Source organism: Crinia signifera, chromosome 5 (assembly GCF_055691185.1).
Source record: "Crinia signifera chromosome 5, ASM5569118v1, whole genome shotgun sequence".
Lineage (NCBI taxonomy): Eukaryota > Metazoa > Chordata > Amphibia > Anura > Myobatrachidae > Crinia > Crinia signifera.
The window spans coordinates 10,994,180-11,138,358 of record NC_139221.1 but is presented as its reverse complement, the minus strand read 5'-3'; the positions used below and the strand labels follow the sequence as shown (position 1 = coordinate 11,138,358).

The 144,179-nt window shown below is 46.8% G+C and overlaps 1 protein-coding gene across 1 annotated transcript; it reads right to left on the bottom strand.

Moving 5' to 3' along the window:
- Positions 1–38,909: 38,909 nt before the first annotated feature.
- Positions 38,910–141,070, bottom strand: WNT9A (Wnt family member 9A). Its single transcript, XM_083186676.1, has 4 exons — positions 140,960–141,070; positions 69,914–70,173; positions 55,721–55,983; positions 38,910–47,222 (listed from the first exon to the last, which is right to left on the bottom strand). Exons 1-4 carry the CDS (start codon positions 141,040–141,042, stop codon positions 46,749–46,751), a joined length of 1,080 nt encoding a protein of 359 aa, XP_083042802.1. The 5' UTR covers positions 141,043–141,070; the 3' UTR covers positions 38,910–46,748.
- Positions 141,071–144,179: the final 3,109 nt, after the last annotated feature.

Genomic DNA, 144,179 nt, shown 5'->3' with positions numbered 1-144,179 from the left:
AAAGTAGGCTACCTTTCTGCTCCGAACAAAGGAAAAATAATTTGATGGCGCCCATCCATCGTTTGATTTTTCCTCTGTGCGGGTGCTTGCGAGCAAATGTGTAACATAGCATCGTAGCAAGGGGATACAATGGGGGAGGGGGGGTGAGCGGGTCTCTGTGTCTCTCCCCTACCTCTTATGCCCAGGAGCCTCCTGCTCAGATGTCTGCAGGGACTGCCGACATGGTGCTAGGACTGCCGGAAGTGGTGCAGGGAGGAGGAGATCACTAGTCCCAGCATCACAGCAGGCGGTTGCTGGACACCCGGTGGGGGGCAGAGAGCTGCATGGGCAGCACAGGGTGGCGGGGGTCATGAAAAAAAGCCCATAGCTCTAGCTGGCGCAACCTCCCACAGCAAAGCCCCAACGGTGGGGATTTGGTGCATCTGAAAATGCAGTAAAAACCCTGATAACTGGGTTTTTACCGCATTTTCAGTTTAGTGCATCTCACCCACAAGTAGTTAGAAATTAAATTACCTTTACTGTCCTAAGGGTATCAGACACATGGCAAAGACTGATATGACAGTCCTTTAAGCTGTTGTGACATCATTTTCCTGCCTTTCCTAATTTTTGCAATATTTTTCAAAGCTTCATTGCCCTCTTTCATGTCTCTGGTGACACCAGGTGCACACTCTGTGTCCCCTTCGTACCGAAAGTGCACATGGCCAAAATGGAGGTGTGGTCTAAGATAAAGGGGTGCGGCTTCTGCTGGAAACCTGATGATGGCACTCCTGACGTAACCCATTCCCGTGATATGGCATTATCTCCCTGCCCACTTTTGTGGGAGTAGGAAGCAGGGGGAGGGGGTAGCAGGATATGGTAGACCACAGGTCTTCAACCAGATGTTGTGGAACTACATTTCCCAGCATGCCCTGACAGTTTTGGCATGCTCTTATAGGAAAAAATGTGGCAATGCATGTTGGAACATGTAGTTTCACAACATCTGGAGGGCCATAGGTTGAAGACCCATGTGGTAGACCATGGACTTGCCTGATTTTCTGGGTGGCGAGTTTTTTGGGACGCTCTCGGCCGTTCCTGAGGAGTAGGCAAGTATAGTTATTATGACATCAATTCAATATTTAGGGGGAAATTATTCAAATCTTGCAGATTTATAAAGTGGCGAGAGAAAAAGTACAAATCAATCAGCTTTTACCAGTCATGTTACAGTTGGTGCTAGAATAATGACAGAAGCGGGTTGTGACAACGCTGTCCCTGCTGTGGTGTATGGGCAGTGGCCTCTGCAGCTGTCGAAATCGGCAGGTGTTGGAATGGTCAACGCTACTGACCGCTCGTACAGCACACACCGCCATAGTAATTCATATATATCTCCCTACCGGTTACATCATTATAATACTACTTAAATGTAGCTCTACACGGCTGAGCCAAAGAGCTGACCATCTCACAAACCAAACTCCTCATCCCAGTCTAACGTCAGCCGCTTGTGAAATGCTGAATACGGTACAAGGTGTCTGAATAGACGATGGAAGTTTCCCAAGGACTGACCTCCTTCCCTACATATGGCACATGTTGTTCTAAGCCTGGAAACAGATGGAACACGTTAACGCACCCACGTGTCGACACGAACAATCGCCCATTAAGCACGCTCGTATTTCACAGGTACTTGATGTGCTGCTAATGTGGGCTGCATCTTATCACTTGGGCGCATGACAAACAGCCAGTGGCTCAATATTGTATTAATGTTTATTTTCACTGTGACCTGCTCAAAGCTAATCCTGATTCATGGACTCACAGATGATGGTTCTCCTCCTGTAACATCACAGAGCGTTACTGAGAAAACATCCCCTCTGTTCTGTGACTGATACTTAAACGGAAAGGTCTTTCTAAATACGGTTTTAACCCTTTGAGTGACAACTTCCGCGAAAAAAAATGCCAGCGATGCTCACATTTGTTATATACATTCAAATAAATAAAATGTGTAAAAAAAGAGATGATATTCCCTGTATAAGGTAACCATTACAGGTCATTGGCCCTTATTCTAGTTGAATCGGACAGATGCGTATTTCGGACAGCCACAGAGTGTTCTTAGCCCCGCCTACCGTACGGAACGCACAAACCGTCCGAATGCGGTAAGACGCCGATCGAATGGACCACGAGTGGATGCTTCATGCAAACACCTACTCCATCTGTGGGAACCTCCCCCATCATCGAATGATGGACCGAGCGGTCAGACAGCACCGAGTGCTCCAGACCACTCGGACATTTTTCAGAATGAAAGCAGGGATATGGGCGGGCAGCTGGCACCCGGCTATGTCAGCTTTCCGCACCCCCCACATGTGCGTCACAGCTGGATTACCATACGTACGCCCAGCGGTTTCATGGGAACGCCCATGACACGCGGGGCGTAGGCATATGGTAATGATCCCAAACAGCCCTTCACGCCCCTCTCCACCCCCTGCTCAGATGGTTCTGACCGATTGTCACATGCGCAGATACGCCTCCGCACATGCGCAAACACCAACCATCGGCCGTCCGACCACACACACAGCCATCCAACTCAATCAGAATAAGGGCCATTATGATGACTAAATATGTTTGCCTGGCAATTTTCACACCTATTTTGACAAATTCACTTGGCACTCAAAGGGTTAATGGTTTCACCCTCATTTTACTGGTGTGTGGCCTCAAGCCGTCCAAGTTATTATCTGAGAGTACAGTAAGTGGGACAAGCAGTCCTTGTGTAAGGAATGGGGCTGGCAGGTATCTGTGACTGCGATACATTCCCGAGCTCCTGTTATATATCCTTATAACAGCGTGGAAGGTGACTGGCTGTAGCCAGTGCCACCGGGGTCCAGATCACATATGGAGATGTATAAGTGGGTTGATCCTATATGTTATTATTTGTCAACTTCAGAGGATTTACTGCAATTGCCTCTTGGTGACACAAATTAGAAGCAAATCCTGTTATGTGTGGTCTATGTGGTGTGGAAATGCTGGCGGCACATCACAGGCCATGACATCAGTATAGCCTCACATCACAGGCCATGATATCAGTATAGCCTCACATAACAGGCCGTGACATCAGTATAGCCTCACATCCCGATGGCGCTGCCCAGTAAAACAGAACAATGTAACAGTCATGAACTAATTACATGGGTTCTCAAACTGCGGCCCTCCAGATGTTCTGAAACTACAAATCCCAGCATGCCTTGCCACAGTTTTAACACTGCCTTATAGCAAAACTGTGGCAAGGCATGCTGGGATTTGTAGTTTCACAACATCTGGAGGGCCGCAGTTTGAGGACCCATGAACTAATACATAGTTACAAAGCTGGACTTGATACACGCAGGGTTGGACTGACCCACTGGGGGAACCCCCAAAGGGCCCCTCTGCCTAAGTGCCGCCCCCCTCCTCTAGGGGCCAGGTTCCAAAGTGTGTAACTAGATAGATAGATAGATAAATACTGTACGGCCAGCGATTGTCATCTATTATACAATGTGAAACTAATGATGATTTCACCCATCAATGGTTAAACTTGTTTTTCCAGTAAAGCGCCTACAGGGCTTTGCCGGTGTCAGGGGCGGAGCTATGCTCCCTCTCCCGGGACCTTGAAAAAAATGATATATGCCTTTATTCTCGGTGGAGGGAAACGATCTGATTCTCTCCCATCACAACCATTGGTTGGCCAACCCTACTACATTCCTCAGTGGACCCTTCGTGTGCTAGTCCAACAGCGGATAAATGTATTTGGCTTCAATGTTTCATTCACAATAAATATTCCAGCCAGTAATGTGTGCATTCTGTTCAGCTGGTAGATTCACCGTCACCAGCATCAGCCGTAGGTGCGACTGCTCCGCTGTGTAGTGTGCACAGTGCAAAAACACACAAGATCCTCTTGCAGAGCCTGCAGGAGCTCATCTCCACCACAGCCTCTGTGTGTCTGCACAATGCCACTGTAACACAAAGCAACTGTCCAGCAGCAACGCACTCAGCCATAACTAGAAGACCAGATGTTGTGATCACAGAGATCGTCCTGAAATGTCCCCATGGGAGCAGGTGCATCAGCCCTAATTATCATCATCATCATCACAGGACGCAGTAATTCCTCCTCCCAGGGGATAATGTTCCAGAAGCACAAGGTGGAAACTCTTGTATTGAAGAAACAGATGAACCCTCGCTACAACTTCATTCTCTAAATTCCTCCTGATGGCTGACACACACTGTAACATGGCAGATAGGCACTGGTCGACAGGTACTTTGGAGAAGATGTACTAAGCCATGCAGAGTAATAAAGTGGTGAGAGATAAAGTATCATTCAATCAGGGGTAGATGTATGAAGCAGTAATAAGGGAGGAGAAGTGATTCAGTGCCTGGTACTTTATCACCGGCCAATCCGCTCCTGGCTGTTAAGTAACAAGCTGGGTTTAAAAAGGGACAGTTAGTAGCTGATTGGCCGGTGATAAAGTACCATGCACTGTATCACTTCTCCTCCCTTCTCACTGCTTCATACATCTACCCGTCAGTCCCAATCTGCCATGTTACAGGCTGTGTGTGAACAATGACAGTTAGGAGCTGGCTGGCTGGTAATTTATCTTTCTCAACAGCTTAGTACGTCTGACCCACTGTGATTGGGTATATGGTCAATAGGTCGACACATATTATTATAGATTGACATGTATTGGGTTGATTGCTAAAGGTCGACATGGCTAAGGTTGACAGGGTTGGAATTTTGACACAAACATTAGGTCAACAATGGCTAGGATGACAGTTAAAAGGTCGATATGAGTTTTTGATGTTTTTTTTTTTGAGCCGACATTTGCCGACAGGCGGTACGTCATACCCTTCCATCCACTACGGCATGGTGGGAGAAATATCGCGAGCGCAATATCAATAATAAATAAATAAAATGAATCTATTTTTGTTGCTAAACAGCGGCGCTGATATAAGGGGTCCCCAGACCGTTCCATCATAACCTGCGTCGGCAGAACAGCAGCACCGTTATACCAGAGAGGAAGCTGCACACATCCATATGGCTCTCTGACATGACGGCAAGGGTGTGACTAAAATCTACCATACGGGGAGACGCTGCTGCCACAGCCCAGTCAATAAATAGAAGTAAACACGTCTCAGACCACCTAGAGTTTTATTCCAGCGCTCTGCCCCTCGCTTTCCATCGTCCTCCTCAGTGAACTGTGAGCGGAGCTGAAAGAGGAATCTGTCACTTACCTAGAGACCGCGATGGCCCGCCGCTGGAAACACCTGTGAACAAGATTAAAATGAATGAATGGAAAAAAAATAAAAATAAATATGTACAAGGTGACGCACGGCTGCCGGGCGAGTGTTTCGCGTTGGGTCTGCGAAGATTTATGGTTTGGTGGAGGGACTTTAAAAAACAGTCAATACATCAGTAATTTCAGGCTTCATTGAAAAGCAGTGTCAGACTTTCCAGAGAGCGACCCGTGCTTTCCCATCCGCTATCGGCGTTACACCAGGCTCCGCCCTGCTCGCCTCCGCGCTGCGCCGTAACCTTACAGACAGGATTTCTTACAGATTACAGAAAGAAAGTGATCATCGTTAATATATAATTATCATTACAATGAGGCGAGGGAGAACTTACCAACCAATCAGCGCCTGCCGTTTTCCAAACGCAGCCTGTAACATGGCAGTTAGGAGCTGGTTTGCTGGTACTTTGGGCCTCATTCTGGTTTATTTGGAAAGGGGCGAATTCGGCCCCTTACGATGCTTGCTGCGCATGAGCAAGCGCGTATTTGCGCATGTCTCTGTCAACGAACTCCTTCGTGAGTTACATACTCGCTGGGCTGTTCATTGTAAGGGTGGGGAGAGCTGGGGGCAGATGGTGGCGGGAATGGGGATCGCCCATCGCCCAGCGTATAATTGTGCATCCTGACTAATATTCAGGTTGGCTCGATATGCGGCGAACATTGCAGCTTATATAACATTGGAACTTTATCTCGGTCCACTGTATCACTTTCTGAGGCTTAGTACATCCCCCCCCCCCCCCCAATAAAATCTACATAATGCCATTCTGAGATTTTTTACTGTATTGTATGAAAACGAAGGGAGCGCAATAGATATTATAGCTGTACGGAAATGATAATGGGCGGTATGCAACAAACATCGCAAGACACTTGCCAACACTCTCCGCATGCATATCAACATCTATTAACACATATACATGAGGATTTTGGCAAAGGACGCTCTTGCGGTAAAAAGTACTCTTTCTGGGGATAGGACTTCTGGGTTTAAGACCCGGACTACTATCTACGCATGCATGCCATGGGAGAAACTGGGAGGGATCCAGTCAGGGCCGCCAACAGCACAGCTGGGCCCTGGTAAAGAAAACCTTCCGGCGGATGGGACACCCACTCAGGGTGATAGAGGACAGGCTACTGCTGCAGTTGCCTCTCTTCCCTTCTCAGCAGCAGTAAGCAGCATGTGCTGGGCTGGGGAGAGAGGCTGTGGATGGACCGCAGGGCCCGGGTAAAAAGTAACACCCCCCCTTGAAGCCACAGGATCTGGTTGAACCAACTCGTGAGAATTACTAAGACTGCAATTAGAATGTTTTTGATTCAATTACGCTTAAATCAGTTATTAATGGGAATACGAATATTTGGAAGTGTACACTGTCTCCTGATGAGGTGCAGTTGGCATACTAGCACTTGGGATGCAGTGGCGAATTTAGGGGTCAGGCCGCCCCTAGGCACAACATTTTGTTAAATTAATATTCATTAAGTTATAAGTCCTAATGCTCCATGCACATGAAGCGATTTGGTCACTGAGTGTCCTGTTTTCATCAGCACCCAGCGATGGTCGCTGATGAAAATGGAGGCAGTCTCTCCTAATAAGTGAAAAATGCAGGAGCATCCATTGGAGTTTATGGTTAGGCTGAGCTAGAGGAGGTTGGTGTTTAGGCTGTAGCAGGGAAGGGTTAGGGGTAGGCTGGGGGGTTGAGGGTGTATAGGAGGGTTAGGGGTAGGCTTCCAGAGCTGGCTGTTAGAGTTAGGCTGCAGCAGGGAAGCATTAGGGTAAGGCTCTTGGAGGGTAAGGGATAAACTGTGGGAGAGAATAGTTAGGATTATAGGATTAGAGTAAGAGGAGGGTTGGGGTCAGGCTGCGGGTGGGAGATGGTTGGGGATTAGCCTCCCCTGCAGTACAGCGGGCCTCCTGTACTCTTTTTCTGTACCCCCTTCCCCTTTGCAGTCAAGCCTCTCTGTCAATTTAGCAGCCTCCTAATCAACCTCCCCTCACCATCACGGCCCAAAGCGCAGTAATGCATCCCAGCACTGCAGCCAGCCCACCCCCGCTCACCTGGGCTGCTTGCTTGTGGCCTGCAGTCGGAGAAGCATGTTGTCAGCAACTGTTATGTCCCTGCATGTATCGGTTACCGGTAACGTGGACTGTGTCCAGCACTGGCAGTGAAGTGCCGTTGGTGCCGGTCTCTGCGAAGTTGCCACCTGGAGAGAGGAGAGTGAGCCTCGCATTTACAGGCATCGAGGTTAGCCTGCCCCTCACAGAGCGTGAGGAGGCGGGACACTTCAGACTCCTGTCATGCTGCTGCAGCTGCTCTGTATCTAGCAGATACAGCAATTTCAGATCATCTGTATGAAACAGCATTAGAAATAAAATAAAAAATGCCTGAAAATGACGGACAGGGGAGGTGGGTTGCGGCTGGCTGCATGCTGCCCGTAATATGTGCCGCCCCTAGGCCCGTGCCTCACAGGCCTAGTTGTAAATCCGGCCATCGCCGGAAGTCAAAGTACCGGTTCCAGAGTCACAACACTGGTGAAAAGACCAGTGCCGGAATCCTGACACCGCTCACAATGCCAAAGCCATAATTCCAAAATCAAGCTTTTTGGATGAGGAAGGTAATTTGGCCTCCCGGACAACCTCGCTAAAGCCAGTCACAAGATAAAGGTTTTAGGCATCCAGTTCGATCAGAACGATTAGCCAGTGTAAATTGGGATAAAAAAATGGAGGATGCAACCAGGAAGGTAAAGAGCTGGAGAGAATGGAGATTCTCTCTAAAGGAAATGGTTGATTTGTGCCAGAGCCGGCCCTAGCCTAAATGACGCCCTAGGCAAGATTTTGGCTGGCGCCCCCTAGCACCGCCACTAGTTCCGCCTCTGACCCTGCTCCCCTTTCCCAGCACCATCAGCCCTCATCATAGCAGTCATCATTTTGATGCTCCTACCCGCAATATTTTAAATCGAAACAGTGCACACATTTGGTGCGCAGCCCAAAAAGGGGTGTGTTCTTGCTGGGAAGGGGCATGACCACACAATTTTACCCCCAATTCAAATAATGCACACAGTAGTGCAACTTTATTCACATTATATCATGCGATGGTGTCCCTTATTCACGTTACATCACACTGTAGTACCACTTTACCTTATATAAATTACTCCTCACATTATTCACATTATACCCTTACAAAAAAATCCTGAGAAAATATTGTATTTTAACCACCTCCATGGTCACACTGCAACCCAGCACAAAGCAGTGTGTGCTGGGCAGAGGAGAAGAGCTGCAGCTGCTGCTGTCACTTAAGGGGAGGGGGCCCGGGGCCCCCACTGGGCCCTCCCATCAGACTTTGGCGTGGGTAATTTGTACCCCCTACCCCTTTCTCTCAGCACCCCTGATAATACCACACAGTAATGCCCCTTACAAATGACACACATTATTAATGTCCTTATAACCATAATGCCCCTTACACATTATGCCAACCTTTATTAATGCCCTTCATACACATAATGACACACATAATGCCCCTTACACATATGTTGCACATTATTAATGCCCTTATACACATGACACACATAATGCCCCTTACACATATGTTGCACATTATTAATGCCCTTATACACATGACACACATAAAGCCTGTTACACATATGTCACACATTATTAATGCATTTATACATGACACACATAATGCCCCTTACACATATGCCGAACACTATTGCACAACCAACCCACCCGCAGACAGCACTCACACAGCCGCTAACACTGGGACCTCTGCCTCTGCTTGGATACAGATGTTTCCTCATATATCTTGCCTCAATAGGCCATGCAGCTCCTGGCTTGTTCTGCTAATGTTAGGTGCCTTTTTTGCTGAAAATTCGTCTTCTTTGCATTGTTATGACGAGCACAAACAAGGAGCTTCCGGTGATTAAAATGATATGCAGCATGCCTATATTCTGTGTGCGACTGTGGCTGTACCTGCATACGCAATGCTATGTTACAGTGATTTCCATGAATACACTATTTCATATGCAGATACAGCCTCACACACAGAATATAGGCATGCTGTATATCATTTTAATCAGCAGAAGCTGCTGATGCCCCTAGGCATACCAAATGCCCTAGGCAATTGCCTAGTTTGCCTATGCCTAAGACCGGCCCTGATTTGTGCAAAACTTGATTGGTTCCAATGTTTTTGTACCTCAGTTACTTACAAAAACATTGGGATATGTTCTTTGTTATTTCTGCTGCTGTGGTGGAACAATATGACCATGATCAAGAGAGGCATAGCCTACAAACCCAGGGGGCAGAGTGGGGACCAGACTTGGTGAAACCCGTAGTGTCCTTCAGAACAAGTTTATTAAAGATGAGTATTAGTGGTCATTTTTTGGAGACCTCCCCTCGGTGGGTAGATGGATTCAGTGAATGGGTAACCACCTTCTTTGGAGCATGGCTAGATGGTGGCCCAGTGAGATGTCTTCGGGTGAGGAGAGGCTGCCTCCCGATCTACGTGATTCAGTGCTTGAGAGTAATAGGGCAATGGGGTTTGGAAGCGGTCGAGATAAGAGATATCGGTAGAAAGGAGTTGGGGAAGAGAGTCTTGCAAACTCAGTTCCCTATCCCATTGGCATTGGGGAATATCTCTGATCAATCCTCAGAGAATCCCTTTGATGGAGGGACATTACCTGGCTCTCCTTTTAAGGGAAGCTCTGTGTTAGAGGTAGCTGATGTTTAGAAGTCACAAAGATCGTGATTGTCCACGTGAGGAGTGTCTAGGAAAGGAGGAGACCATGGACCACTTCTCTCTTCAGTGTCCCTTTAATGTAGACATTTACAGTATCAAGAACCTTGGGTATCCCTTGCATTTATGGTTGTTATATCTGGAATGGGCCATTGGGGAATTTTAAACAGTACGAGGGTTTTGACTTCCCTGCTGAGTGGTGGTGGGCTTAATCCTACATGAGGTGAGGACGAGGTAGAGGATAAATTAGGAGGCAGTGAGGTTAGACGCTGTTGACTGGTCCCGATTGTGGCGTTGGTAGAAGTCCCCTTAGTGGGTGGCAGGTAGCTTCCTCTTCTTTAAGCTCAGGGACTAAATATCTTTTCCCCTTTCATTCTGAGGATTGGTTTTTGTTTTTGGGTTAGGACGTTTTTTGTGGGGGTTTTTTGTTGGAAATGGTTTACATACAGTAAGGGGGTTATTCTGGTTGATTTGCAAGACTGCGAATCCGCATTCGCAAAATATCGAGATCGCATGCGAATTTGCATGCGAGCGTACGGACTTGAATAAGGTCCTATGTCCTACAGACTATTAATGTTGGTTTGTTCTGGTATTAGCGGAGGATATATGGAGATGAATAGGTGAGAGAATGAGGATGAATGGGGGATGCATGGTGGGGAAGGGGGGGGGGGAATAAGTTTGTGTTTGAAAGTAAGGGTACTCAGAGGAGGATAAAGGGACAAGAGGAGTAAAGTAAGGAACGGACTTTAATGGAATATGGTACAGTGGAGAAAACTTGGGAAAATTGTTTCATTTGTGTAAGATAAATATGAGTTTATCATTTTTAGTATTTTTTTCATACTGTACTTAAAAACTGATTATTTATTTAATGTATTACTATTTAATTATGTTTTATGATTTTATTTTATATAAAATATCAATATTTTTCAATAAAAACATCGCCAGACTGTCAGCACCCTGAAAGTAAGCCTGCTGGGGATGGTTAGGCTGCGGGGGGATCGTCAGTATCATCAGTATTGGGATGCCAGCTGTTGGTCTTTTGATCATTGGCATCCTAAGCACCGGCGTCTCTCACCTTGTACAAGGTCAAGATTGACAAAATGTCGGCACAAGCAAAAGATTGACATGGGAAAAATGGAAAAAGTCCCTATAAAGTCAGGTTGACCTTTTCATGAGTTAACTTTTTCCATATAGAAATGTTATATCAACCTTTTGCAATATTTGCAGGTAAGTGCTGACACTAGGGCCCTTATTCAGATCTAATCGCAGTACAAATTTGTTCTCAAAGTGGGCAAAACCATGTGCGCTGCAGGTGGGGCGGATGTAACATGTGCAGAGAGAGTTAAATTTGGGTGGGGTGTGTTGAAACTGAAATCTAAATTGCAGTGTAAAAATAATGCAGCCAGTATTTACCCTGCACAAAAACAAAATAACTCACCCAAATCTAACTCTCTCTGCACATATTACATCTACCCCACCTGCAGTGCACATGGTTTTGCCCATTTTAAGAACAAATTTGTACTGCGATCAGATCTGAATAAGGGCTTAGATGCCCATCTGAGCTGCCCAGTGGCGATGGAAAAGAATGATAAGAGGAGAGATACAGAAGAAGCTGAGGCACATACTTGTCCCGAAAGGGATCTTCACGGTAACATTGCAAACTCAGCATTAGTGTCAGTGTCTTGCAATCTCAGATTGTCTATGTTGTAAGTGTTCCAGACTTTTTATGAAGTTTAGGAAATGTTTTCTGCAACCACAGAACGTGAGAGGAAGACATTCACCTTCAGTGGCCTTTCTCCTTTACAGATGAGGCTTTGGAATTTCTTGCATTCATCAATGAGAAAACAGGACCTTGGATACTGTCATGTCCCAAGTCTCCAGAAATCCTAACATGTACTCTCACTGGAGACTGGTATTGGGCTCTCTCGAGCCTCTCTCATGCCCACTCACACAGGAGACCTCAAGAGATTCCCAAGCAGGGCTGATAGCATAGGGTTTCTATCATGCAACTGTAAAATCTGTACAGATAAAGGATTTGCTAAAGGCCCTTATACACTACCCCAATTTGGCCCGATTCGGCTAGTTCCTAAGGGAACGGGCAGAGAAATTGGTTTCTGTCTGTCCTGTCAGTGAGCCTGTCTCTCTGACCAGTGTTTCTGTCTGTCCTGTCAGTGAGCCTGTCTCTCTGTCCAGTGTTTCTGTCTGTCCTGTCAGTGAGCCTGTCTCTCTGTCCAGTGTTTCTGTCTGTCCTGTCAGTGAGCCTGTCACTCTGACCAGTGTCTCTGCCTGTCCTGTCAGTGAGCCTGTCTCTGACCAGTGTTTCTGTCTGTCCTGTCAGTGAGCCTGTCTCTCTGACCAGTGTTTCTGTCTGTCCTGTCAGTGAGCCTGTCTCTCTGTCCAGTGTTTCTGTCTGTCCTGTCAGTGAGCCTGTCACTCTGACCAGTGTCTCTGTCTGTCCTGTCAGTGAGCCTGTCTCTGACCAGTGTTTCTGTCTGTCCTGTCAGTGAGCCTGTCTCTCTGACCAGTGTCTCTGTCTGTCCTGTCAGTGAACCTGTTGCTCTGACCAGTGTTTCTGTCTGTCCTGTCAGTGAGCCTGTCACTCTGACCAGTGTCTCTGTCTGTCCTGTCAGTGAGCCTGTGGCTCTGACCAGTGTTTCTGTCTGTCCTGTCAGTGATCCTGTCTCTGTCCAGTGTTTCTGTCTGTCCTGTCAGTGAGCCTGTCTCTCTGACCAGTGTTTCTGTCTGTCCTTTCAGTGAGCCTGTCTCTCTGACCAGTGTTTCTGTCCAGTGCCGGATTAACAATGGGCCTGATGGAGCTATAGCTCCAGGCCCACTCTCCAAATAGGCCATTTTCTAGTTGAGGGTCAGGGCTTTCAAATGAGACCAGCCCCGTGTTGCTAGCACCACGGGAACCGGAGATACCGCCAGGCAAACCTGGAACTTTTCCCCATAGGATAACATGGGACCTGCTAATTCCGACCTCCACCCGGTTCCAACGGCTGCCAGTTCCCCCTCCGGCATCACAGAAACTCGAGGTTGATCTCAGTCAAACCCAAATCACTGACCTTTAATCTGATACCTGGTCCATATGGGTTCATTGGTTCTAGAGATATTGCAGGTAAAACGATTTTTTTTTTTTTTCATTTCTGAAATGTAATTTCATGGCTGTTCATGTTGTTTGAGGACAGATTTCTCTGGAACCAAATGGCCCAGTTTCACGGGACCAAAATCATTAGAAGGCTACATATAAATGGGTCAGTTGGTTCAGAAGATATAGCTGGTTGTTTAAAGGGGGCGGGGTGGTTTTCTCTCCCCCTCACACCAGAAAATGCCATGATCCTGGGACCATATTCCCTGCATTTTTTGGTATGAAAGGGGTATTATTTCAAATAGCCGGGACAAGCAGTGCTCTGAATACAGCCGGGCAGCCTCCTGCTCTCTGCCTGGCTGTTAATGGCTGTCATTTTCTGCCCGGCGGCGACTGTCCCCCAGTTTCCGCCAGCATGTATTTCCCCTTGGCAAGGGGGAACCCCTTGCAATGAGCATGGAACTCCTGGCAATGAGCATGGAACCTCTGGCAATGAGCATGGAACCCCTGGCAATGAACATGTAGGTAAGCAACACTTATGTAGCATAATTTTTAATAGGCATTACGGTGTTTGGCATAATACGTAATAGAGATTATGGTGTGAGGCTTAACATGTAATGGGCATTATGGTGTAAATTTTTAATGTGCGCCTTTGGCGCGCAATGCCCCTATTTATGAAGCATATTGTGCATTATTGCTCAATCTGTTTGGTATAGTGCAGGTATGTCCAAACTATGGCCCTCCAGCTGTGAAACTACAAGTCCCATCATGCATTGCCAAAGTTTTGCAATTAGGGAATGCTAAAACTATGTCAAGGCATGCTGGGACGTGTAGTTTCACAACAGCTGGAGGGCCACTGTTTGGACATGCCTGGTATAGTGTGTATTTTGGCTCAATCCATGTAGCAAAATGTGAATTTTGCCTTAATCTGTGTGGCATAATGTGAATTTTGACTCAATCTGTGTGCCATAGTGTGAATTTTTGCTCAATCGGTGTGAATTTTGTCTCATTCCATGTGGCATAATGTGTAAGAAGCAAGTACAGTATAAGGGGTTACTATTGTGTTGCATGATTTGTATAAGGGGAATATGGTGTGATAAATTTAGGTTACCAGATAAAAGGTGCTGACATATTGTCTACCAAGTTTCGGTTTTCAGCATTTTTTTATGACTGGAGTGCCGCCTCATCCCGCAAGTATCTTAGGACATCTGCCTTTTCCAGGCATATATAATTAATTGAAAGTATTTACACAAATAGAGACCCACCCATGAGCAGACCACCCAACCAGAACACTGGTCACGCTACCCACATTATTAGGTGCTGGCCGCAACCCCTATTATTGCGCATAATAGGCCCTTGATCATTTTCAGCTCCAGGCCCATTTACACCTTAATCTGGCTCTGTTTCTGTCTGTCCTGTCGGTGAGCCTGTCACTCTGACCAGTGTTTCTGTCTGTCCTGTCAGTGGGCCTGTCTCTCTGACCAGTGTTTCTGCCTGTCCTGTCAGTGAGCCTGTCACTCTGACTAGTGTCTCTGTCTGTCCTGTCAGTGAGCCTGTCTCTCAGACCAGTGTTTCTGTCTGTCCTGTCAGTGAGCCTGTCCCTCTGACCAGTGTCTCTGTCTGTCCTGTCAGTGAGCCTGTCCCTCTGACCAGTGTCTCTGTCTGTCCTGTCAGTGAGCCTGTCACTCTGACCAGTAACTCTGTCTGTCCTGTCAGTGAGCCTGTCTCTCAGACCAGTGTTTCTGTCTGTCCTGTCAGTGAGCCTGTATCAGAAATGTCTGAGAGTCCTCCAAATCCTGTCATTTGCTACTGCACAAGCTAGGTTGCCGGCAGAGAGGGTTACACCGATAGGGTTATTGCACTTACGGGGCACTTGCTAGATTCCCAGTGTCGGTCTTGTGACTGCTGGCATCCCAAATGTTGGCAAAGCATTTGCATTCCTACACCAGAGATAGGCAATGTGTGGATGTCAAGCTGTTGTGGAACCACTAGTCCCAGCGTTAGCTCCACTGGGGATAGTGACACCGCGTGTGGCCAAAAGCTCTCCCAGCCCATGTTGGAAAAGGATGCGTGGATTTGTGAGTGGGTGCGTGGCCTTTACGAAGACCTATTTACATCACTTTAAGTGCATGCCCCCCTTGTTACATCGCTCTGGTGTGAACCCAACACTGGCGGCTCCATCTTGGTGACAGCCTCAGGAGCCTTATGCTGCAGGATAATGTCACTCTGCAGCACACAGCACCTGTCACTGCGGAGGAGCCGGCATTTGGTGACACCCGGGTGTGGCTCCCACTTACCCCATGTGACGCCTCAGAGTCCCAGCGTTCCTATCAGATGGGGACACACAGGCTGCCTAAGCCTTATAACCTTAATATGGTCTGTGAATAAGAAGCGTGATGTGTTCTGCAGCTGTCGGGTAATTGTAAGTGCAGTGTATAAAACATTGCAGAGTGTATTTGGGAGTTGGTGTATGACTCCGGTCACAGTGCTTAGCATTCACTCAGACTCTCTCGCTTATTAAATTCCTCTCGGTGAGAATGCTTGGATTACTCTGACATATAAAACACGCAGACGTTTTCTGCTGGGCTCAGCAAACGCCTCGCCGGGTGATGAAATTATCTCATCGCCGCTATTATTTTGCCGTCCGTTCTAGTTTAAGTTTGAGAAATAAAATAAATTCCAAATTTTTACAACATGTGTTCTTGCTGCACCCACTTCCTCTGTGGGAACAGCTGTCCAAACGCTGTGATCACAGACTACCGTGGCTTTACGACTCACATTAGCAGCTTTTTAAAGGTCTGGCGGAGGTTAGATATGAGGTTTGTGCCTAAAATCTCTTGTTGCGGCAGTGTCCGGAAGTGTAACATCAGGTTCTGTCTGGAACGCGGCAGGTCAAGTAGGATGCTCTCGGTTCCTCCACATTGGACTCTACAGAACAACAGACCACAAAATCAGTGCGGTGCTAGCCATGGTGTGCCTCCTTATACGGCGTGGTGTGCCTCCTTATACGCCATGGTGTGCCGCCTTATACACCATGGTGTGCCTCCTTATACCCCATGGTGTGCCTCCTTATACGCCATGGTGTGCCGCCTTATACACCATGGTGTGCCTCCTTATACACCATGGTGTGCCTCCGAATACGCCATGGTGTGCCGCCTTATACGCCATGGTGTGCCTCCTTATACGCCATGGTGTGTCTCCTTATACGCCATGGTGTGCCTCCTTATACGCCATTGTGTGCCACTTTATACGCCGTGGTGTGCCTCCTTATACCCCATGGTGTGCCTCCTTATACCACATGGTGTGCCTCCTTATACGCCATGGTGTGCCGCCTTATACGCCATGGTGTGCCTCCTTATACGCCATGGTGTGCCTCCTTATACGCCATGGTGTGCCTCCTTATACGCCATGGTGTGCCTCCTTATACACCATGGTGTGCCTCCTTATACGCCATGGTGTGCCGCCTTATACGCCATGGTGTGCCTCCTTATACGCCATGGTGTGCCTCCTTATACGGCGTGGTGTGCCTCCTTATACGCCATGGTGTGCCTCCTTATACGCCATGGTGTGCCTCCTTATACGCCATGGTGTGCCGCCTTATACGCCATGGTGTGCCTCCTTATACGCCATGGTGTGCCTCCTTATACGCCATGGTGTGCCTCCTTATACGCCATGGTGTGCCTCCTTATACGCCATGGTGTGCCTCCTTATACGCCATGGTGTGCCGCCTTATACGCCATGGTGTGCCTCCTTATACGCCATGGTGTGCCTCCTTATACGCCATGGTGTGCCGCCTTATACACCATGGTGTGCCTCCTTATACGCCATGGTGTGCCTCCTTATACGCCATGGTGTGCCTCCTTATACGCCATGGTGTGCCTCCTTATACGCCATGGTGTGCCTCCTTATACGCCATGGTGTGCCTCCTTATACCCCATGGTGTGCCTCCTTATACGCCATGGTGTGCCTCCTTATACGCCATGGTGTGCCTCCTTATACGCCATGGTGTGCCTCCTTATACGCCATGGTGTGCCTCCTTATACGCCATGGTGTGCCTCCTTATACGCCATGGTGTGCCTCCTTATACGCCATGGTGTGCCTCCTTATACGCCATGGTGTGCCTCCTTATACGCCATGGTGTGCCTCCTTATACGCCATGGTGTGCCTCCTTATACGCCATGGTGTGCCTCCTTATACGCCATGGTGTGCCTCCTTATACGCCATGGTGTGCCTCCTTATACGCCATGGTGTGCCTCCTTATACGCCATGGTGTGCCTCCTTATACGCCATGGTGTGCCGCCTTATACGCCATGGTGTGCCTCCTTATACGCCATGGTGTGCCTCCTTAAACACCATGGTGTGCCTCCTTATATGCCATGGTGTGCCGCCTTATACGCCATGGTGTGCCTCCTTATACGCCATGGTGTGCCTCCTTATACACCATGGTGTGCCTCCTTATATGCCATGGTGTGCCGCCTTATACGCCATGGTGTGCCTCCTTATACGCCATGGTGTGCCTCCTTATATGCCATGGTGTGCCTCCTTATACCCCATGGTGGGCCTCCTTATACCCCATGGTGTGCCTCCTTATACGCCATGGTGTGCCACTATATACGCTGTGGTGTGCCTCCTTTTACCCCATGGTGTGCCTCCTTATACCCCATGGTGTGCCTCCTTATACCCCATGGTGTGCCTCCTTATACGCCATTGTGTTCCTCCTTATACCCCATGGTGTGCCTCCTTATACCCCATGGTGTGCCTCCTTATACGCCATGGTGTGCCTCCTTATACGCCATGGTGTGCCTCCTTATAAGCCATGGTGTGCCTCCTTATACCAACATTGCAGGCAGGGGGTGGTGGCAGATAGTCGCGCCCATGGGAACGCCCACTATTCCCATGGAATTCACCCGGTGACGTGGGGGGGCAGCTGACCCCCCACTTCCTTCTGAATGCCCACGCACATCTAATTTTCGACCATCGAATGACGTGGGTGTCCCCCACAGCCCGCCTGTGCATACGAACGTGGTGCGCGAGGGAAGGCGGGCGACCCGTGAACCTTTTGCTTGTGTCGACCTTTTATCAATGTGTCGACCTACTGCCTGATGACCAATAGTGGTTGACCTATTGACCTTCAGCCTAATAATCCACACACCCTTCTATGGTCCAGGATCTAAGGACAACTCTGCAGGTCAGAGGTCAGCGGGATTCGGGTACCGCTGTTTCCTGGCATGAGGCTTACCTAAGTATAGGAGGGGGGGGCGGCTGATGTCCTGTGATGTCAGCAGCCCACCTGCGCTCACATGTCGACGCCCAGCATTTTTCAGGGCGCACCCACCGTTTTTAGGAATCCCTGGAACCTCCCCATGTTCCAGCCCCCTACACGCCCCCTGTCCGCACCGCTGTGTGCGAACGTCATGGCGAGTGCAATACAAAGGCACTTGTACTGCGGATCTGCACATACGTATTTTCACCAATACGCATAGGCAGACCCCCAACATCGGTCCCCGCTGCAAATTTAGCTATTTGCGAGCCGACCCGAATCAGGGTCTTAAAATATAAACAACCCTGTGCAGTGCAGCTGCTGTGATCTCCTTACATTGTATCGGGAGCAGAGCCAGGAATACGGCGTTATCCGGAGATAGCGGCCACAGAAGTGGTGACAGAAGTGGTGACAGAAGTGGTGACGTTGCTCCTCGGAGTAGCTCAATGAGTTTCGAGCACAAGCCCTATACTTGTAGATAACGCTGCGCACATATATTTCTGGGCAGGAGTAATAACGTGCAGGTGATTCTCTTATCGGAACCTCAATACCCAGATACGGACTGTAACAGAAGGGGACAACTTTCCCACAGGCCGAGCGAGACGCTTGTGTAAGAGCAGCCTGGCAACAGCTGGCCGTACGTTTCCAAATACCAACTTGGAACTTACCGATGATCACGATTGCGTGTGATCGCAGTTTCAGGACACAAATGTGCAGAAATTGTCGAATATCGATTTCCACGCTTCTCTGTCAGGGTCTGAATAAGACCCTAAGAGAGAGGGGGGTCAGTGTGCAGGCACACTCCTCGCTGTCAGTAGCCACAGTGGTGAGACTTTACTGCTCCAGTCTCCGGAAAAATGGCACTCACACCTTATTCCTGGGGACATTCAATATTTACTGAGCATGCTCCAGTCTCTGGAAAAATGGCACCTGTGCTGTATTCTCATGGACATATTTACTGCTTGGCTGCCATTTTTCCTTTGCTTTATGTCGCAATGCTGGCCACCATGGGGCTCTAGAGCGGTAAGTATAATTTTGTTGTGCAGGGTGTGCCCCTTGGACCCAGAGGCCTGTCCACACTGTGCACCTAGTAGGTGTTTTGCATCAAGACCGCAACTAAAGTGCACCTGACCAATATCACAGGGCCTATATAACGCTGCTCTGCTCAGAAGGTGTTATGGAAAACAGACAGGTTTGTGGTACAGAAAATCAGATTTAGTTTAAGGCAAACTGGTTTGGGTCTTATGGACCCTACACACGGGGCGATTTCAGCCCATTCTCTAAGCAATCTCACTAGGACCAGGTCAAGATAAGATATACTGCCATAGCATTACCCAGCCGCATTGGTATTAGTCCATTACCCTGGTGATACTCAGTTACCCAGGTGATACTCTGCTGGACTGGTGATACTCATTTGCCTGGGCAATATACAGCTGTCTTGACTATACACAGCTGCCCCAGTGACACTCAGATGTCCTGACTATACACATCTGCCCTGGTAAACTTAGCTTAACTGACGATACATAGTTGTCCTGGCTCTAATCAGCTGCCCTAGCGATACTTACAGTAGTTATCCTGGGGATGCTCAGCTGCCCTAGAGATACTTACAGTAGTTATCCTGGAGATGATCAGCTGCCCTAGCGATACTTACAGTAGCTATCCTGGGGATGCTCAGCTGCCCTAGCGATACTTACAGTAGCTATCCTGGAGATGATCAGCTGCCCTAGAGATACTTACAGTAGTTATCCTGGGGATGCTCAGCTGCCCTAGCGATACTTACAGTAGCTATCCTGGAGATGATCAGCTGCCCTAGCGATACTTACAGTAGTTATCCTGGGGATGCTCAGCTGCCCTAGAGATACTTACAGTAGTTATCCTGGAGATGATCAGCTGCCCTAGCGATACTTACAGTAGCTATCCTGGGGATGCTCAGCTGCCCTAGCGATACTTACAGTAGCTATCCTGGAGATGATCAGCTGCCCTAGAGATACTTACAGTAGTTATCCTGGGGATGCTCAGCTGCCCTAGCGATACTTACAGTAGCTATCCTGGGGATGCTCAGCTGCCCTAGCTATACTTACAGCAGCTATCCTGGGGATGCTCAGCTGCCCTAGCGATACTTACAGCAGCTATCCTGGAGATGCTCAGCTTCCCTAGTGACACTTACAGCAGCTATCCTGGGGATGCTCAGCTGCCCTAGCTATACTTACAGCAGCTATCCTGGAGATGCTCAGCTGCCCTAGCGATACTTACAGTAGTTATCCTGGGGATGCTCAGCTGCCCTAGCGATACTTACAGTAGTTATCCTGGGGATGCTCAGCTGCCCTAGAGATACTTACAGTAGCTATGCTGGAGATGCTCAGCTGCCCTAGTGATACTTACAGTAGCTATCCTGGAGATGCTCAGCTGCCCTAGCGATACTTACAGTAGTTATCCTGGGGATGCTCAGCTGCCCTAGCGATACTTACAGTAGTTATCCTGGAGATGATCAGCTGCCCTAGCGATACTTACAGTAGCTATCCTCGGGATGCTCAGCTGCCCTAGCGATACTTACAGTAGCTATCCTAGAGATAATCAGCTGCCCTAGCGATACTTACAGTAGCTATCCTGGGGATGCTCAGCTGCCCTAGCGATACTTACAGGAGCTATCCTGGAGATGCTCAGCTGCCCTAGCGACACTTACAGTAGCTATCCTGGGGATGCTCAGCTGCCCTAGCGATACTTACAGTGTCTATCCTGGGGATGCTCAGCTGCCCTAGCGATACTTACAGTAGCTATCCTGGGGATGCTCAGCTGCCCTAGCGATACTTACAGTAGCTATCCTGGAGATGCTCAGCTGCCCTAGCGATACCTACAGTACCTATCCTGGAGATGCTCAGCTGATCTAGCGATACTTACAGTAGCTATCCTGGGGATGCTCAGCTGCCCTAGCGATACTTACAGTGTCTATCCTGGGGATGCTCAGCTGCCCTAGCGATACTTACAGTGTCTATCCTGGAGATGATCAGCTGCCCTAGCGATACTTACAGTAGCTATCCTGGGGATGCTCAGCTGCCCTAGCGATACTTACAGTAGCTATCCTGGAGATGCTCAGCTGCCCTAGCGATACTTACAGTAGCTATCCTGGAGATGCTCAGCTGCCCTAGCTATACTTACAGTAGCTATCCTGGAGATGCTCAGCTGCCCTAGCGATACTTACAGTAGCTATCCTGGGAATGCTCAGCTGCCCTAGCGACACTTACAGTAGCTATCCTGGGGATGCTCAGCTGCCCTAGCGATACTTACAGTAGTTATCCTGGGGATGCTTAGCTGCCCTAGCGATACTTACAGTAGCTATCCTGGGGATGCTCAGCTGCCCTAGCGATACTTACAGGAGCTATCCTGGAGATGCTCAGCTGCCCTAGCGATACTTACAGTAGTTATCCTGGGGATGCTCAGCTGCCCTAGCGATACTTACAGTAGCTATCCTGGAGATGATCAGCTGCCCTAGCGATACTTACAGTAGCTATCCTGGGGATGCTCAGCTGCCCTAGCGATACTTACAGGAGCTATCCTGGAGATGCTCAGCTGCCCTAGCGATACTTACAGTAGTTATCCTGGGGATGCTCAGCTGCCCTAGCGATACTTACAGTAGCTATCCTGGAGATGATCAGCTGCCCTAGCGATACTTACAGTAGCTATCCTGGAGATGCTCAGCTGCCCTAGCGATACTTACAGTGGCTATCCTAGGTATGCTCAGCTGCCCTAGAGATACTTACAGTAGCTATCCTGGGGATGATCAGCTGCCCTAGCGATACTTACAGTAGCTATCCTGGAGATGCTCAGCTGCCCTAGCGATACTTACAGTAGCTATCCTGGAGATGCTCAGCTGCCCTAGCGATACTTACAGGAGCTATCCTGGAGATGCTCAGCTGCCCTAGCGATACTTACAGTAGTTATCCTGGGGATGCTCAGCTGCCCTAGCGATACTTACAGTAGCTATCCTGGAGATGATCAGCTGCCCTAGCGATACTTACAGTAGCTATCCTGGGGATGCTCAGCTGCCCTAGCGATACTTACAGGAGCTATCCTGGAGATGCTCAGCTGCCCTAGCGATACTTACAGTAGTTATCCTGGGGATGCTCAGCTGCCCTAGCGATACTTACAGTAGCTATCCTGGAGATGATCAGCTGCCCTAGCGATACTTACAGTAGCTATCCTGGAGATGCTCAGCTGCCCTAGCGATACTTACAGTGGCTATCCTAGGTATGCTCAGCTGCCCTAGAGATACTTACAGTAGCTATCCTGGGGATGATCAGCTGCCCTAGCGATACTTACAGTAGCTATCCTGGAGATGCTCAGCTGCCCTAGCGATACTTACAGTGGATATCATAGGTATGCTCAGCTGCCCTAGAGATACTTACAGTAGCTATCCTGGGGATGATCAGCTGCCCTAGCGATACTTACAGTAGCTATCCTGGAGATGCTCAGCTGCCCTAGCGATACTTACAGTAGCTATCCTGGGGATGCTCAGCTGCCCTAGCTATACTTACAGCAGCTATCCTGGGGATGCTCAGCTGCCCTAGCGATACTTACAGCAGCTATCCTGGAGATGCTCAGCTTCCCTAGCGACACTTACAGCAGCTATCCTGGGGATGCTCAGCTGCCCTAGCGATACTTACAGTAGTTATCCTGGAGATGCTCAGCTGCCCTAGCGATACTTACAGTAGCTATCCTGGAGATGCTCAGCTGCCCTAGCGATACTTACAGTAGTTATCCTGGAGATGCTCAGCTGCCCTAGTGATACTTACAGTAGCTATCCTGGAGATGATCAGCTGCCCTAGTGATACTTACAGTAGCTATCCTGGGGATGCTCAGCTGCCCTAGCGATACTTACAGTAGTTATCCTGGGGATGCTCAGCTGCCCTAGCGATACTTACAGTGGCTATCCTGGAGATGCTCAGCTGCTCTAACGATACTTACAGTAGCTATCCTGGGGATGCTCAGCTGCCCTAGCGATACTTACAGTAGCTATCCTGGAGATGCTCAGCTGCCCTAACGATACTTACAGTAGCTATCCTGTGGATGCTCAGCTGCCCTAGTGATACTTACAGTAGCTATCCTGGAGATGCTCAGCTGCCCTAGCGATACTTACAGTAGCTATCCTGGAGATGCTCAGCTGCCCTAGCGATACTTACAGTAGCTATCCTGGAGATGCTCAGCTGCCCTAGCGATACTTACAGTGTCTATCCTGGAGATGATCAGCTGCCCTAGCGATACTTACAGTAGCTATCCTGGGAATGCTCAGCTTCCCTAGCGATACTTACAGTAGCTATCCTGGAGATGATCAGCTGCCCTAGCGATACTTACAGTAGCTATCCTGGGGATGCTCAGCTGCCCTAGCGATACTTACCGCAGCTATCCTGGAGATGCTCAGCTGCCCTAGCGATACTTACAGTAGCTATCCTGGAGATGCTCAGCTGCCCTAGCGATACTTACAGTAGCTATCCTGGGGATGCTCAGCTGCCCTAGCGATACTTACAGTAGCTATCCTGGGGATGCTCAGCTGCCCTAGTGATACTTACAGTGTCTATCCTGGAGATTATCAGCTGCCCTAGCGATACTTACAGTAGCTATCCTGGGGATGCTCAGCTGCCCTAGCGATACTTTCAGTAGCTATCCTGGAGATGCTCAGCTGCCCTAGCGATACTTACAGTAGCTATCCTGGAGATGCTCAGCTGCCCTAGCGATACTTACAGTAGCTATCCTGGAGATGCTCAGCTGCCCTAGCGATACTTACAGTAGCTATCCTGGGTATGCTCAGCTGCCCTAACGATACTTACAGTAGCTATCCTGGGGATGCTCAGCTGCCCTAGCGATACTTACAGTAGCTATCCTGGAGATGCTCAGCTGCCCTAGCGATACTTACAGTGTCTATCCTGGAGATGATCAGCTGCCCTAGCGATACTTACAGTAGCTATCCTGGGAATGCTCAGCTGCCCTAGCGACACTTACAGTAGCTATACTGGGGATGCTCAGCTGCCCTAGCGATACTTACAGTAGTTATCCTGGAGATGCTCAGCTGACCTAGCGATACTTACAGTAGCTATCCTGGAGATGCTCAGCTGCCCTAGCGATACTTACAGTGTCTATCCTGGAGATGATCAGCTGCCCTAGCGATACTTACAGTAGCTATCCTGAGAATGCTCAGCTTCCCTAGCGATACTTACAGTAGCTATCCTGGAGATGATCAGCTGCCCTAGCGATACTTACAGTAGCTATCCTGGGGATGCTCAGCTGCCCTAGCGATACTTACAGTAGCTATCCTGGGGATGCTCAGCTTCCCTAGCGATACTTACAGTAGCTATCCTGGGAATGCTCAGCTGCCCTAGCGATACTTACAGTAGCTATCCTGGGGATGCTCAGCTGCCCTAGCGATACTTACAGTAGCTATCCTGGGGATGCTCAGCTGCCCTAGCGATACTTACAGTAGCTATCCTGGAGATGATCAGCTGCCCTAGCGATACTTACAGTCGCTATCCTGGGGATGCTCAGCTGCCCTAGCGATACTTACAGAAGTTATCCTGGGGATGCTCAGTTGCCCTAGTGATACTTACAGGAGCTATACTGGAGATGCTCAGCTGCCCTAGCGATACTTACAGTAGCTGTCCTAGCGATACTTACAGTAGCTGCCCTGGTGATTCACATACCTTTCAACCGATGAGCAAAAACCTGTACAAATTTGGGGGCGTGGCCACTGATAAATGGGATTTGGTCAGGACCCCTTTCCTATACTTACAATGGGCAGTTGAAGACCCAAAAAAGGGTACAGGCCATAAAAAACGGTACTGTACCTGCCAAAATGGTACAGTTGGAGGTTATGGTTACACAGCTGCCCTGGAGATGCTCAGTTGCTGTGGTGATACACATCTGCCCTGGCGATACTCAGCTGTCCAGTACATGTTCAGCTGCCCTGGCGATGTTCAGATGCCCTGGCAATGCTCAGCTGCCCTTGCAATGTTCAGCTGCCCTGGCGATGCTTAGCTGCCCTGGAGATACAACAGTATCCCAGAGAGGTGACATTTAGCCCACTGTGTTACCAGTACTCCTGACGAATTGTAAATGGTGGTAACAATACAATCAGCAGCATTAATCCCTTTTATTGTTTGGACAACACAAAAATGAACCCTGCTGTATGTCTGACACAAACGCCTGGCGAGTAAGGATTTGCTTACAATTATGTATTGGCCACAAAATGATTGCAATTATATAGAAAACTCACCAAACTTCATCGCTTACATTAGCACCACTCATGAGTGAAAAATAACTTTAATTGCTTCAGTCATTTCCTATATGGTCATCAGACAAATATTGTTTTCTTAAAAACAACATTGTAGGGCTGAGAATCCGAGCTGGAGTAATGGGCTGTTAATTTCACTATTTTTATGAACATTTGAGGTTTTCACCACAACAAGGCTGAGACAGGAAGAATGTAAGTGTCGTATCAGCACAAATTTACGTGAGGAAACAAGCTGGGAAACGTTTGCTGTGGAGCCAGGGAAAGTGGCGGCATGGAAGTGGGTTAGGCTACTACAGTGTAATATGCTGTATGAAGCCCCTATGTAGCGCTCCTTAGTAGTGCTCCTTACACACATTACACCACACAGTTGTGCTCCTTATACACATTCCACCACACAGTAGTGCTCCTTATATATGTTACACCAAGGAGTAGTGCTCTTTATATGCATTATGCTACAAAGCAGTGCTCCTTATACACATTACACCACAGTAGTTGTCTTTATACATATTACACCACACAGTAATGCTTCTTATACACGTTACATCACACAGTACTGCTCCTTATACACATTACACCATACAGTAGTGCTCTTTATATACATTAAATCAGTGAGAAGTGCTCATTATACACGTTATGCCACACAGTAGTGCTCCTTATGCACGTTAGGCCACACAGTAGTGCTTTTTATACTTGTTACATAACCGAGTAGTGCTCCTTATTTATGTTACACCACACAGTGGTGCTCCTTATGCTTGTTATGACACACAGTAGTGCTCCTTATGTACATTACTCCACATAGTATTACTCCTTATGCACATTACACCACACAGTTGTGCTCCTTATGCATGTTACCCCACACAGTTCTCCCTAATTATGCAACACAGTAATACTACTTAGAAATGTTATGCTAAACAGTAGTGCTCATTATGCACATGACATCACATCGTTGTGCTCCTTTTGCACAATCCGCCACACCATAGTGCTCCTTGCGCATTTGACGCCACACAGTATTGTTCCTTAAACACATTATGCCATGCAATATTGCTCCTTATACACATTATTCCACATGGTAGTGCTCCTTATTCACGTTACATTACATAATAGATAGAAACAGACAGACTGGCTGACTTTCCATGGGTCTGGCGCAGTAAGGTTCTTCATGGCAGCTGGTGAATCTACAAAGCTCCCATCCCGTAGCTTTCCCTCCTCCTTTCTCCCAGCATGCAGTCTGTAACTAGCAGAGACCTAGGAAACTGACAGATGCAGCTCAGGCTCTAAGTTGAAGGGTGAAGACTGATCTCCTCACCCTCATTTGAACTGATGACACTGCTGGCCCAGCTCCCTCGCTGGCGCTGTACTACACCCGGGCATCCCTCATTAGCTATATAATTAGTCGGTCTGGCTCTTCCCCTTCTGTGTTACCCCTGTCTGTCTAACCTCCCCCTTTAGAATGTAAGCTCTCACGAGCAGGGCCCTCTCTCCTTATGTGCCCTTCTTAGAATATATAAACCTCTGCCACCCTGATGATTGCTGCAGTGTCCTGTCCTCTGATATAACTATCCATATTTACCATGTACTTGTCATATACTGTCTTGTACTGTAATTCGGTATGTGTTTTTGCTCATAACTGCTCTGTAAAGCGCTGCGTAATATGTGTGCGCTATATAAGAAACTGTTAATAAATAAATAAAATAAATTAGCGGTACTTGTGTATTATCACGGCGTCCAAGTTTCTTACGTACAGCACAGTGGGAAATCGCATCGCATTGGCCATTATAACGGCCGTGCGATGTAATGCGATGGGATGCGATTTTCCTATGTAATTTATTCACTGCTCTCTTAGCCCCGGGGAATCGCATTGCATTGCATTGCATCGCACCTGTACAATGCCTTTAGGTGTACAATGCCATTTGGTATACAATGAGGTTTTAGGCATCCCCCACTATCCATGCCACCCCGAAGCGTAGCGAGCGCAGCGAGCCCCGCGAGGGGCGGCAGAATGCGTCCTCCGACCTTTTCATACCCCTACTAATCACGTCGGCGTGGAGTTGACTTTATATAGTGTGGCGAGCGCAGCGAGCCACCGAGCCCGAAGCGTGGCGAGCGCAGTGAGCCCCGCAAGGGGACGCGGATGACTTGTATTCCGGATGACATGTATTCCGCGACCCCTCGCTTCAGGCTCGGTGGATCGCTACGCTCACCACACTATAACTATATAAAATCAACTCCATGCCGACGTGGATAGTAGGGGTATGAAAAGGTCGGAGGACACGTTCCGCCGCCGTTCGCCACGCTTCTGGGTGGCGGGGATAGTGAGGGGGGTGCCTAAAACCTCATTGTATGTCATTAATGTATACCTAATGGCATTGTACACCCTATACAATATAAATAAAAGAGCACTGAATAAATTGCATAGGAAAATCGCATCGCATCGGCACTTACAATGGCCCATGAGATGCGATGCGATTTTCCTGCGCAGAATAGCCCACTAAGCAAATAGCTTAGTGGGCGCCGTGATAATACACAAGTACCAAATTAGCTGCTAGCTGTGGGTCCTTTCATTGTGGCCGGACCCCGGTGAATTGTATTAGCTGTACGGCCGCTAGTTCCATCCCTGCTGCGACCACTGGTGCATGGGTTTGCGGTTCCTTATCTTAGGGAGGCCACTGGTGGGCGTCTCATTACAATTCCAGGCAACAACATTACCATAGTTTCCCATAGTAAACTGCGTAAGAAACCGCAGCTGTGACTACATTAGTGTTCGCATCTAAATCAGGACCAATTGGTAGCTGATATTTCTAGCAATCAACCACTTTGGCCTTGTTGTGAGAATATTTAAAAGTTTATGAGTCAACCCATTGGAAGGTTAGTAGTTGGATCAACTCTTTGATGTTGCTGTGAAAGATCCTCAAAATATCCGTAAAAAATGCCGGCGCCGCTCACAGCGATTGTTCTTTTTTGGTGCAATATTTAACCAGACTTCAATTAATTGACTTGACCATATTTGTATTTATTTATACTAAAAGAACAATCGCTGTGAGCAGCGCAGGCATATTTAGGGGAGAGTCTAATGGAGCAAGGGAGTGCGTTCCACTGAAGGGGCGCAGCACGGGCAAAGTCCTGAACTCTAGCGTGGGAAGCAGTGATCAGGGTGGAGGAGAGATGACAGCCAGCGCCAGAATCTGTCCGCTGGCGATCGCCAGCGGAGAGGCGCCCCATCTGACTGAGACGCGTGTGCATCTCACACGCATGCGCGTCTCAGTTTCCCGTCGGCGGGGGGACGGGAACCCTGTTCGTCTCCTCTTCAGGGAGACGGACAGGGTTAGGGGGGGGGGAAGCAAGGCGGATGGTTGCTGGCGAATCTTCTGCCATCCCCTGCAATAGCGAGAGGCGCTCCATCTGTATGTCTTCTCTAGGAGAGTAGACACAGAGTGACCTTTGGACAGACACACTTGCCTTGTCATAAACACGGTGTAGTTTAGTTGATTTAGCGGTAGTGGAAAAGTTTTCGCAGCAAGTTACCAGCTTTTTGACCTATCAGACCCCATTACGAACACTCCACTAAAGATGTGGGCATTAACCATCTGTCATGGAGAAAGAAGTTAATATTTTACTTTTTAACAGAGCAGGAATGGAGTGGAAGACACATATTATGCTGATGAACCTATTTTATCTTAACGATGCACAGTGGGAAATTGCAAAATTGCAAATTTAGGTTTTAATGGTCATTAATGGGCATTAGCACAAGGGTACTGAGCGGTTCCACTGAATAAAAGTATTGCAATTAGTAGATCATGTACCCATTGCGGCCCTATTATTATTTTGTTTATATGGCGCCGCCAGAGTACAATAGCGCAGTACAAACTGGTGAAATCACTGAAGACTTACATATTGCATTTAATACTTTACTATTTAAAATGGTTATTGCTAAATATTCATCAAAGCTGGCAAAAATTCAATCTGTTAGTGATATCTACAGAATACAGTAGTAACCAAATCCTCCATTGTTCAAATCCTATTAAAATAGATATTTAACACAAGTATTTTGTATGGAATAAATAATATACAGTATATCATCTAAGGTGGCCTTAGTGAATATATTAAGTTTATGGCCAGCCCCTGGTGAGATAGAACAGCATGTTTACATGGAACTAGAACTTGGTGGGTCGCATAGCAACATTTTGAATTGGCCACACAAGTACCCTAGTTCACATTATGTCACAGTGCCCCCAGTACATATTATGCCACACTGTATTGCATCAGTTCATATTAGTAGATAACTTGGTAGATATCTATAGCAATGGTACTTTCTTGAATCCACTATAGTTCCGTTACGCCCATGAATGTTACTCAAAGGTGTACCTTTCTGACTTTGTGTTTTGCAGAATCGAGTTTAAAGAATAGTTGTTAAGGTATTAAGGATTGTGTTTGTACATCTTTTGCATAATGGCACATTCTCTTCTTTTGATCCCACAAATGAAGATCTGGGGCGAAATGTAATAGGGTGCGATTTTTTAGACATGTGCGATTTTTGGTCAAAAACGGCCGAAATTGCACATTTTCCGAAAATCGCACATTTAATAGGTTGAAAATCGCGGTAAAAAATCGCGAAATCGCACTTTTAGAAGTGCGATTTTTAGTCACATTTCAATTCGCATCCAGATGTTTTCCCATTATAAAGTATACAACTCGCAAATGTAATAGGGTGCGATTTTTGGTAAATGTTACCAAAAATCGCAAAAAAAATAGACCAGGTTCTGACAGGCGAATTTGACAGAACCATGCACAGATCATTGAGATCTGTGCATGGTTCTGTTAATAAAAATGTGTAAAAGTGTTTTTATAAAAAAAAACGGCGTGGGGTCCCCCCTCCTAAGCATAACCAGCCCCGGGCTCATTGAGCCGGACCTGGTTCCAAAAATACGGGGGGACAAAAAGCATAGGGGTCCCCCGTATTTCTGAAACCAGCCCCGGACTCTTGGACCGGTCCTGGTTCCAAAAATATGGGGGACAAAAAATCTGGGGGTCCCCCGTATTTTGAAACCAGCACCGGGCTCCAACAGCCCGCGGTGTCATGCCACAGCCGGGGGACACTTTTTATACAAGGTCCCCCGGCCAAAACATGAGCACCGTGGCTGGTCAGCCTTGGACGGGGTACCTGGAGGAGTGGGGACCCCCCCAATAAAGGGGTCCCCCCCCCCCAGGCTTCACCCGTCCAGGGCTGAAGCCCGGGGATGTCACCGGCGTCCGTGGCCAGTGGACGCCGGCCTGATAGGGTTAAATCCATCATACATATCATTACATTGCTTTTTACCGGCGAACTACAAGTGCCAGCAGACCTCCCCCGCATGCTGGGACTTGGAGAACCACAAGTCCCAGCATGCGGGGCATTAATGGGCCCGCTGGGACTTGTAGTCCACCTGTAAAAAGAATGTTTATAAAAAACACACACACAGAGAAGTACAAGTTTATTACACACACACACCTCACTTTTACACCAGCGTTACTTACCATTCCTGGATCCAGCGCTGGTCTGGCTGCTTTACAGCCGGCTCCCCCCGCACTGACAGGCAGCGGGGAGAACCGGCTTTCTCCGTTGCCTGTCACCGGCTTTCTCCGTAGCTTCTGTAGCGCTGTCCGAGTGCTACAGAGGCTGAGAGCGTGATTGGCTGAGCTACAGTATGCGTCTCCATGGAGACGCATAGCTCAGTCCTGATTGGCTGAGCTATGCGTCTCCATGGAGACGCATACTGTAGCTCAGCCAATCACGCTCTCAGCCTCTGTAGCACTCGGACAGCGCTACAGAAGCTGTTAGAAGCAACGGAGAAAGCCGGTTCTCCCCGCTGCCTGTCAGTTCGGGGGGAGCCGGCTGTGAAGCAGCCAGACCAGCGCTGGATCCAGGAATGGTAAGTAACGCTGGTGTAAAAGTGAGGTGTGTGTGTGTGTAATAAACTTGTACTTCTCTGTGTGTGTGTTTTTTATAAACATTCTTTTTACAGGGGGACTACAAGTCCCAGCGGGCCCATTAATGCCCCGCATGCTGGGACTTGTGGTTCTCCAAGTCCCAGCATGCGGGGGAGGTCTGCTGGCACTTGTAGTTCGCCGGTAAAAAGCAATGTAATGATATGTGTGATGGATTTAACCCTATCAGGCCGGCGTCCACTGGCCACGGACGCCGGTGACAGCCCCGGGCTTCAGCCCTGGACGGGTGAAGCCTGGGGGGGGGGACCCCTTTATTGGGGGGGTCCCCACTCCTCCAGGTACCCCGTCCAAGGCTGACCAGCCACGGTGCTCATGTTTTGGCCGGGGGACCTTGTATAAAAAGTGTCCCCCGGCTGTGGCATGACACCGCGGGCTGTTGGAGCCCGGTGCTGGTTTCAAAATACGGGGGACCCCCAGATTTTTTGTCCCCCGTATTTTTGGAACCAGGACCGGTCCAAGAGTCCGGGGCTGGTTTCAGAAATACGGGGGACCCCTATGCTTTTAGTCCCCCCGTATTTTTGGAACCAGGTCCGGCTCAATGAGCCCGGGGCTGGTTATGCTTAGGAGGGGGGACCCCACGCCGTTTTTTTTTTTTACTTTTTTTTTTTTGCACAAAATCGCATTTATGAAAATGCGCACATTTTCATGACTGAAAATGCGCACATTTTCATGACTAAAAATCGCGGCAAATCGCATTTTTTGCCGCTAATTCGCATCTCATTACATATGCGAATTCGCGGCAAAAAACGCGATTTTTAAAGGTGCGATTTCTGGCGAGTTTGGAACTCGTCCAAAAATCGCACCCTATTACATTTCGCCCGAAGTATTTATTTATTTATTTATTAACAGTTTCTTATATAGCGCACACAGATTCTGCAGCGCTTTACAGAGTATAGTTGAACATTCACATCAGTCCCTGCCCCAGTGCAGCTTACAAAACTATATTCCCTACCACATGTACACGCACACACAGACATTCTAGGGTTAATTTTGTTGGGAGCCAATTTGCCTACCAGTATATTTTTGGATTGTGGAGGAAACGGGGAGAATATACAAACTCTACACAGTTAGAGCCATGGTGGGAATCGAACCCATGACCTCAGTGCTGTGAGGCAGTAATATTAACCATTACACCGTGCGTACTGCCCCGTATATATAACACATGGTGGGGATAGAACCCATGACCTCAGTGCTGAGGCAGTAATACTAACCATTACACCATCCGTACTGCCCCGTATATATAACACATGGTGGGGATAGAACCCATGACCTCAGCGCTGTGAGGCAGTAATGATAACCATTACACCGTCCGTACTGCCCTGTATATATAACACATGGTGGGGATAGAACCCATGACCTCAGTGCTGTGAGGCAGTAATGCTAACCATTACACCATCCGTACTGCCCCGTATATATAACACATGGTGGGAATGGAACCCATGACCTCAGTGCTGTGAGGCAGTAATGCTAACCATTACACCATCCATACTGCCCTGTATATATAACACATGGTGGGGATAGAACCCATGTCATCAGTACTGTGAGGCAGTAATGCTAACCATTACACCGTCCGTACTGCCCCGTATATATAACACATGGTGGGAATGGAACCCATGACCTCAGTGCTGTGAGGCAGTAATGCTAACCATTACACCGTCCGTACTGCCCTGTATATATAACACATGGTGGGAATAGAACCCATGACCTCACTGCTGTGAGGCAGTAATGCTAAATATTACACCATCCGTACTGCCCTGTATATATAACACATGGTGGGAATAGAACCCATGACCTCAGTGCTGTGAGGCAGTAATGCTAACCATTACACCATCCGTACTGCCCTGTATATATAACACATGGTGGGGATAGAACCCATGACCTCACTGCTGTGAGGCAGTAATGCTAAATATTACACCGTCCGTACTGCCCCGTTTATATAACACATGGTGGGAATGGAACCCATGACCTCAGTGCTGTGAGGCAGTACATTACACCATCCGTACTGCCCCGTATATATAACACATGGTGGGAATGGAACCCATGACCTCAGTGCTGTGAGGCAGTAATGCTAACCATTACACCATCCGTGCTGCCCTGTATATATAACACATGGTGGGGATAGAACCCATGACCTCAGTGCTGAGGCAGTAATACTAACCATTACACCATCCGTACTGCCCTGTATATATAACACATGGTGGGGATAGAACCCATGACCTCAGTGCTGTTAGGCAGTAATGCTAACCATTACACCATCCGCACTGCCCCGTATATATAACACATGGTGGGGATAGAACCCATGACCTCAGTGCTGTTAGGCAGTAATGCTAACCATTACACCATCCGTACTGCCCCGTATATATAACACATGGTGGGGATAGAACCCATGACCTCAGCGCTGTGAGGCAGTAATGTAACCATTACACCGTCCGTACTGCCCTGTATATATAACACATGGTGGGGATAGAACCCATGACCTCAGTGCTGTGAGGCAGTAATGCTAACCATTACACCATCCGTACTGCCCCGTATATATAACACATGGTGGGAATGGAACCCATGACCTCAGTGCTGTGAGGCAGTAATGCTAACCATTACACCATCCATACTGCCCTGTATATATAACACATGGTGGGGATAGAACCCATGTCATCAGTACTGTGAGGCAGTAATGCTAACCATTACACCGTCCGTACTGCCCCGTATATATAACACATGGTGGGAATGGAACCCATGACCTCAGTGCTGTGAGGCAGTAATGCTAACCATTACACCGTCCGTACTGCCCTGTATATATAACACATGGTGGGAATAGAACCCATGACCTCACTGCTGTGAGGCAGTAATGCTAAATATTACACCATCCGTACTGCCCTGTATATATAACACATGGTGGGAATAGAACCCATGACCTCAGTGCTGTGAGGCAGTAATGCTAACCATTACACCATCCGTACTGCCCTGTATATATAACACATGGTGGGGATAGAACCCATGACCTCACTGCTGTGAGGCAGTAATGCTAAATATTACACCGTCCGTACTGCCCCGTTTATATAACACATGGTGGGAATGGAACCCATGACCTCAGTGCTGTGAGGCAGTACATTACACCATCCGTACTGCCCCGTATATATAACACATGGTGGGAATGGAACCCATGACCTCAGTGCTGTGAGGCAGTAATGCTAACCATTACACCATCCGTGCTGCCCTGTATATATAACACATGGTGGGGATAGAACCCATGACCTCAGTGCTGAGGCAGTAATACTAACCATTACACCATCCGTACTGCCCCGTATATATAACACATGGTGGGGATAGAACCCATGACCTCAGTGCTGTTAGGCAGTAATGCTAACCATTACACCATCCGCACTGCCCCGTATATATAACACATGGTGGGGATAGAACCCATGACCTCAGTGCTGTTAGGCAGTAATGCTATAACCATTACACCATCCGTACTGCCCTCTTCTAATCCTGCTACTCTGCTACCTCTCCTCTTCAACCTATACCCTCACAAATAAGTAATGCTCTGTCTACTGTGCTCATCCCAACCTTAGCTAGAATCTGTAATATCTCTCTCTACTGGTATCTTCCCTTCATTGTTACAACCATTTAGTAATAACTTAAATTCTGAAAAAAAAAAACAATTCTGACCCAAACTGTCTCTGTAACTACCATCCCATTTCTCAGCTTCCATGTCACTGCAAGCTACTTGAAAGACTTGCCTACACTCGCCTCACTCACTTTCTTAACTCCAGCCCAAATCAGATCAGTGTATGGGGGCCTTAAAGACCAATACTTTTAATTATTCTTGATCTCTTTGCTGCTTTTAAAACTTTATTATTCCCTTCTCATACAAACACTACAATCCCTACTTCTTCAGGACACTTCTCCTATCTATGTAACCGCTCTTTCAGTGTTAGTTTCTCAGAGCAAACTAATCAGCTCTTTTGGATTCCAGTCTCATCTGTACACAGATGATACTCAAATCTACCTATACTCCCTGGACATGTCCCCATCTGTATTGGGCCGTGTCACTGATGTCTTTCTGCTGTTTCATCTTGGATGTCATCTCGCCACCTCAAACTGAATGATTCAAAAACAGAAATAATTAGGTACTTATGTAATATCTGGACTCCCTTTTTTCTTATGAGATCGCGTCCGCTCGCCACACTTCGGGCACGGTGGCTCGCTGCGCTCGCCACACTATATAAAATCAACTCCATGCGTAGTTGGATAGTAGGGGTATGAAAAAAATGGGGTGCATTTAACATGGGAGCCCAGATAATACATAAGTACCAATAATTATATTCCCACCGACCAATAGTAGTTACCAAACTGATATCTCTAGCACTGTTGTGAACACCACAATCACTCCTACCCTATAATCTCCCTGCCTAGGTGTTATCCTTGACTCTGAACTGATCTTTGTTCCCCATATTCAATCTGTCTCTAAATCATGTTACGTGCATCTAAAAATCATTAAAAATGTGCCCTTACCTTACACAAGACACTGCAAACAATCCAATCCATGCTCTCATCATCTCACACATTGATTATTGCAATAGTCTCCTTATTGGCCTTCCCCAATACAGACTCTCACCACTACAGTCCATCATGAATGCAGCTGCGAGGCTAATCTTCCTAGCCAGACGTTCATCGTCTGCAAAGCTACTCTGTCAGTCACTTCATTGGTTACCTGTATTCTACCGTATTCAATACAAAATTAATTAACTTACACACAGGGCTCTTTTTGTGCAGGCTCCAGCAGGAACTGAGGCCCTTATTCTAGTTCACTGTTTCTGACAAAATATTCCTCAGATGAACAAAACCGTGTGCACTGCAGGTGAGGCAGGTGTAAAACCCCACCCAAATCTAATTCTCTCTGCACAAGTAACACCTGCCTCACCTGCAGTGCACATGGTTTTGTCCATCTGAGGAATATTTTGTCAGAAACAGTGAACTAGAATAAGGGCCACAGTTCCTGCTGGAGCCTGCACAAAAATAGCCCTGCTTACACACAAGGTCATAAACCAAACTACACCAACATACATATCTTCTCTTCTCAAAATATCTCATAACTCGTCCTCTTCGTTCTTCACAAGATCTACTGTAAAGATGGAGCACCTCTCGTTCAGTGCCGGGGCTCACCAGAATGCCCCCGCTGGTGAGTCGGCGCTCCATCTGACTGAGATGCGCGAGTGTCTCACACACACTCACGTCCCAGTTACCATGCGGGCTGGGACACGAACCCTGCCAATCTCCACTTCAGGGAGACGGGCAGGGTTAGCAGGGGAGCGGGGAGGTGGGGGACGGCATTGGGAACCGGCGACGAGGTGACTGGGACCCGGGGGGGAGCTCCAGTTGAAGGGATATGCCCCCCTTCCAGCTTCTGGCAGGGGCTGGCAGCTGGCGATCCGACCGCCAGCCCCTGCAAAGATTAAAGGCACTCCATCTGTATGTCTCTCAACCACACTCATTACCTGCTCCCACTCATTGTAGGACTTTCTTTGGGCTGCAGCCACTCTGTGGAATCCACCCCCACGCACAATAAGACGCTCCTCCAGTCTCCAAACCTTCAAGAGTTCTCTGAGAACTCACCTCTTCAGGCAGCTTATGAGATTCCAAAACCTGCGCACATTACAGCTGTAGCGCCTCTCAGCCAGCCTTTCCCATCGAATTACATCCTTAGTTTACAGCACAAACATGCTCACTTATTTGCTCTCTTATTTTCTTCCTGAACCCTGGCTTACTTTGCCCGGTCACTTTATCATTCATCCCACCAAGAACCTTTGCAAGCTGGTGGACCGTTGTGCAATACAGAATACCTATCCTTGTGTATCATTGCCTTTTTCCTTATAGATTGTAAGCTTGTGAGCAGGGCCCTCCGAATATTTTAACACTGCAATATAGATATAATTTTGAAGGACACACCCCACTCAAATATAACTCTCATTGTTCTTTGCAAATGAACATGAATCCGGCCCTATTTGCCGAAAGTATCAAAGTTGTCCTAAATAGAAGGGTTTGTACCATTGTCAGAGACATATTCCCATAGATATCATGGCTTTGTATATAAGAGTATCCCATGGACCATGGTTCGCTACTCCAGCAGTGGTAACTATGGAAGGCCATTGAATGGTTCTACATCATTGATGCCATTGGTCATTTACATTGATACCAAAAATTCATCAATGGGAAGCCATTGATGTTTTTTTTACATCATTGGTGGCCATCATTACTTTCCCACACAGTAATAGCAGGTACAGCTGAGTGGGAGGCAGGACTCGGTGGGTAACAGTGCCAATCAGGGAAGTAGGGGTGGGCCATGTGCTGCGTTGGCTGAGCATTTTGTGTATTGCATACCCTTGGCTAGCGGAAGTAAAATATTGCCACTCTCATCACAGTCGGAGAACCAGCAGTCTTACATCATTATTGGCAAAACCATTGACTATCATTGGCAAACCATTGATGATCGGTAGCTATCTATGTACATTATGCTCAACGGCCATCCCTAGTGGTAACTAAATGTTTCAGTAGATTTATGAGTCATCTTCCATATCTTTCGGATATTGTGTCCCATAACTTAATCTAAGCTCAGTTTAGCATATTGCGCTGGAAGTGTTTAGTTGAAGCTATATGTATCCTAATCTGAAAACCGCTAAGTCCATTTTTACAACTTTACATATCCAATATGTTGGAAATGGACAAAACTTTATTACCTAAAGAATAAAGCGTTAGGGCCTTAATTACTTGCAAATTGAATGGAGGCTTCTCTGTCCGAGTGGACCTTGGTCAAAACATTCTAGTACCCATATCCTTACCTAAAGAATGAAGGCATTGGGCCTTCATTACTTGCAAGTTGAATATAAGCTTCTCTGTCTGGATGGATCTTTTGCAAAAAATTCTAGTACCCATATTTAGGAACTGATAGAACTTGTGATTATGTTAAGGGTCATCTCCTCAAAGCTACAGTTTATTGTGGAAATATGAACAGCAATGATCTCCCTTGTTATGTGGCTGATGCATTCACTGAAGCCACCGATATGGCAATACGTTAGTTTATGTAAACCATTGACGGTTGTAGAGTAATTTTTTTTTTTTTTTAGATATATGAAAACATTATTGTTATATTTAAGGAGAGGAAAGAAACTGTAGCCCAAATTATATGAGAACATCAGTTTTTATTGTTCTCCCGTTAAAAACCAAGCTCATTGTTCTGTTAGAGAAAGTAAATAAGAAAACACATGTTAAGTACTTTTATAATTTAAAATACATTTATTGTTTTATTTTTTGTTTGCTTTTGTTATACAAAGATGTTAAATAACTTAAATACATTCTCAACAGCCACTCAGAATCAGAATTATACCTACAAGCTGTACACATGAGGTAGAGATAAATAATTTAGGCTCCCATAAGACATTGAAAAAAATGTACAAAAAAAATATTCCGTATCCTTCATGATATTTCAGTTAATGTCTTGTCTGCACCTCCGTTCATCATAAAAAATACCATCTTAAGTGCACAAATACAATTTCAGAACCTAAACTCATGTTTTAGTTAAAATTGTGAACTTTTGAAAAGTATAGGTACCCATGGCGGTACCTCCAAAATTCTAGGCACATTAGTACTGAGAGATGTTACATTGCACATTGTTCTTTTACTATTATTTTTCTGAATGTTTACTAAAATCATTGGCAAGTCTTGTATCTATACACATTCTGTAAATCTATAAGTTGCCTCAAAGACATAAAGACCCAGAGACTTTACAGCTGTTCCTTGATAACATGGCCTTATGGCAATTGCATTTTAAGATCAAAAGATACATACTGTATAAAGCAGAACCAACCTAGCCCCTCAAAAATAAGGAAAACATTTATCTTTAACACAAATTGAAGCTATCAGCAATAAAGGATTCACACATTCTTATCCCTCTATCTGTAGCCTCCATGTAATTCAAAAATATTGTGGCAGTTCCAATATTTAAGTACATTTGAACAGCAGAAAAAAAATAGGGCTTTAATAACTATAAAATTATTTGGTCTGAACCAATTATAAATGCCATTACGTTGAGGGTGGGAAAATGCTATTTTGGCTAAAAAATATTTTATTTTATTTTTGGGATTTTTCAATTTACTGACTCCTAGTCAAAAAGGCTGGTTGCAAATTATTGTGTTAAGTAATTGGAACAAATATAACTTTAAATTCTATCACAGATATATTTATACATATTTTTTCATTAGTGTACTTTTAGGATGTGCTGATTTATTGTCTGTTACACTGTATACAGTATGTACAGTAGAACATTTGGTCTACTACTGGTTTTCAGAATTTTTAGAATGGAATGTGACAGTAGTACATTAAAGGGGATGTTCAGCCAATCCGCCAATTCTCCAGAAAACAATTACTTTTCTGCAAAATGCAGCAGAATTATGTTTTTCTTTTAACATGATTGTGGTGACATCTAGAAATTTATTGAATTATGTTGCTCATTACCTTTAATAATACAAGTAATGCAGCAACTTTTGAAATAGAAAAAGTGGAGTATATGATGTCAATAAGTAACATAAAGAAAAAAATGGTCAATATCCAAGTTTTTCTTTTTTCATTTCTCCTTGTTTTCTTGTAACACTTAAGAATATTACAGAATGTCTGCAATTTTGCAAACAGTTTTCCATATTGGATCTATTACATTATATATTTTAGTAATTGTTTTCAATAAAAGGTCTTAAATAGGAAAATGCCTTAGCAAACAGAATTTAAGTGCAACTTACAAAGATTACTTTACAAAATATATTTTCTTATAAGGATATTTATAATGTTTTCTGTACATTTAGGTTTGTCTACAATAATTCACTCTTCATCATTCAGAAAATAAGAAACAATTAAGTATAAAACAAGGGAAATATGGAAATATTAAGTACAGATTAACATAAACATTAATATTATGAAGGTATGTGATTGGAAAATTAATATATCTTCCCTCCATGGGAGGTTGGTTTGTTTTTTAACAATTAAAACCATTTTTGAATAATATATGAATATCTGCCATCTTTAAAAAAAAATTGTCACCCTGCTAAAATAATAAGCTGTATGTATATAATAGCAACCATAAGGTTAAATAAAAAAAAATGAAAATTAAAACAAATTCCCAAAAAATACAAAATTATTGAATTATATCTTCAATATATTCATTATCGCATACAGCATTTTTTTAAATAAATTTTATCTATTATTGAAGATGTCATTGTTAATCTGAACATTTATTTTTAATATTTCCCTGTTTTATTCCATGTCTATGGGAATCCAAAGTAAAGAAAAATATTTATTTTACAATATACATATATATACAGTATAAAACACTTTACACTCATTGCTAACTTGTATCAAAACATTTTAGAATTTACAAGAGCTCACAAACGTGTCATTTTAGTTAAACAGAAAATGGGGATTTGGGAAACACTCTGATTTATGTAACATTCTGTATATTTGACTGTAAGTCTTATATGTGGTATGTACAAAGGCTGAAAGATAAGCAAAGCCTATATAAACAATACATTTTAAATCCTCATAAAGTAGAGGGATTAGCATAATGAATAGGGTTTCAATTGCATTTCGACTGGGAAACATAAAAATGCATATGAAAGGCTTTCTTTCAACATTTTTTTTTCATATAATTTGATATACAAAAACGTAAGCACACACAATACAAAATAATAAGGCACACAGGTGCAAAAAGATTTTTTGTATAAAAAAATTTCTATTACAAAAATAGCAAACACAATCTGAGATTGCAAGTAAGGAAAAATATAAGTACATAGTCATTTCCAGAAAATGCCACCATATCATATGCTTACTTGTTGATAAAAAATATATATATATAGTTATAATGTTTGTTTCCCCCATTATATTGTGTAGATATGAGAATACTTAAAATACATCTAATAAAGAAGCATAATTTAGTACTAACCAAATGAATCTGGCAAAAAGGAGTGACTGTTTATGTGCAATATATTAAATTGATTAAAAAAATACCCATAAAGTTTTAAACAGGCATTGAAAAACGAACCACCAGATGTTTTTGAAGACTGCTTATGGCATTTGTAGCTTTTGTGTTTGATCATCCGACTAAAGGGCCCCTTAGCCCAATGATTATGTTGAGTTCTGCAGTAAGTTATTTGGTTAAGCATTTTTACCTTCAGGCTAAAGAATATCTGAAAAAAAGAATCTGAATTATAAGGGAATAACTATACTCATTTAAGAAGTGCATTATAGTTTTGATGCTAGAAGTAATCATTCAGGTTATGGACAGTGAGAGATAAGATCTGAACAAGGTTGGACTGGCCTACTGGTGAACAGGGGGAATCCCCAGTGGGCTCCACTTTCTGAGGTTCCCAAACCCTCATCTAGGGGTCAGCATCATCATGGACAGAGTTGGGTCTTAACAAACCCTTGTCCACTCCATTACAAAGTGGCTGTGCTCTTTCCATGTCCTCTCTAATTGATGCTCAAGTCCCTCTGTGGTGTCTGGACCCTCTGGTCATAACCCTTAAACTTGCACCCTTCCCAACAGCATTCCCTGGCAGGCTCTTTAACAATGGAAATGAATTGCATACATAATTGTAATTATAAGTAGAAACAATTTAAGATATATTTTCTTTACACATAATGCAGATAAGAGAAATGTCTACCCACATATAGCAAAATGAAGGTGGTCTTGGACCTGACACACGTTGAATAGTATATACGGTACAGGCACTCAAATATTGCATTTGCCATGAAGGAGAATTTTACAAAAAGATTGAGCTATGACTGTACTATCTAATAAAAGATTAAGTAATGCCCAAAACATTTAGGGGCTGATTTATGGAAGAGCATGCTTGCCTCTGAAAATATAATTTTTGTATTTTTTTTTCTTTGGCCTAAATTTCAAAAGGTTATTGCTGGTTATTAACAATACTGGCAGTAACATACTGTGGAGGTAATTTTTTTTTATTTTTTTCCATAAAGTTTTTGATTTAATACATTTTTAAGCACAAATGTATTATTTATTTTTTCATAAAATTTTAAGATTTAAATAGAGTAACTTGTATCTAATTTTAAACTTTATATTGTTTATGTTTATTGTATCTGCAAATACTGTCCCACAGAATATTGTGTGAACACTTACAGCTACACACCAGGAACACTGGGGTAGCCGAGTATCGCGGAGTTGCCGCAGGTAATATTTTTCTTAAATAGAGCCTAAAACTATATTTATTTTAGAAAAAGAGCTCTTGATTGATAACCCGTTGTTGCCTTGCAAAACTCGCTAGGCAATAAAATATTTGATAAGGCATTGAAAAACGAACCACCAGATGTCATTTTGCTAGTTTGGAAAGAGAAAACAAACAAAAATATATCGTCGTTAGCACCCCATCAATCACGGCCATAACATTTTAAGGAAAATGGCGGTGGGCAATTTTAAAGCAACAATTTCTTAATTGCCATCACTAATATAAAATTATAAGTACTTCAAAGACACAAGGGCATTTTTCTGTATCGTCTTCCCCTCCTCTACTGGACAAGTTTGCAATTGTGCCAAAATTGGGGAACTTTGACATTGCTCTAGTGATAAGAACAGAACACTGGGAAGAATGATCCACTGATCAATAACTGTGATATGGTTGTGTTTAAATACCTTAATGTGCATCCTTGGCACATTAGGCAAACTGAAAATACCTTATATATAAAGCTTAGTGTATATGAGGGAACCTTGCAGGTGAACAATACGGAATATGGCCAACGGGTCTTTAAGCCTTCAATTTATTTAGTGATTGTGATAGTGTTGAAGGTAACGTATCATCTACTGTATGCATAGCAAAGTCGGCCATTGTATCACGAAGAAGAGCCACTGTCCCTGATTCCGAATCAACTGATTGGCTGCAGTCTCAAATTTTGGTTGCGATTATAAAAATGGCAGCTTCCCCCATTGGAAGACTTTATATGCCGCTAAAGTCGGCAATCACTCGGCATTCACTTTAACTGCCTGTACAAACAAAATGTTAAGTACCAGCTATCGTCAATGAAAGAATGGAAAATGATCGTAAAGTTTTACGTTTTGCAATACCACAGAACAATTAAACCAACTATGTACAATATATATATAACAGGAAAAGCAATATATCCACATTGTCATAAATACATTTTAAATACAGAAGGCATCTAGGCTTCAGTGCGTGAAATACTTATACTCATAAGAGCTTTGCCCGCTCAGTAGTTCATTCACCCGCTCCCGCACACTTTGCATTTCCCGGGAATATTGAAAATATGTTGATAGAAAAACGTGTGCATTTAGTGTCTCTGAATCATTCATACCGACGCGTTTCTCCCTAAACACAGACACGCATTATCTTCATAAGTACTAAAGGCACAAAATCTGTGTCTACTCAAACAAATATATATATATATATATATATATATATATATATATTTTTTTTTTTTTTTAATTGGATTATAAAATGCTGTTTATCACTGTTAATAATTTGATGTAATACCACACTAAAACCAAAGTAAGGTCCTTCAAAATGCTTTTGAATAAATAAACATTATATATAAGTGTGTGTGTGTGCATATTTATATATATATATATATATATATATATATATATATACACACACACACACATACACACACACACACACACACTCTGAATACAGTTTTGACCTTTAATGACCAGATTGTTGCTATTTACTTTATATAGTTATTAAATATCTATGGATTTGGTCACAGCTGTGGAGTCCATAGGTCCATTAGTGCATGGTGCACTGTGAGGTTGTGTAGCAAGATTTACTGGAGTTGGGGTTTGTATGTTGTCTAATGTCTAATCCCAGCTGGTGGAAAAACACAGTAAAAGTGGGCTAGGAAAATTGATGGGAATCCTAAGGGATTAAGGGGTCTAAAACCTAAAAAAATATACAGCAGATGTAGATAAAGCACCAGCCAACCGGCCGGTGGCGGGAGTTAGGAGCTGATTGGCTGTTACTTTACCCCGCCCACTTTATCTCTCTCCAGTAAACAGACCCCTTAGCAACCTACAAAATCTAAATTACAAATCAGCTTTTGGGTGAATCCAGTGCATGATTCAGCACGGTGATTGTGGTGGCTACTCATGGAACTATTCTGTAATAAATCAGTCTTATTTCTTTATAACAAGTATCCTTAGATATTCCAGCGAGTGGATTACTCCCGTTGGAAATTCCAGCCTATTGTGATGACTGTCTCATCTATGCAGCAATGGGCCATGACTGGGGAAAAAGCTGCATTCCAGATGAGAAGGTAGAGGGTCCAAACACAAAGTAAAAATATCATCATTTAATGCTTGATCCTGCTACACTCTATTATAAGAAGGACCATTTGCCCAAGTCACTTATACAACTGCATAGATCTGACGATGTCAAAACTAACAGATTCGGAACCGAAAAGAGACTTCCTGTATCTTGGGAGTAAAGCTGGTTACATACTACCCATAGAGCAATATTGGCAGTGTTTTCCCGTGAACTCCCAGGCAAACAATAAATTGCGTACACACCGAACAATATCGTTCAGTGAAGTCCTCCTGTCTCCGCTCCGTTGACGATATAGTAAAATCTGAGCTGCTTGTACAGGCAACGGGGGGACATTGTTAGCGACCCATGGGAGTGAGCATCGTTAACGCTATTGTGCGTACATGTAGAACGATATTACATCTCTCAGAATGGCCAAAATGAGTGATGCCATTTGTAATATTGCTTAGCGTGTAACCAGCTTTAAGACGTAACCTTGAGACTGAAACCTACATGGATTCCCTTTCATTATGTTAATATACACTTACACTCAGCCGTCTAGATTTACTATCAACCAAAGTAGCTTTTTTCAGACCTCTAAGTAACATACACTAGATCAGGTCTCTTATATATTATATATATATGAAATATTTGCCTATTTCACAGTTTAACAAGGGACGAGGAATCTGCTCTTGTCTTGTGTGGTTTGGAACATATTTGTGTAACTGGCACATTGATGAATGACACCATCGTCTGTAATATAGTGGTTTTCGGGAGGCTAATACAGCGTCTAGTATAGTTTCTACTGCTCCTAGCATTACAGTAAGTGGAATGACGTGACAGTTCCATATGGATCTCTTGCTCTCTGGATTAAGCTGGATCGTCAACTCGTTTTTAACAAAGATCTCTGTGTTATTTGTTTTATTATTAATACAATAAAAAGGGGGAACGTATTATTCTGTGAACATAGGACTCTAGGAGAGGGATACACAGGGTCGTTTTTTTTTTTAATCAAGAAAAAAAAAAGCAAAATATACGTCTATATATTTATATATTTATACAATGAAAAATAAACTTCTCTAGTGGTTTTTAAGACAGTGATAGTGCTAAAAAAAAAGGCATCTGGAGTTCACCGATGCTGTAATCTAAAGACAACTCACTTTGTAAGCTACGTTGATCTTTACTCGTCTACGATGTGACACGGCGGCGGCGCCGTGTCAAATCACAAGTTCGATTTCCAGGCGGGCGCCCCCAACCCCCCCCAAAAATTAAATTATTTGGTTTTGCACGGTTTTTAATACACCAGCATCCTGCAGCGAACGAGCAGAGCTGTGGCGGTCTACAGGTTACGCTAGTGTATTCTTTTACTAAAAAGGAGAAAAACAAACAGACAGAACAACACACGCGCTAAACTGGTGGGATTGAACCGTTCCCTTCTCATCCAGTTAATCTCAGAGTTGTGTATTTTCCTGTGTTAGCAATATTGTCTCCAGTCAGAGATCCAGGAGTGAGTTAGTAGGTGGTGGCGTAACCATTTTTTGGAACTTAAGCATTCGCGAAGGCTGTGGCGGGAACAGAAAGGGCCGCGAGATGACCTGTGTTATAAGGCGGCGTGAAATGTCCACTATCTATCCAGGCACTAATTTGTTATACTTTGTTAGGTCCAACCTCACCCTACAAAACTCAGAACACCAGCAACACCACAATTGGGTACATTAGTACCCGACAAAGTGCTTGTGTCATAATATAGCCCTCTAATAAAGTCAATCAAACCCCCCCATATGCTGCGATGGTGTCATGACGTATCCGCTGACCACAAGCGTTGGCTAGTCTTTACACGTATAGACCTCCTCTCGTTGTGTGCACTGTTTACACTCCACATAGCAGCACCACCGGACCTGGCACTGGCAGGGCCTGGTCACCACCTTGCTCTGGGTGTTATGCCCGCGGCCACAGCAAATGCTCTCGCAGTTTTTGTCTTTGTAACACCTCCTCCCCGACGTTCCAGGGGAATATTTGCTCATCAGGCAAAAGCTCGGTGAATCATCAATGTAAACTAGGTCTGTAGTCCTGGGGATTTGGTCACTGTGTCCCGAAACGGGCTTTTTGGGTGGAGAGATGTCCCCTTCTCCGGTGGCTTCATTGGTGGTGCTCCCTACTTTCAGCGACGTCTCGTACTTCTGCTTCAGCTGCTTTCCGATTTCGTGGAACGGGGACAGCTGCCTCCAACAGGTGCGGACTGTGCAGGAACCGGACACCCCGTGGCATTTGCAAGTGGTCTTCACCCCAGATTTAATCACCTGAAATGAAAGAAATGAGATGGAGTTAGTGGTGCGAGACTGAGGAGAGAAAAACAGATGCCTCTGGAGAAGGGGGAGGTGTAGCAAGTCTTGGACTTCGATAAAATGGAGAAGTTGCCCAAAGCAAGGAATTATTTAGCTAGTACAGGGCCGGATTCACAGAGGCACATAGACCCCCGATTGTGGGCACTTGACATTAGCAATGAAAAAAACAAAAGCCACCCGCTCCCTGTTTTTGGAGGTGGTGCATACAGTATTTCTTCAGATCATTGGGATGCAGTCATAATCCTGGTAGTTGGCATGGCGACTCACATGACCTCGATGCCATTACAAACCTGTGCCAGAAACCCAACAACTGACATCCTGAATGTAAGTATGCCAGGCGGATAAGGGTCAGGCCGGGGAAGTGGGAGGGACTAGGTTTAGGCAGTAGGGGGGATTTAGTGTTAGGCTGCAGGGAAGGGGGGATAGATCTAGGCGGCCGGATATGGGGGTTAGCATTAGCAGGGAGGGTTAGGCTACAGAGGGTTAGGGTTAACGCACTTACGGATCTGGATGCTCCGTATCGTGATGCCTTACTGGTGGGATATCGTATGTAGCCCATTATGACAGAGGGTGGAATGGGCTAACTAGTGCACAGAAAAATTGTCTTTTGGCTGCATTTTCCCTCTAGAACATCCCTCCTTAAGTGAGGGATGTGATGGGGGGTGGCCAGAGCGGTGACCAGGGATATGGCCAGAGTGACCAAAAGGGGTGACAAGGGATGTTGCCACGGTGACCAAGGATGTGACCAGGCCAGGGAGACCAGGGTAGTGGCCAGGGTGACCAGGGGGGTGACAAGGGATGTCACCAGGCTAGGGAGACCAGAGTAGTGGCCAGGGTGACCAGAGAAATTTGCCAGGGTGACCAGGGTGGTGACAAGGGATGTCACCAGGCTAGGGAGACCAGAGTAGTGACCGGGGTGGAGGCCAGGGGGATGACCAGAGATGCGACCAGGGTGACCAATGTGGTTGCATTGGTGGATCTGGAACAATTTTGTGATGTTGGGAGAGGTCTTATTATCTGTTCATTTAAATAATTGAAAACAAAAGACCAAAGTGTAGATCATGCAGCATACACCGGGTGTAGTATTGCTCACAGACAATATCAACTGTAGGCCAACACGCACAAGGTCAGCTGTGAGGAAAGTGACAACGAAAGGCAGACCTGGTTAATCAATTACCAGCTACTAGAATCTCGAAACTTATGTACGTCATGGTTCCTCGGGTATAGAGAGATACTCTTTCACCTGCCTAATCGTTCAAGGAAGAAGTCATTAATCACGGTTTGCTATAACCAAACAGCAGACGAGGAGAACCCAGCACCCAATATATACAGGACAATGGGCTACCCGTGACCGATATGTAGCGTGATCAGGCTCCACGCCATTTCTGACGTCTCACTGAAAGAGGGAGATGGATGAAGGTTAAAGTAGGCCTGAGGCCTGTGCCAATATCCCTGTCAGAGCAGCCTCTTAGCACAACAGGAAACAGCGACCTGAGACATGAAGCAGTTCATGCCTCGTGCCTCAATTAATGTCTCTGCTTCCTTAGCGGCTCGCGCCTCAGTGATATTTCCATTTCTTGGATTTCAACCTACGAAATGCCCTCCTCTACTTTAGAAATGGAAAGACTTACACGTAGAATGAGAGACTGTGCAGCCGGTGTTGGCTGAACTACAACTCCCAGCATGCTCTGGTTACCATTGCTGATTTTAGGAAGTCTATTTTCTCAGACTGAACGCCACAGTCTTGTGCGAGGAACACATCAGCTCCCAGGCATGTATTACTGTAGTCACGCTTGGACGGCAAGGAAAACGTGAATAAATATTTATTGACAGTGACTTTATGGGTTAGCTGCGAGGGGCCGGCGGGGGAGAAGGCGGAATCGCAGTCAGGCGTGGAGCTCAGACTGGGGCCGCACCAAACATTCATGTTACATAGAAAGGCGCTTCTGCGTATCAGTGACCAGAGCCAACAGTGACACATCGCCACGTGACAGGGGGACCCCGACAGTAGTGCCCTGTGCGTAATGCCTGCTTACACAAAGAGCTGCTGGTCGGGGTCGGTTGTGTGGTGCGAGATCCGAGCGCTGCATCTGAGGACGCAGCATCGGAACGCCATGTCGCAAGTCTCGATGTAAGCAGACCGCCGTCAGTCGTCACAAGGCGAAGCTCACTTAGACTGGCTGTAGGATGCAGACAATTGGGTATGTGTAGTCAGCATCCGACAACGCAGACTCTGGGCCTGGCACGCATACAAAACCAGAGATGACCCACCCCTCATTTTTAAGAACGGTGATGGTTCCCACCCTCCAAATGCCGCAGCATGTCATCCGTGCTATGGGTAAGTTATGAGTGATATCGCAATTGTGGATCCCCACAACCAACAGATGTGTATGGGAACTGCCAGATTTGCGCACAAATACAAATTAGGCCCATGGGCCCACATTCGGGCGGACAGATGTACACTTAGGGGGGCTTTGTAGTGGCATTGGTATAAATTCTCATACGCGAATGCTGCAAAAGATGATAGAATGCCCAGATTGTGCCCTAATAAGCCCCATTCCCCGTATAACTCACTAGCGCATATCACAGTCGCTGCTCTGCAAGTCATTTGCGTATTAAGCATGGCAGCAGCGATGAGCTGGGTGACCCCCCCCCCCCCCCCCCCTTCTCCAGTTCATGATGTCAGGTAAGTAAAGAAAAGGAAAAAGAACCTGAACAAATCACACATTCTTCGGGAACGTCAGCTCTGGCGCCCAGTTCATGCACAGGAGAGAAACGCTATAGCGCGGAGATGGTAGAATGCCATGTCTTACTGGGTAACCGCATATCCCTGTGGCGCGCCCCATACGACATGCTTCGTCAAACACACCTCAGAGAAGGTCGGACCCCAGGGGATTAAGAAACTTAGCAACGGTTCTGAATGCCGGTTTGGAACACCAGCCTAATGATACTTTGCTGAGAAACACGGGAAAATTTAATTAAAACACCCGGCCGAGTGAAACCTCTGCGAACAAGTGTAACCGCTTCATGGCTGGAGGGAACGAGGGACGCTGTAACCAGGCGATAGGGTGGTGTAACTGGGCAGACACATTACACAACCATGACAGCTTAATTATAATTCATCTCAAAGGAAAACTGTCAGTAATGTCATCAATAACTAATCTCGGATAATTCCCCCCCCCCCCCCCCAGTTATTCAGTACTGATTTGCATATGCCCTCATACAACGTTTACACTCTGTGCTCTCCAGCCATGCCTTTATATCAGCGGGCGAAGCTGTTTATTTCCATTGCTTCCAGCTGCGGCATAAAGCTTCTCTGCAGACACAGAGGTAACCAATAAGGGGAGAGCAGGAGAATCTACTTTTGCGACAGGACATAGATAATATATTGTCCTGATGATATAAAGGCAGGACTGAAAAACACAGATGTAAGACAGAAAGTGACATTTATAGTAAAGCAGGGCACAGACAGTATAGTAGAGATGTCAGAACATGGATAACCCCTTTAATTGACCGTTCTCATCATTAAATGAACCTTTTTATCAAGTTAAATAAAAATAAATGTCACCCAAAACCAATAACATGGTCCGATTACTATGCAAAAGAAATCGGCAATGGTGCAGAATGCTCGACCAATCAGAGGTGTGCTGGCTACTGCGCTCATGGAGACACAGCTTCCAGATCAATAAACAGGAGAAAAACCATGAACCTGATATTTTTGATTTGTGATTTTTTCCCAAGGGAAAGAAATCAGGCGCTATGGCAGTAGCTGGGATTCCAAGGTAAGAAGCTGCTCAGAAATGGGGGGGTAGTCAATCCCCACCTAGAGAAAGAAATACACAAGCAATCATGCACAAGGCATGTGAGCAGCGCTTAATGAATTTAAACCAATGAAATGAATGTTAAATGATTTTACTATAATAAAACAAGTAAATAGACAATGAATAAATGAACATAACAATACACACACTGGGTCCACACTGGGATGTGGCCTTCTCAGTCCCTTAGGATACAAGAGACCTCTTGATAAAGCTGCAGTTGGCAGTGAAACGCGTTGAGTGGACACCCCTATTATTTCAAGCCCAGGATTCAAAAGCATACTTCATTGCCCAGTGTGGACCCATTTGGATACAAAGTACCACTTTTGCCATCTCACTTCCTCCGTGTGGCGGACACTGCTCTACAGGTCCCTCTTTGGCAAACACCATCCAGCCAACCAAGTGTGAAGGACCTTGTGAGCAGAAGCCCTCTTACAGTGACATTCCATCTCCTGGCGGACACCGCATCCTGGACCACCCTGGTGGCTATACCCCAACATAGCCCACCGGGTTAGATTACCAGTAGAACAGCGGAAGCCTACGTTTTACTTCTACCTCCAAACGGCTTACAAAATACCGTGATCAATAGTGAGGATTAACATCTGATTGTCACAAAAGTGGACTCTCCTGGAACTAAAAGGTCACCCAAATACCGGTAAAGTGAACTTACCAGTGACCCACTGTACCCCGTTGTTCATATCTGTGTCCCCCTGGGCCACTTCATATTCCCCATTTCCTGTGGCTTGAATTTTATACTCATTTTTATTGTGTATTGTTATGTGCATTTATTTATTGTCTATTTACTTGTTTTATTATAGTAAAATCATTTAACATTCATTTCATTGGTTTAAATTCATTAAGCGCTGCTCACATGCCTTGTGCATGATTGCTTGTGTATTTTTGATTTGTGTAATCTTTTGTTACATCTAAACTAACACGTAATTAAACAGGAATTAAATGGCTACCAGACATGTTGTAAAGAGGTAGGGTGCGAAATACGGTCCTTGAATCTTGTGGTCTACATTGTTTGGCAGTTTTGTTTTGTATCCTAAGGGACTGAGAAGGCCACATCCCTTATTATACCAGAGGGCTTAGAAAGCCCCTCCCACTTGAAATGCCAACAAATAGACATTTATATATGCACTTCTAGAACTACCAATGGGATAGTATCGGAATACCAGGGGTCAGGTTTCCGATGGATCCTGGTAAGTATTTTAATCGGACCCCTAACCCAGGCCCCCTGCAGCCTATCCTCAACGTCCCCTCCCGCAGCCTAACCTTAACTACCATCCCAGCAGCCTAACCCTAACCACCCGCCCTGCAGCCTAACCCTAACCACCCGCCCTACAGCCTAACCACCCACCCTACAGCCTAACCCTAACCGCCCGCCCTACAGTCTAATCCTAACCGCCAGCCCTGCAGCCTAACCGTAACCACCCACCCTGCAGCCTAACCCTAACCACCCGCCCTGCAGCCTAACCCTAACCACTCGCCCTGCAGCCTAACCCTAACCACTCGCCCTGCAGCCTAACCCTAACCACTCGCCCTGCAGCCTAACCCTAACCACTCGCCCTGCAGCCTAACCCTAACCACTCGCCCTGCAGCATAACCCTAACCACCCGCCCTACAGCCTAACCCTACCCACCCGCCCTGCAGCCTAACCCTAACCACTTGCCCTGCAGCCTAACCCTAACCACCCGCCCTACAGCCTAACCCTACCCACTCGCCCTGCAGCCTAACCCTAAACACTCGCCCTGCAGCCTAACCCTAACCACCCGCCCTACAGCCTAACCCTACCCACTCGCCCTGCAGCCTAACCCTAACCACTCGCCCTGCAGCCTAACCCTAACCACCCACCCTACAGCCTAACCACCCACCCTACAGCCAAACCCTAACCACCCATCCTGCAGCCTAACCCTAACCACCCGCCCTGCAGCCTAACCCTAACCACTCGCCCTGCAGCCTAACCCTAACCACCCACCCTACAGCCTAACCACCCACCATACAGCCTAACCCTAACCACCCGCCCTGCAGCCTAACCCTAACCACTCGCCCTGCAGCCTAACCCTAACCACTCGCCCTGCAGCCTAACCCTAACCACTCACCCTGCAGCCTAACATTAACCACCCGCCCTACAGCCTAATACAAACCACTCACCCTGCAGCCTAACCCTAACCACCCGCCCTGCAGCCTAACCCTAACCACTCGCCCTGCAGCCTAACCCTAACCACCCGCCCTGCAGCCTAACCCTAACCTCCCCTCCTGCAGCTTAACCCTAACCTCCCCTCCTACCGCCTAACCCTAACCTGTCCTCCTACAGCCTAACCATAACCTCCCCTCCTGCAGCCTAACCCTAACCTCCCCTCCTGCAGCCTAACCCTAACCTCCCCTCCTACAGCCTAACCCTAACCTCCCCTCCTGCAGCCTTACCCTAACCTCCCCCTCCTGCAGCCTAACCATAACCTCCCCTCCTGCAGCCTAACCCTAACCACCCACCCTACAGCCTAACCCAATCCTCCCCTCCCGCATACTAACCCTAACCTCCCCTCCCGCATACTAACCCTAACCTCCCCTCCTGCAGCCTAACCATAACCTCCCCTCCTGCAGCTTAACCCTACCCTCCCCCTCCTGCAGCCTAACCATAACCTCCCCTCCTGCAGCCTAACCCTAACCTCCCCTCCTGCAGCCTTACCCTAACCTCCCCCTCCTGCAGCCTAACCATAACCTCCCCTCCTGCAGCCTAACCCTAACCACCCACCCTACAGCCTAACCCAATCCTCCCCTCCCGCATACTAACCCTAACCTCCCCTCCCGCATACTAACCCTAACCTCCCCTCCTGCAGCCTAACCATAACCTCCCCTCCTGCAGCTTAACCCTAACCTCCCCCTCCTGCAGCCTAACCATAACCTCCCCTCCTGCAGCCTAACCATAACCTCCCCTCCTGCAGCTTAACCATAACCTCCCCCTCCTGCAGCCTAACCCTAACCTCCCCTCCCTGCAGCCTAACCATAACCTCCCCCTCCTGCAGCCTAACCATAACCTCCCCTCCTGCAGCCTAACCTTAACCTCCCCTCCCTGCAGCCTAACCATAACCTCCCCTCCTGCAGCTTAACCATAACCTCCCCTCCTGCAGCCTAACCCTAACCTCCCCTCCCGCAGCCTAACCATAACCTCCCTTCCTGCAGCCTAATCCTAACACTAAACAAACCTAAACCCTAACCCGAGTACTTACTATCTGGAATCTGAAGTCTAGAGATGGATGGGCAAGAAGTGGCCCCTGGGCCACAATGGAAGGGCCTTCCTGCTTTATTGCCACATTATTTTGCTATAGCTGGTAATGGCTGCTGATGACACCTTTTCCTTTGATGACTGTACTTTGTTGGATATCTAATTGCTGGAATAAATGGTAACTTGTGTCCTTTATGAATGTTAGAGGCCTTCTCAGGCGGCCATTGACGGCAATAACATTTATTAGCACCCCCACTAAAATGCCAGTTATCAGCACAGACGCCCACTTCCCGACAATCGCCTTGTGAATGGCATACAAATAGAAAGTGTATTGATAGTTGGTCTGGTCAGGTCTGAATCGTGCCATTACTCCGGACCGAGGGTAATATTCAGGATTGTTACATAACAAAACTAAACCAATTCTAAGAGACGTCCTCTAAATCTGCACTTTTATCTCATTTCCTATCCCGCCATAGAAGGCGATCACAAGCCCTTGGAAATACGTGTTCTGTATAAGGAAAACATCTGATCGTCTCGCATTGACAGAAGACAAGCAACGAGCAGATTTGGAGATTCGGGAGCTAAGCTTTCATTATTTGCTTTTATTAGTTGCACACAAAGGGACTCAAGTTTAGCAAAACCCCCCATAAGTGCGGGTGGTAAGTGCAGGGGGCTCCCGTATCATTGCCACCACTGGCGCTTTCACAGGACAAACAGCCGAGCGCTATTTGGCAATAGAGGGGAAATTGTGTTTTTAATAAGAGGTCCTTTCAGATCCCAGACGATTCAATAAAGAGGAGACTGAAGAGGCTCTCCATTTAATTACTCATTTCCATGCCAAACAGTCATTCTCTTTCATTAGTGATTGAGGTCACACAGAAAGCCCCTTTTATTTTTTTTGGGGGGGAGCACAATAGGAGCTGGGTGATGATTTAATAATCTGTGTCATGCTTGCAAAAACTATTGGAGGCTGGTGTATAATGGGGGGGATCTGGGGAGGTGTAATGACGGTCGGCATGATCGCACGTACGGTGACTTATGAGAGGGACTCACGCGTGTCCAGGACAGTCTGACGGAGACAGTAGGTCCTTATAGAAATCACTCTATATTGTCTATAGATCTGTTAGTGGAAAAGGTGCAATACATCAATCTATATATTAAGGGCCGGACTATGGACCTTATTCTGGTTGACTCGCAAGGCTATGTGTGTGAAAAAGAATGTTCAGAATTACTGTTCTACATAAAACATATTGTGTACGATAACTGGTGCTCCTGCAAATCAGCTCTCAACTGCCATTTTTCAAACAGATGACAATTAGGATCTGAACACATGACAGATATACTCATACAAAGACTTGGCACACATTTGTGGCTGCTCCCCCCATACACATGCGGTGCCTGCTCACCTTGATCCCCACGTTGGTGTTATGTAGATCCACCCGTGCCCGGAGATCCCGGTCAGCCTTCTTGCCCAGAAATTCCTTCACAAACTTGTTGCTGTACTTCAGGTTGTCTCCGCAGCCCCCCCACTGCCAGGCTTCCCTGTTCTCTAGGTCCGGGGCCTCGTCGCACGTGCAGCGCTCCATCCTGCCAGCGCTACACGCTTTAGCCATGGCGTGCGTAAGGCCAGCTGATGAGATGGCATAGAGGAACGCGGTTTCCTTGAAACCTGGAAAAGAAGGAATGAGAAGGGTCAGCGGCGGCCTCAGGACTGACGCGTTTCACACAACGTATAATTATAATTTATAGATTGTGATCTAGTACCGTGACTGTTATAATGCCCTGATGGTGATCTAGTACCGTGACTGTTATAATGCACAGATTGTGATCTAGTACCGTGACTGTTATAATGTCCTGATTGTGATCTAGTATCGTGACTGTTATAACGCCCCGATTGTGATCTAGTACCGTAACTGTTATAACGCCCTGATTGTGATCTAGTACCGTGACTGCTTTAATGCCCTGATGGTGATCTAGTACCGTAACTGTTATAACGCCCTGATTGTGATCTAGTACCATGACTGTTATAACGCCCTGATTGTGATCTAGTACCGTGACTGATATAATGCCCTGATTGTGATCTTGTACCGTGACTGTTATAACGCCCTGATTGTGATCACTACGTGACTGTAATAATGCCCTGATTGTGATCTAGTAGCGTGACTGTAATAATGCCCTGATTGTGATCTAGTAGCGTGACTGTAATAATGCCCTGATTGTGATCTAGTAGCGTGACTGTAATAATGCCCTGATTGTGATCTAGTACCGTGACTAATATAATGCCCTGATTGTGATCTAGTAGCGTGACTGTAATAATGCCCTGATTGTGATCTAGTACCGTGACTATAATAATGCCCTGATTGTGATCTAGTACCGTGACTGCTATAATGCCCTGATTGTGATCCAGTACAGTGACTGTTATAATGCCCTGATGGTGATCTAGTACAGTGACTGTAATAATGCCCTGATGGTGATCTAGTACCGTGACTGCTATAATGCCCTGATTGTGATCCAGTACAGTGACTGTTATAATGCCCTGATGGTGATCTAGTACCGTGACTGTTATAATGCTCTGATTGTGATCTAGCACCAGAACTGATATAATGCTCTGATTGTGATCTAGTACCGTGACTGTTATAATGTCCTGATTGTGATCTAGTACCGTGACTGATATAATGCCCTGATTGTGATCTAGTACCGTGACTGATATAATGCCCTGATTGTGATCTAGTACCGTGACTGTTATAATGTCCTGATTGTGATCTAGTACCGTGACTGATATAATGCCCTGATTGTGATCTAGTACCGTGACTGTTATAATGTCCTGATTGTGATCTAGTACCGTGACTGATATAATGCCCTGGTTGTGATCTAGTACCGTGACTGTTATAATTCCCTGATTGTGATCTAGTACCGTGACTGTTATAATTCCCTGATTGTGATCTAGTACTGTGACTGTTATAATTCCCTGATTGTGATCTAGTACCGTGACTGCTATAATGCCCTGATTGTGATCTAGTACCGTGACTGTTATAATGCCCTGATTGTGATCTAGTACCGTGACTGTTATAATGCCCTGATTGTGATCTAGTACCGTGACTGTTATAATGCCCTGATTGTGATCTAGTACCGTGACTGATATAATGCCCTGATTGTGATCTAGTACCGTGACTGTTATAATGCCCTGATTGTGATCTAGTACCGTGACTGATATAATGCTCTGATTGTGATCTAGTACCGTGACTGATATAATGCCCTGATTGTGATCTAGTACCGTGACTGTAATAATGCCCTGATTGTGATCTAGTATCGTGACTGTTATAATGCCCTGATGGTGATCTAGTACAGTGACTGTAATAATGCCCTGATTGTGATCTAGTATCGTGACTGTTATAATGTCCTGATGGTGATCTAGTATCGTGACTGTTATAATGTCCTGATTGTGATCTAGTACCATGACTGTAATAATGCCCTGATTGTGATCTAGTACCGTGACTGTTATAATGCACTGATGGTGATCTAGTATCGTGACTGTTATAATGCCCTGATGGTGATCTAGTACCGTGACTGTAATAATGTCCTGATTGTGATCTAGTACCGTGACTGTTATAATGCACTGATGGTGATCTAGTATCGTGACTGTTATAATGCCCTGATGGTGATCTAGTACAGTGACTGTAATAATGCCCTGATGGTGATCTAGTACAGTGACTGTAATAATGCCCTGATGGTGATCTAGTACCGTGACTGTTATAATGTCCTGATTGTGATCTAGTACCGTGACTGATATAATGCTCTGATTGTGATCTAGTACCGTGACTGTATACAGTGCCAGCGTACACCATCGCTTCACACCTGAATACAATCCGCAATCTCCGCAGCACATTACTCCAACCGTCTGATGCTGCTGAATGATTGTGTCAGAGGCTATTTCTTGTCCCAGGAGATACTGACTGCGATTCACATGTGCACACAATGCCGCTGCTCCTGTAGGTAAGCGGGTCATTGTAATTGTGCAGGAAAATCTGCAGGAGCAGAATGTTGTGTCCCAATGTCTCCACAATTCTGTTATGTACGCTGTAGTGGGGATACATGAAGACCCCAGCCAAGGCCCCCCCTTCCCAGCCTCGCCTGGCACATGGTAAACTGTCTATAGTGCGCCACATGATTGCACAAGATATTAATTAACAAGACTAACCTCAGGTGTCTCCCCAGTCTGCCACCCACATATCTCTGGTTACAGAGCTCCTCACATCACTGACCAGAACAGTAACCCCTTCCCTGCTGGGGGAACGCCATGTAATCCAGCCCAGTCCTAGCCATGTAATCCAGCCCAGTCCTCGTGTCTGCATTCCCAGATCAAGGAGTTAACAGAGCAGAACCTGTCGCTGACTAACCAGGGAACCAGGTAGTTCAGGTTACCGCAACCAATGACACTACACGTCTTATCAGCACCAACTCTGACATTACCGATCATTATCGCAGTTAGCACTTTGTAGTAAATAGATCTGCCATTTATTTATAGAACCTAGATGTTACTACATCATTCATAGCGGTCATCCATACAGAACATTTTTGGGGAATGATGGCAGCAGGATGCCACAGACTGAGAGTTATATAGTGGGAGGAGCAGGGTGCCCAGCTGCACAGAGTATATCAGGAGAAGGGTGATGTGTCAGTGAGGACAGGGCTGCATGTGACAGGGGCAGTGGCATGATGTGAGGAGGGGAATGGAGGCAGCAGGAAGCCACAGACTGGGAGTTATATAGTGGGAGGAGCAGGGTCCCCAGCAGCACAGAGAATATCAGGAGAAGGGTGATGTGTCAGTGAGGACATGGCTGCATGTGACAGGGGCAGTGGCATGATGTGAGGAGGGGAATGGAGGCAGCAGGAAGCCACAGACTGGGAGTTATATAGTGGGAGGAGCAGGGTCTCCAGCAGCACAGAGTATATCAGGAGATGAGTGATGTGTCAGTGAGGACAGGGCTGTATGTGACATGGGCAGTGACATGATGTGAGGAGGGGAATGGGGGAAGCAGGAAGCCACAGACTGAGAGTTATATAGTGAGAGGAGCAGGGTCCCCAGCAGCACAGAGTATATCAGGAGATGGGTGATGTGTCAGTGAGGACATGGCTGCATGTGACAGGGGCAGTGACATGATGTGAGCAGGGGAATGGAGGCAGCAGGAAGCCACAGACTGAGAGTTATATAGTGGGAGGAGCAGGGTCCCCAGCAGCACAGAGTATATAAGGAGATGAGTGATGTGTCAGTGAGGACAGGGCTGCATGTGACAGGGGCAGTGACATGATGTGAGGAGGGGAATGGAGGCAGCAGGAAGCCACAGACTGGGAAATATATAGTGGGAGGAGCAGGGTCCTCAGCAGCACAGAGTATATCAGGAGATGAGTAATGAGTTATGTGCCAGTGAGGACAGTGCTGCATGTGAGGGTGATATGTTTCATGCCACTATCGCACTTCCTGCTTCCTCTCTTTATTGTGGCAAAGAAGATGCTACATGTAGAAGATGTACAGTATTAGCATCTAGTCTGTCTAAGGCTCCCGCCCTCTGGTGATCCCTGCTAGAACGCACAACACATCACCTACGGTAGTGCCAACATGCTGAGTCTCCTTATCTGGGCAGCTCCAGTGCACGTGCGACATCTCGCTACTCTCACATGCGGTCCGGATCCGGCAGCTGCTGCAGCCAGGGACAGGGAGCTGTCCCGAGCTGTGGAGATAGGGCAACGATGCATAGCGCCCCTGTCACTTGCCACACGCTGTCACATAACAGAGGGGTCAGAAGGCAAGCATCCACAGCTAATCTGAGCACGCAATATGGTCACATCTGCGATGCTGCAGCCTCTATGTTGAGATATATAATGCAGCCTCCAATGCAATCTATATACTGCAGTCTCAATAAGCCAATATAAAATGTATCCTCCAATACATAGTATATTATGCAACCACTAACTTTTTATAATACAGCCTCCAATGCACAGTATATATAATGCAGCCTCCAATGCACAGTATATAATGCAGCCTCCAATGCACAGTATATATAATGCAGCCTCCAATGCACAGTATATAATGCAGCCTCCAATGCACAGTATATAATGCAGCCTCCAATGCACAGTATATAATGCAGCCTCCAATACACAGTATATAATGCAGCCTCCAATGCACAGTATATAATGCAGCCTCCAATGCACAGTATATAATGCAGCCTCCAATGCACAGTATATAATGCAGCCTCCAATGCACAGTATATAATGCAGCCTCCAATGCACAGTATATAATGCAGCCTCCAATGCACAGTATATAATGCAGCCCCCAATGCACAGTATATAATGCAGCCCCCAATGCACAGTATATAATGCAGCCCCCAATGCACAGTATATAATGCAGCCTCCAATGCACAGTATATAATGCAGCCTCCAATGCACAGTGTATATAATGCAGCCTCCAATGCACAGTATATAATGCAGCCTCCAATGCACAGTATATAATGCAGCCTCCAATGCACAGTGTATATAATGCAGCCTCCAATGCACAGTATATAATGCAGCTTCCAATGCACAGTATATAATGCAGCCTCCAATGCACAGTGTATATAATGCAGCCTCCAATGCACAGTATATAATGCAGCCTCCAATAGAAAGTATATAATGCAGCCTCCAATGGAAAGTATATAATACAGCCTCCAATGCACAGTATATAATGCAGCCTCCAATGCACAGTATATAATGCAGCCTCCAATGCACAGTATATAATGCAGCCTCCAATGCACAGTATATAATGCAGCCTCCAATGCACAGTATATAATGCAGCCTCCAATGCACAGTATATAATGCAGCCTCCAATGCACAGTGTATAATGCAGCCTCCAATGCACAGTATATAATGCAGCTTCCAATGCACAGTATATAATGCAGCCTCCAATGCACAGTGTATAATGCAGCCTCCAATGCACAGTATATAATGCAGCCTCCAATGCACAGTATATAATGCAGCCTCCAATGCACAGTATATAATGCAGCCTCCAATACACAGTATATAATGCAGCCTCCAATGCACAGTATACAGTATAATGCAGCCTCCAATACACAGTATATAATGCAGCCTCCAATGCACAGTATATAATGCAGCCCCCAATACACAGTATATAATGCAGCCTCCAATGCACAGTATATAATGCAGCCTCCAATACACAGTATATAATGCAGCCTCCAATGCACAGTATATAATGCAGCCTCCAATGCACAGTATATAATGCAGCCTCCAATGCACAGTATATAATGCAGCCTCCAATGCACAGTGTATAATGCAGCCTCCAATGCACAGTATATAATGCAGCCTCCAATGCACAGTGTATAATGCAGCTTCCAATGCACAGTATATAATGCAGCCTCCAATGCACAGTATATAATGCAGCCTCCAATGCACAGTATACAGTATAATGCAGCCTCCAATACACAGTATATAATGCAGCCTCCAATGCACAGTATATAATGCAGCCCCCAATACACAGTATATAATGCAGCCTCCAATGCACAGTATATAATGCAGCCTCCAATGCACAGTATATAATGCAGCCTCCAATACACAGTATATAATGCAGCCTCCAATGCACAGTATATAATGCAGCCTCCAATACACAGTATATAATGCAGCCTCCAATGCACAGTATATAATGCAGCCTCCAATGCACAGTATATAATGCAGCCTCCAATGCACAGTATATAATGCCGCCTCCAATGCACAGTATATAATGCAGCCTCCAATGCACAGTATATAATGCAGCCTCCAATGCACAGTATATAATGCAGCCTCCAATGCACAGTATATAATGCAGCCTCCAATGCACAGTATATAATGCAGCTTCCAATGCACAGTATATAATGCAGCCTCCAATGCACAGTATATAATGCAGCCTCCAATGCACAGTATATAATGCAGCCTCCAATGCACAGTATATAATGCAGCCCCCAATACACAGTATATAATGCAGCCTCCAATGCACAGTATATAATGCAGCCCCCAATACACAGTATATAATGCAGCCCCCAATACACAGTATATAATGCAGCCTCCAATGCACAGTATATAATGCAGCCTCCAATACACAGTATATAATGCAGCCTCCAATGCACAGTATATAATGCAGCTGAGCCTCCAATGCACAGTATATAATGCAGCCTCCAATGCACAGTATATAATGCAGCCTCCAATACACAGTATATAATGCAGCCTCCAATGCACAGTATATAATGCAGCCTCCAATGCACAGTATATAATGCAGCCTCCAATTCACAGTATATAATGCAGCCTCCAATGCACAGTATATAATGCAGCCTCCAATGCACAGTGTATATAATGCAGCCTCCAATGCACATTATATAATGCAGCCTCCAATGCACAGTGTATAATGCAGCCTCCAATGCACAGTATATAATGCAGCCTCCAATACACAGTATATAATGCAGCCTCCAATACACAGTATATAATGCAGCCTCCAATACACAGTATATAATGCAGCCTCCAATGCACAGTATATAATGCAGCCTCCAATACACAGTATATAATGCAGCCTCCAATACACAGTATATAATGCAGCCTCCAATGCACAGTATATAATGCAGCCTCCAATGCACAGTATATAATGCAGCCTCCAATACACAGTATATAATGCAGCCTCCAATACACAGTATATAATGCCGCCTCCAATGCACAGTATATAATGCAGCCTCAAATACACAGTATATAATGCAGCCTCCAATACACAGTATATAATGCAGCCTCCAATACACAGTATATAATGCAGCCTCCAATACACAGTATATAATGCAGCCTCCAATGCACAGTATATAATGCAGCCTCCAATACACAGTATATAATGCCGCCTCCAATACACAGTATATAATGCAGCCTCCAATGCACAGTATATAATGCAGCCTCCAATACACAGTATATAATGCAGCCTCCAATTCACAGTATATATAATGCAGCCTCCAATGCACAGTATATAATGCAGCCTCCAATGCACAGTATATAATGCAGCCTCCAATACACAGTATATAATGCAGCCTCCAATACACAGTATATAATGCAGCCTCCAATGCACAGTATATAATGCAGCCTCCAATGCACAGTATATAATGCAGCCTCCAATGCACAGTATATAATGCAGCTTCCAATGCACAGTATATAATGCAGCCTCCAATGCACAGTATATAATGCAGCCTCCAATGCACAGTATATAATGCAGCCTCCAATACACAGTATATAATGCAGCCTCCAATACACAGTATATAATGCAGCCTCCAATACACAGTATATAATGCAGCCTCCAATGCACAGTATATAATGCAGCCTCCAATGCACAGTATATAATGCAGCCTCCAATGCACAGTATATAATGCAGCCTCCAATACACAGTATATAATGCAGACTCCAATGCACAGTATATAATGCAGCCTCCAATGCACAGTATATAATGCAGCCTCCAATACACAGTATATAATGCAGCCTCCAATACACAGTATATAATGCAGCCTCCAATACACAGTATATAATGCAGCCTCCAATGCACAGTATATAATGCAGCCTCCAATGCACAGTATATAATGCAGCCTCCAATACACAGTATATAATGCAGCCTCCAATGCACAGTATATAATGCAGCCTCCAATGCACAGTATATAATGCAGCCTCCAATGCACAGTATATAATGCAGCCTCCAATGCACAGTATATAATGCAGCCTCCAATGCACAGTATATAATGCAGCCTCCAATACACAGTATATAATGCAGCCTCCAATGCACAGTATATAATGCAGCCTCCAATGCACAGTGTATATAATGCAGCCTCCAATGCACAGTATATAATGCAGCCTCCAATGCACAGTATATAATGCAGCCTCCAATGCACAGTATATAATGCAGCCTCCAATGCACAGTATATAATGCAGCCTCCAATGCACAGTATATAATGCAGCCTCCAATGCACAGTATATAATGCAGCTTCCAATGCACAGTGTATATAATGCAGCCTCCAATGCACAGTATATAATACAGCCTCCAATACACAGTGTATATAATGCAGCCTCCAATACACAGTATATAATGCAGCCTCCAATGCACAGTATATAATGCAGCCTCCAATACACAGTGTATATAATGCCGCCTCCAATACACAGTATATAATGCAGCCTCCAATACACAGTATATAATGCAGCCTCCAATACACAGTATATAATGCAGCCTCCAATACACAGTATATAATGCAGCCTCCAATACACAGTATATAATGCAGCCTCCAATGCACAGTATATAATGCAGCTTCTAATGCACAGTATATAATGCAGCCTCCAATGCACAGTATATAATGCAGCCTCCAATGCACAGTATATAATGCAGCCTCCAATGCACAGTGTATAATCCATCCTCCAATGCACAGTATATAATGCAGCCTCCAATGCACAGTATATAATGCAGCCTCCAATACACAGTATATAATGCAGCCTCCAATGCACAGTATATAATGCAGCCTCCAATGCACAGTATATAATGCAGCCTCCAATGCACAGTATATAATGCAGCCTCCAATGCACAGTATATAATGCAGCCTCCAATACACAGTATATAATGCAGCCTCCAATGCACAGTATATAATGCAGCCTCCAATGCATGAGAGCATGCCACGCTTCGGGTTGGCGTTCATCGTGGGGTGGCGTTAACAATGGGGGGGGGGGGGGGCATTTGACATAGAAATTACCCATCAGGGTGGGTATACAATCAAAAATTGGGTATGGGGGGCCATTTAACATTGGTTCCTATGTAAAATCAGGTCCATCGCATTGGTTGTATTGTATGCCATTACAATGGCATACAATGGACCCGATTTTACATAGGAATTTAACATTACATACAATGTAAAATCGGGTTGGTCACGTTGGTCACATTGCATGCCATTATAATGGCATGCGATGGACCCGATTTTACATTTGTCGGGAAACCTCAAAAAAAGCCCGAAATTGGGTTGGTCGGGTCCCATCGCATACCTTAAGTTAAGGTATGCGATGGGACCCGACGGGCGACGTGCTAGGAAACAAGTACCAAATATAATAACACAGAAATAAATGTAGTTGAATTGAATCTTTGTTTTCATCCGCGATTTTCCCAAAACGTTTAGATATCGCTAATGTCACGTGCGCTGTTGGGAGTGACAAAGCGCCTATTTAGAGTAAAGTGTTGAATGTCAAACAAAATCCCCAAATGTACATAATACACTAAAAATCCTCTTAAGTAAAAAAAAAAAAAAAGGTCATTAAACATCACCCAGCACATATGAGGTCAGTATTTCCAGCCAGAATCATGAGATATAGGAGCAAGTCCTGCCCCAGGGAGTTGTGGGTAGAGACATTTAAATGACCACATTCAGAACTGGCTCTCTGCTAAAATAAAAACCCTACGCGGTGGAATTACGTAGTATCGGCAGGCGCAAACTATGGACTAGCTAGTGACGGTACCTGGATGATAGGTCGACTGTGTCCAGCTTGACTTTCAAAAGGTCGACATACAGTAGACAAAAGGCCCCCACAGATCCCGGCACTCAAGGCAGCTGCCTAGTGGTAGAACCAACCCTGGGTTTACCATATAATCACAATAAACTGGGTTCTGTGGCTGATTATAACCAGCTGAAATGCAGGCATGAAGTCAGCAGCCCCGGAACCTGTGTAATTCATTGATGTCCCGGGTTTAAAGGGACAGTACTAACGTCAAGTTATTCTGAGACAATCTTCTTGGGTCAATTAGGAAAAAAAGAGATCTGAGCTCCTATGTCAGCAATTAACCGACGCAGGTCAGAGAGTCAGCTGTGATTGAGATTCCATTTGAACCCTGCAATCCACAGTAATTACTCACTCACATAATTAGGACAGACCAAGTCAGGGATCAGTGGAAAAGGCCTGGATGCTATTAAACCTGCACAATACAAAAATCACACAAGCGCTCTGACTTGGCAAGCGAGGGACAATCTCTGGGTTCCGTAATCTATTATTATTATCATCATCCTTTATTTATATGGCGCCAAAAGGGATCCGCAGCGCCCAATTACAGAGTACATAAATGAATAAGCAAAGCCCAATATTATATTCTCCCTCTATGCCTACTGGGATGGTAATATATGAACAAGTTGATTTTTGTGAAAAAAATCATGAAAAACTGAATTCAGTATTATTTGTGTCAGTATTTTGGCCTCCGGCATTATGGTTCATCAGTGTTGTGTACTGTCGGTGTTTAGATTGTTTTTATTTCGATGATGACGGTATGTGGATTGTCCGCGTTCTGTACCTGTCGTATTGTGTCTGTCAGCATTTGGTTGTGGGGTTCTATCAATCGTATTTCGTCTGTCGGTAAATTAGCAACAGTACATACAATCTGCACACGGCACTGACATAGGTATCAGGGTGGCAGAAAACCATGGGATTTGGTGCCATCGAAGATGGTTTAAGGAAGGCCATTGATTTTATTACATATGGTTTATTATATAGCTATTATTTTACTATTATTCAGTAGCCGCTCAGTGCATAACACGTGCTGTAGTTGATAGCATTACTGCTTACAGCACTGAGGTCTTCAGTGTGTCTCCCTGTATGGAGTTTATATGTTCTCCCCGTGCTTGCGTGGGTTTCCTCCGGGTGCTCCGATTTCCTCCCACAATCCAAAAATATACTGGTAGCTTTTTTGCCTCCGGAAGAGGAAAGAAGAGGAGAAGTGGACCATGTCAACCAATCAGCACTGAAGTTACATGTTTAATTTGCATAATATAAACACAGAGCAGCTGATTGGTTGTCATGGGCTACTTCTCCGCTGGCTCAGTTCTCCTCCTTCATCACTGCTTCATACATTTTCCCCTATGAGTGGAAGCTCCACTGGGTCATGGACTGCTGCTAACTAGGGATTCACCATCGATGACTCATAATTATCGATGATCTATGACCAGTGTGGAATACTTTTGCCAATGATGGGGGAGAAATATGAGCCCCATTAAGAATCCTCAGGCCCATTCTACCATAATCTGGGCCGAAGGTCCCAATAAACCAAGTCACAGTATTACCCATTAGGCCTAACTTCTATTTAACTCCATATGTACGATATGTTGTGCTGAGGGGGTATATAAATAGCCATTGCCCGTGTGGCTGGACGTGTAAGAGCGTTACACCGCGTTGATCACTAGGAGTTAAATGTTTGCGACATGGGGCCGGCACATACCGCGGCCTGACACACATTCTGCAGATGTTCTCCATAAGCTGCAGCTACTCCCCAGGCTAATAAGTCATCAAATCACAGCTGCCCCGTCCGTCCCGTGTGCCCTGTTCCACATAATACGCAGCGAGGGAGAGAGGCGGCAAATTGGCACCAGTACATTATGGGAGCGATGTATCAAATCCTGGAGAGAGATAAAAGTGGAGAGTGCGAAAGTACCAGCCAACCAGCTCCCAATCATCATTTTTTTCCAAACACAGTAACAGAAGCGGATTGGCTTTTTGGGTAGGATACGATATTGTTCTAGACTTTCTTGCGCTCCCCATCCTAATATAAATGAGGTCATATATAGGAAGGTGAGTCCCTGAATCCTAGGCCACATTTGCAGGGTACTGTCTGCGGGGCCTCTGGTGCTGGAATGGAGAACCCCAGGGAACAGCCTGCCAGAGAATTTCACGGGAATTAACCTATTACGGTCACATTTCCCGAAAGAGGGATTAAAGAAATGAAGTGGAATCCCTGCACCTCAGACATAGGAATACCGTCCCAAATTACCCACGCTGCACCACTGAGACATAGAGGTGGGTGCTGATGTGCACGCTCTGACGTCTGGTGGAGTCACGGTTATGTGCCCTGTAATTGTCCTCTATTGCTATTGTTTTGCTTATTAATTTATGTAATCTGTAATTGGGCGCTGCAGATCCCTTGTGGCACCATATAAATAAAGGATAATAATAATAAATAATTATATGCAAATACTAGTTTCAGCCCCTCCCCCTGGTGTACCAGCGCACCAGGCTGGGCTGCTAGGGAAATGTTATGGAGAGGTTCTTCTGTGCACATTCGTCAATTAGCCACATCCTGGATCAGTTTTCCTCTGGTGATAACGGTACAACAAACGACACTCAATCACCGTTAAACTTCGATCAAATAGGTCACTCTTGAGCCACCAATTATGTATCTCCAGACATATTCAACTGCACCCACCAGCGCCATAACCTACAGCTCCAATCTGCAAACCACTGTCGTTACATGGCCCGTATACCTCTGTCAGTCAGTATACAATACACACAGAGCGTAGACCTTCCCAAATCCATTGCGGCCTGCGGCTAGAGTGTAAGCTCCTGGGACGATGCAGCTGGAGGTCTGTGACTGCACTTATCACAGCCGTACGGACTAATGACTCCTCTAGAAGTAATGCAGTTCTATAATGACAGTGTGCTCTGTCCAACTGCGTCTTCGCGTCTCCAAGTGTTAAGTGGGAGTAAGGTGAGGAGGGGGGAGCCGGCCCCCCTTCCCCGAAAGTCTGGGAGTTTGGGAGTTGGGAAATTTCAGTTCATCGTTGTAATTACTGAATTATTCGCCTAATGCCAAAATGAGCTCAAAGCTAAATACTGTACACTGATGAAAACGCCAGACTTCAAACTTGGCTGATGCCTTATTACACTTAGATAAAGCAGAAACATTGGTGATTAACAGGGGCGGTACACGGAACGCACAGAGAATCGGTAACGCACGGGGAGGACCAGTAATGCACAGGGTCAGTAACGCACGGGGACCAGTAACGCACAGGGTCAGTAACGCACGGGGGCCAGAAACGCATGAGGGACCAGTAATGCATGAGGGGCCAGTAACACATGGGGGCCAGTATCGCATGAGGGGCCATTAACCCCTTCAGTGGTAATCCCGAGAACTTTCCGGGCTATGCTGCTGTGCCCAGACTGGCAAGCCCGGAAAATTCTCGGGATTGTCGCTGCTTAGCTAATGGCTGGACTCAGCTTCAGCGCTGCCGGCTCCAGCTGCTCGGCAACAGTCAATAGGTCGACATGCAAAAGGTCGACATGAAAAAGGTCAACACTGACAAAGGGTCGACCCTGACAAAAGGTCGACATGAAAAAAGGTTGACGTAAGTTTTTTTTTTTAAATTGTTGTCAATATCGACAGCTGTATTAACATGGACCCCCAGATAGTGTACCATGTACCCCCACGTGGTGCCTCGCTCTGCTACCGTTCCATTTGGGGCACTTTACCATTCCCAAGCAAAGTCCACGTGAAACTAAAAGTATTTAAAATTTGTTACAAATTTTGAAAAAAAATGTGAAAAACTCATGTCATCCTTTTCATGTGTCTACAAGGGTTTGGCAGCACCCAGTATAATTATTGTGATATGTAAATGCCTTATAATCAGGATATCGACTGCCCCTTCTCAACTCACGGTAACACAATGGAGTGGGCAGGGTTACCATGGCGATAACCGACGCACCAACGCAGATCAGGGGCGACACAATGGACCTGCCCCATCTGCACGACATTCAGCAACTTGCCCGCGTACCTTGTTTAAGTAAACTGGCTCGATATCGTCCTTCTAGCGTACAGTTCCAACGCTCAAAGTGGAATTGGTACTCGCACTCCTGGGCGCTCATGCTAATGGCTTCCATGAGGGTCTCCGCCACCCCGGGGTCTCGTCGACACATCCTACGTTGCTTCTTCTCAAGCTTTAGTCGGTCACAGATTTTGTAATGGGCCTTCTCTGCAGCTCCCTCCGTTTCTGAGGTCAGAGGGAGTATTGTCAAAGGTTCGTTCCCGGTCAGCCTGAAAAGAGACAAAGCGGAGGTTAGTGGGATACATGGACGCCCAACTCTGGGCGATGTTTTGTCACTTTCAATTAAAAAAAGTGGTACTTGTTTCCTATCTGGGCGCCCAGGTTTTCTACGTACGGCACCGTAATGAAATCTGATCGCATCGCATCGTACACATACACGATATTGAACGATGCGATGCGATGCGATTCGATTTCCCATAGGAAACAATGTTAAATGGCTCAATTTAGCCAAATTATCATAGGAACAATAGTAAATGGGCCAAAAACACCCCATAACATTGAAATGTCCCCCCAAAAGTAGTTGACGCCACCCCGCCATCAACGTGAACCCGAAGCGTGGCGAGCGCAGCGAGCCCGCGAGGGGCGGCGGTACCGTCCTCCGACCTTTTCATGCCCTACTATCCACTAGGGCGTGGAGTGAGAATAAAATAGTGTGGCGAGCGCAGCGAGCCACCGAGCCCGAAGCGTGGCGAGCGCAGCGAGCCCCGCGAGGGGACGCGGATACCTTCACAGTTATACGCGTCCCCTCGCAGGCTTCCCAGGTGTCCATGGCGACGCGGACACCTGGGAAGCCCGCGAAGGGACGCGTTTACCTGTGAAGGTATCCGCGTCCCCTCGCCACGCTTCGGGCTCGGTGGCTCGCTGCGCTCGCCACACTATTCTATTCTCACTCCACGCCCTAGTGGATAGTAGGGCATGAAAAGGTCGGAGGACGCGTACCGCCGCCCCTCGCGGGCTCGCTGCGCTCGCCACGCTTCGGGTTCACGTTGATGGCGGGGTGGCGTCAACTACTTTTGGGGGGACATTTCAATGTTCAGGGGTGTTTTTGGCCCATTTACTATTGTTCCTATGATAATTTGGCTAAATTGAGCCATTTAACATTGTTTCCTATGGGAAATCGAATCGCATCGCATCGCATCGCATCGTTCAATATCGTGTATGTGTACGATGCGATGCGATCAGATTTCTCTACGGAGAATAGCATGGTGCGCAATTAACTTAGCGGGCGCCCAGATAGGAAACAAGTACCAAAAAAGTAATTCCATTATTACACTGCAATTGGGCGAGTGCATTTCAAGGTGCCTGACCAATTGCACAGTCTATCGCCATCGGCTTGTGTAACTGATGTACAGACGGTCGGTGGTTCGCTTGTACAAAGCACGATGAAACATTAAACCTTTAGTTATATATATATACACATACACATATTCCATAGAGCTGTACAGATAATATTTGAACACTCCCTGCCCCAGTGGAGCTTACAATCTATATTCCCTACCACATGTAAACGCACACACATTCACTACAGGGTTAATTTTGTTGGGAGCCAATTAACCAAACAGTATATTTTTGAGATTGTGGGAGGAACCCGGAGTACCCGGAGGAATCCCACACAAGTACAGGGAGAGTATACAAACTCTGCACAGTTGGGGCCACGGTGGGAATGGAACCCATGACCTCAGCACTGTGAGGCAGTAATGCTAACCATTTGATTACACCATCCGTACTGCCCCGTATATATAACACATGGTGGGAATAGAACCCATGACCTCAGCGCTGTGAGGCAGTAATGTAACCATTACACCATACTTGATGCCCAACAGCTGACGCAATATGCTGTGAACGATGCCATTCGCAGACCTGTCGCTGGCACACACTGGCCAATAGATAAGCAATATATTATCTGTTCAGTTAAATGACCAATGTAGCAGCCACTGTGTACCAAGCAGTTCTCTCATTAATAGGCGTACCATCACCAGCTAACTGGGACAGAGGCCCTTATTCTGGTTGGTGCGGTCGAGCCGCATATGCGGCTCCGACCGCACCAGACGAATCCCCGCCCACCATACGGTTCGCCACGGCCGTCCGTACACGGACGGCTGGCGAACCGCACGAAAATGGTGGAGGCGTACGCCTCCACCATGCTGGGAGCTGCCCCCTGCATTCGATGGTCGACGACCATCGAAGGCAGGACCGCACGCCGCGGCAGCTCCCGCAAGCTGAGACCACACGGACAATCGTCCGTGTGGTAGCTTGTATGGGGGCTGAAAGCTGACATCCGGCGACGTCAGCTTTCCGCCCCCATGAGTGGCGTCATGCCCTCATTACCATGCGTACGCCCCGCGTTTGCATGGGAACGCCCATGAAACGCGGGGCGTACACATAGGGAAATGAGGGGATGAAGCCCCTCACGCCCCTATACGCCCCCTTTGCGGCGTCTAAATTTTTAACACGGAGAATTCCCCTGCACATGCGCAGAGTGACCTCTGCGCATGTGCAGAGAGAAAACATCGGCGGTACGGCCGCACGCGGGCCGTACCGAGCCGATTAGAATAAGGGCCAGGGTGCGGGCTTCACAACAAATAATAAAATAACGCATGTATGGGGAGGCAGCAGACACGGACGCTGAAGACCGGAGCACCTGGAACAGGAGATTATACCTTGGAGAACTTGCATGTTTTTATTCCAAACACGAGGACACAGTTCAGTGCGTTTAATTATCAAGTATCGTATGATAAAAACCCCACCAGGTTCTATAAGCAGGGAACCACAAACTATCACATTGTCACGCTGCTAATTAAGGGAACAATTTTATGATTATAAAATTTGTCTGCGGTCATATTATACCGCAAGCCGCTGAATAGCCGGCGGAGGGGACAGCCGAACAAGCCTCCACCCCTGACTGAGCGGAGGTCGCCTCGCTGACTCCACCGCGGCTCGGCCGGTGTAATATTGCTCCCATTCTTAATGAATCTGTACAAGAGACTCGCTGGGTCCGCACACAGCCCCTCTGTTTGCCTGGCACGCTGACAATAGGGGCATTTCTGGAACTGGCACCCGTTCAACCATCTTGGCGAGCGGTATCAGAGCTTACTAATCAAGCGCGCCAGATAGAAGAAATAGGACATAAAAGAGACACATAATGATTACAATGAAAGATATCGCAGCGCAGAAGATTTGTCAACATTTCGGGGAGGAATCTCGGATCATAATGAATCTCCTGGAACTAAGCCCGTAATTGCTGCTGGTAAACTTTGCGTCCTTCTGTCACGACGCTTTAAATCAAAGTATTCCCTCTTATCAGCTGTTAGCAGGGTATTAGGTGCATGGGAGAATCGTTTCCCCAAAAAATGTCTCCCTGCTCAGCCCCTGATGTGAGAGATGAAGGTGTAGAGAAGTTCTGCGCTTTCATATACGTCCAGATATAAGTCACATGTCTGATAAATCCTGTGAGAACCATCCTTATCTCGGGCCGGGGTACCGAATTCAGACCTGACCAATCAATTCTGAACCTCCCCCAATATTCGAATCATAAATATTTTAAAGTTAACTTCATTTAGATATCGAATGGAAATGTCCTGCAAATGTGACTGCTAAAAACTCTCACCCGTCTCTCCAGGTGTGATGCGATTATAATAATGCGTTATAGGCAATGGCGGTTTTTACCTATGGGCTGCAGGGCTGCATCCCCCCCAGGTAAAATCCGCCACTCTCTGTGCCTAAAGTGAAGCCAGATGCAGTCTGTGAGACAGCTCTGGCTTCAATGTGACTGGTAGTGACTTCCTATTGGAAGTCTGACCTGCCAGTCACTCAAGGCATCCCATCGGGAGGTGGTCCCTCACTCTGGGATGCCTCTCTCTGCACAAATGCGCGGCAGCCCCCAAAACGGGTTCTGCGCATGTGCAGTATCGCGGACTATACTGCGCCAGAACCTGATCAAGACTCCGGGGGCTGCTGCAAGGCAGCCCACAGAGGCTTGGGCCAGCGCATGCACAGTATGTATGAAGGTACTGCACATGTGCTGGCCCCGTGCAGGGACAGGGGTGCGCCCCTGCGCTGACTTCCGGGGACGGCGACAGTGGAGGGGAGGGGCGCATTGCGGCAGCCCCCCTCCTTTATAATGGTAAGAGGCGCCACTCGTTATAGCAGGGTTGCCTACCCTCCCAGAATGTCCGGGAGTCTCCCGAAAATCGGGTCCCCCTCCCGGCCCCTTCGATCGCGGCCATCTCATCCCTACCTTGGCATTTAAATGCCGAAATCCGCGGGTCTCAGAGGAGGGGGCGGAGCTAAAACGGCACAATTGCATCATTTTAGCCACGCCCCCTCCACGGAGATCCGTGAATTTGGCTATTTTGCATCATGGGGCGGGGCTTAATGATGTCACGTCCAAGCCCCGCCCCCGAACGGCTGCTGAAAGTCTCCTCTCCGGGCTTCTCCCGAAGAGGAGAATATAAAAGTCGGCAACCCTGCGTTATAGGGGCTTACGTAATAGCGGGCGAGAGGTGAGTTACTGTGTATTCTTAGAGCGGCAATAACTACAAACACTGTATAAAACTACATTCAGTCTACAATATGTGTATACGGTGTACATACCTCATACTTGCCTACTTTTATCTTCACCTTTCCGGGAGAAGCCCGGAGAGGCAACACATCAGGGGGGCGGTAGCAAGGCTGACATCACTTGGCCCCGCCCCCCATGACGGAAACCTCCGTGATTCGCGGGCCGTGAGGGAGGGGGCGTGGCTTAAATGCCGCGAAATGACGCGAAATGCCGCGATCGCGTCATTTAAGCCCCGCCCCCTCCCCGCGGACCCGCGATTTCATGTAATTTTAACCAGCGGGCAAGGATGGAGCGGGGCAAATCCCAGAATGCGGGAGACTTGCCCACCTTCCCGGGGGGCCGGGAGAAGGACCCGATTTCCGGGAGGCTCCCGGCCATTCCGGGAGGGTAGGCAAGCCTGACATACCTCCCAACTTCTGTCTGTATGAAATAGGGACACCCGCGCGGCGAAGCCGCGCGAGCGCCCGAAAAGGGGGCGGGGCGTATGCAAATGAGGGCGCGGCTTATGCTAATTAGCCGCGACCTCATTTTCATACAAGAATAGACGCTGTGCGCATGCGCACAGCGTCTATTCTACTAGATTGGGGGTCTCCCAACTGTCACCCCCCGCAGCGGGACAATGCCTGCCGCGGGTGGGACAGCGGGACAGGACCCGAAAATCGGGACTGTCCCTCTAAAATCGTGACAGTTGGGAGGTATGGGTGTATATGAAACGCAATGTTTGGAAGCATTCGGGGTGGCAGTTGGTGACTTGGTGTGACTTTCCCATTTGCATTTTGGACTGTGCTGCAGCCCCACCACTGGATCCGCCTTTGGCATGAAAGTCCTGTAGCAGAGCCTTTTTTTCCCCCCTGGGAACGGATCATGTTGGAGCAGGGCCAGATTAACAATGAGGCAGATGGAGCTGCAGCTCCAGGCCCCCTACTAATAATAGGCCCACATGAGACTAACAGTTTTGACAGGAAAAGAAAAATGTTTTCCTGTCAGAGATTGCCAGAGGCCAAACCCCCCTTTTCGGACATCGTCTGTATTTTCAGTACGCATTAAGTCCTTTGTTGCATCACCCTATAGGCTTCTGTGTACTTTCTTCCTGAAAGGGATCTAATCAGATCCTTTCCAGCACCTACTGCAGCTATGGTGTCCTTTTGCACATGCACAGATGAACCGGGAACCCGGAAGCCCCGCCTTTGCAAAGGAAAGTTTTTTTCGGAAGAGCCGTCCTGTGCGATACTAATCACGCATGTTAGTATGTATGTTATTAGTATGTAGATGATGTTTGGCAGAATGCACCACCCATGGTTAGTATAGTATAGTTAGTATAGTCCCTGTATAAGATAATTATAGTAATTATAAAATCCCCTTAGTACCATGATAAATAGGAACCTTTCTCTGGGTGACGCACAATTGTACTGGATTCCTCAGTTGCTGTCTGTGGAGTGTCCGGTAGGGGGCGCTGCAGGTGAACCTAATTATTATAAAGAATCTCAGTACAGACCCAAGAAGAGGAAACTATCCCGAAAATACCGCAATTCGTAGTCGTATTGATGTGCTATCAATACGAATACAAATTGCCGTATTTTCGGGATAGTAAATGTCAAAAATAAGTGTATTTCTAAATACAAATACACCTATTTTTTACAAATTTCCTTTAGTAAATTTCCCCCTTTGTATCTAGATCAGGCATGTCCAACGTTGGCCCTCCAGATGTTGTGAAACTACACATCCCAGCATGCATTGCCACAGTTTTGCTATTAGAGAATGCTATAACTATTGCAAAGCATGCTGGGATGTGTAGTTTCACAACATCTGGAGGGCCAACGTTGGACATGCCTGATCTAGATGAATCCATGCTCCATTGCAAGGGGCTACATTCATTGTAAGCTTGTCAGCAGGGCCCTCCTCCCTTCATGTCGGTCTGTTATTACCCAGTTTGTTTTATCACTGTTATTTCCAAATGTAGAGCACAACAAAATATATAAGAAACTGTAAATAATTCTTATCGCACTGCAATGGTGATCTGACCTAGGATATGCCCCTCCCACACCTAAATCTCTGCACCTGTTACACATGCCCCCTGCAGTGCAGCATGGTGTTTCCCAGGTGCTCAGTTACTGGCTCCTTCTGCATGTAGCCCACACATGCTGGGCAGCTTTATTCTCATACTGCAATTTAGCTGTCAGCTAGGACACTCAATCTGTCACATGCAGCCCTGTCCTCACTGACAATGCACCCATCTCCTGATATACTCTGTGCTGCTGGGACACCCTGTTCCTCCCACTATATAACTCTCATTCTGTGGCTTCCTGCTGCCTCCATTCCCCTCCTCACACCATGTCACTGTCCCTGTCACATGCAGCCCTGTCCTCGCTGACAATGCACCCATCTCCTGATATACTCTGTGCTGCTGGGGACTCTGCTCCTCCCACTATATAACGCTCAGTCTGTGGCTTCCTGCTGCCTCCATTCCCCTCCTCACATCATGTCACTGCCCCTGTCACATGCAGCCCTGTCCTCGCTGGCACATCACCCATCTCCTGATATACTCTGTGCTGCTGGGGACTCTGCTCCTCCCACTATATAACGCTCAGTCTGTGGCTTCCTGCTGCCTCCATTCCCCACCTCACATCATATCAGTGCCCCTGTCACATGCAGCCCTGTCCTCACTGACACATCACTCATCTCCTGATATACTCTGTGCTGCTGGGGACCCTGCTCCTCCCACTATATAACTCTCAGTCTGTGGCTTCCTGCTGCCTCCATTCCCCTCCTCACATCATGTCAGTGCCCCTGTCACATGCAGCCCTGTCCTCACTGACACATCACTCATCTCCTGATATACTCTCTGCTGCTGGGGACTCTGCTCCTCCCACTATATAACTCAGTCTGTGGCTTCCTGCTGCCTCCATTCCCCTCCTCACATCATGTCACTGCCCCTGTCACATGCAGCCCTGTCCTCACTGATACATCACTCATCTCCTGATATACTCTGTGCTGCTGGGATCCTGCTCCACCCACTATATAACTCTCATCCTGTGGCTTCCTGCTGCCTTCATTCCCCTCCTCACATCATGTCACTGCCCCTGTCACATGCAGCCCTGTCCTCACTGACACATCACTCATCTCCTGAAATACTCTGTGCTGCCACTCTATGTAACTGAGACCAGAGGAATGGCTGATGAAGCGGAGTAGAACATGTTGCTGCTGGAAGCTGCCCGTTGGCCAGGAGTTGAGACTAAACCTTGGATGAGGGAGGTGTGGGGCGCCTACGTGGAAAGCCGTGTCCATCTCTCTATTATTGCCGCAGTGCGAGGGGAGAACACAGCAGAGGTGAGTGATGTAAAATTCCACAGTTCCACCATGACAGGTCTGCTGAAATATTACATTCCTCAGGCTCCAAACTTGGCTCCCGCTGCCGCTCTCTGTTTAAAATGAGCCTTTTTCTAACAAATCTGCCTTAATCCTTACATGACTGAGCGAGCGCTGCCAGCCATCTCCTTCACCGGGGGGGGGGGGGGGCACTCTGCTGTCCGGCTGCTGTAGGTACGTTCTCCGGGTCAAGAGTTCAGTAACACCGGGATTTGCACCTACAGACCATACGCAGTCATTTATGTGGCATCAAAATCATATTATATATGGCGCCCACATAATCTGCGGCACTCTACGGAGATTATTTCAGTCACTCCACTATTGCAGCGGAGTTTACACTATATGGGTCTGATTGAACGAGGCCCGCAGAACACCAAAAAACGTTTATCATGGATTTCCGTGCTAATGTGTGAGCCCTTAACCTGCGGTCCCTTCTCTTGTCTAGCATGGAATGGCAAGGAATCTGCAAAAACGGCTTTCCAAAAATGGCCGCTGCCTTCTAGAAGACAGATGCTAGAGATCCTACTGGGGGAAGACAGAGTAAATAGCATTACCTGGAAATGCAGATTTCGGGAGCTCTGGTGTGCTCTGAGCAGTAACTCACCTGGCAATGTACATATGTAAACTCTGACAATGAGCATGTAACCCCGGGCAACATGCTTATGTAACTCCTGGCAATGAGCATGTAACCCCCTGGCAACGTGCATATGTAACCTCTCGCAATAAGCATATGTAATTCACTGGCAACTAGCATATGTAACGCCTGGCAACGAGCATATGCAATTCCCTGGCAACGAGCATATGTAACCCCTGGCAATGAGCATATGTAACCCCTGGCAACGAGAATATGTTACACCTGGCAATGAGCATATCTAATTCTTTGGCAACGAGCATAATAACCTTTGGCAACAAGCATATGTAACCCCTTGCAACGATCATATGTAACCCCTGGCAACAAGCATATGTAATTCCCTCGCAACGAGCGTACTAACCTCTGGCAACAAGCATATGTAACCAATGACAACATGCATATGTAACCCCTGCATGTAACCCCCTGGCAACATGCACATGTAATCTCTGGCAATGAGCATATGTATTTCCCTGGCAACGAGCATATGTAACCCCTGGCAATGAGCATATGTAACACCTGGCAATGTGCATATGTAACACCTGGCAATGAGCATATGTAATTCCCTGGCAACGAGCATACTAACCTCTGGCAACAAGCATATGTAACCAATGACCACATGCATATGTAAACCCTGACAATGAGCATGTAACCCCCTGGCAACAAACAATAAATCCCTGGCAATAAGCAATAAATCCCTGGCAATGAGCATAAAACTCCAGGCAACAAGCATGAAATGCCTGGCAACAAGCACGTAACCTCTGGCAACGAGCACGTAGGTAAACAAAAAAAAAATCAAATTACTGTTATGGACCAGAAAGTTTTTTTTTGAAGGGACACAAAACTTTTAGCTATGCCACCATCTACCTGGACAGGGTCTCAGCCATAATCTGGACCCCTGACTCAGCAATGGTGTATGGTATTCCCAGCGTCCCAGCATTATACCCAGTGCTAGAGGAACAGGTGGTATCAAGCAGCAGCTTAAAGTGCCGCCCTTACTGTACCAGGCAAACGCTGGCACGCACCCTTCCCTTTGCCGTACCACCTCTCTATAAGCGTACTTGCATCCCACGTTACAGAGACACCTCCTGCTGCACCTGCCAATAACACAGAACATATAAATGTGACTACGGAGAGATCGGGGAAGAAGTAATCAGATTCCTGAGAACATTCCTACAGCGGAGACCGATGGAAAACATCTGACGGAAAGATGGGGCTGCATTCATAACGCCGATACTTGCAATGTCGGCATTCGCAGAATGTTAACATGTTGACACGTGAAATGTCAGCACCCTATAGATTGTGAGCAGGGCCCTCCTACCATTTCACTTTCTGTCATTACCCAGTTTGTTTTATCCCTATTTCTTATTGTAAAGCGCAACGGAACCTGCTGCTCTCTATAAGAAACGTAATAAATAATTCTGTGCAGATCGGAGAATTAGGGTTAAGGTGAATATAAAGTGGGGGAGAAGACTCTTGTCACCTGGATGACCAGAGCCTTCACCTACTGATGGCGGTTTAATCACCTGTGTGGAAGTGGCAGGGATATACAGTAGTGGAAAGGAGATCAGATGGGAATGGGCGGAGGTTTCATTATTCCCACCTTAATCCAGTAGCTGCACGACCAGGCCCTTAGCGAATGCTGTATTCCTATTGCCCGTTTCCTGTGTCCCTGTATGCAGCAGCACCACCAGTGTATCTAGACATACCACCATCATGTTTAACATTAACACTCCCCTTCTGAACATGGCCTCTCAACCATGCGCCAGGAACACTCCCAGAACACGGCAGATGTTTGTGTTCAATTAAGGTAATCCACCCAGTTGCCGTCCTGGAGCAATAGAATGTGGTGTACAGCAGGGGTACCATTAGTTCATTTGCCTCTAGAGTTCTGATACCTGCCCTCCCGCTTGCAGCAGTGCCTTTGTGCGTACACTATGTGATACCCACATGCCGTAGGGGATTTCAGAGTAATTTGTGCAGTGAGGCCTGTGAACTCTAAGCTGTCTTCATTATCTCAAAGTCTGACTTGGACAGAGGGGAAGAAACATGACGGCTGGGTGCCATTAGCAACCTGTAACATACTCTCTTGTAAATCGGACGCCTCGCACGTATATCATTAGGAAAAGTCATATCTCGAGACAATGCAATGGAGACCGGCATCTTATCGTATCATTGGGAATAACAGACACATTGAAAATACTTGGGGGAAGAAAATTCCGTTCTGAGCCCCATTAACATTCTGACGAGTCAGAACTCCCGTCATTGCTGGTAATTCCCCGTCTGTTACTGGGGTTTGAGAGCCAGGCAATTTCTTGTGTTAACATTCATTTGTGCAGCTTCAGCCAGTTCTTACAATACTGCTATAGTAGTCGCTGATACATGATTGAGAAAGCCCAGGATTGCTATAGTGGGGGGGTTACAATTCCCCGTACGCTTCAGAGAGTTCTCTGTTTTCTGCCAATGCGATACCAGTTCCCGGAGCTGTAATGTACGATTACACCCACTGTCTGCCCTAAGGATGCCAGGACTGGAGACTGGCAACGCTACGCTTGTGAACGCACCGGTAGCCCAGCTGGCCACTGTTGTCTAAAGGTGCCCATACACTAGTAAGATTTATCTTCAGATCTGGCTGGTTGGAACAAAAACATGGTTATGGATAAGTGACAGTTTGTCAGTTTTCCAGCATTTCCAAGCAAATGTTCAACTGTCATTTGCTCTCATCCATAACCATGTTTTTGTTCCAACCAACCAGATCTGAAGATAAATCTGCGTGTGTATGGCCACCTTTAGACTTGTTTGTGCAGTCATTGCCCATAGCAACCAATCAGAATCTATTTTTTTATTTATTTAGCCCCCTTCTAGAAGATAAGAGATAAAGGGTGAGATGTACTAAGCCTTCAAAAGTGATAAAATGGAGAGTGATAAGCAAGCAGCCAATCAGTTCCTACCTGTCATTTTTTAAACACAGCCTGTGACATGCTAGTTAGGAGCTGACTGACTGGCGGTTTATCACTCTCCATTTTATCACTTTCACGCTTAGTACATCTGGCCCAGAATCTGATTGGTTGCTGTGGGCAACATCCCATCTTCATTAGAACTATACAGCATTCACCATCTCTGTGTCCTAAATTAAGGAAAACGCTACCGAGCAATTACTAAACTAACAAAAATCTGCCCCTTGTTGTCCTCTTGTATATCTCACTCTGGGGTAGATGTACTAAGCTGTGAAGAGTGGTAAAGCAGAGAGAGATAAGCCGGATGCATGCTGGAGCGATGTAAGGACACACCGCCTACATCGCTCTGTGCGTACGGGTGATTGCACGCTCCGGCGGTCGCTAGGATTGATGTGCTGCAGATCAGACCAAGCGATATCTCTAGTGACCTTGTGTATGACGGACAGGACATGATTGTTACCTCCTTAATAAAACTCGTCCAGTGAATACACAGAATCTCGGCTCCAGGGCTACCGCCAGTATACCGACACCAGCAACCTGGCTGCCTTCAGAAGACCGGCGCGAGAACTGCCGACGGAGGAATTCCGACAGCTAGCATCCCAACTGGTGAGTATGCAGGCTGCGCTAGCGTGTGGCTGGGGAAGTCGCGGTTGGGTTTAGCCACTATTGTGGAGGATTTAGAAATAGGCAGCGGGGAGGCTGATTGGTTGGTACTTGGGGCCCCTTTTAAACCTGATCGCAGGGCTGCTAATTTTTCCCCGCCTATTGGAAGGATGCAAATTGCTCAGCACGGATGAACTATTTGCTGCTAATTGGTAATCATCAGATGACTTAACCTCAAACACCCGGACACTCCCAGAAAACGTCCAGTTACCACCCCCAAATACCGGCTTTCTGTCAAACAACTTGCGTACAAGATGGCCTTGCGCTTGCGTACTACGGGCTGCACACATGTGCAGTCTATCGATCGTTTAGCCTGTAAAATCGCAGCCGTGCGATCAGCTGTGTGAGCAACAACCCCGGTGTGAGGGGAACGACCCACTGTACAGACATTCAGGATTGGTATTCTGATGGGATGTGACATCCGCAGCTGGAGGCGATAGTAACGCTGGGGGGGTTTCTAACGGAAGAACCTGGCATGTCCCCCTTACGTGCTACGTGAGGACAAGGGCTAGATATAACAAGATTCGGCACGGACCATCGTCAGAGATACAGGGGGAACATCTCCCTAAGAGGTTAAGTGCACTGGATTTCGGACGTGTGGTCAGACCGGCCCCACCGGGATACGCAGTTCCTGTCTAAGAATAGGCTGATATCATGAAATAATTCTTACAGAAACCCGAGACAGATGTGGGAGACCACACCCAGGGAGGGTCTGTTGGCATGGTGTATACAAAGGAGGCATGCAGTGTTTAACTGCGGACACGTGTGGTTTTAGAACATAAGCAGATTCTGCAAAATATGTGCAGCGTTTTAGTGAGCCCTGGAAAACAGTTCTGACACACAAAAAGGGAGATTGGGCAAAACAATGGAGAATCTGTGGAAATGTTAAGCATTTTGCTGGTTGGTGCGTTCGTGAAAATATTATTTACACACGACACCCGGCAGCGACCTCCAAAACTGTTTTAACCAATCAAAGCCAAGACTTGTCCGGAAACTGACAGACTTTTTTGCCCCCTTGCCATTCCGACAGGCGTAAATTTACATTTCTCCATCCAGTTGCCTCCTGCATGCATTAATGGCCCACACTGCAGGGTATACAGTCGTTCGGTACAGTAGGCAGCATGGCTATGATGATGCAGTTCGGTGCATAATTGCGCATCGGCCACCTGGGTCATGGGGTGCAGCTGATAGCGGGAGATTTGCACATATTTCCAGCAGACTGGGAGGGACACCCAATTAGAAGCCTCTCGTCTGTTCAGGGATTGGGTTTGGGTTCATCTGTGAATCTGGTCCATATTGCGGAAAGATGCATCCAATAAAAACGCTAAAAGTCATCGAAATACACCTGCAGCGCACGTTACCAATCTAGCAAGTGACAGAGTGTGAGCAGAGCATATCTGATACATCGGAATCACAGAGCTAAATGTGCGTCGTTTCCATGCACGTTCCATGGCGGCCTTAGTAGTTTACAACATGTAAATATTCAGCAGAAGAAAAGAAAAAGAAGCATCATACGCAACTGCGCAATAAACAGTATCCCATGCACAATTTCATTAACGCAAGTTACAAGGTTGTCTATGGGACTGATTCAGGTTGAACGATCCAACCTGCAGTTCCCTCGAAGATGCCATTCTGCATATGCCTGTCCTGTACGACGGGAGTGGCCGGCGTTTCCGGAAATGTGAGTGGTTCTGTTCTCTGGGAGTGGCCAGGTCCAGGACTGCACCTCGAGGTTTCCTTGGCCCCGCAAGCCGGGAAGCGGCAGGCAGTCTGAGTACGGTTAGACTTACTCAGGCTTCAGTTGCAGAGCGACGGCGCAACCGATGTTGCTTAGAGGGCTGATTTGGCGTTAAATTGCTCGCTAAGCAGCAGATTTACGCAGCTTAGAGAGTCGACGTGAATCAGGCACTTATTTGCAAAGTTATTTACAGACTGAGAGGTAACTGGCAGCGGCTGCAAAAATACGTGTGTCACCACTGTTCTTGGGACGCTTCTCAGCCTACAGCTGCGTTTCTGTAAATACAAGACATGATGCTGGCGTCTCAATTTTTGCGTCATTATGCGACCGACCACCAATTTGCACACCGTTGCTTGGCTCTGTGTAGCTCTCGGTTGGTGTCTCAATATAAATAAAGGTGTTTGCGCCATTCGCAAATTTTTTCACATCCGCTGCGAATGAAATCGCAGCTGCGAATACGTTATCTTACATTGCCGAATCAGGCCAACGAGCAGATTCCCGTACAAATATACGACCCAAGTGTACCAGCTCATGGTACAGATAGCCACCCTCTGATATCCCATCACTCCTGTTTAGCCATGATATTGGTTCACTTCGCAAAAATGGCTGCACCGGCCCCGTGCACCCGACAGGTGCGCTTTATAGTCATTTCTATTTTAAGCCACAAAGTTGCATGGGGAGATTAGCGTGTAAGAGGTCTTGTGGCTTTCACTGGGATACAGGGTCTTATTCTGCTGTAAAGTCGTCTGTCATCGCCTGGGGCGCAATCACAACAAGCAGCAGTAACGTCGGAGCAAGTCCTGACATAACCAGACATCCTAGTTATGCATCTCATAAAAATAAAGTGTCAGCGAGCAGACAGCGATTTTCTATACCCATAATAGTGGTATAATATCTTGCACCGGTTCTAATATTTTGCACCAGTTATAATGGCGCATTGTAGCAGAATGTCATTTTTTTTTTGTCGAGTTACATACTCGCTGGGTCGTTTGTTGCGTGGGAGGTCCGGCGGCGGACGGCGGTTTGACCGAGGTTCGCCCATGGGAATGCCCAGTGGATATTTCCTTTAAAGTTCAGGAATTATATCAATGTCATTTTATTCTAATGGAAATGATGTCCGCCAGGGCCAGACTGTAGCGTCACTGGTTTTATGTGACTAATGAATCATGATAGCAATATTCCTGCAAATCCATTATCCCCACAATCCTATCAGGACTCCCCCAGGAGACTCTTGGGAAAGGCGTGAAATACAAATTGTCCCGAAAACACAATGTATGCGTATTGTTAAGAGTGATTACAGCGAGGCGCTGGGACCGTGCAACGCATACACTTCAGTTTAGAGAATTGTTTTGGACAGAAGTAAAACATTTCCATCTGCTGCTATAATAATATTACTATTCTCGTGGCTTCGAGCCAGCGGCGACCGGAGCAGGCGGCTCACTAAGACGCACTACATGTCAGCCACCGGAGGCACAGGACCGAGGAATCGGAATAAACCAATAACCAATGGCATATGTAAGTACATCTCCCGATAAGGCCTGCCCTTTATGGCCCCTGAACTTCCAGGTTTCAGATCTGGGAGTCCCTCTACGCATATGCCACGTGATGCAGAGGATGCTGGGAGGGATCTTATCAGATCCAACTCCAGTTCCAGTGCTGAAATAAGTCCATAAGGTTATCGAGGGCAACACCATATTCTGGTGGCGTTACACTCCGCACCAAAGTCCTGACGGTTGGGGCTTAGTACATACAGAAATATGGTAAAACCCAGTATTTTTATGGCATTTTCCTGTAAATACATTCCACCGTATGTAAGCAACCTGACGCACAGGGCTGAGGAAACTTGATAAACCCAAGATTGTGGGGCAAATGTGCTAACCCTTGGAGAAAGATAAAGCAGAGAGAGAGATGAAGTTCCAGCCAACAGCTACTAACTACGTTTTCGAACCCAGCCTTTAACACGGTAGTCTCTGTCAGCCAGATCAGCTTGTGCCGCAGACAGTAAGCGATCAGGATCACCTGGGGCGGCCTCTCAGAGAACGCACCAGACCGCTTTATTAGTGTAGACAGAACAGACAGGAGAACCGGCGTAACTACAGCCCTAGGGGCAGGAGGATAACGCTGGGAGAGCGCGCTCAGCAAACACGGGGAATACCTGCTTTTGTTCCGCAGCTGGAATGCAAACAACACACGTAGGTCACATCAGAAACGTGTCTATTTTATCAATAAAGATGACATGAGACGAGTAGCTGTCATACTCCTTTGGTCACGCTCAATTACCAGGGACAATGCCAGTGTTTGCCTGGTCGTTTATCATGTAGACCTCATAGACCATGGGACTGACTGTAAATCACCCAGCAGCCAGGAGTAAATCAGAATATCAGATGCTGCATATCATTCACCCTTCACCATCTGTCACCGCTTTAATACTCGCTCCTTACACAGCTCTGTGATACTCAGAAGTACCGCACCATCATTGGGGCTGAGTAAGGTTTTAGGGTCCACAGTGCCGGGACCTCAACAAAGTGAGATCGCCTGTAGGAACAGATATTAAAGTTTTACGGGTGGAGTGATCAGGGTGGGCTCCAGTTTTAGAGGTTGTAACTAAAGGATACTACATTGTATTCTGCTGCAGAACGGTCTTTGTCATTTAGTTACATTCTTTTTTTAGAATACCATCACACATAGGATTCAAACCCATGACCTTCCATTGTGCAGTCAGATACCTTACTCAAAGCTATTTACTGAGTATTTTGAAATGTGTGTCTTAAAAAAAGTCGTATGTGTTTAGGGGTGTGAGGGTGGATGGGGGTGGGGGATGTGATGTTGGGGAATAAAGCGGTTGAAGTTACAAATGAGATCTGCACCTGTCACACCAACCTACAATAGTTATGGCTCTGGGATCTGTATAGTTAATAGTTATAAAGACTCCAGTTACAGTCATATAGATATGTGAATATATGTCGGGGCCTGTGACAGAGTTCATCCCAATATGCACTGAGAAAAACCTAGGAAATTGCGTTTGTTTTGCGGTCGTGTATCCTGAACATCTGCTTAAGAGATCACCATCACTTCTGTCTCGTTTACTGGACTTCACGCTGGCACAGTGCTCGTGTATCAGGCGATACAGAGCAAACGCTTACCTACATTATTAACAAGGTATTTATATAGAGCACACATATACCGCGGCGCTTTACAGAGATCTGCCCATTCCCATTAGTCCTAGCCTCTGGATCCGGGGTATCTAAATACACATGGACACACACACTGGGGATAATTGGTCAGATTCCAATTAACATACCAGTATATTTCTGGATAGTGAGCGTATACATGAGCACCAGGGGAGTACATACAAACTCCACACTGACAGGTGAGAACCAAATGCAAGAAGATGTGAATGCTGTAATACTAAGCACTACACCAACAGTGTTGCCCAAATACTTCGCGCCAAGTGGAAATAGTCATCCATAATCCCAAACTGTCCCTTTTTGAGAGCGATATTACCACATTTTTATTTCGATTAGGACAAAAATCCAGTGTGGTTTCTCCCACTGCCCCATACAGCGAGGTGTTACCCGTCAGCGGTAAGTTTGCCCTGTGAAACCTTTGCAACCCTTGTCCGATTCTCACCATCCATCCAAACTGCAGGTAGGGATAGCCATTGATGATTCATAATCATTTATAGTTTATGTGGAATAATTTTGCCATCGATAACAGAGAACCAGATGGTTTCTTTACATCGATGGCACAGAATAGCCAAATAGCTCCGCCCTGACACCAATGAAGCCCCGCCCCCATGGTCCCCCATGGTTCACGGGACAGTTAGTCCAAGAAAAGGGCTGATCATCGATAGGTAAAACCATTGATGGTCATCCATTGCATTGTAAAGGCCCATACACACTTGACGATTTTCACCTAAAAATCGGTCAAAACAGGCGTTTTGACCGATTTTCAGCTGAAAATCGATTAGTGTGTATGGGACAGCGACCCCCGACTAGCGATGATGCGCGCTCCCGCATCACCGCTAGGAAGGTCTTTCATCTGCTGGTTTTACCAGCAGATCCAGCGATGATGGATGGTTTTCCATCCATCATCGCTGTGTGTGTACGCTGCAGGGCTGAAAGTGATTAACCACTTTCAGCCCGGCGGTACGCCCCGCCGCCCTCCCCCCGCCCCCTCGCCCCCTCGCCTGTCATACTCACCCTCCTGGACTTGTCCTCGCTGCCCCGCTCACTCGTCCGGCTGGCTGCTGCGGCGGCTGGCTGGTGAAGAGCCCTGCTCCCCCGCCTGTCTCACCCTGCCTGCTGCCGCGCTGGTCCGCCCCGCCGCGCTCCACTCCACTGTTCACCCGTGCTATGTCCACACGGGTCTGTCGATGCTCTGCCGCCCGGTCCCGGCCGCCCACAGGTGCATGCAGCTGATGCACCCCCCACCCCCCTGCATCCTGCTCCACACGGAGCAGCACTGGCCACCAATGTTTTCTCTTTTAAGCCAATAATATATACATTGCTGGCATGTGCCAGCAATGTATATGTTAGGCACCACTGGGCACCAATGACATTTATAAGCCAGTAATATATATAGATTGCTGGCACATGCCAGCAATCTATATATTACTGGCACCACTGGGCACCAATGACAATTGTAAGCCAGTAATATATAGATTGCTGGCACATGCCAGCAATCTATATATTACTGGCACCACTGGGCACCAATGACAATTGTAAGCCAGTAATATATAGATTGCTGGCACATGCCAGCAATCTATATATTACTGGCACCACTGGGCACCAATGACAATCGTAAGCCAGTAATATATACATTGCTGGCACATGCCAGCAATGTATATATTACTGCCCAATATGAGTTAAAATTGAGCCAGAACTAGGCAGAACTGCGTTCTGTCAGTCCATTTTGGAGGCGGAACATCCGCTCACTTTGCCCCACTGTCTGTCCCTGCCTGCATCGTTAAAGGAGACAGCCGGCAGAGTGGTGGTAAACCCGGCTGTCTCAGAGCAGGTCCAACCATCCGCTGTGCGGCTATTTGGAGTGACACGCCTGCTTGCAACTAGCGAGCCACCGTCGCCTGATTGGCTGCGAGTCGCGGACAGATGGACCTGCTCTGAGACAGTCGGATTTCCCCACCGCTCTGCCCGGCGGTCTCCTTTACTGATGCAGGCAGGGACAGACAGCGGGGCAAGGTGAGCGTAAGGATGCAGTGCACATAGCATGTTACCCCTGGCACCGTGCATGAAAACCCTAGCAATGAGCATGTAGGTAAACGACACTTATGTGGCATTATATGTAATGGGCATTATGGTGTGTGGCATATGCATAATGGGCATTACGGTGTGTGTCATAATGTGTAATGGGCATTACGGTATGTGGTATATGTGTAAAGGGCATTATGGAGTGCATAGTCCCCTGTCCCACAAAGCCGTGCCTTACATTTTTTGCAGGCCAGCAATGTATATTTTACCGCCGCCACTGCACCCCCAATGTATATTTTAAATGGATTTTTCCCTACCTGCACAGCTGCAAATTAAATTTTGCCATGCACATGGGTGGCATTTTGCCCGGTCAGGTTGGAGCAGGTGTAGTTTACCTGAACCCTGGGCTCCGAATACAGTATATGCAGCCCAGCAATCAGTTCTAAATCATGCACCAATAACAGGAATGCACTGAATAAAATGGCAGCTGCTCCCATCCTTGTAATTCAAACCCCGCCCATTATGTAAATCACCTTTTATATGAAAGATGTTCAGCAAAGACTTTCGCCTCCTGAAAATCTCTTGCTCTTTGGGGAAACTAGCTCAGTGTGTACGCACCATTTTGGTAAAAGATATATCTTTCAGAGATTTTGGCAAAGTCTTTTGAAATGAAAATCTTCTAGTGTGTATGGGCCTTTAGCTGCCATCGATTGCTACTTGCACGATCACCATCAATGTTAACCACCGATGGCGACTACACCGATGCCCATTTCTACCTCCAGGTTGTTGCTGAAGTTTTAAATCGGCACTGACATCCAACGTAAAGTCTGGCGCGCTGCAGTTAGTGCTGCATTAAATGTCTAGCGCCAGGGCTTTACAAAAGCCGCCATGTCTTAAATATAATTCTCTGACCAGGTGAGAATCGCTTTGCTCACATTATGTTGTTGTTGTTTTTTTAAATTGCGGTAAAAAAATTTTAACAAGGGAAGACGCTTTACGAATTAGGCCCCCATGGCCGCAGATTCCATAACGTGCGCATACTCTGGCTCCGTATTGTACGTGAGCAGCTCACATGTGCGTCTCAGATGTACAGAGACTCAGCTGTGCGTCATGATGGATGGTTGTTATACAGTAGGAACATCCTCAGATGCGGACAGTTACTCCATGACCGGCAAACAGAAAATAATTCATTCTTATGCACACAAATATGTTTCTGTTTAACGCGAGCCACAGAGAGGTGATGAGCCGATGGAATTTAATATTTACCAAGCCCTGACAGATTTGGGTGTCTCGGCGCGGCCCCTCTGGAGGGGATTGCGACAGTCCTCCCTCGCAAGTGCCCAAATAAATTCATTTTACACTGAATTATAGGACAGACACTTTCTTAAAGTTTTTTCCTTCTACCGTTAGTCAAAGCACTGATTGTCAATGCAAAATGTGACTTCCAGGCATCATCTGTGCCTGCTGGGACTTGTAGTTCTAGTACGCTGCAATAAGACATCATCAATTCATTCTAAATATCAGTTTTGGGCCTCATTCCCAGACTGGCGTATTTTGTGACGATACCAAGCATGCGCAGAAGTAATGCTATGCAAAGTTTGCGTAAATGGGCGTTTCTGGCTGGTGGCCACGTGATCTTACAGAACAATTTAGACTCATGATGTTTCTTAACCATCAATTGATTCCGATGTTTGCCGCCATCGAAAGGTAAACATTTGATGGTCCCACCCCCACCCGGCCAGCCATGATGCAGTGCTTCTGAGCATGTAGCAGACATGTTACCTACATTTCTGCCTGTACTTTTAAGTCTTTTACCCAAGGATTAGAGTTTTTTTTTTATTTTTTTTAATAAATACATTTTACGTCTTCCCTGCTGAAATTCTTTGCATGTTAAACATAGTGAGTGCAAGGAGATTACAGAATATTAAGAGGGTCTTACGGACCGGACGGCACACACACTTAATTAGCCGTCTGTAATAGTTCACTCCTGCCAGGGGGAGATTTGTGCTCCCAAAAATAGATTTGTGTTCCCAAATTAAGGATAGCTTTACCACTTGGCATAAGCTCCTTTAGAAAACGGTTGTTTAGCATTCCCAAGGGCCCAGGTCACGGCACTGGAAGGCCGGAAGATATCATGTGTATACATATATACTGTACGTATAATTATTTGCCCAATGTAAGATCTTGGATGGACGGATTTACAGATATCCCCTTTTTTACTATCCAAATATGTTCTTATAAGGCCTCCAGCACACTGGGGGTTATTCTGGTTCACTCCTTCTGGCCAATGCCTTCTTAGATGGACAAAACCATGTGCACTGCAGGTGGGGCAGATGTAACTTGTGCAGAGAGAATTAGATTTGGGTGGGGTTTTACTTCAAAGTGAGATCTATATTGCAGTGTAAAAATAAAGCAGTCAGTATTTTCCCTGCACAGAAACAAAATAACTCACCCAAATCTAATTCTCTCTGCACATTTTACATCTGCCCCCCCCCCCCCCCCCCCTGCAGTGCAGCATGGTTTTGTCCACCTAAGAAGGAATTTGCCAGGAGAGAACCAGAATAACCCCCACTGTTCTAAATGAACTAGCAGTAATATAATTTCATAGATCACTAGCACATTGTTTCCACTGAAATGGGAAAATAATGGGCAATGCAGCCTTCCACTGAAATACATGCAGGGAGTGGGCAGAGACAGGCGGATAGTGGCATTAGCATGGGGTAGTAGGACTAGCACTTATCAGTAACTCTATAAAATGATAGGTAGAATTGGTTGCCGTGGGCAACTTCTCTACTGCTTGATGCCTATGTTGGCCCATATGACTGAAAAATGGACAAACAGGCCTTTCCATCACATATATAACCATATAAATATGCAAGCCCAATATCACCAGAGCCAGCCTCCATCCCAATCACTATGTCCTCAGAAATGAGGGGTGAATTTATGAAGCTTGGAGAAGTGTTATCTATCCCCATAAAGAACGTTATGAGCAAGGTGATAATGGTTCAGCCAATCAACTCTTACCTGTCAATTTACATATTGTAGCTGATTGGCTGAACCATTATCACCTTGCTCATAACGTTCTTTATGGGGATAGATAACACTTCTCCAAGCTTCATAAATTCACCCCTCAGTTCCTTATAAAGGATTTTCCTGCATTTTTGTGTTGTGTTGAGTTACAGGGTTGAATGTCGATACAAGCATTATAGGGTGACAATGGGAAGGTCGACAATCAAATAGTTGGCATGAGTTTTTCACATATTTTTTATACCAAATGACGACATAGTCGACATGGACACCGTCAAAGTTTAACGCGTCCCCTCACATGGCTCGCCACGCTTCAAACTATTTTATTCCCGCACCGTAGTGGATGGTATGGCAGGAAATACCACCTGTCGGCACATGTCGGCTCAAAAACCCCCCTGTGAAAAACCAATGTCGACCTTTTGACTGTCGGCCTTGCCATTGTCGACCTACAGTAATGATTGTGTCGATCTTCCGACCCGGTCTACCTTAGCCATGTCGAACCATTTCAGGTGTCGAACTAAGCCCTGTCAACCTTCAGTGATCGATCCAATGCATGTCGACCTAAACAGGGTGGTACTAGTGACCGTATCCAATACGGCAATAAGCTGTACAAGCCATTAGTCCTCGCTCATTAATAGAATAACCAGCTGGTGTACCTGGATATCCCCGTAGTATCCCTGCAAATAACTGTCACAGTTACCAGACCAACCAGCAGGTCACCCGGCAGGTGCACACTTCACCAACTGTCATATTTTCCAGAGCACAATGGTGACTCTCTTTAAATGGCAGGCGGACATTTTGCCACATGGCTCCGAAACGAAGCAACCAATTACAACACTAATGTTTTTCTGCAAGACCTTTACTTCGGTAAATGATGTGCCCTGCTTGGACAGCGGTATCATGGAAATGGGTCACCGATATTCGTCGCCCTTCTGCTACTAATACACAGATATTTGTACTGTTGGTAAAATCCTCTATAAAGGGACCTATCGAGAACTGCTACAAACAGAGGAACCTCGGATTATCTAGCAATATGCCTGCTCTCATACGTATAAGCTGTGAGAGCATGTCCTGTAATTTACGATGCATTGGATCTATAATGCAGGTAATAAATTGCAATCTTGACTATTTATATATTTAGCTTGCCAGGAAGATAAGGCTGACCTTGCAATGCTATATACTGTAAGGGCCTTGTCAGCGCTGAGCCCCTCTGCCGCTGCGCTCCCCCGTCATATATCAGCCTTACAGTAATAACAACACATTCAGTAGAAGGATATCCCAGCACTTAAAAGATTAGGACTCATACACTGAGCACACCATAAAATAACAGAACTCGCTGCACTCGCGTCTATCTGCCAGAATACGCTTATAATAGTTTATATAAAACGCAGGCTTTATAGATGTCGCTGACAACTGTTTAGACATTAATTGAGGTTTTGATGAGATTGCAGAACAGACAACATCTGGGACTGGTCTCCGAAATCGCCTGCTGATTGCGCTCCCATTATAGTCCTAAATTAACGACTTCCTAATCCGCCTCTATTGCTATATAAATACACCGCTCTCTGGGATACTTCTAGTAAAGGCTTCAGCGGGGCGCACAATATAACGTTTATCCCAACGATGCAGGCGCCAGACCAACCGATACATCCCGATAATGGCTGATAGGCGGCGTGGGCATCCGCGTGGGTTTTAACACCATTTGATAATGGTAAAGAGTGCTAGGTGGAACATTTTACCCCTTTTCACACCGTGAAAATCTCTGCCCAGTGATTGGATGGCTGCTAATAACTCACAGTTTCCAGACCACTCAGCAGGTCACATGTTCCAGGTCACCCAGCTGGTGCACAGGGAGAGTTCACCAACTGTCACATTTTCCAGAGCACAATGGTGATGCATTGCAAATGGCAGGTGGACATATTGCTAAATAACTTTGCCAAAAGAAGCAGCCAACTACGATGTCAATATTATTCTCCATGACCTTTAATTTGACATAGGATGTGCCCTTTTTAAAAAAAACTTGTCAACCTTTTCATATGTCAACCTATTTCATGTTGACAGTTTACTTGTCAGCGTTTCTCAGGTCAACCTTAGGTTGTCAACCTATTGTCCTAGACCTTCCCATCTACACCTGAATAGCAGTGAAGCAGTCACTATGGGCGGGATGTACTGAGCATTGCATCCCCAATGAGCTACATCCGGCCACCATCCGCCGGTATGCCACCTATCGCGTAAATACCGGGGTTTCCTACCTAGAAACAAGAGTTATTGGTTCCGGGAGTCTTTCTATGCAAACAGTGATATGTAGCGCCACGAGGGGGATCCAGAATGGCGAAGTGAAGCCCTTAGGTTTTTATTGGGTAACGCCATCTAAAGATGGCAGTACCCACTGGGCCCAAGCTCTAGAATGTATTGAAGTAGGGAGGACACAGGGCCAACCAGTAACGGCCTGTTTCGGCCAGACGTGGCCAAGCGTACCAGGTCCACATGGAGCAGGAGCCGCACATGGCAGCTCACTTCATCAGCCCCGACCTGGAAACTTCCCTGGGCCACCCTCGGATCCCTACATCAGAGACCAGTCTGTTATGACAAAGCAGAACCACGACATAGGGACAGTTAGGGACAATTCTGTGTCACAATCACATCACGGGCGGCATCTGAACACAAGTTTTCTAAAAAAGAGGCTTATAGTATATACATTCTGTCCATTCACAACTTCATTGTTCTTCCTTATAACACACGCTACTCATTTCTTAAAGCACGTATATGCATGAACGTATGCTCCACCCACATTGTAGCCCCACCTACATTATCCATAATGCGAAGCGCCAAAATCTATAGTAGCTTACCAATGGGTGTGCACTGTTTCCAGGATCGGCCACCTGAATAAAGCAAGGGTTACTCAGACTCCTGCCCGCTGGCAATGCCAGGACATGAACCTCCTCCGACACAGACCTTGACATTCCCAAAAAAATGGGGCGACAGGAGGATATCAGCGCTGCTGAATACGGAGGGTGACAGGAATATATTTGCAAATGCTGAAAAATAAAAGGCTGTACTCTGTAGGGTTTGTATCCAATGCCTGCCCTTTACTGCGCATGTACTAGGGATGGCCATTGACCATCGATGGTTTGAAATCATCAATGGTTTATGGCTATGTGGAATACTTTTGCCATCGATGTGGGAGAACCCAATGATTTCCCTATATTGGTGTCACAGCAGAACCAACTTTTTTTTCAAGGTGATGAGACACAGAGCATTGCCCCGCCCCAACAACCCTGAAACCCTGCCCCCATGTTCTGATTGTCCCATGGGGCAGTCAGTCAAAGAAGATGGATGACCATCGATAGCTAAAACTATGGTTATCCATCGCATAGTTTGTTACTATTGATGGCTGGTTCCAATATCGCCATCGATGGCAGTCATTAATAGCGACTGCATCAATGACCATCCCCAACATGTACCACCACAGAACAAGGTGGCGTTCCGCGCCACTGTGCGCAAATTCGGCTCTTTATATCAAATGCTAAACATCTATTAAATCTCCAGTAAAGCATGAAAAAGTCCCCCACGTTGACATTTTGACAATCATATTTAAGGATAGTTAAACAGTTGCCTCTTAAATGAATCACGAAGTGTCTCGTTCTCCGTCTGCTGAGCACATTCAGGGAATGTTGCTCTCATACAGGTAGCAGCACGTTACTCTGCTGATGTCATGTATCAGGGAGGGGGACCAATCCTGGCGTTGTGCAGGAGACAGGTGCCCGCAGGGAAGAAGAGGGACCAATCCTGGTGCTGCGCAGGAGAGGGGCCAGTCCTGGTGCTGTGCAGAAGACAGGTGCCCACAGGGAAGGAGAGGGACCAATCCTGGTGCTGCGCAGGAGACAGGTGCCCGCAGGGAAGGAGAGGGACCAATCCTGGCGCTGCGCAGGAGACAGGTGCCCGCAGGGCAGGAGAGGGACCTATCCTGGTGCTGTGCAGGAGACAGGTGCCCGCATGGCAGGAGAAATACCAATCCTGGTGCTGTGCAGGAGACAGGTGCCCGCAGGGCAGGAGAGGGACCTATCCTGGCGCTGCGTAGGAGACAGGTGCCCGCAGTGCAGGAGAAAGACCAATCCTGGTGCTGCGCAGGAGATAGGTGCCCATAGGGCAGGAGAGGGACCATTCCTGGCACTGCGCAGGAAACAGGTGCCCGCAGGGCCGGAGAGGGACCATTTCTGGCACTGTGCAGGAGACAGGTGCCCGCAGGGCAGGAGAGGGACCAATCCTAGAGCTGCGCAGGAGACAGGTGTCCACAGGGCAGGAGAGGGGCAGTATCAGAGAAGCCAGTCTGCTTGCCTGATGCTATCTGTTGTAGTTGGGGTTACAGCATCTCTCCATACTGACACCCCTTACAGTGCTCTGTGCTGGGGAGGTCGACATGAGTTTGTCACTTTTTTTTTGCCCAAAATTTTAACTTAAGTCGGCATGGACACCGTATCTGTGCAACACGTCCCCTGGCATGGCTCGCTGTGCTTCGTACACTACTATATTCTCCCACCACGCTCTTGTGGAAGGTAGGGTATGAAACACTGCCTGTTTTGGGGAAAAAAATCATGTCGACCTTCCCATTGTCGACCTAGTGCTTGTTTTGACCTTCAGACCCTGTCAACCTTTAGTGGTTGACCTAATGTATGTCGATCTAGTGACTATATCCCGTGACACCCTACACCTTGGTCTCCCTACGGGTGCTTTGCCCGTTCTCTACGGAGTCCTGGATGTCTCGTCCTAATCTTAAACTGGCCATACTCTTTTGGGACGTTTTGACCCGGTTCCGATGTTTCGGGCTGAAAGTGTCTGTTGAAGGGATATCTCCTGCCACTTCTAGACTCCAAAAAGTTGCACATGTGTTTTGGGGCCTTTAGTCAAAAATTAGAAGAAAAAAAAAAGTCTATCGTTCCCGCATCGAGAAACAGTTCCTACTCGGCAGAAGCTGCTGCTGTTCGGAAACCCCTCGTCCAATCATATTTCATCTTTGTTCAGGAAAAAGCAGCGACCGGCTGCGTGCGCGCGGGTAATGAACGTTTTCACAACAGACGAATCCAACCTTGAACGAGAAAAGTTCTCAAGGAGATTTACAGGAAGATAAAGGATTACTGAAATGTTTCTGAGTCTTTAGAAGAATGAATCGCTGTATTTACTGACCACGCCGCGTGTCCTCACTTCACTTACGTCTTAAGAGAGCCCGTTCCCTCAAGAAATATGTTTTTCACGCTGCATCATCTACTTATCTTTTAAACTCCGGTTTTTAAAAATGAATTTGTTCCCAGACTGTCCGACAAGGCAATGATCTAATCTCACGTCTGCCTGTTCCGCTCGGCGGTTCTTGTTGACACAGTGGAAGCCGTTGTGAGTGTGATGTAAGTGTAGCGCTCGGCTGGTTCTGCGCCGTCACTCTGGAATCATATTCTGAATTCCCGCTGTTGCGTCAAACTTTCATTTATTCTTATCTTGTTTGCTTTGAAAGCCAAACATTTCGCTCATGATTCAGAAGGTGCTTGGGGTCGAGAGGGGTCACGAAATGCCGGGGAGACGGGCCCTGAATGCTTAGAGCGGCTGAATTATTATGGAATATTTCCAGTTTGCTGAATGAAACCTTGTCATAAAATACAGTCACCTGCCAAAAAATATAGGAAGGGCTACGGTCCTTAGGAGGATTCCATAAATTGTTTTTCAAAAATTATTCCACATAGTGTAGCCAGGGACGGCTCTACCAATAGTCAGCTTTCTAGTGGCTCCAGAATTGGGAGGGGGACTAAGGATGACTTTATGATAGACATCCTTGTTGAATTTAATGCAAGTGGTAGGTATTGAGCTTCTAATGACCCCCTTACATTATGGACCTAATTTCCCCTGAGCTCTCCCCAGGAGAGCTCACTACGATTTGCCACTTGTTGTTCCAATTTTTTACATGGGTTAAATCACACACAATTTACCCCATGTAATTCCTGGGGAGCTGCAGGGGCAGGAGGTCCAGACTGTGTGAAGCGTCCGGGGGCTGTGCAGTGGCTGGGTGGCCAGTCAGCAGTGTCCGGGAAGCGCTAAGCAGACTGCACGCAGCAGCAGCACCACAATGTGAATTTTTTTTTTTTAAATAAGCCTGCCGCTGATTGGCTGAGAGAGCTGCCTGCCTGCCCTCTTCACATAAATGTGTGCCAGCGGTGCTTTACCACTGGCACACACCTCTGGAAAAGACGGACACATTGTGGATGCTAAAAAGCACCCGCAATGTACCACTGATGGGTCTGATCCAACAGACTGAGGGGGAGATTCTCTAAACTAAAAATGCGGTAAAAACCCTGTTATCTGGGTTTTTACCACATTTTGGGAAGCCTGTGGGCTTCTACCGCGACCCATCGCCACCCCGCACCGCCCCCCCCTCACCTGTGTCCGGGCAGCACAGTGCTGTGCTGCCCGGACCTGTGACCTCCTCCCTGCACTATGATCCTCTTACGGGTGCAGGTAGGAGGTGAACCTGGCGCAGCAGCAGCGCCGGTGGAGGGAGGGGGGAGCCGCCGGGACCCAAATGGGACCGGCTGACTCACCGCAAAGGACAGCACTTAACGCAAGAGCTGTCCTTTGCCATAATTATCGCATGTTACAGCATATGCGATAATTATGTAGGCGATGTGCGGCGGTAAGGGGGCGCGGATGTTAGAGCATCCCCCCCTACACCTGCAGCAGGTTCAATCTGGAGGATCTGACCCAATGTGCACGGGACTGCGCATTGGCTCGGATGGGCACTTGGCACCCAGAGGCATAGCAATGGCACTGCAGCCCAAGCGGTGGTGTGTGGGGGTGCATGGTCTGCATATTCCAATGGGTCTGGCTGTCTGTATGAAATCTGCTGATAATGTCCCTCCAAAAATGGCCAAGGCATTGGAAAAGATGCTACAGGTCCTACTGGGCAGTGCAGCGTACACCGTTACTCGGAAGTTACAGATTCTGGGTAGCAATCTCTCTCTCTCTCTCCTCTCTCTCGCCCCTGGCAGCAACCATGTAACCCAATGGTAACAAGCAAAAAACACTAATAATCAAATAAGAAATCCCTGGAAACGAGCATGTAACTCCTGTCAATGAGCATGTAACCCCTGGCAATGGGAATTTAGATAAAATAAGTTCTGATAAATACTTGCGGGTGGGGGGCAGAATTTTTTTTGGCAGGGGGGCACAAAATGTCTAGATTGTGCCAGAGGGACCTTGGATGGAAATGGGCAAACCAATGCTCAGAGCTTCCACATCAAGGGAAAGTTGGGCTCACCACCTCTAACCACCGCTTCAGTTTGCCAACGTGCCAAGTCCTGCATGGTAATAACGCTGTGCAGGACAGGACTGTTATTATATCGGCGGATATATGGAAGTGGTGGGTGAGTTCCACCAGTATTGCCCAATGGAGAAGAACCATACTGTCGGGGGGTGGGGAGGGGACGACGACGAGGCTGACGTCACCAAGCCCCGCCTCCTTGGCAGTCAAACAAGGCAATGTGAGAAGATAAATCTGCGTGTGTATGGCCACCTTTAGATCTACAGGCCATAGACACCCTTAGATCTACAGGTCGACACCTATAAAAGGTCAACATGGACGGTCGACAGGGACTTTAGGTGCAAACTTTCTTTTAAATATTTATGTCGACCGTATAAGTGTACCGTGTCCGCTGGATAATCTCGGCACACTATTCTCCTGCCATGCCCTAGTGGATGGTAGGGTATGAAATACCACCTTTAAAAAAAAAAAATCCTTTTAAAAACCATGTCGACCTTTTTCAGGTCGACCAAAAACCCCTGTCGACCTATGGCTTGTTGACTTAAGGGTGTCGACCCAATGTATGTCAACTGAATATAGGTCAACGCAAGTTACTTATCCAGTTTGTAAGAATATGGGGACCATGTCGACTAAAATAGGGTCGGCTCGTAAGTATTTGGGTCAAAAAGGGGGTACCTCAGCCTTGGCAGTGCGAGGGGTATCAATGTCCATTTAAGCTCTCACAGCTGGTGGAGTGCACTTCAGTGTCCCTGTAGCTCTAACATTTATCTCACATTACATATTAATATTATTCATCACAAGCGTTTTTATAGCCGGCCCTCAGCATAGGAGAAATGTTTTAAACTCAAATATTTATTCAACCTTTCGCTCATCCCAGATGCCTTCACCTGCCAACAAAAATATGTCAGAGGGGAAAGCCTGTTGCTGCATTGCTACAAAGGCAACAGATTCCCTTTGTGTCTGATAATAAATATAGGATTTAAAGCATCGGTAAGCATCCAGCGAGTTTATTTATTAACATGGAGTGGGAACAGTGTATCTTACCCGTCTCACTTCTAGCTGGCTGTCTGCAGCTTTTAAGCATCGGTGGAACTAGCAGTATCATTGTGACCTGGCAGGGCATGGTGGGGTTTGTAGTTCCACAGCAGACGGAGAGCGGCATCTTGAGAAATGTTTGCGAATACCGCTATCCTTAAAGCTTTTCTTAAAAAAGTATTTAAGTCGATGCTCAAGAAAAATGAAAACATAAACGTTTAAGAGCTATAGAACATGATGGCGCTATATCAGTAAAAAGGCCAAAAAAGGAAAAGTCAGGGGTAAACAGGAATCAGACCAGGACATGCTGGGGTTTGTAGTTCCACAGCAGATGGAGAACCTCAATTTGATACAGGATTACAAATTCTGCTTTCCTAAAGGCTTCACTATAAAGCGTATTCATGTCTCAACAATGATTGAAACAAAAAAGCTTAAAGAGTTATACTGTATAACATGATGGCGCTATGTTAGTGAAAAGGCCCAAAAAGAAAATAAGTCAGCATCTAGTGGGTCAATTTATTAACAAGGAGTGGAAACCAGAATAAGGACAGTTCTATCATCAGTCTTGTTGCTGGCCATCTACAGCTTTTCAGCAGCGGTGGTACTAGAAGTATCATCATTTACTGGCAGGACATGGTGGGGTTTGTAGTTCCACAGCAGACAGAGAGCCTCAGCTTGAGAAAAGTTTACAAATACTACTTTCCAAAAAAAAAAAGTTAAAGTATTTAAGCCGAGGCTCAAGAACGATTAAAACATAAAAGTTTAAGAGCTACATAACATGACGGCGCTATGTTAGTAAAAAGGCCCAAAAAAAAAGAAGCCAGCTAGATGCGAATTCTTGAACGTGGACGCAGCCTTCGCACGATAGATTATAGTTTAATTATCCTGCAAACCACGCAGAATGTGATATAATGCTGTGGGTTTCTGTGTGTCTGCCCGGGCTCCCAGACACCATTTAAAGCGCTCCCACCTCTCCTACAGCCTAAAACTTTGGCACTGACCTCTATAATACACACAGGAACTAGAACAGTTCCCCGAGAGGCTGACACCAAGGGCAGTAAAGCCTGGAGGATGTGGTGTAGGGGAGTCTGCCATGACTCGAGGAACCAGCCCTTGGCTCGTACTGCAAACCAGCTTGTTACCTCTCAAGCAGAAAGGAGTCCAAATGTAGAATGAGGGTCAAATGGTGAAATTGGGGGGGATGAAAAGCTAGAAAGGAGCATTTGGCTGCAGTAAGATGGGATTGTTTTGCTGGAGAAGCACACGCTCAAGAAAACCTTGACTTATTACTGAAGAATTCTACTGCCCACAAACGAGAATAGCACATGTGGCAATAATACGGTGTATGAGGAGATTTCAACAGTTTAAGGTTGCAAACATCAGCCCCCCCCTTTCCAGGACAGCAGGCGGAGGGATCCGGTTGATGGACTGCGCAATTTGCAGCTTAAATGGTCAACAATTTACCTGGATGAAGAGTGGCTGCGAGCAACGTACAAACGCTTCATTGACACTCAGGCCTAAAGGTAGTTTTTGCGCTGCCAGCTCCTGGTGAGACCACCCAATATCTACACCTCGTTCCTAGTTCTGCTGACAGGCGTTGTATAGTGGTCGGGTACTGGGGGTGGCCAAGGATACCAGTGCATACAGCACAACAAACCTATATTTTGGCAGTTGAATTGTATGAAGAAGTTTACGAAAACATAGCCGTCGTCCCCGACCTGGAAGCGAGAGGGTAACAGAGAGTTCTCCGAGAGGAAAAGGAGAAAGTCCAAAAGGAAAACTCTGAATTTACTAAATGTGTTTCTTTGTTTCACACATTGGGCCTGATTCAGGCAATTTTTGCGGGTGGGCAAAACTGTGATGTACTGCAGGTGGGGCAGATGTAACATGTGCAGAGAGAGTTAGATTTGGGTGGGGTGTGTTCAAACTGAATCTCAATTGCAGTGTAAGACTAAAGCAGCCAGTATTTTCCCTGCACAGAAACAATAAAACTAACTCAAATCTAACTCTCTGCACCTGTTACATCTGTCCCATCTGCAGTGCAGCATGGTTTTGTCCATCTGCAAATATCGCAGCCTTGCTAACAGCCCCCCCATATAAATGTCAATGTAACATAATAAGTCTTGCCAGCTTGTACTTGTAGTTCCCCAGCAGCTGAACCACAGGCTGAGTGAAATGTTACAGAAAGAAAGCACAGAACTGATTACAGAGGAATAAGGTTACAGGAAGACCCAGTAACATTAATACCGACAGCTCACGTTACAATTTTCTTGCAATGATGAATTTTAAATACAAAATTAATTGCGCCTCCTCCAGCTGCCTGGACTTTATCCCCGCACTCTCCCCATATTATGAACTGCTAAGCACTGGGATTATATGTCCTGTACTCTAGATGAGAGGAGTATGGGAGTATAAATGTTACATACTATCTGACATCAGTCTGCACCAAATCTGCCACAGATACGTCCTGATCACCAATATCTTCTGCTTTATTACCCAGGGATTCAGGGTCAGTCCGAAATCAGGATAGTGCTCTAGAGCCCGCCAGCCGCTGTGGAACTACACATCCCAACATGCCCAGTCATCCCTAATAACAATAAGTGTAACAGAAGCTTTATCTTCTACTGAAGGTCGCGGTGCGCACCGGGGAGGGGGGGGGGGGGTGTTCTCTGCAGATTCTATGCCACCAAATGTCCGCCACCTTCTGGGAGACATACGCTAGAAGTCCTACTGGACCTCTAGCATCTCCCTGGGTGCAGATTCTTGGTGCACTCTGAGCAATGGCCCCTGGCAACAAGGAGATAACCCTCCTGCCGTTGAGCATGTAACCCCTGGCAACGAGCATGTAACCCCTGGCAACGAGCACCTACTTTAGGTAAGACAAATTATAATTAAAACTTCCGTATTAACCTAGGGCTGCTGGAACTGTTTATCAGGCCCTGCACCCAAATGATGGTCACCCCAAAAATCCACAAGCTGTGATGGTCCTCCAGCATGGTCCTTGCTAGCGAAGTCTTCTGTACGCCCTGCAGCAAGGCTGGTGGAGATGACGCTTCGCTTCGCGCATCATCAGAGACATGAAACGCACACTCTGGACGATATTTGGGTTGTGACATTCTGACCCATTTGGACCATCAAAATCGTTATGAATATCGTCTAGTGTGGACCAGGGTTGCCAACCCTCCCGGAATGGCCGGGAGGATCCCGAAAATCGGGTCCCCCTCCCGGCCCCCCGGAAAGGGGGCAACCCTCCTGGATTCCGGCTGACCCCTTCCCCCCCTCATGTACCTGGTGGTGGCATAGGCTTTAAATTGCCGCGATTCGCAGCATTTCGGCGAAAGGGGGCGGGGTTAAATATGCAAATCTCGTCTATTTAGCCCCACCCCCTCATCGGAGGCCCGCATATTGCGGTATTTCCATTACTGGGGGCAGGGACTGATGATGTCTCCATCAGGCCCCGCCCCCAGAAGTGATGCTGACAGTCTTTTAGACGGATCCTCGGCTCGCTTTTAAAAAAAAGGGGGAATATACATGACCGAGTAAAAACACTGATCGATGACTGGGTGCAGAATCGCCATCGATGGCAACCATCGATGGCGTCTGCACCGATGGCCATCCCTGGCAGCAGCAGCTAATCTTTCTATCACTTGTAGTCACAGCACTGTACTCAGTCAACAGAGGTAGTACATCTCAGCTGCCACAGGTGGCAGCACTGAGATCAGGAAAATGCATTGTAAACTGAAACGGATCACCTTTTTGGGATCGGCGGCTCATTCGTTCTTGAATGGGATCCGTTCAAAAGATCCGGTTCGTTCGCGAACGGCCCACCTCTAGCTGACAGTCTCCTCTCCGGGGTTCCGGAGAGGAGATTGTAGAAGTCGGCAACCCTGGTGTGGACGGACCTTTACTGGTGTAGCAGGATGAGACAGTCTGGATAGGGCTAGACCATTCTCCCAGAAGGACACTTACGTGCCAAGAAGGTCGTGCCAAAAATGGGATATGAAAATCAGAGAAATATGTAGAAAAGAAAGAAACATTTTAAGAATCCACTTGTACTAAAGTCACTCGGGGGAAATGTACTACAGGTTCTAAACGTGTAAAGAGGTGCTGTTGCCCATAGCAACCAATCCGATTCTATCAGTTTCTAGGATGCAAATGAGAACTGATAGCTAGAAGTGGTGATCCTAACGCACTAACAGGTTCTCCGTCGCACGATACTTCAGGTGGTGCAAAAAGACAGGCGCTGGTTTGTGACGCCAAATGTTGCAGGGGTATGGGTCACAGGGTCGACACCTTCACAGTGTCGACCTTGCGACCATACCCTCCCTCCCCCCATGAGGGCCGATAGTCGGAGATTCATTTCACTTTACTACTATATAGCCTTCGGTCAGCGAGAGGCTCATAAGTACAATGGGGCAGATTCACGAAAGCAAAACAGCGAGTAACCTTGTCTGGAACAAACGCATTGTTTCTGTGCAGGGTAAGTACCGGCGGCTTTATTATTACACTGCAATTTAGAACTCTGTCTGCACCTGTTACATCTGCCCCACTGGCAGCGCAGAATGGTTTTGCCCATTTTCCTGGCTAAACACTAGTAACAGCGCTGCGGGCGTTTGGCCGGACAGCTGGTGGCGTTAACATGCAAGCAGCGCACAATTGAATTCAGGGCCTATCAGGAGCTGCGATCTCTGATGGAAACGCCCACCTGCGCCAGCCTTATAAACTAATCTGCTGAAATATTTCACTGGTAAGGTGTTGGCGCAGGATTGGCGTGCCCGGATGAGTACTGTAGGCCCGGGTGGCGATTATTTTTGGAAAAAATTCCTTAGATCACTTAAGATGTTTTTGAGATGCCCTTTAAGTGACACAACGGTGGTATCTGGTCCCTAGGTCGACATGTACAGTATATGGAACTCGCATAAGTGTACAGCGTCCAATCACATGGCTCGATGCCCTCCGCACAATATTATAATCTTGTCGGTATACCCAAGAAAAACGTGAAAAATCGCATCGCAAAACATCGACGGTCGACGCGATTTTTCACGTTTTTCTTGTGTATACCGACAAGATTATAATATTGTGCTGAGGGCATCGAGCCATGTGATTGGACGCTGTACACTTATCCGAGTTCCATGTCGACATATATCAACATAGACGCAATACATGTGAAAAACTTGTTTCAACCTTTTAATTGTTGACCTTAAGCTTGTGTCACCCTTCTGTGACTGTCAACCATACTTAGGTGTCAACTTAGTCACTGTCGACCAAGTGATTGTTGATCCAGAAGCCACGATGGCAGCGTATTACCCGTTGTGCCCGTCAGTATTGGCACCTGTACATCATTTATCAGAGAGCTAGAGGAGCCTGGTAACATAGTCCCATCACCTCCGGCAGCGGAGAGCTGAAATATTCCGCACCCACTCTCTCAGTGCCTTCACTTTCCAGAAATAACCCAACTTATGCGCCACTTGAGACTAGTTGGCATCTGTTGACCTTACTGTACCATTGGGGCTGTGTAACACCTCCAGGGAATATGCCGGTGGCCGTTCCGATGACCAGGGACCCAGCAGGTGCCCGGTCTCATGTGCTTTACCCGACACTGCAGAGGATCCTGAGAAGAAAGCTGTTAATGCTGGGATAAGGCGTGTAAGTCGGAGCGTGTAATTACTGATCCGTGTACAGGTCACCGCTTCAGCCACTTAATAGGACATGATTTAGGATGGTAGCGCTTCTCTACGTCGCATCGCTGCGGGACAGTCAACACATGAGGGTCAACATGAGTTTTTATGATTTTTTTGGGACTCCACATGCTTTATTGTTCCTGTGCCGTCATTTTGTCACTGTGGCCGTATGCATGTCCGGAGCAGGATATTTGTTGTGTATGTCGACATTCAGAAATGTCAACATAAGAAAGTCGCTTTTAGGTTAAGTCAACAGTCAAAAATTGCATTTTTGCCACAATGTCGACCCTGTGAATGTTTGCAGAAAACACGTGAAAAAGGTCCATGTTAGGGTGATGCTGCGGTTAGACATTTCACCTGTTGACGGAACAGCCATGTCAATTATCTGACTGAGTTGCCATTCTTGGATCACTACCACGGTGAGGGTATACGGTCACTAGGTATACAACAACTAGGTCGACATGCATGAAGGATGACATCACTGAAGGTCAACACGGGGTTAGGGCGACAGGGCCATTAGGTCGACGTGGGGTTTTTCACTTTTAATTCGCCGACATGTGCCGACAGGCGGTATTTCATGTCCTACCATCCACTAGGGCGTGGTGGGAGAATAAAATAGTGTGCCAGGCGTAGCGAGGCACCGAGCACGAAGCATGGCGAGCGCTGCGAGACATGCCAGGGGACGTGGGGCACTTATTTACTGCTCCATGACAAACCGCTCTCAGATTGCAAAACTGACCACTGCGCGGTGGTTCTCGGGCCCACATGTGACTCCACCTGTGGAGCAACTTGTCCCAATTGGTTTGTTACATTCCCCAGCTCAGCCGCGCCCCACATCACAAGTCCTGGAAGCCGCGTAGCTGGGCCCTTTGAAGTGCTGAAGAAATGTGCAGTGATTTAGATGCGGGCTCTGCGTGGCCCCCGCTGCGGTCAGCTGACACAGGCATGTCGGACTGGGTGCAAAACCAGCGTAGAAAGGGATTCCTGGATTAAGAGGACAAAAATAGCCCGGCCATTAATTGCAAGTCTGTGTTCTCATGTCAGATTTAATTATTCCCAGCTAATTACGATAGTTAAACTGCTGGCCGGGACACAAAAATGCCCCAGTTAGTCATGTGTGCGAGTGTCGACGCGCCAACGCACTAATCAGCAGCTAGATAAAGGCAAATCAAAGGGCCACAAATTCACCAGAGGGCGATGACCTGCGACTAGCTCACAGCCTGTTCCTGATTAAAAGGTCGCCATTGTCGAGATGGACAGTCAACACACACAAGGTCAAGGGTGACAAAATGTCGACACAAGCAAAATGTTGACGTGGACAAAGTCATCACCTTAAAAGGCCAACACGAGTTTTTCACATTTCTTCGGTGTCAGTGTCGACCCCAGTTAAAGTAGCGTGTGACTGTGAATTGACGGCCCTGCAATCAGATCTGAATGACCCCTTAGGAAAACGAGATCTGCTTTGAAGCCACTTAAACTTCATATAAAAAGCAATAGTTACATTATCAGTGCTCTTGTTACATTTACAAACTACAAACGTCTTTCCATAGCAGGTTAGAACATAGGAAACACAGGGGTTTATTTATTAAGCATTGGAGAGACATAAAATCAGGGTTGCCGACTTTTATCTCCTCTCCGGGAGAAGCCCGGACAGGAGACTTTCAGCAAGAGTTCGGGGGGGGGGGGGGCCTTGAGTGTGATGTCATTAAGCCCCACCCTCATGCTGGAAAATGGCCCGGTTTGCCTATCTCCGCTGAGGGGGTGGGGCTAAATGTCGCGATTATGACACTTTAGCCCCTTTGGTCGACACGACAAAGGTCGACGCGGCTAAGGTTGTTGGGGTTGGAAGGCCGAAACACGCATTAGGTCGATAATAGCTATGTCGACAGTCAAAAGGTCGACATGAGTCGATGGAATCTATTGGCTGAACCTGGATGATTGGACCAAACATGAACCCAGCCAAAATAAAAACATAATTTCCGGTTAAACACAATGCTAGGCTTAGACAATCTCTATGTAATATGTCTGAAGCGTTCCTTCCGGCTGTGCCGCCATCGTGTGCCCCGCTGTAAGTGTTCTCAGTTGTGGCTGCGTAGTTTGGGATTTATGCCGAACACTGCAATGTGTGTAGGCCCCATTACTTGCTTTACATAAATCTCCCATGCTTAATCACTGGCACTTTCAGAGCAATCTAGAGGAGACTCAAGGGGAATCGCTCCTGCCCATTACTTTGCTGCCTACTTGACAATCTTTTATAACAGTAAGCAGTGTGGGGGTGCGGTCACAGTGACCCCACCCCTGCTGTGCAATGCCAGGGGGCATGGTCACTGTGACCCCTCCCCCGCTGTGCTGTAATTGACTTAAACTGGGTACACACACAAAGATTATCTGTCTGGTGGGAAATCTTTAAATGTATAGGAGCTAATGACAATTGCTCCCAAACACTGAACAATGGATACAAATTATTTTTTAGTTTAATTTTATAAATCAATTGACTTTAACCCATTTTTCTGGAAACTATTGTTTGTTTTTTTACAGCATTTGGAAGCAAATGGTTGAGTCTCATATGTTCCCATATACTGTATACAGTATGTATATATATATATATATATATATATAGATATATATCTATATATATATATATACACACACATACACATACAATGTTTATATTTTAAATAGGAAGTAAGAGCAGTTATTTATTTTTTATTTATCAACAGTTTCTTATGTGGCGCACACATATTCCGCAGCGCTGTACAGAGACTATTATTACCAGTTATTATATAGCGCACACATATTCCGCAGCGCTGTACAGAGATTATTATTACCAGTTATTATATAGCGCACACATATTCCGCAGCACTGTACAGAGAATATTATTACCAGTTATTATATAGCGCACACATATTCCGCAGCGCTGTACAGAGACTATTATTACCAGTTATTATATAGCACACACATATTCCGCAGCGCTGTACAGAGATTATTATTACCAGTTATTATATAGCGCACACATATTCTGCAGCGCTGTACAGAGACTATTATTACCAGTTATTATATAGCGCACACATATTCCGCAGCGCTGTACAGAGACTATTATTACCAGGTATTATATAGTGCACACATATTCCGCAGCGCTGTACAGAGACTATTATTACCAGTTATTATATAGCGCACACATATTCCGCAGCGCTGTACAGAGACTATTATTACCAGGTATTATATAGTGCACACATATTCCGCAGCGCTGTACAGAGACTATTATTACCAGGTATTATATAGTGCACACATATTCCGCAGCGCTGTACAGAGAATATTTGAACATTCCCATCAATATGAACCATGCGATAAGACGTGTTGGAGATAATTCTCGTCTGTAGCGCAATGTAACGTGTATCATGCAGGTTTTATCTCTGGATTAGTATGAATACAGGCGCGGTATTCTGTACTCTTGGGAAAGCTCCAGCGAGGATTACATGGAATGACCCCACTGCCTCTTATCTCGCTCAGCAATAGATTACAGTGCCATTCACATCACAACAGGTGAATATACACAGAGTACATGATGCTGTACTGTGTGCCACACCAGAGAGCGGCGGCGGCGGGAGACAGTGCACTACTCCCTCCCAACGTCACCTCCGCCAGATACGCTCAGCAGGTCCACTATTGGTCAACATACCTTAGTTCAACATGGTCAACACAAGCAATAGATTGACATGGAAAAGGTTGACATGGCTTTTTAAAAAAACAGATGGTTTTTCATAATGTTTTTTAGCGGAACGCAGATGCAGGCTGAGGAATGGTTGCGACGCGCCTGCATTGTTGTCGCTGCAGCGTTAGCTACCCCAAACAATCCCTGATGGCCAATAGCCTTGTGAATAAAGAGACACAACATGCAGCTAAGTACATTGACGCAGGTGCAGTGCAACTAAGACACATACGTAGACTACCGATAATCACGTAAACGCCGACGTAGTCTACAACTCAGAATAAGGCCCATGGCTTTGGTCTCTGACAAGTGATAATCTGATTACCCCATGTTGTCATTTTATTCCATTAACATTACAATCTCTCTTAGGACCTGACCGCATGTTTGCATGGGGGACCAATGGGAAGCCTCAGTGCCCTGCACATGCGCCACTGACTTATATTTGTGAGGACAGGTGAAATCATTAGATAATGTTTTCATAGCACCTCCCCTCGCATGGTTGTGAGGGGATTTGGTGGCGGGGATTCGCCGGGGGGGCGCCACAACTGCTCGGTAAGCGACAAGCTGCGCCGCTTATCGAGCAGATCAGAATTAGGCCTTTAGCGTTATGCTGGGAGGGGTGAAGTAGGTTTAGGGCGATTAGAGTTAGGCTGCGTGGAGGGGGGATACGGTCGTATTGTCGACCCGACTTAGGTTGACACCATTGGGTCTATAGGGTTCTGGGTCGACATGGATGAAGGTCGACAGGTGTCTAGGTCAACATGGGACAAGGTCATTAAGGTTTTAGGTCGACAAATGCGTTAGGTCAAGATGAGTTAGATCGTGAGGGCGACATGGGTTTTTTCACTGTTTTTTGAGCCGACATGTGCCGACAGGCGGTATTTCATGCCCTACCATCCACTAGGGCGTGGTGGGAGAATAAAATAGTGTGCCGAGCGCAGCAAAGCACCGTGTCCGACGCATTGCGAGGGGCTGCGGTTGACTTCCAACTGTGTCCATGTGGACTGTGTCGACATTCGGGTAAGAAAACCGTGAAAAACCCATGTCGACTTCGCGACCTGTCGACCTAACCCATTTTGACCTAACGCATTTGTCGACCTAAACCCTTGTCCCATGTCGACCTATACACCTGTTGACCTTCACCCATGTCAATCTAGAACCCTGATGACCTTGCTGCCTTTCGACCCAACGGTGTCAACCTTTTGACTGTCGACCTAAGTCGGGTCGACAATACGATCCACACCCGTGGAGGGAAGGGGTAGAGGGAGAGGGCAAGAATACGTAGCCATCCCTTGTTGGGAAATCCGCTAATATCAATAATTAAACTACAAGAGAAAAGCTAAAGGTCTGATTCACAACTTAATAAAAATAATATTCATTTGTAGAACTTATTAGCAGGAAATGGGATCCGTTCAGGCTTCAGACAGCCGTCCTGGCGTTGGGTTACATTACCCAGTGCAATAAATGTCCCAGCAGGGTTCAGATATGAGATACGCGGAGCAATGGGGTTTTTCCAAGATTTCTGATAAGATGAGTGTGGTGCGGGGAAGACGTGTATTCATGGTGTATAAGATAGGGAAGGGGGCGTCTGTCAGCTGCTCACATAGATATCAAGTCACAGGGCTGGGGGACAGGGGTGCAACTGATGGAACACAAAGGTACACAGACGAGATCGCCAGGGCTTATCGACGCACACAGCTGTCAACTCTAGCAGCGTGTTAGTCAAAATAATCGGAGTCTAGGAGGAATTACACACACACACACAATTACACACGCAATTACACACAATACAAACACATACCACATTTATTTGTGCCTCTTTTGCTGCTATAGACATGGCTAAGATCAACAGGGTTGGAAGGTCAACACAAGCATTAGGTCGAAAATGGGAAGTTCGACAGTCAAAAAGGTCGACATGAGTTTTTCATGGGTGCCGACAGGCGGTAATTCATACCCTACCATCCACTACAGCGCCGTGGGAGAATGAAATAGTGTGCCTGAAGCATGGTGAGCATAGCCAGCCCTGCTAGGGCATGCGGTACACTTCGACATATCCATGTCAACTATGTCGACATTCGGGACAAAAAAGAAAACTTGAAAAACTCATGTCAACCTTCCTATTGTCGACCTTCCCATTGATGACCTAATGATGGTGTCGACATTCCAACCCTGTCGACCTTAGCCACGTCGACATATTTCAGTGTCGACCTTAGGCCTGTCAACCTTCAGTGGCTGACCCAATGCATGTCGACCCTAATGACCGATATCCTTTAGATGCAATCATTAGTCAACCCATTTCATACATGCTCCCAGCAGTGGGTTCTGCAGGGGTGTGGCCATGGAAATCACATGATCATGGCCACACCCCCCGCTAGGCAATGCCAAAATGACCTGCATTGTACAGCAGTGGGCGTGGCTACGGTCACATGATTTCATGTCATGTCTCACCCAGCTCCGGGAGACCACTGTTATGGGGGGCCCATGAGCGCCACTCTAAGCTGTGACAGTTTTTGCTTTCACTTTGAGCTGTGACAGTTTTTATCCCACAAACTCTCCACCCCACCCCCACTCCCTATCTGCTCCTACCTCCAATCTCTTGTCTTCCCAGCTCCCTCTCTCCATATCTGGCAAGTTTGGAACAGATCAGTGCCCCTGCAAAAATTGCGGTCACTTTCTGTTATGACATCTTTTCGCGCACAAAGGAGTAATTTGGTCCTTTGAGTGGCATCTAGTGGTCAGTGGAGATATTTCACCTCATAGGAGGCGATAAATAGCCTTTTATCTATCTATCGATATGGCAGGGAGCAGTGAGCAACTAATAAAATATTTTCTGCACAGAGAGCTGCTCTGACATTCCAGCAGTATATAGAGATATCTAAACAGCATCCTAGAGAGACAGAAATAAACAGACTTCCCATAGTCTAGACTGCAGCGTTCCCCTGGTCCTAGATCCCCTGTCCCCAACCCGCTCTTGTATTGGTTCAGCATTCCCATTGCAAACCAGTGTAAACTTGGAAGGCGTTGCTCCACAGTCTGGTTTTAGGTGTGGTCAGGTCTGACGTGCGATGTGCTCAGAGCGACGGGACGGGACAACTCTCTAAAGTGCATCAAAGTATTTTACTAAGGTCCGGGTGCAGAGGCTTCTGCTTCCTATCTATACTGGTATCGAGGATCTATACATCGTGTAATCAGATCTCCTGTCTGTCCATAACATAATGCATGTATAGTATATAACAATGTATACGCTAGTGTCTCAGGATCCCTGCTAGCGTCTAACGTTACCTATGTGCGTTCCAGGGTCGAGAAGCCGCAGAAACGTGGGCTGTGGCTTAGACACCATAAAACGCGTGTGAAACCGCTCTTCTAGAGCTTGCTATAAGACTGCCAAGTCCATTAATAAACAGTGGGAGAGAGCGTCTCTGTGTGTGTTCCAGTTAATGTTTCCTGTGGTCGCTGTGTTTTGCCGACAGGTACATTAATACCCTCCCTGTAATGGAAGTATTTGTACTGGCTGGAGGGCGCCGGGGGCATTACAGGGTGAGGGCTTGGTCATCTGTAGCTTTTCCATCAGTGCTGGAAGCAGGAGAGGCTTAGTCCTGTGTGAGTGTCAGGCCCACGTATACCACGCTCAGTCCTGGGTGAGTGTCAGGCCCATGTATACCCCCGCTCAGTCCTGGATGAGTGTCAGGCCCATGTATACCCGCGCTCAGTCCTGGGTGAGTGTCAGGCCCATGTATACCCGCGCTCAGTCCTGGGTGATTGTCAGGCCCACGTATACCCGCACTCAGCCCTGGATGAGTGTCAGGCCCACGTATACCCGCGCTCAGTCCTGGGTGATTGTCAGGCCCACGGATACCCGCGCTCAGTCCTGGGTGATTGTCAGGCCCACGGATACCCGCGCTCAGTCCTGGGTGAGTGTCAGGCCCCCGTATACCCGCGCTCAGTCCTGGGTGATTGTCAGGCCCCCGTATACCCGCGCTCAGTCCTGGGTGAGTGTCAGGCCCCCGTATACCCGCGCTCAGTCCTGGGTGAGTGTGAGGCCCCCGTATACCCGCGCTCAGTCCTGGGTGAGTGTCAGGCCCCCGTATACCCGCGCTCAGTCCTGGGTGATTGTCAGGTCCACGGATACCCGCGCTCAGTCCTGGATGAGCGTCAGGCCCACGTATACCCGTGCTCAGTCCTGGATGAGTGTCAGGGCCACGTATGCCGCGCTCAGTCCTGGATGAGTGTCAGGGCCACGTATGCTGCGCTCAGTCCTAGATGAGTGTCAGGGCCACGTATGCCCGCGCTCAGTCCTGGATGAGTGTCAGGGCCACGTATGCTGCACTCAGTCCTAGATGAGTGCCAGACCCATGTATGCCCGCGCTCAGTCCTGGATGAGTGTCAGGGCCACGTATGCCGCGCTCAGTCCTGGATGAGTGTCAGGGCCACGTATGCTGCGCTCAGTCCTGGATGAGTGTCAGGGCCACGTATGCCAAGCTCAGTCCTGGGTGAGTGTCAGGGCCACGTATGCCGCGCTCAGTCCTGGATGAGTGTCAGGCCCACGTATGCTGCGCTCAGTCCTGGATGAGTGTCATGGCCACGTACACCCGCGCTCAGTCCTGGGTGATTGCCAGGCCCCCGTATGCCGCGCTCAGTCCTGGATGAGTGTCAGGGCTACGTATGCTGCGCTCAGTCCTGGATGAGTGTCAGGACCACGTATGCCAAGCTCGGTCCTGGATGAGTGTCAGGCCCACGTATGCCGCGCTCCGTTCTGGATGAGTGTCAGGCCCCCGTATGCTACGCTCAGTCCTGGATGATTGCCAGGCCCCCGTATGCTGCGCTCAGTCCTGGATGAATGTCAGGCCCACATATACACGCGCTCAGTCCTGGATAAGTGCCAGGAGGGAGGGTGATCCAATTAGCTGTGATCACACAATCACCAGTAACAGTGATCCTAGACACCAGTAACAGTGATCCTAGACACCAGTCACAGTATTCCTAGCTACCAGTCACCGGTAATAATAATCCTAGTTACTAGTCACCAATAATATGAACCATTCACTAGTAACGGTAATAGTAGTTACTTACTAGTCACCAGTAATGGCAGTATAATTTACCAGTAACTGTAATCCTAGTTACCAGTACAGTAATCAGAGTTACCAGTCCTAGTTACAAATCATCAATAATGTTATCCTAGTTACCAGTAACATTAGTCCTAGATACCAATCACCAGTAACGATAACCCTAGTTACCAGTAACATTAGTCCTAGTTACCAATCCACAGTATTGTAATCCTACTTACCAGTAACATTAGCCCTAGTTAACAGTCATCAGTAACATTAGCCCTACTTACCAATCACCAGTAATGTAATCCTAGTTACCAGTAACGATAACCCTTGTTACCATTCCCCAGTAATGATAATCCTAGTTACCAGTAAAGATAACCCTAGTTACCAGTTAGTTACCATTAGCCCTATTTACCAGTCACCAGTAACATTAGCCCTAGTTACCAGTCACCAGTAACATTGGTCCTAGTTACCATTAGCCCTATTTACCAGTCACCAGTAACGTTAGTCCTAGTTACCAGTCATCAGTAACATTAGCCCTAGTTACCTAGTCACCAGTAACATAATCCTAGTTACCAGTCCCCAGTAACATTAACTCTTGTTACCAATCCCCAATAATCACCAGTAACATTAGTCCTAGTTACCAGTCACCAGTAACATTAGTCCTAGTTACCAGTCACCAGTAACATTAGTCCTAGTTACCAGTCATCAGAAACATTAGCCCTAGTTATTAGTCACCAGTAACGTAATCCTAGTTACCAGTCCCCAGTAACATTAACCCTTGTTACCAATCCCCAGAAACATTAGCCCTAGTTACCAGTCATCAGTAACATTATTCCTAGTTACCAATCTCAAGTAAAGATAACCCTAGTTATCAGTAATATAAGTCCTAGTTACCAGTCATCAGTAACATTAGTCCTAGTTACCAATCACCAGTAATATAAGCCCTAGTTACCAGTAACATTAGTCCTAGTTACCAGTAACATTAGTCCTAGTTACCAGTCACCAGTAACGATAACCTTAGTTCCCAGTCACCAGTAACGATAACCCTAGTTATCATTCACCAGTAACAGTAATCCTAGTTACCAGTCACCAGTATCATTAGTTCTAGTTACCAATCACCAGTAATGTAATCCTAGTTACCAGTCATCAGAAACATTAGCCCTAGTTATTAGTCACCAGTAAAGTAATCCTAGTTATCAGTCCCCAGTAACATTAACCCTTGTTACCAATCCCAAATAATGTAATCCTAGTTACCAGTCATCAGTAACATTATTCCTAGTTACCAATCACCAGTAATGTAATCCTAGTTACCAGTCAACAGTAACGTAACCCTTGTTACCAATCTCCAGTAACGATAATCCTAGTCACCAGTAAAGATAACCCTAGTTACCAGTAACATTAGTCCTAGTTACCAATCAGTAACATTAGTCCTAGTTACCAATCACCAGTAATGTAATTCTAGTTACCAATCACCAGTAATATTAGTCCTAGTTACCAGTAACATTAGTCCTAGTTACCAGTCACCAGTAATGATAACCTTAGTTATTATTATTTATTTATTAACAGTTTCTTATATAGCGCACACAAATTAAGCAGCGCTTTACAGAGCATAGTTATGAGCAAAAACACATAACGAATTTTATTACATTACAAGACAGTTTAGGACAAGTACATGGTTAATATGGATAGTTGCATCAGGGTGGCAGTGGTTTATATATTCTAAGAAAGGCACATGAGGAGAGAGGGCCCTGCTCGTGAGAGCTTACATTCTAAAGGAATGGAATTCTTAGTTCCCAGTCACCAGTAACGATTACCCTAGTTATCATTCACCAGTAACAGTAATCCTAGTTACCAGTCACCAGTATCATTAGTTCTAGTTACCAATCACCAGTAATGTAATCCTAGTTACCAGTCACCAGTAACAGTCCTAGTTACCCGTCACCAGAAACGATAACCCTAGTTACCAGTAATGATAACCCTAGTTACCAGTCACCAGTAACATAATTCTAGTTACTGTATGTCACCAGTAATGAAAACCCTAGTTACCAGTAACATTAGTCCTAGTTACCAATCATCAGTAATGATAACCCTAGGTCCCAGTAATATTAGTCCTAGTTACCAATCACCAGTAACATTAGTCCTAGTTATCAGTCACCAGTAACGATAACCCTAGTTACCAGTCACCAGTAACATAATCCTAGTTACTGTATGTCACCAGTAAATATAACCATAGTTACCAGTAACATTAGTCCTAGTAACAAGTCACCAGTAAATATAACCCTAGTTACCAGTAACATTAGTCCTAGTTACCAATCACCAGTAACGATAACCCTAGTTACCAGTAACATTAGTCCTAGTTACCAATCACCTGTAATGTTAAGGGCCCCATACATCAGCAATTAATTGTGACAATTTTCAGATATGGAGATGATTGCCACAATTTATTTTAGATGTGTGGGCTCCCCCTTTTGGCAATCCCAATCAAAATCGCCAATCGATTGCTTAATCTGATTTTTAAACATGCTTAATAATCTGGTATTATCTGTGGATCTTTTTTATATGTGTGGGCATTCCCAATTCGTCTTCTTCATCTATTTACATTATGAACAGCTGAAATGACAATCGATTGGGCAATTTCCAGATATGAAGATGCAGTCTTTAGATGGAAAAATCTGGCGATCACTGAAATAAATCTGTAATGTGTGGGCAAAGTCAGATAGATTGTAAAATCCATTTATCTGGCCAAAAAATCCCTGTATCTGGAAATCCATAAATTGTGATTGCTGATGTATGGGGCCCATAACCCTAGTTACTGTATGTCACCAGTAAAGATAATACTAATTACTGTATGTCACCAGTAACATTAGTCCTAGTTACCAGACACCAGTAAATATAACCCTAGTTATCAGTAACATTAGTCCTAGTTACCAGTCACCAGTAAATATAACCCTAGTTATCACTAACATTAGTCCTAGTTACCAGTCACCAGTAATGATAACCCTAGTTACTGTATGTCACCAGTAAAGATAATACTAATTACTGTATGTTACCAGTAACATTAGTCCTAGTTACCAGTAAAATAATCCTAGTTACTATATGTTACCAGTAGCGATAACCCTAGTTACCAGTAACATTAGTCCTACTTACCAGTCACCAGTAACTGTTCTGACTGCTTATTTTTGACATTTACTATCCCGAAAATACGGCAATTCGTATTGATGTGCTATCAATACGAATTGCCGTATTTTCGGGATAGTCAATGTAAAAAATACACATACCTCCCAACTTTCCGGCTGCAGAAATAGGGAGCGCCCAAAAGGGGCGTGGCTTATGCAAATGAGGGTGTGGCTTATGCAAATGAGCCACATCCCCGTTTTCGGCCGCGAATAGACGCTGTGCGCATGCACACAGCGTCTATTCTGTCATATTGGGGGGGCTCCGAACTGCCCCCTCCCCCCCGCAGCGGGACACCTCCGGCCGCGGGTGGGACAGCGGGACAGGACCCGGTAATCGGGACTGTCCCGCTGAAATCGGAATTGTTGGGAGGTATGAATACACCTTTTTTTACACCTATTTTTTACACATTTCCTTTAGTAAATTTCCCCCTTTTTGTCCAATATTCAATTATAACACCTTCTGCCACTAGTATACACACAACCCGTCCACTAGTCCACTAGTATACACACAACCCGTCCACTAGTATACACACAACCCTTCCACTAGTATACACACAACCCGTCCACTAGTATACATACAACCCTTCCACTAGTATACACACAACCCTTCCACTAGTATACACACAACCCTTCCACTAGTACATACGTGACAGCTTTACGTCATGAGCTACACTTACAGTACATCTAATTGATGAAACTTCTGTTTACTAGATCATGAGATACACATTCCCTATAGAGGGGGGTGATCCAATTAGCTGTGATCACACAGTTATAGCACCTATCGGACAAAAAGAAACCCCCACTTATCGCGGGTATTTACCTATCCTATTAGACAATTGTGAAACAGGTGACCTGCGATGTGTTAACCCATGAAAATGAGGAAAGCAGCCTGTACCCCAAAAACGCCAAACTAACATCTAATAGGATAACAGTATAGTAGTATATTAGGCGGCGTAAAAAAATATTGTGTTCTGCATTACACAGCTGCAATATGCATTGTTTAAAAGCTCCGAAAACTATTTTGTGTAAAATAAAAATTGGTAACATTTCGGGTGCATGAAAATGGGTATAAGTATATATTTGGGTCAATGAAAGGCATTTTCAAAAACAACGGATTACTCCCACCTAGAAGCCTAAAAACACTTGTCTTACTCATATAGCACCATACTATATTTTCCCCGCCCATCGCGCCGCTCCTGCGCAAGGTGACACAAAGGTCAGATGCTGGCAAATCGCAGACACAAGCACTTTATATATTTTGTTGTCAAAAGGATGCAGCTGTGGGGGTTATTCAATGGGGGTTATTCAGACCTGCTAAATAGGCTGCATTTGATTCGGAGCCAATCGAGCAGGTTAATGCTACCCGGCTACCCCCTCTCACGCTGCCCTGAATCACCTCGCTACGCCGCAAGTGTGTGTGTACGCTCATACATCTGCTCGTAAGTGCCCGCACAAAATATGGGTCCGATTATACGAAGCATAGCGAACAGGTCTAAATTAGGCACTTTGTGCAGCCGTGTGTTTCTAATACATTGCTCAGCAACACGTCTGCAAATTAAAACTTGGAATTAAATAAGAAGTGGCGGGACGGCCGGGCCTGATGTACAACGCGTCGCGCCGCTTCCTGCGCGGCGTGACACGGAGGGTCCTGTACAATACTCAGTCAGGTTGTGATTCATTCCCCTATCCCTGTGCTGCTCCGCTGGACTGTCAGTAACCATCTGCGCTGGCAGGCGAGGGCCTCTGACATCATCAGACTTCCCTTACACCAGGAACCCTTCAGTGCTCAAGAGCCAGCGAGTGTCTTGTGACTGTTTGGAGAGGTTACATAAACATTATCCTTCCAAGGTTAATCCCCATAGGAACCATTACTGAGAAAATAATCCCAGCCCCCCCTCCAAGTTCCCTGTTTTCCCTGAGACTTTAGCAATTCGGTGTAGGAATTCAGAGAGCTCAGCCGGCGAGATGGGGCGATTGCCGGAGCGCCCCCCCATCTCCACGCCTACCCGTTTACACTTCCACTGTATTCCTAGGTCCAGCGCGCCGTGAGGTAGGATGGAGAAAGCAGACCCCAGATTAGTAACATCATACTAACATTTAACACCGTCGACCGCCCTGGTTGTCCGCACGTCTGGCTTGCAGGGTGTATGGGACGGGAAAATTTGGAGCGAGGTAAAATGAAGAGAGATAAAGTACCGTCCAGCTCGTGATATTTTTCATACACCGCCTGCAAGATGGCTCGGATCGGTTGGGATGATCCTTGGCCTGACTTCTGCAAGAGTCGGAGGGCGGCAGAGCAGCCCGGCCACGTCACAGCTGCGATCCCAGCGCTGGCACAGGCCTTGATGCCAGTCTCACGCCATGGTACTTCTAGGATAAACACACAGCGACGTTTATAAAGGAATTCTTTTACTCTGTAGAAATACATCTATTAAACAGAGAGGCCGGAATAATCCAAAGTAAATATCTCCTCTGCCATCTGAATTTCCATATTTACAATAAGCGGGCAGCCGAGGCGCGGACTTCGTGCATTACTGACCCGCAAGGTTTAATGTTTAGGAACAAGCGGAGGGTGACGGGCGTCGTGGGTGACGGGCGCCGTGGGTGACGGATGTGGCCACATACATCTGTCATGACAAATAGTCCTGTTTGGTGAGACACAGGCTTCGTGACCAAGCCCCATATCGACACACAGGGGTCAATTACTAATATAGGAGATCTAATGAAGATGGGATGTTGCCCCTAGCAACCAATCAGATTCTACTTATTTATTTAGCACCTTCTACATGATCATAGATAGTATCTGATTGGTTGCCCATAGAACTCCCATCGGTACTTGTGTATTATCACGGCGCCCATGCCCGCGGATCGCATTCCTTATCGCATGCGATTTAGCACACCACCACTAGCCACGCCAAAAGTGTAGCGAGCCCCGTGAGGGGACGTGGTAAGTGTCCACCCAACCTGTATATACCCCCACTAGCCACGCCAAAGGCGTAGCGAGCCCCGTGAGGGGACGTAGTAAGTGTCCACCCAACCTGTATATACCCCCACTAGCCACGTCGGTATGGAGTTGATATTATATAGTGTGGCGAGCGGATGCTGGAAACGAACCTGATGCGGGGCCAGCACGGCGAGCCCTGTGAGCGAATTCCATAAGTAGTCTTCCTGAGAGTTGGTTCACAGGCGTTTAATGACCACTCCGATGTGAACACACAAGCAATGGCCGATTATTGATCACTAAGCTAATAAACACTCATTTCTGCCACATGGACCACAGGAAGCAGCAAATGGCATCAAGTCAAGGAACAGGACAGTGGGTTTACTGGGATGCGGCCATTTGGTCTACAGCATGATGGTCAACAGTTATTATGTCGACACCATTAGGTCAACATGGGTCTAGGTCGACATGGGAAAAGGTCGAAAGGTCATTAGTTCGACAGGTCGTTAGTTTGACAGTCAAAAGGTCGACATGGGGTTTTTCACCGTTTTTTGTGCCGACAGGCGGTATTTCATGCCTTACCATCCACTAGGGCGTGGTGGGAGAATAAAATAGTGTGCGAGTGCAGCGGGGGATGCAGTGCACTTTAAACTGTGTCCATGTTGACTGTGTTGACATTCAGGCAAAAAAACACTGAAAAACCCCATGTCGACCTTTTGATTGTCGACCTAGACATTGTCGAACTAATGACCTGCCGCACTAATGACCTGTCGACCTATAACCATGTCGACCTTTTTTTATGTCGACCTAGACCCATGCCGACATTTTCCCATAACGACCTAATGACTCTCAACCATCATGCTGTAGACCAAATGATCCCGACCCGGGTTTATTTTGGCTGGAAATGGCGGGGTAAGAAATGGTAGCGTACAGCGAGCAACCTCTACATTCTTATAGCGCAAGAAAGAACAATATTAGTTTTTATTTCATTCCCTCTTATATCCACTGACAAGCAGACTTAGCTCACTGTAACATTCACATGTAAGCTGTATGCAGGGGTTCCACAAATCTTTGGAAGGCGTCCAGTCATCCGAGGACAAGGGCAAATGAAAGTTGTGGGCCAAGTGGATGACCCACTGACGGAACACATCCCAGCTTTATCCTCTCCGCATGCCCGGACACAATGCCACCCTATACTCCAGTCAGTGACATAATACGAGGGGGATGGGGGGCACAGCTGAGAAAATCGCCACGTTATCCCGAATCTTTCGCTACAGTTCAGTCCCCTGGAAGTGGTCGGCGGCATGAGTCAGACGGAGGGGCCAGTATGAGTAAGAGTCTATACATGGGAATGACAATGCAAGAAGCCATTTGTCACCTCACTTCCCACACACATCTCCGCAATGTCACATGTCAGCACTGGCGTCGCCAGGCCACAGGAAATTGGGTTTAAAGGGTTTTACCACCACATATGTATTCTACACTGACTGGTGTAGGGGGCAGCTGTTTAAAAGAGGGATGTAGTCATACTGACACCACAATGTGAAATGTTGCCGACATGGTGGGAATGTCGACATCTGCAGAATGTCAACATGTTCAAATTCTGCAGGGACTCACTGGACAATTGGTGTTAGGCTGCAGCAGTGGAGGGTTGGTGTTACGCTATGGGAGGGGGGGGGGTGATCTATGGGGGTGAAGGCAGGGACGGCCACGTTAGTGGTCGCAGCAGCGGTGTGTTTGATGTCACGCCTGCACTGTCCGGGACGCTCCCACACACACACATTGTCATTACTCCAGTAAGCATTTGCCATACACGGTATATGTGTAATACAGAGGACACACTAACTTCATACCGGCGGTGGGAATCACGTTACTGGTCGCAGCTGCGGTGTGTGTGATGTCACGCCTGCACTGTCCGGGACGCTCCCACACACACACACATTGTCATTACTCCAGTAAGCATTTGCCATACACGGTATATGCGTAATACAGAGGACACACTCACTTCATGCCGGTGGTGGGAATCACGTTACTGGTCGCAGCAGCGGTGTGTGTGATGTCACGCCTGCACTGTCCGGGACGCTCCCACACACACACACATTGTCATTACTCCAGTAAGCAATTGTAATACAGGGTATATGCGTAATACAGAGGACACACTCACTTCATGCCGGCGGTGGGAATCACGTTACCAGCCTGCTACCTGGTATTACAATCACCTTATGACCTCATGTAATTATCCATCAATAAATGGGCTCTCGATAAGCTTATGATAAAGCATGCACCGTTTAATCATTAACCCCAGCCCTGGCTGGCGGGACAGAAGAAGGGCCCGTTCTGTTCATGTATGTGGGTCAGGCTTTCATGGGGTGGTAATCATTAACCACCCGCTGACCCCCAGGGTGACAGGTGCTGGCATCACTGCAGAAACCCACATACAGTAGGTGACCAACGCTTTATAAGCCTCTGGATAAATGCACACAACATACCTGTAACATGGCAGTTAGGAGCAGATTGGCTGTTAATTTAACTCTGTCCACTTTATCTCTCTCCATGGATTAGTACACAGAACCCAGGTAGTATTTACACTGTAATAGAGGTTTCACATTTGCAACTGAAAACAGTTATTATGTATCAAACATTAACCTCATTCATTATAATGTAGCAACATCACTAAGGGAGAGATGTTCTGCTAAGCCAACATTGTTCTCCTACTCAGTGTACTGCCCTTATATAGTGGGAGGAGCAGGGTCCCCAGCAGCACAGAGTATATCAGGAGTGATGTGCCAGTGAGGACAGGGCAGTGACCTGATGTGAGGAGGGGAATAGGGGCTACAGGAAGCCACAGACTGAGAGTTATATAGTGGGAGGAGCAGGGTCCCCAGCAGCACAGAGTATATCAGGAGATGAGTGATGTGTCAGTGAGGACAGGGCTGCATGTGACAGGGGCAGTGACATGATGTGAGGAGGGGAATGGAGGCTGCAGGAAGCCACAGACTGAGAGTTATATAGTGGGAGGAGCAGGGTCCCCAGCAGCACAGAGTATATCAGGAGAAGAGTGATGTGTCAGTGAGGACAGGGCTGCATGTGACAGGGGCAGTGACATGATGTGAGGAGGGGAATGGGGGCAGCAGGAAGCCACAGACTGAGAGTTATATAGTGGGAGGAGCAGGGTCCCCAGCAGCACAGAGTATATCAGGAGATGAGTGATGTGTCAGTGAGGACAGGGCTGCATGTGACAGGGGCAGTGACATGATGTGAGGAGGGGAATGGAGGTAGCAGGAAGCCTCAGACTAAGAGTTATATAGTGGGAGGAGCAGGGTCCCCAGCAGCACAGAGTATATCAGGAGATGAGGTATGTGTCAGTAAGGACAGAGCTGCATGTGACAGGGGCAGTGACATGATGTGAGGAGGGGAATGGAGGCAGCAGGAAGCCACAGACTGAGAGTTATATAGTGGGAGGAGCAGGGTCCCCAGCAGCACAGAGTATATCAGGAGATGAGGGATGTGTCAGTGAGGACAGGGCTGCATGTGACAGGGGCAGTGACATGATGTGAGGAGGGGAATGGAGGAAGCAGGAAGCCACAGACTGAGAGTTATATAGTGGGAGGAGCAGGGTCCCCAGTAGCACAGAGTATATCAGGAGATGAGTGATGTGTCAGTGAGGACAGGGCTGCATGTGACATGATGTGAGAAGGGGAATGGAGGCAGCAGGAAGCCACAGTGGACCCCAAAGGGAACAGAACAGTGACTCCTACCTCTATATTGGGCATACTTCTCAAGGGGAAAAAATATCGAATGAAAACGCTTGCTGTCGTGGGTGATCGGGCATTGAAGAGATGGCATTAAATTGACAATGGCCATTAAATAAGCATTATGGTTCCAGGCGTACTATGGGCCTGGTGACCATTGAATGAGTTCTCTCTCCTTTGGCCGCATGCGAGGGCATGTGTTCTGTACGTGTTCTCGTCGCATGCTAACGAGGGGATGTGGGCGGCCTGGGGGGGAGGGGTTCAGTGGGAAACGGGCAGCTCTGGCCTATTTACTAGCCTAAGTTTAATAGCGCGCAACTGCAGCGATAAGAGGTGGAAGCAATATCGGTTATATACGGCATTATCATAGCCCGGCCCCTAATCCATCAGTGCTGAACATTCAGCGTGTGTCATGTGATAAAGGGAAATGTTTTCCTCTGGGGTAAAATATTTCCTTTTCCAGAGGAAGGGAAGTAACCTTGTACGCATTCAAATTAATTAACGCTCCGCCACTGATGATAACGTTTACCAGAAACTCCGGCATCTGTCTGCAGCACATCGCTCAGCTCAGGTGGAAGAAAACAAGGGAGTCCATGATGCAGACGCGTCTCTCCTCCAGCTGCAGCAGAATATTTCAGCTATGAGCATCAGGTCTGACATCTGGACACCCCCAGTCCCCAGCTAGTCAGGGAAATTTCAGACACTGGCCTGCCGATGCCAGCGGAACGCCATTTGGAACATGCACACATTCCATCTGCTGTTACGCTGCCACTGTCCTTGTAAGAGAAGCGGTTTCCTTTCCTAACCCACAGAATCCATGCGTGCCAACTAACGCAGGGGCACCATCGGGCACAGCACCTAATCCCACTCACAGTTATCGCATGTCCCGGAAGCACACGTCACCTCTGACAAATGTCCTTATAAAGTTATTCAAGGTGATTTAAAAAAAATTTAAAGACCACGACGTCAGACGACTCCCAAAAGTGTCGCTTCCTACACGGAATCCTCCCTCTACTATATTCTATTCCTTTTAGACTGTAAATTCTGGTGATCAGGATCCTTTACTACGGTTACTGTCCAAATAGAGGTCTGCGCTGCTGCATATGTTTGTGCTATAGTGTAGGATGGTAATAGGGACAACGGGGAAGGTTCCTGCTGGGCTGACGTACCTCTGAGGTCAGGAGTATTTGTGGGCACGTAGCGCCCACCGCACTCATTATATTACATTGTCCCCATTCGTTCTGTTATTCCATCTCTGCAGTAGAGAAACTCTGCCATCCGGCAATGGTGCCATAGTTATATGGGATATTATACGCCTGGCGCTGCCCACATCATGCCACTTCTACAAAGTTTTTCTGGGCCACTTTTAGTTCTCGAGCCGCCCCTGTTATAGTGTAATGGGGTGTAGCAGCAAAGGGGGTCTGTGTTACCCCAGGTGGTGTATATTACAGTGCGGTTTATATACACACTGTATATTATGTACAGCAGAACTTGCGCTTGAACCCTTACAAAAAAAAACCTTAACTACAGAAACGGATTTTGCTCACAGCCGCCAACTGAGTCTTGGGCTACATGGCGACTGCGATCACCAGGGAGAGAAGGCCACATGCCAACGGATGTGTACCCATATACATCCATTCGCAGCCCTCCAAGCCCCTTAGTAAGGTGGGATTTCGCAGGTAAGGGGATGACGTTTACGTGCCCAGCGAGCAGGTCTGAATCAGCTTTATAGCCTTAAAAAAAAACAATTACCTCTAGGCATGAAACCACAGACATCTGTAATTGACGTTTAAATAGATCATCAGTGTCTATTGAGACCATATAAAACTGGAAAATGATTTGACGGCGAGAAAAAAAGGGGGAGGGTAGAACGATATGCTAATTAGATGGAATACCTGCAAACACTGAAGTCTCAATACGTCGGTAAAGGTGTAATTGGCCATCCCCTAAACAGTGCGCAGCTAGTGACAAGCTCTCCTCCATACTACTCCTGTGCTCACATAAAATATAGGGGTGTGGCCCCACAGGAAATACTGCAACCAGGAATAACGCCCCTTTTTAGTTACAACGGGAGCAGCCCAGCCCTCCGGGAGCTGATGTCACGCCCCTGTCTTTACTGAATAAATGACGTGTGAATATTCATATGCGTATGCCAAGAATGTTTACATTAACCTACTGACTTAAGATTTTTTTTCTCTATTTGTAATGAATAGTAAGCCAGGACTTCCCGATGAATTGGGGGCGAGTGCTGGCCAGGCCCGAGCAGCCAGGGCTGGCAACAGAAATCTCGGGGCCCGGTACACTGATATATATGGGGGCCCAATACCCCGCCCCCTTGAGCAGAACATTTTTAGTACACTGCATATTGAATGTGTTTTTTTATTGTTACAAAAGGTAATTAATATTCACTAATACCGGAGGGGGGTTCCAGGCAAGCACCCTACAGGAATCCAAGCGGGTGCCTCTATAAACCATTGCTAGGTACTGCACTGCTGCACCCATGCTTACAGCCCCTGAGCCCCACAGAACCTTGGGGCCCCTCACAAGCTTGGGGCCTGGTACATGTGTCCCCCTTGACCCCCCCCATCGCCTGCCCTGCGAGCAGCCAGGGGCATATGTGCGTTTTGACGGGCCCGCCCACCATTTTTGTGTATATGGCCATAAAACGCCTGGTGCCCACCCCAGGTGATCAAACTCTGTCTGCACATGTTACATCTGCCCCACCTGCAGTGCAGCATGGTTTTGTCCATTAGAGAGAGAATTTGCTTATGAGAGTGAACCAGAATCAGGCCTTATGTCGGAAATGTCTACTTTGCCCAATTCTAACCCTAAATCTAATCCTAACCTTAGCGGAAACTTCTAACAAGGCCCCAGCGATGTGACGCAGTCCTGTTATGGAGACAATCTCTACCAAGCCGTTCTCTACCCCGGCTGCCGTGCTGGTTGGCCCTGACCCCCCCCCCCCTTTACCAGGTTACATCGTTGTTGTAAAGAAAGAGGAACGGCTGCCAATTTTAAATAAGGTCCGTATCCCATAAACTGAAAGCAGATGTGGGAGCTGAAGATGTGGAACGTGAGAGGGGCTCTCCCTTCCAGTCAGATTCCGAAGGCGACAGTTAGCGTTCATTTCCGAGCGGGCCGAGGGCTCGGTTACAGCCCGGCCATTGTGCAATAGATGGAAATATGTTTGGGACATGTCACAGGGTTGTTTCGGTGACTGCTTGCGCGGCATTAATGCAAATCCTGCCGGCTCTGTCTTCTATCAGATGTGGCCTGGTACTCACAGCGCAGATATTGGAAACCCGAGACCACCAGGGAATAGTCCCGTAATCCCCCCGCAATGTTTTCACTGCAGGTACTGAAGTGGACAGCATTAAAGACCGCTGGGATTACAGAGCGTTCCAGGATAAGCAACCCCTGGGGCTACTGCGCAACCAGCAGTGACTGCAGGAGACAGTCAGTACCTTATATAACAGTGCTCCTCGCAGTGACCATAGTGATAGTGTATCCATCCTCATTATCCTGTGTGCTCCTCACAGTGACTGCAGGAGACAGTCAGTACCTTATATAACAGTGCTCCTCGCAGTGACCATAGTGATAGTGTATCCATCCTCATTATCCTGTGTGCTCCTCACAGTGACTGTATGATGTAGCTCAGTGATAGTGTCAGTGTATAGGCATGCATCCTCATTATCCTGTGTAGTAGTGCTCCTCACAGTGACTGCAGGAGACAGTCAGTACCTTATATAACAGTGCTCCTCGCAGTGACCATAGCACATAGTGATAGTATATCCATCCTCATTATCCTGTGTGCTCCTCACAGTGACTGTATGATGTAGCTCAGTGATAGTGTCATTGTATAGGCATGCATCCTCATTATCCTGTGTAGCAGTGCTCCTCACAGTGACTGCAGGAGACAGTCAGTACCTTATATAACAGTGCTCCTCGCAGTGACCATAGCACATAGTGATAGTATATCCATCCTCATTATCCTGTGTGCTCCTCACAGTGACTGTATGATGTAGCTCAGTGATAGTGTCAGTGTATAGGCATGCATCCTCATTATCCTGTGTAGCAGTGCTCCTCACAGTGACTGCAGGAGACAGTCAGTACCTTATATAACAGTGCTCCTCGCAGTGACCATAGCGCATAGTTATAGTGTATCCATCCACATTATCCTGTGTGCTCCTCACAGTGACTGTGTGATGTAGCTCAGTGATATTGTCAGTGTATAGGCATGCATCCTCCTTATCCTGTGTAGTAGTGCTCCTCACAGTGACTGCAGGAGACAGTCAGTACCTTATATAACAGTGCTCCTCGCAGTGACCATAGCACATAGTGATAGTATATCCATCCTCATTATCCTGTGTGCTCCTCACAGTGACTGTAGCATGTATCTCAGTTATAGTATCAGTGTATAGGCATGCACCCTCATTATCCTGTGTAGCGGTGCTCCTCACAGTGACTGTAGCATGTATCTCAGTGATAGTGTCAGTGTATAGGCATGCACCCTCATTATCCTGTGTAGCGGTGCTCCTCACAGTGACTGTAGGATGTATCTCAGTGATAGTGTCAGTGTATAGGCATGCACCCTCATTATCCTGTGTAGCGGTGCTCCTCGCAGTGACTGTAGGATGTATCTCAGTGATAGTGTCAGTGTATAGACATGCATCCTCATTATCCTGTGTAGCGGTGCTCCTCGCAGTGACTGTAGGATGTATCTCAGTGATAGTGTCAGTGTATAGGCATGCACCCTCATTATCCTGTGTAGCGGTGCTCCTCGCAGTGACTGTAGGATGTATCTCAGTGATAGTGTCAGTGTATAGGCATGCACCCTCATTATCCTGTGTAGCAGTGCTCCTCGCAGTGACTGTAGGATGTATCTCAGTGATAGTGTCAGTGTATAGGCATGCATCCTCATTATCCTGTGTATCAGTGCTCCTCGCAGTGACTGTAGGATGTATCTCAGTGATAGTGTCAGTGTATATGCATGCATCCTCATTATCCTGTATAGCAGTGCTCCTCGCAGTGACTGTAGGATGTATCTCAGTGATAGTGTCAGTGTATAGGCATGCATCCTCATTATCCTGTGTAGCGGTGCTCCTCACAGTGACTGTAGGATGTATCTCAGTGATAGTGTCAGTGTGTAGGCATGCATCCTCATTATCCTGTGTAGCAGTGCTCCTCGCAGTGACTGTAGGATGTATCTCAGTGATAGTGTCAGTGTGTAGGCATGCATCCTCATTATCCTGTGTAGCGGTGCTCCTCGCAGTGACTGTAGGATGTATCTCAGCGATAGTGTCAGTGTATAGGCATGCATCCTCATTATCCTGTGTAGCAGTGCTCCTCGCAGTGACTGTAGGATGTATCTCAGTGATAGTGTCAGTGTATAGGCATGCATCCTCATTATCCTGTGTAGCGGTGCTCCTCGTAGTGACTGTAGGATGTATCTCAGTGATAGTGTCAGTGTATAGGCATGCATCCTCATTATCCTGTGTAGCGGTGCTCCTCGTAGTGATTGTAGGATGTATCTCAGTGATAGTGTCAGTGTATAGGCATGCATCCTCATTATCTTGTGTAGCGGTGCTCCTCGTAGTGATTGTAGGATGTATCTCAGTGATAGTGTCAGTGTATAGGCATGCATCCTCATTATCCTGTGTAGCGGTGCTCCTTGCAGTGACTGTAGGATGTATCTCAGTGATAGTGTCAGTGTATAGGCATGCATCCTCATTATCCTGTGTAGCGGTGCTCCTTGCAGTGACTGTAGGATGTATCTCAGTGATAGTGTCAGTGTATAGGCATGCATCCTCATTATCCTGTGTAGCGGTGCTCCTCGCAGTGACTGTAGGATGTATCTCAGTGATAGTGTCAGTGTATAGGCATGCATCCTCATTATCCTGTGTAGCGGTGCTCCTCGCAGTGACTGTAGGATGTATCTCAGTGATAGTGTCAGTGTATAGACATGCATCCTCATTATCCTGTGTAGCAGTGCTCCTTGCAGTGACTGTAGGATGTATCTCAGTGATAGTGTCAGTGTGTAGGCATGCATCCTCATTATCCTGTGTAGCGGTGCTCCTCGCAGTGACTGTAGGATGTATCTCAGTGATAGTGTCAGTGTGTAGGCATGCACCCTCATTATCCTGTGTAGCGGTGCTCCTTGCAGTGACTGTAGCATGTATCTCAGTGATAGTGTCAGTGTATAGGCATGCATCCTCATTATCCTGTGTAGCGGTGCTCCTCACAGTGACTGTAGGATGTATCTCAGTGATAGTGTCAGTGTATAGGCATGCATCCTCATTATCCTGTGTAGCGGTGCTCCTCACAGTGACTGTAGCATGTATCTCAGGGATAGTGTCAGTGTATAGGCATGAATCCTCATTATCCTGTGTAGCGGTGCTCCTCACAGTGACTGTAGCATGTATCTCAGTGATAGTGTCAGTGTATAGGCATGCATCCTCATTATCCTGTGTAGCGGTGCTCCTCACAGTGACTGTAGCATGTATCTCAGTGATAGTGTCAGTGTATAGGCATGCATCCTCATTATCCTGTGTAGCGGTGCTCCTCACAGTGACTGTAGCATGTATCTCATGGATAGTGTCAGTGTATAGGCATGAATCCTCATTATCCTGTGTAGCGGTGCTCCTCACAGTGACTGTAGCATGTATCTCAGGGATAGTGTCAGTGTATAGGCATGCATCCTCATTATCCTGTGTAGCAGTGCTCCTCGCAGTGACTGTAGGATGTATTTCAGTGATAGTGTCAGTGTATATGCGTGCACCCTCATTATCCTGTGTAGCAGTGCTCCTCGCAGTGATTGATTCATAGAGAATCATTATTTGGCCATCTAACGGCAGATTCCACGCGTCTGGTCGCCAAAATAACCGCAGAAAACATTCCACATCTTTGTCCCCATGTGCACAGCTGGGCCGAGGAGCTGACTGAGGGCTCCACCAACCCGCCACTGGGGCTGACACATAATTGCGTGGTGACACAATCTTGTTAACATGTGCCATGCAGTCAGTGTTGGCCACACAGCGTGGCACGTCAGATGGGAGATTACCCACAGCTGTCTCCCTGGCACAGTACTGTAATGTTCAGTCTGGTTCCCCCCACTCAGCATGGTCACAGGATAATGTACAAGTCACAGTCTGCTGCAAATCTCCCTAATCGTGAGAGGGGAATATGGGAATTATGTCCGTGTACAGTTATCTGTATTTATTGGTTAATAGGCAGATTTGTGTATGTGACATAACACATAATTGTGTCTCATAATTACTATATATTACCATCTTACTAGTTAATATAAATTATATATTTACACAGCAGCTGATTGGGGAAGTTGCCTATGGCAACCACTGGCACACTTCTCTACAATTTTTACTGCATCGTAAAAAGACCAGATCATCTTTTCCCTAATACTTACTGAACTGTATTAGGATTTTATACATTTAAAACAGTGGGAATCACGTATATGGATCCACAAGTGGATATCAATCCCGTTCACACCACTATGATTCCCTTTAAACTGGGACAGTAATGAATTACACAGGTTCTGGAGCTGCTGACTTCATGCCTGCATTTCACCTGGTTTTATCAGGCCAAAGAACCTGTATAATCCATGATGGTCCCGGTTTAAAGGGATACTGTTTTTACCATTTGATGGTGCCATTCTAATACTTGTCACCATCGAATGGTATTGAACCAATGGTGTTGCGATGGTAGTCTTGGTGTTAAAAATATTCTAACCGTTGCACCGTCTACGGCTGCCGAACGCTGCCCACTCCAGGCCCTGCCTTCAGCCCTGTTCCCTCTCTGGGGCCCACCACCACTACCATCCCTTATCCGGTCCTTCTCAGCGATGCCGGACTATTGCGCCTGCGCCAATCCTTTAACAATTTTTTCCATCAAATAATTTGGATGTGATGTTAAATTTTGATGGTTGAAGTCCAGCGATGATTTGATGGTGGGCTTCCGATGTCCATTCCTAATAGACAGTTATTAGATTGACCCCCTATGGGTGTCATGTATTATTATATTAACAGGGTCAAAAACGTAACAAGGTCAAAAAGTCGATATGAAAAAACTGTCTGTGTAGACACGCCCCTGGCAGAGGGTGGCACAAAGCTGCAGGAATTGGGCGATAAATCCGTCCATATATCGCCATGTACACCAATGATTTTTTCCTCTGTGCGAGCAGATGTGTAAGCGTACACAGAGGGGTGAGGGATTGGGGCAGAGGGAGGGAACGTGCACCAGACAGGTACGCGATACTGGCTGCCGGGCCATCAGGCGGATACCCCGTAACAGACAGGTACGCGATACTGGCTGCCGGGCCATCAGGCGGATACCCCGTAACAGACAGGTACGCGATACTGGCTGCCGGACCATCAGGCGGATACCCCGTAACAGACAGGTACGCGATACTGGCTGCCGGGCCATCAGGCGGATACCCCGTAACAGACAGGTACGTGATACTGGCTGCCGGACCATCAGGCGGATACCCCGTAACAGACAGGTACACGATACGGGGTATTCGCCTGATGGCCCGGCAGCCAGTATCGCGTACCTGTCTGTTACGGGGTATTCGCCTGATGGCCCGGCAGCCAGTATCGCGTACCTGTCTGTTACGGGGTATCCGCCTGATGGTCCGGCAACCAGTATTGCGTACCTGTCTGTTACGGGGTATTCGCCTGATGGCCCGGCAGCCAGTAACAGACAGGTACGCGATACTGGCTGCCGGACCATCAGGCGGATACCCCGTAACAGACAGGTACGCGATACTGGCTGCCGGGCCATCAGGCGGATACCCTGTAACAGACAGGTACGCGATACTGGCTGCCGGACCATCAGGCTGATACCCCGTAACAGACAGGTACGCGATACTGGCTGCCGGACCATTGGGCGGATACTCCGTAACAGACAGGTACGCAATACTGGCTGCCGGGCCATCGGGCAGATACCCCGTAACAGACAGGTACGCGATACTGGCTGCCGGACCATCAGGCGGATACCCCGTAACAGACAGGTACGCAATACTGGCTGCTGGGCCATCGGGCAGATACCCCGTAACCCCGTAACAGACAGGTACGCGATACTGGCTGCCGGGCCATCAGGCGGATACCCCGTAACAGACAGGTGCGCGATACTGGCTGCCGGACCATCAGGCGGATACCCCGTAACAGACAGGTACACGATACTGGCTGCCGGGCCATCAGGCGGATACCCCGTAACAGACAGGTACACGATACTGGCTGCCGGACCATCAGGCGGATACCCCGTAACAGACAGGTACGCGATACTGGCTGCCGGACCATCAGGCGGATACCCCCTAACAGACAGGTACGCGATACTGGCTGCCGGACCATCAGGCGGATACCCCGTAACAGACAGGTACGCGATACTGGCTGCCGGGCCATCAGGCGGATACCCCGTAACAGACAGGTACGTGATACTGGCTGACGAGTGGAGCTTACAATCTATATTCCCTACCACATGTACACACACACACAAAGACATTCTAGGGTTAATTTTGTTAGGAGCCAAATAACCTTCCAGGATATTTTTGGAATGTTGGGAGGAAACTGGAGTACCCAGATGAAACCCACGCAAGCACAGTGAGAACAAACAAACTCCACACAGTTAGGGCCATGCAGGGAATCAAAGCCATGGCCTCAGTGCTGTGAGGCAGCAATGCTAACCATTACACAGTCCGTGCTGCCCAACATTTCACTTTTATTCCCTGACAATTTTTCATCACAAGTTTCTTGTAAGTTTTACATTTTGATAAATTTATATATAATTATTATGACATAACCTTTATGTATTCCCTAGTTTTACAGGCCAGCGAGCGACCCCTAAATATCAAAATATTTCAATGAGATTTCTAACAGTGTTTTTACACCAAATGGAAGATTTTAAGAGGCCAACATTTTTGTATCTTTTCTTTTTGCTATACAAGTAAGAACCACCCCACTGATCATATGACATCCACAACGACAAGAATTACACACATTGTCGTATTCGCACCAAGGCCTCCGAATAGCCCCCAGAAACAGCAGAAACAGCCCACTTAAAAGCTTAATGTACTTGAATCAGACTTTGAAGGGCAATAAAACACATTTGCTCCTACAAAGCATATGGCGGGCGGACATGTTTTCCTGTCATTACCGTGCACCACAATTAGAGGCTGCGCTGGGTTTGGGAGAAAAGGAATTCCAGACTCTTACGCTAAGTACTAGGGGGAAAGAATGTAAATGAGGCGTTTGGAGCAAAATGACAATCAGGTACACGTCAGAAACAAATGGGCATCCTTCAGTGCAGCAGAATCGGGGCACCGTATACAAGGCATGCTGGGAAATGTAGTCCAACTTTAATTGAATTAACAGTCAGCTCTGCTTTCTCAGATTGGGATATGAGGTTATACATTTCCTCAAAGGTTATTGTGTGTTTGTAATGCGATTAGTATAATGTATATTTATTACGAGTTATTTATATAGCGCACACATATACCACAGCACTGTTATTATATAGCACACACATACTCCGCAGCGCTGTACAGAGACTATTATTACCAGTTATTATATAGCGCACACATATTCCGCAGCGCTGTACAGAGACTATTATTACCAGTTATTTATATAGCGCACACATATTCCGCAGCACTGTACAGAGATTATTATTATTACCAGTTATTTATATAGCGCACACATATTCCGCAGCGCTGTACAGAAACTATTATTACCAGTTATTATATAGCGCACACATATTCCGCAGCGCTGTACAGAGAATATTATTACCAGTTATTATATAGCACACACATATTCCGCAGCGATGTACAGAGAATATTATTACCAGTTATTATATAGCGCACACATAGTCTGCAGCACTGTACAGAGAATATTATTACCAGTTATTATATAGCGCACACATATTCCACAGCGCTGTACAGAGAATATTATTACCAGTTATTTATATAGCGCACACATATTCCGCAACGCTGTACAGAGACTATTATTACCAGTTATTATATAGCGCACACATATTCCACAGCGCTGTACAGAGATTATTACCAGTTATTTATATAGCGCACACATATTCCGCAGCGCTGTACAGAGACTATTATTACCAGTTATTATATAGTGCACACATATTCTGCAGTGCTGTACAGAGAATATTATCAGTTATTATATAGCGCACACATATTCCACAACGCTGAACAGAGATTATTACCAGTTATTATATAGCGCACACATATTCTGCAGCGCTGTACAGAGACTATTATTACCAGTTATTATATAGTGCACACATATTCTGCAGTGCTGTACAGAGAATATTACCAGTTATTATATAGTGCACACATATTCCGCAGCGCTGTACAGAGAATATTACCAGTTATTATATAGTGCACACATATTCCGCAGCGCTGTACAGAGATTATTATTACCAGTTATTATATAGCGCACACATATTCCGCAGTGCTGTACAGAGACTATTATTACCAGTTATTTATATAGCGCACACATATTCCGCAGCGCTGTACAGAGACTATTATTACCAGTTATTTATATAGCGCACACATATTCTGCAGCACTGTACAGAGACTATTATTACCAGTTATTATATAGCACACACATATTCCACAGCGCTGTACAGAGACTATTATTACTAGTTATTATATAGCGCACACATATTCCGCAGCTCTGTACAGAGAATATTATTATTACCAGTTATTTATATAGTGCACACATATTCCGCAGCGCTGTACAGAGAATATTATTACCAGTTATTTATAAAGCGCACACATATTCCATAGCGCTGTACAGAAATTATTATTACCAGTTATTTATATAGCGCACACATATTCCGCAGCCCTGTACAGAGACTATTATTACCAGTTATTTATATAGCGCACACATATTCCGCAGCGCTCTACAGAGAATATTATTACCAGTTAATATATAGCGCACAGATATTCCTGCCCCAGTGGAGCTTACAATCTATATTCCCTACCACATGTACACGCACACACATTCTAGGGTTAATTTGTTGGGAGCAATTAGCCTACCGGTATATTTTTGGATTGTGGGAGAAAACCGGAGTACCCGGAGGAAACCCACGCAAGTACGGGGAGAATATACAAACTCCACACAGTTAGGGCCATGGTGGGTATTGAACCCATGACCTCAGCGCTGTGAGGCAGTAATGCTAACCATTACACCATCCATAGTGCCGCAATATGCAGAACATGTCAGTACATGTGGCAGAGGTTAGGTGGAGCAGAGCAATGTTCTGCAGAACTGTAGAGCAATCAGTAACTAATGATGTGCAGAACATATCTGGCAAAGGCTAGTTGAAGCAGAGCAATGTTCTGCAGAATTGTAGAGACATCCGAAGTCTGTAAATGATCAAGAACATAACAGACGCCGCACAGCGATAAGTGAATACATGAAGACACACATCGGAATATAAATCTACCCCCACATCTGGAGTGTCACGCTGTACACGGAAAATCACATTTCCAACTTGTTAAACTTTGGCGCAGTTTCCCATCAAACCCAACTCACGCCTAGAACTAAGCGTCCAGCAGTACAGAGCGCGACATCACAGCACCTGCACCGCCCGAACAGCTCAAAACAAGGGGGCAGATGTATTAAGCCTGGTGAAGGGATAACGCACCAGCCAGTCTGCTCCTAACTGTCATTTGTCAAACAACGTGTGACCGGCCAACTGGGTCTGTTGTTCGTGGTGATACGCAGGGGGTGCAGCTGGAACCATTTACACAAGAAGGAACGACAGGGATCTTATGGGACCGAATTTGGCAGGTTGAGCATTTAAACACGAGAAAATCTGCAAATAAATTTCAGGCCGGTGGTTAAAATCGCAAACTAAGCACTTCAGTGACATATCTGTCACATGTTACAAGGCGGCACCCACCCCCCAGAGGACACACGGTACACGCTGAAGGAGGAATAGGAAAAGAATAACACAAATGAGACTTTCCCAAGAAATTCCTATATTTTCTATGTGAACAGGATACACCTGCCAGCGGCTCATATGATTACCCGGACTGGTGTATGGACAGGACTCATTAATGGGTTAATGGGAACCCCTGCTGGCCGATTATTGCTACTGCAGGCAGTTTTCTCAGGGATTCTCCTGTATCACAGGAGGTGACAGGTGACAGGTCATTAGTCCTGAGTCGATACAAATCCAGTACTGTAGAATTTGACAGCAGATAAGAACCTCTTGACCCATCTAGTCTTCCCCTTTTATCCGTTAGGCAATCCAGTTTCTACACCGAGCGGAACCGTAGAAGGAGACGCCGTTCAGAAACTGGATTTGCACCATATTAACCCTTCCGTAACCGTATTTTCTAGAGAAAAGGACGACAGGTGATATTGTGCTGGCAAATGTATACACAACTAAAGTTCTTACCCTTATGAAGTCAATGAAATGCCAAGATACCGCGCCAACCTAGTCGTAACATAAGTCATAACATGCCAACCAAGAAACGTAGCATATGACAAAAAATGAGACAATACATAGGTTTGATTGCTCAATTAACATGCTATAGGGCGGTATTCAATTGTTTTTCACCAGAATTTCAGCTCGCTATCCCCGAGGGAGGTCAGCAGAAATGGGCAAATACGCGGCTTAACCTCACCATAAGGGGCGCATGGTGCGCAAAAAAAAAAAAATCGATCAATTGAATATAGCCCTACGATATCCCGTCACTTTAGATGGGAGATCAGGCACGATATAACACATACCCTCCAATATGGTCCATTCCATTAGGTACAAAATGCTCTGTTTCTGGACTTCCCTGCCAGTGGCAGTTGCAGAGTTGGGGCTGCAGCACAGTTCAATATTCAAAAAGGGGAGCCACACCTAATGCCACCTCAAACATCACTGTCCTGGACTCACTGGCAGTTGATGTGACCCCCCTCTTTGATTTTTTGACTGTGCTGAAGTAACTGCCACTGGCAGGGAAGTCCAGGAACAGAGCATTTTGTACCTAATGGAATGGGTCATGTTGGAGGGTATGATAACAATTGAATACCACCCATAGAGTTCCTCCATAGCACTGCGCACACTCACTGGAGGGCAGGTATATAACCGCGCTCTGCGGAAGCTTCGAGCGACTGAACACAGCGGTCACCATGGAAACTGACGCAACTTAAAGTCAAACAAACTCGGCAGAAAGTTTCTACAACTGTCTACACATAGGAGACAACTTTTTATGATGTTTGGGGGATGCCCCTCCATGAAACTGGAATATGGCTCTGCCTTAGCGACAGTGCCCGCAGAGCTGGCACCAGTGTGCCCACATTGTGTTACACAGCCTTGTTGGTGTGAGTGCATTGAGTGGGCATCACAGTCATAGATAGTGACGGCAGATAAGAACCACTTGGCCCGTCACGCCTGCCCCTTACACAATAAATGCCATCTAAAATCTGATACTTCCCATGGAGCTAACTCATTGAGGGGGAGATGTATCAATGTTTGGTGATAAATTCAGAACTCCTGACATTAGTCACAGATCTCTCCAAGCTTTGATAAATCCCCCCCTTAGGTGAAATATGTTCCTTATTGAAGTCTGGAGGAGGGCAGGCACATCTGGGCGGAGGATGCAGGAGGTCTGTGTGCTCCTACACTGCGCTGTCTGTGTGTGATGGACACAACTGGTGTCTGGCTTCTAACCACAGCTCTCACACTGCACACACAAGAACACAATGGGGTACACAGCATTGTGAGGAGCTGGTGTCCTGTGGTAATAATGGAGAGGTGACAATAGATCACATGGCTGCCACAACTTCTATTGTGTAACAGTCATCTGAGCGATACATTCACCAGGAGCACAGCAGTCACACTAGTGACACACAGCCACCGCGCAAGGATAACACAACCCACGGTGTGCACAATTAACACAACCCCCAGTGTGCACAGATATCACAACCCACAGTGTGCACAATTAACACAACCCAGTGTGTAAGGGTAACACAACCCATAGTGTGAAAGAATAACACAACCCACAGTGTGCACAGCTATAACAAGGATTACAACCCACAGTGTGCAAGAATAACACAACCCGCAAAGTGCAATTCATCTTCTTATTTAAAAACTCAATGAGCATGACACATACACCTTGTGTCATTTCCCCAAATGCAGGGGAACCAGCACAGCTATACAGTCTGAATAACACACACACACACACACACACACACACACACTGCATAAACAAATAGTGGATCCAGGCAACAACATGTACTTTGGGGATCAGTTACAACCTGTTACAGGGGACTTTGCAGGCAGCGGAGGGGACAGGCGGCCCGGCAGTGCTGCATACATTATCCCCTGCCCAGGACAGCCTGGCATCTGCTGTAACACAATCTGCTGCTGGGACACAAATGACTTTACAGTAACGCACAGTCCCAGGCCAGTGCCCAGGACCCTGCAGTTACTCACTACACCAGCCCATATCAGTGGGAGAGGCTGGGGCACAGACTCTCCTCAGAGGTGACAGGAGAGCAGGTACAATGTATCACTAGTGTCTCTGTGCACAATCACCATGGGTCACTGTGTAATATACATTGCTGTCAGAACACATACAATGTATCACTGTGCACTAGGTATCACAAGGCACCATGTATCACTAATTGCAAGATATCACTATGCACAATGTAACATTCCAGCTCCCGATGTACAGTGTCACTTTGTCATCATGTATCACTAGTCACCATGTAGAACAATGCATCACTAGTCACCAATTATCACTATTCACCACGTAGAACAATGCATCACTAGTCACCAATTATCACTAGTCACAATGCATCACTAGTCACCAATTATCACTATGCAGTATTACACACAATGTAGCATTATGACAATGTAACACTATGCACAAAGCAGCGCAAGTCATTTTGCACAATGCAAGTCCACTTCTACACACCATGTAGCACTATGACAATGTATCACTATAACAATGTATCACTATGCACAATGTAGCACTATAACAATGTGGCACTATGCACAATGCAGTATTACACACAAGTCACCATGTAGCACTGTAACAATGTATCACTATGCACAATGCAGCAAAAGTCACCATGTAGCACTATAACAATGTAACAATCCCGGAGCAGGATGAACCCCAGATCTGTGGTCGCACAGTGTGTGCCGGAGCCGCAGTGCACCTACCCGAAGTAGGCGTCCGCCGGGCCGCTGGAGAGGACTATAAGTGCCAGTGACAGCCATCCCAGCAAGAGGTGTCCATCCAGCATTTTGCTGCGGCTCTGGGGCTGAGCATTTCGTTGATGTAGCTTTCTGATACTCTGCGCTGCAGCCTGCTGCTCTTATACTGGGCTGAGGCGGAGCCGGCACACAGCCGGCTGCCCACTCCCACTGCCCTCCCCGCTCAGCAACAGCACCAGCTCTCCCTGCTGCAACACTCTGCTCCACAGGCAATTACCCATACATACACAGCAACAGCACCAGCTCTCCCTGCTGCAACATAGTGCACCACAGCCAGCTACCCTACATACACAGCAACAGCTTTCTACTGCAACACACTGCTCAACAGCCAGCTACCCCTACATACACAGCAACAGCACCAGCTCTCCCTGCTGCAACACACTGCTCCACAGCCAGCTACCCCTACATACACAGCAACAGCACCAGCTCTCTGCTGCAACACACTGCTCCACAGGCAATTACCCCTACATACACAGCAACAGCACCAGCTATCTGCTGCAACACACTGCTCAACAGGCAATTACCCCTACATACACAGCAACAGCACCAGCCCTCTGCTGCAACACAGTGATCCACAGGCAATTACCCCTACATACACAGCAACAGCACCAGCTCTCCCTGCTGCAACACACTGCTCCACAGCCAGCTACCCCTACATACACAGCAACAGCACCAGCTCTCCCTGCTGCAACACTCTGCTCCACAGCCAGCTACCCTACATACACAGTAACAGCACCAGCTCTCCCTGCTGCAACACACTGCTCCACAGGCAATTACCCCTACATACACAGCAACAGCACCAGCCCTCTGCTGCAACACACTGCTCCACAGGCAATTACCCCTACATACACAGCAACAGCACCAGCTCTCTGCTGCAACACACTGCTCCACAGGCAATTACCACTACATACACAGCAACAGCACCAGCTCTCCCTGCTGCAACACACTGCTCTACAGCCAGCTACCCCTACATACACAGCAACAGCACTCCCTGCTGCAAAATAGTGCACCACAGCCAGCTTCCCCTACATACACAGCAACAGCACCAGCTCTCCCTGCTTCAACACAATGCTCCACAGCCAGCTACCACTACATACACAGCAACAGCACCAGCTCTCTGCTGCAACACAATGCTCCACAGCCAGCTACCACTACATACACAGCAACAGCACCAGCTCTCCCTGCTGCAACACACTACTCCACAGGCAATTACCCCTACATACACAGCAACAGCACCAGCTCTCCCTGCTGCAACACACTACTCCACAGGCAATTACCCCTACATACACAGCAACAGCACCAGCTCTCCCTGCTGCAACACACTGCTCCACAGGCAATTACCACTACATACACAGCAACAGCACCAGCTCTCCCTGCTGCAACACACTGCTCCACAGCCAGCTACCCCTTCATACACAGCAACAGCACCAGCCATCTGCTGCAATACACTGCTCCACAGGCAATTACCCCTACATACACAGCAACAGCACCAGCTCTCCCTGCTGCAACACACTGCTCCACAGGCAGCTACCACTACATACACAGCAACAGCACCAGCTCTCTGCTGCAACACACTGCTCCACAGGCAATTACCACTACATACACAGCAATGCACCAGCTTTCCCGCTGCAACACACTGCTCCACAGCCATCAACCCCTACATACACAGCAACAGCACCAGCTCTCCCTGCTGCAACACACTGCTCCACAGGCAATTACCCCTACATACACAGCAACAGCACCAGCCCTCTGCTGCAACACACTGCTCCACAGGCAACTACCCCAACATACACAGCAACAGCACCAGCTCTCTGCTGCAACACACTGCTCCACAGGCAACTACCCCAACATACACAGCAACAGCACCAGCTCTCTGCTGCAACACACTGCTCCACAGGCAACTACCCCAACATACACAGCAACAGCACCAGCTCTCTGCTGCAACACACTGCTCCACAGGCAATTGCCCCTACATACACAGCAACAGCACCAGCCCTCTGCTGCAACACACTGCTCCACCGGCAGCTACCACTACATACACAGCAACAGCACCAGCTCTCTGCTGCAACACACTGCTCCACAGGCAATTACCACTACATACACAGCAAATGCACCAGCTTTCCCGCTGCAACACACTGCTTCACAGCCAGCTACCACTACATACACAGCAACAGCACCAGCTCTCTCTGCTGCAACACAATGCTCCACAGCCAGCTACCACTACATACACAGCAACAGCACCAACTCTCCCTGCTGCAACACACTGCTCCACAGCCAGTTACCCCTACATACACAGCAACAGCACCAGCTCTCTGCTCCAACACACTGCTCCACTGGCAACTACCCCAACATACACAGCAACAGCACCAGCTCTCCCTGCTGCAACACTCTGCTCCACAGGCAATCACCCCTACATACACAGCAACAGCACCAGCCCTTTGCTGCAACACACTGCTCCACAGGCAATTACTCCTACATACACAGCAACAGCACCAGCCCTCTGCTCCAACACACTGCTCCACAGCCAGCTACCACTACATACACAGCAACAGCCCTCTGCTGCAACATAGTCCTCCACAGCCAGCTACCCCTACATACACAGCAACAGCACCAGCTCTCCCTGCTGCCACACACTGCTCCACAGCCAGCTACCATTACATACACAGCAACAGCACCAGCTCTACCTGCTGCAAAACACTGCTCCACAGGCAATTGCGCCTACATACACAGCAACAGCACCAGCCCCCTGCTGCAACACACTGCTCCACAGGCCACTACCCCTACATACACAGCAACAGCACCAGCTCTCCCTGCTACAGCACACTGCTCCACAGCCAGCTACCCCTACATACACAGCAAAAGCACAAGCTATCCCTGCTGCAAAACATTGCTCCACAGCCAGCAATATTGTACTGGGAGGCATGGATAATGTATGATTGCCATCACCTGTTGGGAAACACCTTTCTTATCAGTTACCTAGCTCCTCACAGGTGCTGGCAATCATACATTATCCATGCCTCCCAGCATGCCCCTCTCCAGGAGGACACAATGCTCTGCTCCTGGGCTTCCCTGGTAATATATGATTGCCAGCACCTGTGGTGACACCTTTCTTATCAATTACCTAGCTCCTCACAGGTGCTGGCAATCCTACATTATCCATACCTCC

Coding starts and splice junctions, on each gene's coding strand:
- WNT9A (XM_083186676.1), bottom strand. CDS start 141,042: ATGCTGGATGGACACCTCTTGCTGGGATGGCTGTCACTGGCACTTATA. Junction 70,174..140,959: donor CCGGCGGACGCCTACTTCGG/GTAGGTGCACTG, acceptor GTCTCTTTTCAG/GCTGACCGGGAACGAACCTT. Junction 47,223..55,720: donor ACACCAACGTGGGGATCAAG/GTGAGCAGGCAC, acceptor CTTTCATTTCAG/GTGATTAAATCTGGGGTGAA.